This window comes from Anomaloglossus baeobatrachus, chromosome 9 (genome assembly GCF_048569485.1).
Source record: "Anomaloglossus baeobatrachus isolate aAnoBae1 chromosome 9, aAnoBae1.hap1, whole genome shotgun sequence".
Lineage (NCBI taxonomy): Eukaryota > Metazoa > Chordata > Amphibia > Anura > Aromobatidae > Anomaloglossus > Anomaloglossus baeobatrachus.
The window spans coordinates 81118202-81262380 of record NC_134361.1 but is presented as its reverse complement, the minus strand read 5'-3'; the positions used below and the strand labels follow the sequence as shown (position 1 = coordinate 81262380).

At 47.3% G+C, this 144179-nt stretch overlaps 1 long non-coding RNA gene across 1 annotated transcript; it reads left to right on the top strand.

Annotated features, from left to right (window-relative positions):
• The first annotated feature begins 41984 nt into the window (after positions 1–41984).
• LOC142250491 (uncharacterized) lies at positions 41985–113888 on the top strand. Its single transcript, XR_012725198.1, has 2 exons — positions 41985–42071; positions 113094–113888. It is a non-coding gene; the product is annotated as an uncharacterized LOC142250491 (long non-coding RNA).
• Positions 113889–144179: the final 30291 nt, after the last annotated feature.

Genomic DNA, 144179 nt, shown 5'->3' with positions numbered 1-144179 from the left:
TTTGGGAAATATAGAAACTTGGATCCAGATGGCAAAAAATACGTAGAATTTCACATGCAAATGAGCGCCAATCCAAATTATATAGCATGTCAGTAACATTAAGCTTTGTCAAACTGCCAATTGCTTGGCCAATAATTACAGGTTCAGATCAAAATGAACTTATTTTTAACTCTGCAATTTGCCATGTTAAAACTCAGCAACAGAACATTATATTTTCAAAGTAATATCAATGTATTAAAAAATCTATATTTTCTAACACTCATTAGTATAAAATGTAACGAACACTAACCATTATATGCTGCGCAAACCAGACGATTAGGTTCACTGTACTGTGGCTATATTTTCACTGCTTTACAATGAAATTGCAACAAAAGAAGGAAAAGTCATGGAATTATGGAAATCACAGGATCAAAAGACAAGTTAATGATATAGAATTGATGTAAAAAATAATTTCTATTTACTCAGTATCGCGTATGAGCACTAGGGACAAGGATTGGTGTGGCATACACTCTCAAGGGCCTCCTTATAGCGCTGCTCACGTGGTCTCCAGACCAAGCTCTGGATAATATTCCATCCAAGACAAAAGTGAGACCCATTGCTGAAGATGAGTCTCCAATTCTCCATCCCAGCCTCTGGGCTCCTTTTTGGAGATCCTATGGGCAACTCCATGAAGAGGCCTTTAAAGGGAACCTGTCACCAGATTTGGCAACTATAAGCTATGGCCACCACCAGTGAGCTCTTATATACAGCATTCCAGAATTTTGTATATAAGAGCCCAGGAAACTCTGTATAATGTAAAAAACACTTTTATAATACTCATCAAGGGGGCGGTCCAGACTGACGGGTATCGCTGCTCTGCAGTCCAGCGCCACCTCTTTGTTGTGATCTCTGTCCTCCTTCTACCCAGCCCAGTGTGGATGACACATCTACGTCATCCACACAGGCCGACATTGTGGTCCAGCGCAGACGCACTTTAATCTGCACTGCTGAGGGCAGATCAAAGTACTGTAATGCGCAGGCACGAGGAAAGCTTAAAGACTGCCCACACCTGCATCTACAATATTTTTATCTGCCCTGAGCAGGGCAGATCAAAGTGCGCCTGTGCAGGACCTCATTGCCAGCCCGTGTGGATGACGTAAGACGCGTCATGCACACGGGCCTCAGAAGAAGGAGGACGGAGATCACTGCAGAGAGGAGGCACTGGACCCGAGACCAGCGACACCTATTGGACAGGACCGCCCCTTAGGTGAGTACTATAAAGGTGTTTTTTACATTCTACATAGCGGCCTGGGCCCTTACACACAGCATTCTGGAATGCTGTGTATAAGGGCCTCACTGGTGGTGGCCACAGCTTATAGTCGCAAAATCTGGACACAGGTTCCCTTTAAGGAGGTACATCACATTGGTCTTACATCACATTGGTCTTACACATTGGTCTTATATTGGTCTTGGGATTAATGTTTGGGGTGGCATAATGTACAGTAACCGTACCCCACTAGTCTTCATTCCAGCTACACTAAAAGTTTGGCATTACATTGATTTGGTAATGAAACTAGTGGTACTGTCATTTCTACAAAGTGTTCCAGAAACGTTTTAAAACAAGAAAATGACAGGCCGCATGGTGTTTGTGCTACTCTGAACAGCCTTCATGGCCTAAGCATACTACCATTGCCTGCAGCATCTCTGGACTTTACCATCAAGCACATCTAGGACATCATTGATCGACAAATGCAAAGGGAACTGTCATGAGCGGATCTTGATGATCATTCATCATGATGATGATAATGATGATCATATATGATGATGTGCAATCAGTTTGTCATTCCTCAGGCAACCATTTATAACCACATTAATAGCAGATAAGGAGTGTAAATGTTTTCTCAATATTGAAAAACTCAAGATGTTTTGAACATTTTTTTCCATTATTTCATAATTTGCCTATCATTAACATGTCTATCCTACTTGTGATTTCCATAATTCCACAATTATTCCTTTTGGTGTTGCAATTTCAATGTTGAGGAGTGAATTATGGAAAAATTAAGAAGATACTAGAGGGGATATGGACCTGAAGAGAGATTGTTTGGTCAGGGCCTTTCTATTCAAGGTTTCCTGGGAAACCTGAGGGTCCGGTGGCCCCAGAAGAAGATTCGGTACTGTAACGAATCAGCCACTGTGTGTCATAAGGGTGGACGCTGTGACTGACAAGCTCAGCTGCCCAATAAATGGCAGGAGTGTGTTGGTCTGTCAAGATTCTGAATGATAGCAAATCTGCCCAATCGGGAACTTGAGTGGGCTAGTCCATTTCCATGCAAATTGATCATTGCTTTGAAGCCTTACAATGGGCTGTGGCTGCGAATGTTCCTCCAGGTGTTGCCTTTAAGGTGATTACCTGTCTGGCAGTGGTCAGATCACTGCAAGTTGTCGATTTAGGGTACCTTCACACTTTAGCGATGCAGCAGCGATCCGACCAGCGATCTGACCTGGTCAGGATCGCTGCTGCATCGCTACATGGTCGCTGGTGAGCTGTCAAACAGGCAGATCTCACCAGCGACCAGTGACCAGCCCCCAGCAAGCAGCGACGTGCAAGCGACGCTGCGCTTGCACGGAGCCGGCGTCTGGAAGCTGCGGACACTGGTAACTAAGGTAAACATCGGGTATGGTTACCCGATGTTTACCTTAGTTACCAGCTCACACCGCTTAACCTAGCGTGTGCAGGGAGCAGGAGCCGGCACTGGCAGCATGAGAGCTGCGGAGGCTGGTAACGAAGGTAAATATCGGGTAACCACCTTGGTTACCCGATGTTTACCTTACTTACAGCTTACCGCAGGCTGTCACACGCCGGCTCCTGCTCCCTTCACATTCAGGATTGTTGCTCTCTCGCTGTCACACACAGCGATGTGTGCTTATCAGCGGGAGAGCAACAATAAAAAAACGAGCCAGGGCTGTGTGTAACGAGCAGCGATCTCACAGCAGGGGCCAGATCGCTGCTCAGTGTCACACACAGCGAGATCGTTAATGAGGTCACAAAAACTGTGACTCAGCAGCGATCTAAGTAGCGATCTCGCTGTGTGTGAAACACCCCTTAAGCTTTGTGGTGTCTGGATGCCTTGTTCCTGTCTTCAGCTGCTAATCTATTGTTGTTGACCTCTGACCTTGCATCTGATTACCCGTTTGCCTAGACCCTTTGTCTAGAACCTCTACCTTGCTGGAATTTTGACCTCAGACTACACCTTTGTTTTACTCCTTTTTCCTTTTTGTTATTATGAGCCCTCTTAGTATCTGATGCCGGACCTCTTGGCTTCCCAGCATCATGGCTAGCCTGTAAGTAGTGACTTTAGCTTTAGCTGCTACTTCAATGATATAGGTTGTGGGTTCAATTCCTGGGGACACCAGGGTAGCTCGCGAGAAAAGAAGAGAATTGTTTAATTAAATATAAGTGTATGCAGAGCAGAGATGCCACCCCCTTGAGAAGAAGCATATATAGAAAGATGAAGACGTCACACGAAGAAGAGCATGAATGGAAGTCAGGACAAAACCTTGACCTGCCGGACAGTGGGAATGCCGTCTCAAATTGGACTGTCCTACTGAATCCGTAACGGTTGGGAGCTATCCATGGATCTCAAAGTACGTTCAGCTTTGATTGTTATAACTTGCTTGTATTTTTTGTTTGCTTAGAGTCTGACTCAAAACATATTGCAACTATTGATCCTCTAATAAAATGATGATATCATTATATATAGGAGTGTATAAACTAAAACTGTAGTTAAAGTAGGGGGGATGTGATTCAAATGCTAACATTTCTCTTTGTGATGCCCTGGCAAAATGAGGTAGTCACAGAGGTTGTACAAATCTCACAGGTACAAAACTCCACCCTCCTTGGCATTCCAACACAAAACCCAAACCCAGGTGCACAACACCAACCAGCAAAGCCTAGTCACCCCCCATGACAATAGGGACACACCAGTGGGCGGGACCAGGCGGATGGGAGCGCCCACCTAGGGGTCCTGAGGTGTCAGGGTCGGGAGAACAGAACAGACAGTAGAACAGATCAGTCTGAGCCGGAGTGGAGTGCAGAGTGAAATGGAAAGAGGAGTGTGAAGTACAGCGGAGTCAGGGGTAGGGGCCCCTGGACTACCGGACTAGGTGGCAGACGGCAAGCAGGACCACAGGCGACGGAGATCCGGTCGCGGGAGACCTTAAATGGAACAGGACAGGGTTGTAGCCCGCCGGTGCCGACATTGGGAATCCGGTCCGGAGGCCGTGCACAGTCGAGGTGCCTAGACCCTAGGACGAGGAAGGTTTCAAGCCCCTTGTCAATTGACCAGCCGGGGGCAAGGTTTCAGGCCTTGTTCCACAGTAAGCCCAGAGAGCAAAATGGAAGCCCAACACGGGGGGATAGGGTGTCTGCCAGAACCCACAGAGATCCCAAGGGTCAGATTTTGCGGGCCACAGCTCCCAAAAATACAAAGTACCGGGAGTGGACTACCCCGTTCCAAGCGCAGTTGTCCCATTGAAGACACAAACACTGAGTGCAGGAGGAAGGGACCCCTGTTTGCTACACCCGGGTGTGGGACCCAAATACACCCGGTCACTGGCAATTTGGTTTACCACTGGACTTTGTGTGCAATTCTTTGGAACTGGAGTACACCATTCATCCCCGGTCCAACCCTGCATGTCAGTCTCCGCAGCCATCACTCCCGTTCACCTGGGCCCCGGGACTACACCTTCCCTACCCGCGGACGGGATTCCATCCTGCTGCCCTGCTCCATCAGCCCTGGGCGTCCCATCACCAGGCAGCGGCGGTGCTACCAACTCTCACCACAACCCACGGGTGCCGTCACTGACAAACCAAATCCCCTGTAAATATCCCCTTTCCTACGGTTGTGAGGACGGACGGCTGTACGAGCCCGGGTCCAGCTACCACTCGCGCCGCAGTAACGAACCCGGATCCGAGCAGACCCTGCAGCGGCCCGGCCCCCGTCTACCACTTAGCATCAGGTTAATTATTTGACAATCAAATATCTGAGGTCTGGTTGAATTACGTTCTTGTCTGTGCAGTCAGGGCAACCAGTACTGTTTGTGACATAAATAATTTTCCCTTTGTAAAAATGAAGCGATCGTACTTCAAAGTTTCAAAAAAAAATCTTTCTCCAGTATATTATTAAATAATGCCGGCGTCCTACCCATCTGCAGCATACACATTTCCATAATATGCCCAAACTATTGCAGCTTCTTTTCTTGCAGTCACACAGCTTGAGATAATTAAATATTACAAGAATAAATATATCAGATTAGTGATTCTTATGAGACAGGTTCATCTCCAGGCCATGTGAATGTTTGGGCTTTACCATCAGTTATGGCAGATTTAGGCCACTTTAATAATTGTAAGTCATAGCCAGGATTTGTGTCAATATTGAGAAATAAGAATGAAATGGTCTTTACCTCTTGCATGTTTTTGAACTTGGTTCTGGCTTAAAATTTGAATGTAAAGCTTTGGCTTTATTACTAGTTCTATTTAGTCAATTTTAGCATTTATTTCCAACACTATACAGTGTGTCCACCCATATCCTGTCCACCGCCATTAACTTGAGAATGGCGGCAGCTGTAGGCATAGAAGTGGTGTCTAGGTATAGTAAAGTAGCCATGCGCTACGCAATGAAACCACCTATTGCGCCACCTGGTGGAAAACAACGGAGTTAGCATTTTTATCTCAAAAACGGAACGAGATAGAGAAAAAAAGTGAATTATAAAGTTGTAGGGCATCATCAATTCAATACGAATCAACACCTTGCATACAGAAATGCTATGATATGAAACCCATGACCCCCCCCAAAACATTGAATGCTGGTCACGCATATGACGCTCATTTAACTTTGATGCTCAAAGTGGCCACCGTCAGCTGTAATCCACATCTGGACTCTGGACAGCATACTGTGTCTTGCTGCACGTTGTGCAATATGGTAGGTGACACGTTTGCACAAGCCTCTGTGATACATTGTCGTAGGTCCTGCGATGTTGGTGGAGGGATTGAATACACCTGCTGTTTGATGTGACCTCACAGAAAGAAGTCCAATGGGGTCAGGTCAGGTGAGCGTGGAGGCCACTCCACGCAGCTACCATACCCAATGACTTGTAGGAAGGTCTCCATGAGGTATCGCTTCATGTCCGCAGCCTTGTGAGTTTTACACGTTCTAATCATATCATTTCTGTATGCAAGGTATCGATTTGTATTGAATTGATGATACCCTACAACTTTGTAATTCACTTTTTTTCTCTATCTCGTTCCGTTTTCGAGATAAAAATGCTAACTCTGTTGTTTTCCACCAGGTGGCGCTATAGGTGGTTTCATTGCGTAGCACATGGCTACTTTACTATACCTAGACACCACTTCTATGTCTATAGCTGCCGCCGTTCTCAAGTTAATTGTTGTGGACAGGATATGGGTAGACACACTGTATAGTACAGTTCCCATGGTATTTGTTCCTGGGTGGCATGGTGGCTCAGTGGTTAGCACTGCAGTCTTGTAGCGCTGGGGTCCTGGGTTCAAATCCCACCAAGGAAACATCTGCATCTAAGTTTGCATGTTATCCACGTGTTTGCGTGGGTTTCCTCTGGTTTCTATAGTCTAGGGACCCTAGATTGTGAGCCCCAATGGGGGACAGTGTTGCCAATATATGTAAAGTGCTGTGGAATTAATAGCGCTATAGAAGTGCATAAATATTGATATCTTTATAAAAAAAAACAAAACAAAAAGAAACTAGATGAAGACATCATTATAGGGAACCTCTAACATTCATGGTGCTGCATTGCTGTCCAAATCATAAACAACAGGACTCAGATGATGGCTGCACAATTGAAGCCAAGTATGAAATACTCTGGTGTTTCCTAGAAAACAGTTTTAAGAGCCGGCTGAGGAGCATAGGTCCCATAGACAGGAGTAGTGCAATATGGATTCTCCCCGGACAGGTAGAAGTGATTGACAACTCTTTCCCATGTGTGCAGTAACAGTCAGCCACAATGGAACTGTCACAATAGAGCTTGCAGAGCGTGTGGAGCTGGGGTAGATTGGAAACAGAGTGGAGGGACCCTACCTGGAGCTTTAGCAGGGACGGACATATCATTGGTGATGCCACATAGGGGCCCGAGAGATAAGGGGTCCCATGACAAAATCCATAGCAGGTGAAATTTTGCATTTTGATGAGTTATTGGACTTGAAAGGGTCCATATACTGTTCTTGCATAGGGGCCGCCTTCTGTCTGTGTCCGCCAGTGGGCTCTGGTATCAATGGCTGACAATCATGTCACAAAGCCACTATATCAACTTTTTTATATATAAGAAGCACTGCACAATGCTGCTGATTGGTGGTGGTCTAGGTCCTCCCTGATCAGTCAAAACACCATTCTGAAATGCACAAGTCGTGCTTGTGTCGCGGGCGGAGGAGGGGACGCTGCGCTCACCCACTGCTCGGGTCCGGCTGCTCTGCTGCTGCTGCTCGGTGGTGGCTCGAGCGGTGGGCCGGATCCCGGGGACTTGAGCGGCGTTCCTCGCCCGTGAGTGAAAGGGGGTGGTTTGGGTTTAGGGATATTGTCCGTGACGCCACCCACGGTTGTGGTGAGATTAGTGACACCACCGCTGCTCTGGACGGGGATCCCGGGAGCGATGACAGGGAGCAGCTTGGATGTTGGTTCTCCCATCCGTGGGTAGGGGGTTTGATTGTCCCGGGGCCCGGTGAGGGGTAGGGATGCATGGCAGGCGGGTTACGGGGCCTGGTGAGGTGCAGGGTCGCGGGGGCAGCGCTGTGCCGCACGGCACGGTGGTACTCACTCAGCCAATGACGAATGCAAAGTCTCCGGTAAAACAAACGGCTGGATGGACGGGTCCCACAGACGGCTGCGGTGTTTCTCCTCCCGGCAGGTTGATGGTGACTTCCTTTCCCTGCACCTGTGTTGTGTTATGGTTCCAATGGCTTCCCACCGGTAACCTGCTCCCCAACTTGGATGGATGCTGAGGGAGCCCCTTTTGCCCGCAGGCTCTGGCCCTGGGAACTGTAGCCTTGGCGGTAACTGTGTTTCCCTCTTCGGTTTGAGCGGTTGCCTTCAATCCGGTCTTGACTGCTGGGAAACCCCAGAGGTTCCCTTCGCTAACGGATTTGACAAATTTAACGGCGACTCCTAGCCTTGTCGGGGTCCGTAAGCCCTGCCGGATGGTGCTGGCTTCTCTTTACTCGCCGATCCGGTACCGCCGGGCCACCGCCCGTCCACGGTCCATACGATTTGCTCCAATAAGCCTCTCCTGCAGACGGTCACCACCGTCTGCGAACCTTGCTGTACCGTCTGGGCCACACACCCGGACTGACTTCAGACTTCTCCTCTACCACTTTTCTTCATCTCACTTCAACTCCTCTCCAAAACTCCACTGAACAGCTTTTCCCGCCTCCAGGACTGTGAACTCCTCGGTGGGCGGGACCAACCGCCTGGCCCACCCCCTGGTGTGTACATCAGCCCCTGGAGGAAGGCAACAAGGATTTTGTGTTTGGCCTTGGTGTGCCTAACCGGGGTGTGGGGTGTGTTGGTGTAGTTCTGTGATGACCTGGCTTGTCCAGGGCACCACATTCCCCCTTAGTAAAATGCAGACCGTCCGCGGGCTGCCCGTCCATCACCGGTTTTATTTTAACTGTAAAAGATAAAAAACGGTAAAACATGTTAACAAGCATTTTTTTTTTTATCTTCCCACATCGGGAGGCACATTTCTTAAACGTTACCAACATTTTTAATAACGGTTACGGCTTCCACTCTCTCCCACCCAAGCAACCTGGCCCTGATGCTGCCCCTAAGCAAATGGGCAGCACCCCTTGACCCCAGTCCAGCACCAAGTTGCCCGAGCGGGTTCTGTCTCTTTCAGGGGACCCGCGTCCATGGGGAACCCCTGAACCCCCGGAGGATCGCCACCGGTTATGGTAGTGGCGGGCCTGGGCCATCCCTTTCCTCCAGGCCCATCCTCCAAATCAGCCTCTCCGGAGGCGGTAACGGTATAAGCCAAAACACATCTTTATTTACATACCACAAGTTCGTGGTTGCCCTGCCAGTTCTCGGGCTTGTCCGTAGCAGTTTCTACGCATGGTTGCAAACAGTCCCCACAGGGACAACAGTTGCCGGCAACGACCGGTTCAATCACGGTTGTTAATCAGGTAAACTTTCGGTTAATCATTTTCACTTTTCATTTTCAAACTTTTAAACGGTACTCTCAACACACAAAGCCCCCCCCCTCTAAATAGTAGTTTCCCTGTACCTAAGCGGGGGTCTACCTAGAATGGAACGAGTGGACCTTCTGGGCCCGGTATCAGTTGTGACAGGCAGTGGGGCAGAGGGAACAATCAGTTCCTCTTCCCTGCTATCGTATGGGGCAGGCGGAGGCGTAGGGGAGCTGGGTACAGGTTCATCCCTGGGCACTGGCTCATGGTTGATCACTTCCATTACTTCCTCATCCACGGGTTGTGGGAACAGTATCACTGGAAGAATCACCGCGCCGTTTTGCATAGGCCAGTCTGCCGGAAAATCACCCATCATGGTATGGATTACCTCCTTTTCTTTCTCCGCCGGTCTGGGAACTGGCGTTTCAGCCGCTACCCTCAACGCTGGTAGGCACCTCTTTAGATGGTCTCGGGAAACCGTGGCCAGAGTTCCTCCTTGGTCACGGCTGATCTGGTAAGCCTTCCCATTCTCCCACCCTGTGGGCTGTATTACATACGGAGTTTGTTCCCATTGATCATCCAGCTTGTGGGTCCTCCTTTTTCGCTTCAGCACTACATCTCCAGGCTGGAAGAGACCAGCAGACGACTTCTTGTTGAAGCACTGCTCCTGTTGTCCCCGACTCCGAGACAAGTTCTTTTCAACATATTCCTGGACCTGTCGGTACTGTACCCTCCACCGAGTGTCCCATTCAGCTGTCGAAGGGAGCGCTTCCGGGGATTCCAACCCCATTTCTAAATCCACTGGTAGCCGGCCGGGGCGAGCCCTCATCAGGTATGCTGGAGTGCATTTCGTCGAACTGGAAGGGATGTTGTTATACATATCGACCAAGTCAGGTAGCTTCTCCGGCCACAGGTTCTAGCGGCAACGTCTTAAGGAGGCCCAGGACCAGGTGGTTCATCTTTTCACACATGCCGTTGCTTTGGGCATGGTAAGGCGTGGTCCGGATTTTCTTGCAGCCGTACAACTGGCAGAATTCTTGGAATACCTCCGCTTCAAAGGCCGGGCCTTGATCGGTAAGCACCTTCTCAGGGTACCCATGTGGTCGACAGAAATAAGCCTGGAACGCTCTAGCGGCGGTACGGCCGGTTAGGTCTTTGACTGGGACAACCACCATGAACCTTGAGTAGTTGTCCACAATGGTTAGAGCGTAGGTGTACCCACTCCGGCTGGGGGTGAGCTTTACATGGTCAAGGGCAACCAGCTCCAGCGGTTGATGCGTAATGATCGGGTGTAGGGGTGCCTTCTGGCTGGCCTCGTCTTTCCTTCTCAGCGTGCAAGGGCCACATTCTCGGCACCAGGCCTCCACAGATTCCCGCATTCCACTCCAATAGAACCGCTCTCTTAACAACATCTCCAGTTTCTTTCACCTGAAGTGCCCAGCACCATCATGGTATGCTTGCAGGACGGTGGGCACATTAGCCCGGGGCCCGGTGAGGGGTAGGGATGTATGGCAGGCGGGTTACGGGGCCTGGTGAGGTGAAGGGTCGCGGGGGCAGCGCTGCGCCGCACGGCACGGTGGTACTCACTCAACCAATGACGAATGCAAAGTCTCCGGTAAAACAAACGGCTGGATGGACGGGTCCCACAGATGGCTGCGGTGTTTCTCCTCCCGGCAGGTTGATGGTGACTGCCTTTCCCTGCACCTGTGTTGTGTTATGGTTCCAATGGCTTCCCACCGGTAACCCGCTCCCCAGCTTGGATGGATGCTGAGGGAGCCCCTTTTGCCCGCAGGCAGGTTTTTTTTTAAACATTCATATTAGTGAATAGCATTATACAGGGCTGGTAGGAAGGGAATTTGGCCATACAAGTAAGAATGCAGCTAAGTTGAAGGGCGTAGGGGACCTGACAGGTTCCCTGTTAGGAGTGTAATCTCCAGCCTGTCTGTGTTATATTGTCAGGCAGTCTATAAGTCCTTGCTTTTGGATGGATATAATGGGAATTGGTACATAACAGTTGTGGCGCCCCTGACCTGGTCAGGCACCACTGAGTACTGCACCCATGCTGGGGGCAGTACAGTACAGGTAATCCAGAAGGCTGACCGAGGTGTGACTACACAGGCGCATAGTAATCAGGTCTCACACATGTACCTTTGGGAGGAATCCTGAGAGCTTCCAGGAGGGGGCGTGGCCTCCATGTCCACTCAAGGGGTGTGGTAGAGAGCCTGGTTGCTAGGTTGCGTAGGCAAGAACAGGAGAGGAGGAGCAGTGAGCCAGTTTAGTAAGTGCAGCTCAGGGAGAGCAGATGTGAGGAGCAGACCCTGGAGTCTGTCACAAGCTGACAGCGTACGCGCAGTGACTACCGACAGGGGAGATCGGTCACCTGGTAGTGCCACCCGAAATCCACCCAGAGCTAGAGAGAGCAAAGGGGTGGCAGAGTAAGGGGACTGCCAGGGAGGTACCAGGCCCGCAGGGGTAACAGGTCCCACTGCAGAGATAGATTCACCTTTCTTCTGCCAAACCTGCTTGAGGGGGCACTTCAGACCCTCAAGACAACACCACAGAGTCCGCAGCCACGTAGCAAAGTGAGGGCCCATAGTTCATAGGAGGCGAGCAGCTGGAGTGACCTGGTCCAGGCAATAAGCAAAGGGGCCAACAAAGAATGGGAGAAAGGCACCAGCTACTTCCCTGAGCGACCCCAGCAGGGCTTCAAGCAGGGGTTACCCCAAAACACAGAAGGGCTAAGGAAGGCGAGTTGGTAGTCACCCTCACAAGTCAGCCTGAAGGACGCCTGGTTCCAGCCTGGTTCATCCCAGCTACGCCCGAGTTACTCACCCTGCCACCATCAGTGAGTAAAATCCCTGAAAGACTGTTTGGACTGTGCCTGAGTCATTCTGCACCTTGTGGTTCCACACACCTACACGGGGTCCTGGGGCTTGCCTCACTCTCGGGAGGCCACTACAACTGACTGCACCCACCATCAGCTCCAGGCACCCCTTAATCTGCAGTGGCGGTCACTCTGACCGCAATACCGAGAGTGGCGTCACGACAATCCTAGAAGAAGGTTCCCTACCTGTGACCAGACTGTACCATCCACGTGGAGTCCCTGAAGGTAATGCACCGACACAACACCTGCGGGGCTTCACACAGACAGAAGCCCTTGCTAATAGGGATGAACGAACCCGAACTGTAAAGTTCGGGGTCCATACCGAACACATGGTGTTCGTGCACACGACCCCGAACACGAGCTTTAGGGATGTTCGTGTTACAGTTCGTGTTACAGTTTGGGTCCAGGGACTGTAAAAAAAAAGCATGTTATTAAAAAAAATTATGATCATACTTACAGGTCCCGCAACGCGTCCTGCAGACAATGCAATGATGCAATGCGACACGTAAGTGCAATCATCCCCTCACTGTTAGCCTACTACATCGCTCTGTCCAGAGCGATCTAGCAGACCTGACATGGCTCTCTGTGCTTCTCACTATGTATAGACACTGTCTGTGCACAGTGATGTAGCAGAGTTGACCTTTTTGCTGTGCTTCTCACTGTGTATAGACTGTGTCTGTGCACAGTGATGAAGCATAGTTGACATTGCTGTCCCAGTGCATTATGTCGGACTAAGGATTTTTTTTTATAATAAAGGTGAAGTCTCTAAATGTTTTTTTTGTTTTATTTCTAATAAAAAAAAATTTCTCTGTGTTGTGTTTTGTTTTATTGTTTCCTAGAAATTCAAGGTGGCCATGTCTAATTTGGCGTGGCATCATGAATTTCAAGCTTAGTACCATCTGAGAATACAAAGCTGGTATTAACCCCCTTATTACCCAGCGAGCCACTGCCATCACAGCCGCTGGACGAGCCGGGTAAAGCACCTGGAAATAGCACTAAGAAACAATGCGCCATTTCCAGGGGCGGCTGCGGGCTGCTGAGAATCCCAGCCCCCTGCTGCCTGGCTTTACCTGACTGGCAATCAAAATATGGCGGGAGCCCATGCATTTTTTTAAAAATATTTTTTAAATAAAAAAAAATTAATGAGCTTCCCTGTATTTTGATTGCCAGCCAAGGTAAATCAGGCAGATGGGGGTGGCAGCCCCTAGCCGTCTGCTTTACCTGCGCTGAGAATCAAAAATACCGTGGAGCTCTACGTCATATTTTTAAATGATTTACTTAGTTTTACAGTACTGTGATGTCAGGCAATCAAAATACAAAAAAAAAATATGTGTGGGCTTCCGCTGCATTTTCTATTGCTAGCTAGGGGTAATCCAAGCAGCTACTGGCTGCTAACCCCCACTGCTTGGTGTTACCTTCACTGGCAATGGAAAATCTGGTGAAGCCTCTTTTTTTTTTAAGTTTTTTAAAACTAAAAAAAAAAAAATGATGTGGGCTTCGCCATATTTCTGTATGCTAGCCAGGTACAGCAGGCAGGTACGGGCTGCCCCCAACCCCCAGCTGCCTATTTGTACTTGGCTGGGAACCAATAATATAGGGAAACCCTTTTTTTAATGAATTTCATGAAATAATTAAAATAAAACTGACGTGGGCTTTGCTCAATTTGTGTGTCCAGCCAGGTACAGGAACGCTGCTGTGTAATCGAGCAGAGGCTGCGGCGAGTTGGTAAGTGGTGACGTGACCTCTGCTACCATTGCCATAGTAGCCTAACAAGCTGGTTACTATAGCAACGGTGTTCTCCGATCAGTTGATTCCCGGTGACGCTATTCACGGCTGTAGCATTAGTGTGTGGTAGCCAATCCCTGCATGTGGGCTGACTCTGTAAAGAGCGCCGACATGCAGGGACGGGGAGCCAAGCATGTAGCCCGAGCATGCTCACCGGTACACGGTGCTCGCCGAGTATACAGAGTACTGAGATGCTCAGGCGAGCACTGAGTACCAGCGAGCATGCTGACACTCCAGGACCTTGCATGACGTCATAGTCATGTGACCAATCTGTAGCCAAAGAGATAATACAACATTCACACGTGACTGGTCACATGGATATGACGTCACGTAAGGTCCTTTTTACCGGGTGGCACAGCGATGATCAGATATGGAAGGAGAAGCGTCGGGAGACAGTCTGCAGGACGCGTCGCGGGACCTGTAAGTATAATGACAATGTTTATTATTAATGATATTCTTTATTTTACAGCCCCCCTGCCCCATCCCATAACTATAAAGTCCAAGATCGGTGATCGGACGCAAGTTCGCGTTATCTCCGACCCCGAACACGGACTTTACAAAACGTTCGGGCGAGTCACCTGAACATGAACATCGGGGGATTCGCCCATGACTAAACATGGGTAGAACGCTCTTAGCCAGAACAATGGCGGCACAAAACTCGATACCTTTTATAATCATCCTGTGAGCACTGTCACTTTAATATAAATATTAGAATTGCAACTTTTTTTTTAATATTACTTAATATTTTTTCTAAAAAATATTTCTATAAAAAGAGCATACAGCAAGCATAGGAAGGTAGGGTGGGTCTCCTTTATCCACTGCACACAGGGAGAAAAGGGGGCAGCCCATAGTAGGTATTGGTTTATAAAGGCAAACCTCCCCTATTATTATATCACTCATGCAGCCAATCACTGAAACCCTACAGATACAGGCTCCGATGGAGCCGCTCCATTAACCTCGTAACTACCAAACACCCCGCAGTCTGTATGGCATTTCTTATGCTGCCCTGTCATGTCCTCCTCACTCTCACAGAGCTGCCGACGTACCCAAAGACTTTCTATGGAGCCTGTAGACATCTGTGTGTTCACAGCTTATGCCGGAGCTGTGGACTTCAGGGAGCTATTCTGAAGTCTCTGGTAAACTATATAGTGCCTCATGGGCTCAGCTAGACTCTGCAGTCACCCACAGAAGGAACGTCTCCTGCTATCTGCTGTATACATTTTCTATAACTATATAAATTAGCCCTTTCTTCCCAGACCTCCCGTCCTCCAGAGAAATCTCATACATCACTGTTGAAACAGAGTACACAGGAACTAGGTCCTTTTTGATTCATATTGTGACGCGGGCGGCGGGGCGCTGCGCTCGCTAACGCTCGGGTCCGGCGCTGCTGCTGCTGCTCGGTGGCTCGAGCGGTGGGCCGGATCCGGGGACTCGAGCGGCGCTCCTCGCCCGTGAGTGAAAAGGGGGTGGTTTGTTTTGGGGATTTAGTCTGTGACGCCACCCACGGGTTGTGGTGAAGATGGGCACCACGCTGCTGGTGACAGGGATCCCGGGAGCGATGGTAGGGAGCAGCTGGGATGTTGTTTTCCCCCTCCGTGGGTAGGAGTTGGTGGTCCCAGGGCCCAGTGGTGTGACGGGGAGGCAGGGTCGGTGAGGTGCAGGGTTGCAGGGACAGCGCGGTGCGATGCCGGATGGCACGGGTGTACTCACTCAGCAATAGAGGCACAAAGTCTCCGGTGAACCAAACGGCTGGATGGACGGGTCCCGCAGCCGGCTGCAGTGTCTCTCCCCGGACAGGTGATGGTGGCTGTCTCTCCCTGCACCTTTGTGTACTGTGTTGACTCCAATGGCTTCCCAACGGTAGTCCGCTCCCCGGTGTATAGATACCGGAGGAGCCCGTTTTGCCCGCAGGCGCTGGCCCTCGGATTTCTAGCCGGTGGCGGTGGCTGTATATCCTCACGGTGTGAGCGGTTGCCTTCAAACGGGACTTGGTTGTTAGGGAACCCCGGGGGTTCCTGTCACATTCGAATTTGACTATTGACGGTGGCTCCAACCCTGGTCGGGGTCCGATGGCCCTGCCTGTGTGTGCTTAGCTTCACTCTGTTCCCCGGTCCGGTACCGGTGGACCACCGCGCAGCCTCAATCCTTACGGCTCTGCGAAGTTCCACCAACTCCTGCAGATGGCCACCACCGTCTGCCAACCTTGCTCTCAGTGCCTGGGCTCCGACTCAGACACTTGCAGTACGTGACCTCTCACTTTCACCTCCTGAACTAAACTGACTGCTTTCCCGCCTCCAGGCCTGTGAACTCCTCGGTGGGTGGGGCCAACCGCCTGGCTCCGCCCCACCTGGTGTGGACATCAGACCCTGGAGGGAGGCAACAAGGGTTTTGTGTTTGACTAATGTAACTGTCCGGGGGTGAGGGTGTGTGTGTGTTCTGTCTGTGGCTACCTGGCTAGTCCAGGGCACCACATTCCCCCTTGGTAAAATGCAGACCGTCCGCGGGCTGCCCGTCCATCACCGTTTTTTTTTTTCAAACTGTAAAAATATAAATAACATGGTAAACGGTAAAACATAAGCATACTTTAGGTCTTCTTGAACGTTACAACACATATACATTTTTAATAATGGACGGACGGATGTCTTCCGCTCTCCCACCCATGCAACCTAGCCCTGATGCTGCCCCTAAGAAGTGGGCAGCACCCCTTTACCCCAGTCCAGGTTCAGGCTGCCCGAGAGGGAACGGGTACGGTAACTCGCACCCGACTGTCACTTCAGGGGACCCCACGTTCAAGGGGGACCCCTGACCCCCGGAGGATGGCCACCGGTCCAGGTGGTGACCGGGCCCCAGCCTGCTCTGCTGCGGGCCCTTCCTCCAACCTGCCTCTCCGGAGGCGGCAACGGTATCCATCCCACAACATTATTTACAGGCCCACAAGTTCGTGGGTGGCCTGCTAGTTCTCGGCCATGTTAATGTGAAGTTTCTCATGTGGGTATGGGAATGAACTTAACAACAGGGCAACTCCAGTCCCAACGGGGACGGTTCTCTTCTCGGACGGTAATCTGGTGATTTTTCGGATTGATTAGTTTTCATTCAACGGAAAGAACAAAGTGCTGAGGGTCCGAACGGGGGACAACAGGGTGCAACGGTGGACCGCTGCCTTCACTTTAGGTCGACCTCCTCATAGACCTTATCCACCTCGACATCCTGGCAGCAAGGTGGGGGAGGGGGCTGGGACTGTGCCTGGAAACTGCGGCCTTCCCTCACCTTCACATCGAGGGCATACCAGCCCTTCTCCCCGCAGTGTCAAGTGTAGGCCACCAGTTCTCTTGGCAGCAGGTCACGGCCCGGGTGGCCCGTTGGCGATGGGCATGTACGTCCCGGCGGGCTACAAACACTTCGGGCTCCAGGCCCAGTTCGTATAGGAAGCCGTACCCCCGGTGAGGGTCAAATCTCCGGACCTGCCCCTCGTACACCGGGCCTCGTACCCGGAAGGTGGCATTTCGGAGGTGGTCCTTTTCACGGATAGTACGTGCCACCATCTCGGCCCTCTGGTGCTCTCTCTCAGCGATTTCCCGGCCCAGCGGGGTCGGTTCCCTGTCCCAGTAAGGGGCGTCTGCATGCCCCCGCGCACGGGTCGGGCCCCGCGGAACTTCCTTCATGCTGCCCACAACTGGTGCCCTTTTTGGAAGGTCCCGTGGTGACGTGGCCTGGGGTGCTGCCTCGCAGCGGCGACCCGGCGCAGCCTCAGCCGAGGTTTGGGGTTTGGGAACAGGGGCCCTCACCGGCTGGACCTCCGCCTCCTTCTGGACCGGACGGACTATTGGAGCCGGGACGGTCTTGGGTGCGGCCACTTCCAGTGCCATGGCTCCTCTTCACGGATGGGCACCTCCCGCTGGATCTGCCATGGCAGCGGTGCGGGTCGTCTGCGGACATCGCTTGCAGGCTGGTCCTCCAGGGCGGACGGGCGGAGCTCTGCTACCGGTGGTGGGGGTAGCGGGCCTAGTGGCGGGGCAGCAGCAGCCGAGACGGATAGCGGGGGAGGCAGCAGGGTGAGCGGGTGCAGACCGGTCCCCTCAGCCGCAGTGACCGGTCCCTCGAGGACACAGGGGCGTGGGTTGCTTACCCACTCCTCCAACTCTGGCTCCACCTCGCGTCTCCGCACGGCTGCCGCCACTTCCGCAATGTTGGCCATCCATCCTTCCAAGAGGGACTGTACTTGGGCCTGCAGGCGGCTGCACATTTGTGTGGTCCGGACCTCCACCCATGCCGCTGTTCCTGGCGTGGGCTCTGGGGTTTCAGCGGTGTCGGACGGACGGGACATCTTGTGCAGCAGTGTTCCAGGAACCAAATGGCTTGCAGAGTCCTGGCGTCCCCGCTTTTATGGCCTCGGTTACATTAGGCAGGTTTTCACCCGCCCCCCCCTTGGTTCTCTTTAGCACTTCCGCTTTGGGGGCGGGGCTTCACTTTTTGCGGCTTCCCTGCTCGGGGAAGACGCTCGAGCAGGAAATCATCGCGCCAAAGATGGCGGCGCTTCAAATTTTTCGGCCGGACACCGCCGGCGGAGACCACAAGGCGCACTTCTACTGGTAAGTAGATCGGTTCTATCCTGTTCGTGACGCCAAGTTGTCGCAGGCGGCGGGGTGCTGCGCTCGCTAACGCTTGGGTCCGGCGCTGCTGCTGCTCGGTGGCTCGAGCGGTGGGCCGGATCCGGGGACTCGAGCGGCGCTCCTCGCCCGTGAGTGAAAAGGGGGTGGTTTGTTTTGGGGATTTAGTCCGTGACGCCACCCACGGGTTGTGGTGAAGATGGGCACCACCGCTGCTGGTGACGGGGATCCCGGGAGCGATGGTAGGGAGCAGATGGGATGTTGTTTTCCCCCTCCGTGGGTAGGGGTTGGTGGTCCCGGGGCACGGTGGTGACACGAGGAGGCAGGGGTCGGTGAGGTGCAGGGTTGCAGGAACAGCACGGCGCGGTGCCGGATGGCACGGGTGTACTCACTCAGCAATAGAGGCACAAAGTCTCCGGTGAACCAAATGGCTGGATGGACGGGTCCCGCAGCCGACTGAAGTGTCTCTCCCCGGACAGGTGATGGTGGCTGTCTCTCCCTGCACCTTTGTGTACTGTGTTGACTCCAATGGCTTCCCAACGGTAGTCCGCTCCCTGGTGTATAGATACCGGATGAGCCCGTTTTGCCCGCAGGCGCTGGCCCTCGGATTTCTAGCCGGTGGCGGTGGCTGTATATCCTCACGGTGTGAGCGGTTGCCTTCAAACGGGACTTGGTTGTTAGGGAACCCCGGGGGTTCCTGTCACATTCGGATTTGACTATTGACGGCGGCTCCAAGCCTGGTCGGGGTCCGATGGCCCTGCCTGTGTGTGCTTAGCTTCACTCCGTTTCCCGGTCCGGTACCGGTGGGCCACCGCCCAGCCCCGGTCCTTACGGCTCTGCGGAGTTCCACCAACTTCTGCAGACGGCCACCACCGTCTGCCAACCTTGCTCTCAGTGCCTGGGCTCCGACCCAGACACTTGCAGTACGTGACCTCTCACTTTCACCTCCTGAACTAAACTGACTGCTTTCCCGCCTCAAGGCCTGTGAACTCTTCAGTGGGTGGGGCCAACCACCTGGCTCCGACCCACCTGGTGTGGATATCAGACCATGGAGGGAGGCAACAAGGGTTTTGTGTTTGACTAATGTCACTGTCCGGGGGTGGGGGTGTGTGTGTGTTCTGTCTGTGGCTACCTGGCTAGTCCAGGGCGCCACAATTGCACAAAAATATTATGTATCAGAACATCCCTTAATAAGAGAAGCCCATGTTCTCATCCAAGGTGTGACATACCCCATGTGGATATATACTCCAATGGTGTGGAACGTCTCCTACTTCTACTACCAGGAGCTGGCACCATTCCCTGCGTTTGACTGACATCACATTGATGTCCAACTTCCTTTGAATCGTCCTTTAGTCCACATAGAGTATCACAATTAAAACCGATTCACCACACATCTATGCGACCTCCCACCACTCTTATCACGCTTAAGAGATAGACTTTGCCAAAGGCCAATTAGGCCGAAACATTGGTTTGGAATCTTTGTCACAATTTTATTAAAATGAACTTTTTTCTTGGAATTCATAGATCACAGTTATGTCTTAGGCCTAGCTAACACTGGACTCCCCTGCATGGAGCAAAGGATTGCTGAAGAGGATGTGCATGTCTAGGAAAGGTAAAGTGAAGAAGTTAAAGGAACTGGACTTCAATTGCTGTGGGACAGTTGAGCATAGAGATGAATATATTTATTTTTTTAACTGTTGGCTGGCCGTCTTCGGTTTAGTAAAATGGTGTCTGTCATTTGGCTCTCTGTTCACCATTTTGCTGAATTCATGTGGATCGAATTGGAAATAATCTGAATTCTCAAGAATGCAAATTTTGTAAAATTTGAGGAGAATTCAATTCCACTTGAATAAATTTGCTCATCTCTGTTAATAATTACAGGATGGTATTGCATCGCATTGAACTGGGAATTGTACATTTGACCAATTCCCCTTGACAAAAGGGTGTATCCCTATATAGTCTAAGGCGGGCTTTGCACACTACGACATCGCAAGCCAATGCTGCGATGCTGAGTGTGATAGTCCCCGCCCCTGTCGCAGCTACACCAGCTTCACATGCACTCACCTTGCCCTGCGACGTCGCTCTGGCCGGCGACCCGCCTCCTTATTAAGGGGGCGGGCCGTGCGGCGTCATAGCGACATCACATGGCAAGCGGCCAATAGAAGCGGAGGGGCGGAGATGAGCAGGACGTAAACATCCCGCCCACCTCCTTCCTTCCGCATAGCCGACAGGAGCCGTGGTGAAGGAGGTAGGAGATGTTCCTCGCTCCTGCGACTTCACACACAGCGATGTGTGCTGCCGTAGGAACGAGGAACGACATCGGACCGTCGCAGCAAGGTAATTATGGTTTTCGCCGACTGATGATACGATTACGACGCTTTTGCGCTCGTTAATCGTATCATCTAGGCTTTACACAGTACGATGTCGAGAGCGACGCTGGAAGTGCGTCACTTTCAACATGACCCCACCGACATCGCACCTGCGATGTTGTAATGTGCAAAGTACCCTTTAGCGTACTCTCTCGACATCGTAGTGTGTGAAGCTTAGATGATACGATTAACGAGCGCAAAAGCGTCGTAATCGTATTATCGGTGTAGCGTCGGCGAAAACCATAATTACCTTGCTGCGACGGTCCGATGTTGTTCCTCGTTCCTGCGGCAGTACACATCGCTGTGTGTGAAGTCGCAGGAGCGAGGAACATCTCCTTACCTCCTTCACCGCGGCTACTGTCGGCTATGCGGAAGGAAGGAGGTGGGCGGGATGTTTACGTCCCGCTCATCTCCGCCCCTCCACTTCTATTGGCCGCCTGCCGTGTGACGTCGCTATGACGCCGCACGGCCCGCCCCCTTAATAAGGAGGCGGGTCGCCGGCCAGAGCGACATCGCAGGGCAAGATGAGTGCATGTGAAGCTGGCGTAGCGATAATTTTCGGTCGCTACGCCAGCTATCACCACATATCGCAGCTGCGACAGGGGCGGGGACTATCGCGCTCGGCATCGCAGCATCGGCTTGCGATGTCGTAGTGTGCAAAGTACCCCTAAGTGTTCACCCAAACATCCATACAAATCGGTCCCATTGAGGACAGCAATCGGGTCTCACAACTGGAGCATGATAGCTTCATATATTTGTATGAGGATGTGATATTAAGTATCTGCCTGATTTTCTCAGCATTGTAGCCACCATTAATCCTGACCCAACCTCTAACTCCATTGCTGAAATATAGCCCCACACTTGCAATGAAGCTCCACCATGCTTCACTGCTGCCTGCAGACACTGATTTTTGAACCACTTTTCGGTCCATTGGCAACAAACTGCCTTCTGTTTTGTTGCAGCCAAATATTTTACATTTTAACTCATCATCAGTCCAGAGAACCTGCTGCCATTTTTCTGCACCCCAGTTCCCATGTTTTTCTGCATTGCTGAGTTGTTTGGCCTTATTTAAATGTTAAAGGTATGTTTTTTGGTTGCAATTTTTCCATGAAAACCACTTCTGACTATAGTTCTCTGAAAAGTGGATGGATGTAACTGGATCTCAGTGGTTAATGCCATTTGTGAGCTGATGGCACTGCTGGACAACTCTCAATTTCAAAGGGAAGTAAGCATGAAGTGTCTTTCTTCTACTGTACCGCTTCCTTGGTTGACCACTTCATCAACAGTCCTCAATGTTTCCGCTTTCTTGGTATATTCAATGCTGAGAAATACAGTAAAACACTTCTCCATCATGCAGTGCCATCAGGGAAGCATCTGATTGGCTCCAAATTTATTTTGCAGCAGGACAATGACCACAAACATACAACAGAAGTCGTTAAGAACTATTTTCAGATTTAAGAAGAGTATGGAGTCCTGGAAGTTCTAGAGCTCTATCTCAACATGACGTACGTCTACCATCACATGACAAGACAGAAGAATTTACACGAAGCTACATCAACAGAAGATCTGTGGTTAGTTCTCCAAGTTGGTTGGAACAATCATTTTTTTGCCGAGTTTTTTTAAAAACTGTGTGAAACTGTATCTAGAAGAGTTAATGCTTTGATGCTCTTTTGAAGGTAAAGGGTGGTCAGCAAAAATATTGCTTCAATCTAAATTTGTCTTCATTCACTTTGTAGTTTAATTGAAAAAAATACACTATTAACACATTTTTTTAAATCATTTTTACTTTGTTACACTTTTCACCTGCCTAAAACATTTGCACAGTACTGTATATATAAGCAATTACCTTAATTGGTCCATTTCATGTTCAGGTTTTGATAGATTATTATGAAGGTGCATGTACAGTACTTTATAAATATGAGGTTTTACCAAACCAGCTGTCTTATGGACTTTTGGGCCTAACATTCATCCACAAGAGGTACTGTCATGAGTCTGACCTCTGTGATCAAGGACATAAACATTGCAAACTGTTTACTTGGATATGTGATCATTCTGATGTTGTCACTGCTGTTAGGTACTGTGTGGTGGATTTTTGGAGGAACTGGGTATACATCCAACCTCATCATTCCAGGTGTATAGGGAAAAATTATGATCAGTAACAGTAATAGGCTCCCTTGATACTGATGACATACCGTATATACAGTATTCGAGTATAAGCTGACCCGAATATAAGCTGAGGCCCCTAATTTTACTACAAAACATTGGGAAAACTTATTGACTTGAGTATAAGCCTAGGGTTGGAAATGCAGCAGCTACTGGTAAATTTCAAAAATAAAAATAGATGCCAATAAAATGGAATGTGCCCCATCCTTGTGCTCTGTAGTAATTGCCACATCCGTGTCTTCTGTAGTAATGTGCTTATCCTTGTGCCCCATCCTTGTTCCCTGCAGTAATGTGCCCATCCTTGTTTCCTGTAGTAATGTGCCCATATTGTCTCTTGCAGTAATGTGCCCATATTGTCTCCTGTAGTAATGTGCCCATATTGTTTCCTGTAGTAATGTGCCTCATCTCTGTGCCCTGTAGTAATATGCCCATATTGTCCCCTGTAGTAATGTCCTCACACTGGTCCCCTTCTTGTCCGCTATAATGCTGGTGTACACACACACAAAATTATTCTTACCTGCTTCTTGCGGACCGCAGGCACGTAGACTCCTTGATGATCTCCAGTGCAGGGGGCCATTGCGGCTGTCAGAGCGTTATTTACTTCACTTGAATAATTTGCAGCGCCGCAAATCATTCAACTGAAGTAAAGCGCTGATGGCAGTGGTGGCCCCATATACCGGCCGAGATCATCGAGGGGTCTACGTGCCTGCGGTTTGCAAGACGTAGGTAGGAGGATACTGAGGGAACTTGAGTATAAGCCGAGTGGGGCTTTTTCAGTATGAAAAATGTGCTGAAATAGTCGGCTTATACAGGAGTATGTACGGTAAGTATATTCTCATTTCAGTACCTTTGTATTTCATGAGCATTATTTGACATTTATTTTTTTAATAAATCCTTTTTCATCCAATAAGGTCCGAAACATTAGTTGGTCGCCCAATATTCCCCCAGTTGTGATCATCAAGGTTGAAGATCCACCACTGACCTATACAAGGAATATCAAGATCCAGCATTGTGTAATTACATTAAATGTTCTTTTTTACAAATAAAGATCTTTTCACTTCTATTGGCTCCAAAGTTAACTAATTTCATATAACAAAACCGAGACCGCTATAATATAAACTAGGGCTGGGTTATTCGTCAAATTAATTAAATTAAGTCGCCATTTGCAGATTTCACAAATTTGCTTTTCTCCCTATCTTTATTAGCCTATGCAACGCAACCTCGTCTGAGCTGTTGCAGGGAGTAGAATCGAACTGTTTCTCTTTAAACGTAGCTAGCCATTTAGCAGTGCAGAGTAAAGGGTACTTTACACGCTGCGACATCGCTAACGATATATCGTCGGGGTCACATCGTTAGTGACGCACATCCGGCGTCGTTAGCGACATCGCAGCGTGTGACACCTCTGAGCGACCTAAAACGATCGCAAAAGAGGTAAAAATCGTTGGTATATGAGAGGTCGCTCTAACACCAAAAATCGTTGACAGGTGACTAGCGAGGTTGTTTGTCGTTCCTGCGGCAGCACACATCGCTATGTGAGGCACCGCAGGAACGAGGAAACTCACCGTACCTGCGGCCGCCGGCAATGAGGAAGGAAGGAGGTGTGCGGAATGTTTGGCCCGCTCATCTCTGCCCCTCCTCTGCTATTGGGCGGCCACTTAGTGACGTCGCTATGACGCCAAACGAACCTCCCCCCTTAGAAAGGAGGCGGTTCGCCGGTCACAGCGACGTCGCTAGGCAGGTAAGTATGTGTGACGGGTGTAAGTGATGTTGTGCGCCACGGGCAGCGATTTGCTCGTGACGCACAACCGACGGGGGCAGGTACGCTCGCTAGCGATATCGGTACCGATATCGCAGCATGTAAAGTACCCTTAAGACAGTAAGGCCAGAGACACGCGTGTGAGTGACTCGCACGAGTCTCACATCGCATCACCTGGAACGGCCACATGCTCTCCTATCAGAAGCGGGTCAGCTGCATGTATTTCTATGCAGCTGACCCGCTCCTGTCGGGAGAGTGGCCGGCCGTGCTGGGTGATGCGATGCGAGACTCGTGCGAAGTCACTCGCAAGTGTGCCTCCGATCTAAGGCCGAGTCACATGAGAGTATTAATTGGACAAGTGCAATCTGATAAAAAAATCAGATTGCCCTTGGACCAAGAACCTTGCTCTTGGGAGGGGGGGGGGAACGCGTCAGGTTGTTTACTCGTTAGTGGGACATTTTCTGTATTATATATAAGAGAAATGATTGGTGTTTTCATTCTGTGAGACAAGGTACATTGTATTGCACAGAAACTCATGGGTATCCATTTTATGGATCCAGGATGATGAGTTATATGATTGATAGAAGGGTTATTGTACTGACACTAAGGACCTGGTCATAAACAGTGACATTTATTATTAGACCAATATTGGGGTTGACGGACATCCGGACTGAATATAAATTGTGTCACTACTTTCATTGACTATTGGACTTTAACCTGGATTGCCATATGTCTATTTGGACTTATTGACTACTGGACTCTTATGTGTCTATTTGGACTCATTGACTATTGGACCAACCAGAATCAATAACACTTCAGATATGGTGTAATATAGGCAATACGAATAAAAAAGGGATTATCTTTAAGTTACTGTATATTGTTTCATAGACAGAGGTTTATCTTACCTCTGTATTGTGTATACAATATTACTAGGAGGTTTAGGTAATCCTGGGATATAAGCTGCACAGGATTATTTGTATATAACTTTTAGTTAGTGATGTCTTGGGTGTTTTTTATCTTTTGATATAAAGGAGGTTATTCCTCCAATTTTTAGACTTTCTTCAATAAAAAAATATGTGTTTTAGAGTTTCCTTTCTGTGATAATTATATTTGAGTAAAGCACAAATCACTATTTTCTACTGTGATTGTGACATCCTGGCAAAACCAGGTAGTCACAGATAGGCCCCTGCATTACACCGTTCCCTCATTAGGAAACACACAGCCAACCATTAAACCCTAGTCACCCCCTTGGGCCTCCAACACACATCCGTTTAAAACCCTCACGTGTGTTACGTTACGTTTTTCGGGTCCGTTTTCAAGTCCGTTTTTATGGTACGTGTGGTATCCGTGTGAATTGCGTATGCTAGCCGTGTGTGCGTGTTGAATGTCCGTGTGTGCGTGAGATACGTAAGTGACATGTCCGTGTGTTGCCCGTGTGAAATGTTCCATGTGTGATGCACAATGATGTTGATACATGTCGGCTAACAGCAGACAGCGACGCGGGATGAGAATGAACTCGGGTGAACTTCACCCAACTTCATTGTCATACCGCGGCTCTGTCTGTGTCGCGTACTGATTAGCGGTCACCCGTGAAGGACTCACCGGTGACCGCTAATCCCCTGAGTGATTGAAGTGAGCAGCGCGATTAGCGCTGCCGTCACTCAGGTTACCCGCGGCTAGCTGGATCCTACACCCATGACCGCAACTCACCTGTGACTTCATCGCTGTCACTCGGGCGACTTGTAGTCATAGTTGGAGGATCCAGCGGTGGCCGCGAGTAACCTGAGTGACGTTATCGCTGATCACGCTTCTCACCTTAGTTGCTGCGTGGAGCTGACAGGAGTGGCGGTGTTCTTCTGCAGCTCTTGTCACCTTCATGTTGCAGCACTGGAAGCGACGCGGGACTTCCTAGGATTACGCCGGACATGGAGGGCTTTTTCGGGCTTAATAAAGTGGTGAATGAGGGTATTTGTTAGTGTTTATTATTCCAAATAAAGGATTTCTTCGAGTGTATGTGTTTATTTACTGTAACTTACAGATTAATCATGGAAGGTATCTCGGGGAGACACCTGCAATGACTAATTGTGGACTTAGTGGCAGCTATGGGCTGCTGCCATTAACTCCTTATTACCTCGATTGCCAACGCACCAGGGCAAATTGGGAAGAGCCGGGTAGAGTCCCAGAACTGTCGCATCTAATGGATGCGGCTATTCTGGGCGGCTGCTGGCTGTTATTGTTAGGCTGGGGGGCTCCCCATAATGTGAGGCTCCCCATCCTGATAATACCAGCCTTCAGCCGTTTGACTTTCCCTGGCTGGTATCAAAATGAGGGGGACCGCACGTCGTTTTTTTAAAATTAATTATTTATTTATTTTACTGCTCGATATTGACACACCCAACGGTGGCTATGATTGCTTGCAGTGAGACAGCTGTCACTCAGCATGGGGGCGTGTCTCACTGCAACCAATCATAGGCGCCGGTGGGCGGGAAAAGCAGGGATTACGAGATTGATTAATGAGCGGCCGTTTTTTTCAAAATAGTAAAAGCCGCCGGAGTTTTTTTAACAGCTGTGCAGCGCCGCGCCGGTGATCGGGGAATGATGAGTAGGAGAGAGGGGGGATACTGACCAACAGACTGAGAGAGGGACAGACAAGACAGAGAGACTGACCGACGGATTGAGGGAGATTGACCGATATACACAGAAAAAGAAAGAATGACCGACATCGCTAGAAAAAAGCACAAAATGTACACGGAGCATACGGAGATGCATCCGTGTCACGTACATGTGCTCACGGACCCATAGACTTCCATTGGGTCCGTGTTCCGTGCAGAAATCTGACATGCTTCCATACAAAACGGATACACATACGTATCACGGACACATGGACCATATGGAATAACGCACGTGTGACCTCAAACATAGCATAACATTGGTGCACGGGACGGCTCAGTGGAACCGAGATGGACCGCGCCAAGGTTGTAGCCTGCCAGTACCGACACGGGGAACCGACCCGGAAACTGTAGCACAAAGGGAGGTACTCGGACCCTGAAGTCAGGAACCAGAACCTACTGAAACTGGTTAATTAACCGATTGAGGCCAAAGACTAGAGGTCCTGTCCCACCCAAAGTCCCTCATAGCAGACAACAGCCCACCGATTAGGGATAAGAGGTCACCGCCAAGGCCCATAGATCCCACGGGCCAGCATCTGCGGGCACGGCTCCTTAGGCCACATCCAGCCGGGAGCGGACGTTTCATACAAGGAAGTCCATTGAACACAACAAGGTGCAGGAAAAGGATAGAGCCCACCAGCCGAGTGGGGGATCCCGAATGCAACCGGCCGCTGCACCGGCCACCACCATCTTGGTTTACCAGAGACTCGTGTGTTTTACTGAAAGTGAATACACCAACACTCCCTGCGGTCGTCGTCATTCCCCCTGCACCAGAGCCATCGGGTCCCGGGCCACCATCGCTGCCCACAGAGAGGTTAACATATTGCTGCACAACATCTCCCCCGGGTGCCCCGAAACAACAGTGGTGGTGTCCCACCTCACCACACACCGTGGGTGGCGTCACGAACCTATTACGGCCTAGCCCGTACATCTACGTCCCCCATTTTATTCGGCGTGTCTGCTAGACTCCCGGGTCCGGAGACCCTCCAGCCACCACTCCTGAAGGTCCGGATCTGAGCAGCGGTGGCTGCTGGCATGGGGGAGGCACATGATTGATACAATCTTTTCCATAAAGGCCAGATTTGTGGATATACGACTAATAATTCTCCTGTGGACAGATTCTCCCACCTGAGCTGTGGATCTCTACACCTGCCGCACCCCCAGAATGACCATAGGCCTCTTGGCTGCTTATTATTAGTGCTCTCCTTGGCTAGGATGGACATCCATGTCTTCACAGGTTTGCAGATGTACTATACTCCTTCCTCTTTTGGATGATGGACTGAACAGCGCTCTGTGAGATATTCAGAGCTGGAACTATTTTTTTTTTATAACTTAACCCAATCTTTACTCTTCCCCTCAGTCTGGTGTGTTCCTTGGTTTTCATGATGCTCTTTGATCCCTAATGTTCTGAAACAAACCTCTGAGGCCTTCACAGAACAGCTGTAGTTAGGCTGTGAATAAATTACACAGAGGTGGAGGTGGACTCAATTTACTGGTTAAGTGACTTCTGGACACAATTGGTAACTTAGGAATTAATTTAAGCTAAAGGGTACAGAATACAAATGCATGTCACAATTTTCAGTTTTATATTTATAAAATATTTATAAAACCATATATCATTTTATTTACACTTTACAAATGCCTTCTACTTAGTGTTGATATATTGCATACATTCTCAATAAAATGCATTTAAGTTTGTGGGTGTAAGGCTATGTGTGCACTAGAAATGTGAAGTTTCTCAAGAAAATTTCTTGAGAAACTTCTGGGAGTGAAAGATTTCCGGACCTCCGGAAAAAATCCGCACCAAATCCGCATGCGGATTTGACGCGGATTAGCCGCGGAATTGCCGCGATTTTCCCGCGGGTGGTTCCCTGCGGATTTTTGCAGGCTGTACTGCCGAAATCCGCAGGGTACCTGCGGAAATAATGGACATGTTCATTTTCTCAAGAAAGTTTCTCGAGAAATTCTTCTCAAGGAAATTTCTTGAGAAAAATCCGCACCAGTGCGCACAGCTATTTTTTTTTACCATAGAATTTGCTGGGAAATGTCTGCACAAAGATTGCAGACATTTCTCAAGAAATTTCCGCGGCAAATCCGCTGGTAAATCCGCGGGTAAAAAGCTCTAGTGCGCACAGAGCCTAAAGGGAAAAACATTGAAAGAGATCACGGGGTATGAATAATTTTTCAAGGCACTGTATGTGAAGCACCAACATAGCAGATGACCACTGAAGATTCCATGCGTCGTCCTGAGGTCATGTGACTGGCATGCGCTCAACTGCCGCTCACTTTCCAACTGTTGACTGCAGCGAGTGGAAGACTGTTGGATTGCTCTTGCGAGATCTTCAAAATGAAGAGAGAAAAAGATGAAAAGATGAAAAATGAAGAGATGGAGAAGAAAGAAGAGATGAAGAGAGGAAAGGAGAAGAGGAAGAGAGGAGAAGACAGCCTGGAGGAAGACATCAAGAAGAAGAAGATGACTGATCCCATTGCCAGAGCTGGAGAGATGGAGAAGAAAGAAGAGATGAAGAGAGGAAAGGAGAAGAGGAAGAGAGGAGAAGACAGCCTGGAGGAAGACATCAAGAAGAAGAAGATGACTGATCCCATTGCCAGAGCTGGAGAGATGGAGAAGAAAGAAGAGATGAAGAGAGGAAAGGAGAAGAGGAAGAGAGAAGAACACAGCCCGGAGGAAGACATGAAGAAGAGGCAGAGGATTATTGGACCCACCGCCAGAGAGTTGGAGGATGAAGAGCCAAGAGCAGGTAGGAGACACATTCACGTCTCATCTACAATGTGGTGGTAGTTCTAGATTTATTGTAAATGTTCCCATATAAAGAAAATGATGAGGTTTATTCAAGTCCCAAGTATTAGATATTACCACATGTATATGTAAATATAGATATTAATGGTATTGTGTTACTATTACTAAGCCTGGGTGATATATTGTAATGAGGGAGAGGAATTTCTGGTGGCCGGATTGTTTTTATATAGGTTTTTTATTAATATGATACTACAAAGGGACAGTTTGCTTGTCAGAAAACTGGTAGAAAGTTAATGTCTGAAATGTGGAAAGTATTGGAGAAAAAAAAGTTTGCTCTATTTTTTTTTAAATAAATATCAAGCTCTATTCCATTAATTACTGTCATGTGGTTTTGCCATAATGTTGTGAATATACATTATAGGGTACTCTGTAGTCTGTCTTATCTATTAGGAACAACCCATAGTTTGCTATTCAGTATGGTGCACTACGTGTATCAGTGCCTGCTCCTTATGAAAACCTTATCTATGTGCAATTACAGTACTGTACATTATTGAACCTGCCCTAGTATTAGTAGGGGCCTCTTTTGTCAATGATATTTGTACATAAACCCCATTGTAATATAGACAGAGCCAGATACGTAATATGTATAATGGATATTTTATAAATTTATATACGGTACTTTGGATAAAATAACATGAGCACTTTTCTAGAAAATAAGCTCATGTTTCTTCAAAATAAACTAATATTATAATCTTAATTCCTTTAGGACCCAGCACCGCTATAACACCTCCATCCAACACTCGACTTTCCATCAGCGGGTTAAAGTTCCATCAGGTGCTGGGTGAAGGCAGATACGGCAAAGTAAGTATATACTTCTCTATATTTCAGATGAGTTTGCTATAAAGTCCAAGGGTCTGATTCATCAAGACCAATGTTGCTCATGCCAGTCTTGATGAGGGGCCTGCTGGAGTCAGATGCTCTTGATTTGTGAAGAGGTGCATGCCTCCAGGTACTGGAGTGAGATTTGTGGAGTATGGCATGCCACTGCTTGTCAAGAGTTAGGCAAGCTGTGGTTTCCTGCCCTACTGCGCCTACCCATCCTACCCTAGAAACTGGCATAAAAATGGCAAAAGTCGCAAAATTTAGGCGCAACTCAGAGTCGCACCTCAATTCTACATTTTGTGACTTTTCAAAGCTGTCAATAATTCTAGTGTGAAAGATTTGATGAATTGGTCACTGAGACTTGTTATTCATTGTAAGGCTGGGGCCACACAGGGACTAATGTGATCCTCGCATGACACTTGGCTCACGCTGGCAGTACAACGGGAGCCGAGTGTCATGCGAGTATCACTGCGACTGAGGTCCGACCATGCAATCGGACCTCAGCTGCAGGGGGCAGGCTGGCACTTAGGAAGGGAAGGGCAGGTGCTGAGGAGGGGCGGGCCCGCGCTGCAGAGGGAAGGGAGGGATTTATCTCCCTCTCTCCTCCATTGCTGGCTATTGCCATTATCGCTCTGCACTCACAGTACACCGGTGTACTGCAAGAGCAGTGCGATTTTTCTCTCGCCCCATAGACTTGAATGGGTGCGCGAGAAACGAGACTCGCATTACAATTGCAGCATGCTGCGATTGTTTTCTCGGCCCGATTAGGGCTGAGAAAATAATCGCTCATGGGTGCTGGGACATAGGTTAATATTGGTCCGAGTGGAATGCGATGTTTCACCACATTCCACTCGCTCCGACTTTCATGCCGTGTGTCTTAGGCCTAATAGAGCAGATACATGGTCACCAGTATTAGATATTTTACTGTGAGGTTGGTGGATTGTAGTGTTCATTAATTTATAAAGTAAGCTCTTAAACAATAAACTTTTTTTTCACCTTTAAATTCTTTAACACTTATTTTCCCTGTGTTTTTCTCAGGTGGTGCTGGCATCAGTCCCCGGCCGAAACATCTACAAGGCCATTAAGATCATTAACAAAGGGGACAATGCAGAAGCCCTACGGCAAGAGAGGCGCATGCTCCGGGCGGCCAGAGACTGCCCATTCCTGAGTCGTCTATGTGCCGCTGGGCAGTCTCAGGTGCGGAGGGGTCTCCCTGCTGTGCTCATGTCTTCCATGAAAATCATATATTACATAAAATCTGAGATAACTATATATTCTTCTTTCTAGAGATCACAAATTATAAAGTATGTTTCTTGTATTCTAATTTTGTGCTTTTTCTCCAGGACCATGCCTATTTCATCATGGAGCATCTGTCCGGTGGCAGCCTTGGGTCACTCATTAACATGTGCAAGAGACTGAACATCAACTCTGTACGGTGAGTAACTAATCCTGAGATAGAAGGAGAAATATAGGAACATTTCCAAATGCAGGAGGGAATAATGTGATATCCTTTTCTACATACAGTATATTACATCACACCTTTGTTACACAGAACACTTATGGGTTAGTGATACATTTCCATTATACTTCAGGGGTATATGTCATGGTTTTGGGCAAAAATGAGGTTTATATACCCTTTTCCCCGGGTTGTCAAGGATGGTTTAGTGAGTAACATTTAATCTTATATAAAATGATTCATTTTAGGTTAGTGAAGAGGTTAAAGAGCAAAATAAAAGTACAGCACTGTGGCTCAGTGGTTAGGACTTTTGCATTCCAGAACCGGGGGCTTAGGTTAAAATCCCACCAAGAACAACATCTACAAGGAGTTTATATGTTCTCCTCATTTTTGCATGGGTTTCCTCCAGATTCTCTGGTTTCTTCTCACTTTAAAGACATACTGCTAGGGAATGCAGATTTCGAGCCCCAATGGGGACAGTGATGATAATGTCTGTAAACCGCTGCAGAATACGATGGGGTCATATAAGTAAAGCATAGTAATGGTTTTGCTGTATAGTCAATAGTGCTATAATAATGATTATAACTAGAGCTGAGTGGACCAGGACTGTAACAGTCCGGATCCATGTGGTTTCAAACAAGCCCAGATGCCGGACCCGAGTGTACGATCCGGATTCGGCACTAAGAAAATTAAAGGGAAAATGATGAAAATAAGAATTAAGCGAGAGTTTTATACTTACGGAGACTTGGTGTTATGGCCGCAAACTGCTTACGGGTCACGCATTCACTTCCTGTACTGCGCAATAGGCTCATTGCATACACACAGCCTTCTGTGCTTTCCTTGTCCACCGGCCATCCTGACATCTGTGATTGGTTGCAGTCAGACGCGCCCCCAGCTTGTGACAGCGTCTGCCTTCAGTCAATGCTCATTGCAGCACAATCATAGTCTACACTCACAGCCGGCGGTCATTCTCTATGGCCGCTTGCTGTGAGATGTAGCAGAGCTGAAAGCATCGTGGGACCTCGTGTGGATTACGCCGGACCTGGAGGGGTGTGTTGGGGGTTAATAAAGTGATGAAAGAGGAAGTGTTTTTCTATTTTATTTCAAATAAAGGATTTTTCTCTGTGTTTGTACTTATTTACTTTCATTTACAGATTAATGATGCAGGTATCTCATAGACGACTGTGCCATCACTAACCTGGGCTAACTAACTCCAGTCCAGTTAGTTTAGTAACCTTTGGGTTTAGTAGCAGCTGTGCGCTGTTATTAACCTCTCATTACCCCGATTGCCACCGCACCAGGGCAATTCTTTAAGAGCTGGTAAAGCACCGGGTTTGTCACACCTAATGAATACAGCAATACCAGGTGGCTACGGACTGAGAATACCAGCCCCCAGCTGGCTTTATCTTGGCTAGGGAAGAAAATTGGGGGGGACTGCACGTGGTTTTTTTTTTTTAGTAACAAAAAAAAAATTAAATATTTGGTGCTGAAATCTGGTGCAGACAATTTCAACATCAAATGTGCACCTACTGGCAGAAAACCGCGGCAAAAAGCCGCGGCAAAAACATGAGTAAAAAAACCCTCCTCAATAAATATGTAAAAAAACGTGTTTTTTTGCCAGGTGGTGTACATTGGGTGCAGTAATATGGTGTAAACATTTCAGCACCAAATCTGCATTTCTTGGCCCAAAAAATGAGATTTTCTGCTAGGAGATGCAGGTCTGTGAACTCAGTGACCTCCACCTGAGGTCAGGTTACCTGCAATCACAAGTGAAGGACTGTGGGAACCCCCAGCTGTGACTGCAAATGACGTGAGTGATATCACCGCTCATTGCCCAGATCATTCATTATCTGGAGCTCAGAGCGAGCGGTCTTGTTCTATGGCCGCTTGCTGTGATATTCAGATGTAGCAGAGCTTAATATCCGTGGGACCTCGTGTGGATTACGCCGGACCTTGAGGGGTGTGTTAGGGTTAATGAAGTGGTGAAAGAGGATGTGTTTTTGTGTTTTATTCCAAACAAAGGATTTTTTTCTCTGTGTTTGTACTTATTTACTTTCATTTACAGGTTAGTGATGCAGGTATCTCATAGATGCCTGTGCCATCACAATCTAGAGTTTAGTAGCAACTGTGCACTGTTATTAACCACTCATTACCCTGATTGCCATCACACAAGGGCAATTCGGGAGGGGCCGGTAAAGCACCGGGATTGTCACATCTAATGGATGCAGCAATACCGGGTAGCTGTGGGATGAGAATACCAGCCCCGAGCTGGCTTTATTTTGGCTGGGTATCAAAGTTGGGGGGGGCCGCAAATCGATTTTTTTAAAATTATTTATTTAAATAAAAAAAAAGCCGCATGCGGTTTCTCTTAGGCCGGAATCACATTTGCGAGGGACTCGCGTGAGTCTCGCATTGCATCACCCGGGACAGCCGCACACTCTCTTAACAGGAGCGGGTCGGCAGCATGTGTTTCTATGTACCTGTACGCTCCGGTCAGGAGAGTGTGCAGCTGCTGGGTGATGTGATGCAAACTCCTTGCACGTGACTCTGGATAAACAGCACAGATAAAACCTGACAGCGGAGGGCTGCAGCCATGGGCTTTATCTGTGCTGGCAGCAGAATATGGGGGACCCTGCGCCGATTGTGTTATTTATTTATTTTTATACCACCATACTGACTCACAGACACTTGCACTGCTTTCCCCGCCCACTGGCCGTCCTGGCGCCTGTGATTGATTGCAGTCAGCTGACACGCTGCCACTCAGGGTGGGGGCACGTCTAATTGCAACCAATTACACGCGCCGGTGGGCGGGCAACGCAGTGAATATTCAATTGTCGGAAGGGGAAGCGTTACCCGGAAGGAGAGTGCCACCATGACACAGCCTCAGTGAGTACACAGGGCGCACACTTACCCCCTTATCCCTTCCATCAACATTTTTAATCTCTGGATTCTGGTCCCCATAGACTTATATGTGTACCAGATTCTGAAGCGGATCAGGTTTTTTTTTTCACATTTTTTTTGCGAGTCCGATCAGCTCCAATTATAACACATTTTCCCTGTATTCAATGTATACAGAATTATTTAATGTTATTGATACTAAACAGTCTCATTTCTTCATCAGGTTTTACACAGCAGAATTAATCTGTGGCCTCCAGTTCCTCCACGGGCATGGCATCGCCCATCGGTAAGAGAACAGTAGTTATGTCCATGGGCTATGTCTGCTATTGCAGCTTAGGTCTATTCACTTTAATGAGGCTGAGCATCAATACCAGATATAGCGATGGATCAGTAATGTTTCATTATATACCTGTCTGTATTTCTTACAGTCTCTTCTTGTCTTAAGTGTCCCCTTTCATATGTTATTTATGATTTTGTGCAATAACCAGAAATTTTCTTGTTTCTTGCAGAGACATCAAACCAGCCAACATCATGCTGGATAAAGATGGTCACATTCGAATTATAGACCTTGGGGTGGCGAAAGACGGTCTGACCGCGTCCAAAAAGATCTATGGACGGACGGGAACATTCCGCTACATGGCCCCAGAAGTGCTCCTGGGTGAAGCATACAACGTAGCAGTAGACTGGTGGAGCCTGGGAATAGTTGTGTCCATAATGTCATCTGGACGTTTCCCATTTTATAATGGCCCTGAGAGGGATAAGATCCAAACCTCTGTTACCAGTGACCAGCCAAAATTTCCAGCATGGCTAGGTGAAGACCTGACAGATCTATTGACGAACCTGCTACAGAAAGACCCAGAGAAGCGCCTGGGAGTGTCAAGGAACATCAGAGACCACCCATTTTTCGAAACCATCTGTTGGGAGGAACTGGAGCAGAGGAGAGCACAGCCCCCCTTTACACCTTCTCTATGTAAGTGAGGACTTGTTACAAGGTTTTTTTTTCAAAATTACATGCTATTATGATAACTGTAGTTAGAAATGTGAGAATACTTGCCAAACTGTCCACTTACATTAAATGTTATGTAACACTTCTTTGACTTGCAGCATGTTCTGGAGTCAACCATCTGGATTGGCCGGAAGATAAACCACCTCTTCACCCTGTGTCCGACTTTTCATTTTTGTCACCCAGCTGGACACAGTAGGATGAACCCGAGCCACCTGCCCAGAACCCTGTGCCTCCTCCGCCCGCTGCTTGTGTGTCTGACCATGGCTTGCTCTGGACTACGACCCTCTCTGCTGATTTAGTGCCGAATAACATCATTTCTACCTGTGTCTCTTGGCTCTGAATCCTCTGACCTCTGGCCCAACCTCGACATCTCTACACTTCATGCGGTGGGAATGAGGTGAGTATCCGTCTGGGCATTTGATCCAGGAAGGATTGTTTTTCCCCTTATAATCAGGACAAATTGTCAGATGTCATAAAGGGGTTTTTTCTCTCCTTCCTCTGGATCAACACCTCTGCCCCCACCATTCATCCACCTCCCGAATCAATAATACAATTATTTAGTCATTGATTCAGGGACTAGTCTGACTGCCATGCGTGGAGTCGGGAAGGAATTTTTCCTCATTTAAAGCTGAATTGGCCGATAGCTTGATGAGGTTTTTTCGCCTTCCCCTGGATTAATAAAATCTGTTATCATCATTGATCCAGGGAACTAGTCTGATTGCCCTAAGTGGAGTTGGGAAGGAATTTTTCCCCTATATTGGTTTTTTTTCGCCTTCCCCTGAATCTATAAAAGTTAGTGTACTCTATCTAAAATATCCCTGTCCACTCATTAATAAAATTTTCTATTTTTACCCCTATGTCTTTGTGTACCTTGTTTTATTTCTATTCACTACACACATTTTGCTCAGTGTTGTATGTCTTAGATTCTCTGGTTTCTTAATATGAATGTATTTTAAGTTTTTGTTTTTTACATATTAGGTCTATCCAGAAATGATATCAGTAAAAATGTTAGCTTAGGGCGCAAAAAATAAGCCATGTCTCAACCCCATATTCCAAAAATGAAAATGTTACAGTTCTTGGAAAATGGTTCCAAAAGAATTTTTTTTTACAAAGCTCTGAATTTTGTTTTTCACCACTTACTGTACATAAAAAAACTATACATGTATCTACGAACTCGAACTGACCTAGAGAGTCATACTGGCTGGTCATTTTTGCCATATAGTGAACATGATAAATAAAAAAAAACAACAAAAAAAAAAACAATTGTGGAATTTGCACTTTTTTAGCAGTATGACATCACTTGGATTTTTTTTCCCCTTTTTTCCTGTACACTATCTGGTAACATAAATGGTTTAATTTAAAAGTACAACTTGTTAAAAAAAAAAAAATCAAGCCCTCCCACCGCTATAATGATACAAAAATAAAAAAGTTATGGCTTTTGTAAGATGGGAGGAAAAAACGAAAACGAAAAAAAACCCCAAGAAAATGGCATGGTTATGAAGGAGTTAAAACTAACAACTAGAAAAAGTAAACTCAGTCTTTTGCTTTTTATGAAGTGATGTTCAGCGACCTCTTGGACCGCCCCATTGATTCTAGGTGTATGTTCACACGGAGGTTGTTTTTTTTTTACATGGTTTTTAAAGCTGTTCAGCTGAAAATACTTTTTTACTAGTTTTTGACATAGAATTTATTGCAGAGTCGCATAAAAATTCATGTTATTAAATTTATACCAATTTTTTAAGTTTTACTACTTTTGTGCAAAAATATATTTTTTAAAATTATAATTATAGAATTATAATTTGCTAAAAATTCTTTTTTGGGGTGAACATCATTTTTTCTGAGTACAATACTTTTTTTATATATCCATAGACAGCTGTGTGATAACAAGATGTGATTTTCAAGGGCACAATTTTGGTGTACATGGAGCATTATCAGGATTTTTTTTCCTGGAAGATAGTGATACTGATAAAACATGTAAAAAACATATACTTTACTTCAACACTCTACACGTTTCAAGTGCAAAAAAAGGCAATAATTCACATAAATGTTCTACATGTATGGGCACTGTAATACCAAGAACGTAGCCAATTATTACCACCATATTTTTGACAAATAAATACATCTCTATTAAGGAGCAGTCAGATGGAGAATAAACTACAAATTTGATTTATCTCTGCAGTGTTTGCCACCCCAGCATTTTTTACTCCATGGTTTCATACAACACAACTCCAAGGCTATGTGTCCACGGGAGAATGTAGCTGCGGATTTTTTCTGCATCAAAATCCGCAGCTTTCCCGCAAAATTTGCCGCGGATTTACCGCGGAATTGATGCGGATTTTGTTTTTTTTTCCCCCAATGTTAAAGCCAAAATCCGGATGAAAATTCGCAACAATAATTGACATGTTGCAGATTTTTCCGTACCAAAATCAGCACGAAATCCGCTGCGGAAAAATCCGCAGTGTGGGCACAGCATTTCCAAAATGCCATAGAAATGGCTGGGAAGTACCTGTGCTGCAGATTTTCAGGAAATCCGCGGCTTTTCCGCGAGAAATCCGCGGCAAAATCCGCGCATTTTCCGCAGCGTGGGCACATAGCCCAAGGATGCCTACATTTCCAATTTTTTTCTTAAAAAGTACAAAGTCCTCTACGAAAGGCGCAATGACCCCATAACAACCAAAATTAACTCTATTCCAACCTCAAAGTCCTCCATTCAAGCCACGTTGGCCTATGTCCTTTCCACAATGAATAACAGTCAGAATGCTCCCAAGGCAAGCCACAATGGCTGGCAAAATGACACACAGCAACGGTCTACAGAAAAAAAAAAGTTTTTAGGTTTGGTTTTAATATTTAAGTCAAGGGGAAAACCTTATCAGAACAGAATTAATATTGCGCATGAACAACCATGAGATTTCTATCTTCATTGGGTGAAATTGCTTTCTTTAAGTGTTACCAGAGTAGCAAAGCACCCGTAACTTTAGAGACAGTAGTATTGCCCCATGGTTATGAGGGCTGGTGCGTCTAGTTCAAAAATCTATCGAGGTGATAAGTTTAGGCCTTTACATGGTCAATGTCATATGGCAAGACTGACCCCTAGAGAATCTTCACTAAACAACTCTCAAGCACCACTTTTACTAGTAGCACAATAGACTAGTAGCACAAGGGAGTGGTGACTGCCTGGCGCCCTTCACGTAATTCAAATGACAGTCCGTTCTAGTGATGTGTCAAGATGGGCTGCAATCTGTAGAAACACGGCTCTAAAGACCTACGTCTCAACTGTTAGAAGACCAGTATTGTAAGCACTCATATCTCCATGAGCAGAGGAGTAGGGCTGTGACATCAGAAGAAATAAATCTTTTCATTGGCTGACTGAACACAAATTATTTTTTTAATGTCTCAGTCTGCTTTGTGCAGTCAGCTGAGGAATATATTTATTTCCTCTCCTGTCACAGCCCTTCTCTGGCAGGTCTGGTATATGTGTTTACAATACAGCTCCTCTGTCATTGAGTCACAGGGGCTGTGTTTCTTCAGATTACAGTTCATCCTGACATGTGAATGGAATAATTTTGTTTCATTTTTGGAGAACCCTTTTAATCACAGTAGTGTTTTCTTAAAATGCAATATACAAACTAGGAGAGTATGGGTGTAACGCTCACCCCCAGGGGGCGCAGGTACACTAGAATGGTGTAGAGTTCCTAGGTTGTAGTGAGGTGCTTGCCCACTAGGGGTCACTAGTACCAAGGCAGGGACGGTCTGCAGAGTAGTCGAGCAAGCCGAGTATCAGAAGTCGGGAAGTCACATAAGTACAGAGGAGCAAGAGAAGCCGAGGTCACGTGCAAGCCGGTGGTCGGTAAGCCAGGAATTAGCATCAGGTACAAAGGGGAATCAGAGCCGTGGTCAGAGAACAAGCCAGGGTTGAATGGCCGAGAGGACATAAAGGTACAGAGGAAAGAGCGGGGATGGGGTCACAAAAAAGGTTGAGGGTCGAAGAGACAGGGAGTACAGTAATATGGGAGGGACGGAGGTCAAGGAATGGGACGAAAGGTAACGGGACAAGATCAGAACTCACAAAAACCAGAAGCGTACACTACAGAGCAGGAACTGGCGGCGTTCTGGATGAAACAGCTCCAAGATAAGGCAGCACGATTATCCGGAATGAGGTACGACTGGATAGGCCTCTCCCACTGAGCCTGAACATGGAGAATACAGACAACAAGAAAACGCCAAGGACACAATGGCTCAGCAGAGAGCAGAGCCATAAGAGAATCATGAGAATAAGATTCAAATACCAGATTAATAGAAGGGATTCATGGAGAGTTAATGCTCCATGGGTTAGGGGTTGCAAACTACTTGCTTTTGCCTGGAATCTGGCAACCCACAAAAGCACTGTTTGGATGGAAAGTAATGAATATATTAGGGTGAGGTATTGTAGTTTAATTGTGCTGTTTTCCAGAAATTATCAAATATTTCCTAGTATGACTAATTACAAGTGGGAAAAAAATGATACCCTAATCCTACATAGCATTGAATTACATGGATAATTACAACTACTGCTCTTCAAGTGCCGTATACAACAGCCTATTCATTACTGAAGGGACTAGAGAAGTATAAAAAAAAGACATCTATTTCCCAGATCAATACAACTTTTGTCCATGGGTTGTGCCTTGTATTGCATTTGATCCCCATCCCAGTGAATAGAGCAAGGCTGCACTATCAGACACAGGCCGTAGATAAAAATAGCACTTTTCAGGGGGAAAAAAAACCTTTTTTTCCCTAATTGTGAAAATCCCTTTGATATGCCAATGGACATTATAAGAGGCAAAGTTTCTGTTTTGGTACCCTCAACAATCCAGCAACCAGGGCACAAGCTTCTCATATTTCCTGTAGCTGCTCCTTGAGAGAATGAATTTATGTAAAATTATTATTTGCCAAATGTCTTTGCCTCCTCTTGTTGAAATTGATGTCAGTATTCACATGGTATTAGAAATAGTGGTGAGGTATTTGCCCTCCAGCCCGTATAACCAGGCTTTATTCTCCAGGTCAGTGGTCTCCTCAGGGGCAGGGGCGGGCTGGCCCGGGGGTGGGGGGGCAACTGCCCCCGGGGCCGCCCTCCCAACCGCTATATAGGGCCGGCCGCCTGCTGCATAATGTCATTATAACACACACATGGCCGCGCACAGTGAACTGCGCACGGCCGTGTCTCCTGTACTGTGATGCCGCGGGCCTACACATTACAGGCGTAGACAGTGTCAGCCGGCGGCATTATAGTACAGGAGACACGGCCGCGCGCAGTTCACTGTGCGCGGCCATGTACTGTAATGACGTCATGTCAGGGCCGCCATCAGGGCATTACTGCCCTCACTGCTGTATGGGGCCCAGAAGCAAGGAGGGAGAACCGGCCGCTCACCGAAAGCTGCCCTCCCCCTGCTGCCCTGCACTAAACTATGTGATCGGTGCAGGGGAGGAAGCTACCGGGAGATGCACGGAGGCTGTTTGAGCGGCAGCAGGTGAAAGGTCCTGAAATTACTTACATCAGGTCATGTGCCTGATCACATGACCGGTGACCGGCAGGTCCTGTAGCTGATGCAGCCTCCATGCAGCTCCCAGCGTCTCATCTCCTGGTCTGCACTGATCAGGAACGGCAACATGAGGTAATGTGTGTTTGTAAGTAAATGTGCTTATTGTAGGGCTGTGTTTATATGTGCAGTATTTATAGGTGCATGTATTAGAGCTGTGTATGTAGGTGCATGCAGTAGGGCAATGTGTTTGTATATGTGCATGTAAGCTGTGTGTGTGTCTATATTTGAATGAAACAGAGCCGTGTGCGTCTGTGGGCATGGAGCGGAGCCGTGTGCGCCTGTGGGCATGGAGCGGAGCGGTGTGCGCCTGTGGGCATGGAGCGGAGCCGTGTGCGCCTGTGGGCATGGAGCGGAGCGCTGTGCGCCTGTGGGCATGGAGCGGAGCGCTGTGCGCCTGTGGGCATGGAGCGGAGCGCTGTGCGCCTGTGGGCATGGAGCGGAGCGCTGTGCGCCTGTGGGCATGGAGCGGTGTGCGCCTGTGGGCATGGAGCGGAGCCGTGTGCGCCTGTGGGCATGGAGCGGAGCCGTGTGCGCCTGTGGGCCTGTCTGTCTCTCGGCTCATACACAGCACCATACTGTATATACAGGAGTACACTACAGTCTGCATCATGTCTGTATATACTATATGTGTGTGTGTACACTATAGTTCTGTGTAGACACTATATGCAGCCCCCAGCCTCTATATTATACACAGTGGGTAGGGAAAGTATTCAGACCCCTTTAAATTTTTCACTCTTTGTTTCATTGCAGCCATTTGGTAAATTCAAAAAAAATATTTTTTTCTCCTTGTTGTACACTCTGCCCCCCCATCCCCCATCTGGACAGAAGAAAACAGAAATTTAGAAAGTTTTGCAAATTTATTAAACAAGAATACTTTCCGTCCGTACCCACTGTATATGCAGCCAGCAGACTGTAGATATATATATATATATATATATATATATATATATATATATATATATATATATATATATATAGACTCTATATTATATATATACACACAGCCAGCAGCCTGCATCCTCAATTTATATATATACATACACTAGCTGTAGTACACTAGCGTTGCCCGGGATAGTAACTCTCTCTTCCCCAGTCTGTTTGTGTGTCGCTGTCTGTCTGTCTCTCTGTCTGTGTCTTTCTTTGTCTGTCTGTATTTCCAGGCCTGTCTCTTTTCCAGGCCTGTCTCTTTTCCAGGCCTGTCTCTTTTCCAGGCCTGTCTCTTGTCCAGGCCTGTCTCTTGTCCAGGCCTGTCTCTTGTCCAGGCCTGTCTCTTGTCCAGGCCTGTCTCTTGTCCAGGCCTGTCTCTTGTCCAGGCCTGTCTCTTGTCCAGGCCTGTCTCTTGTCCAGGCCTGTCTCTCTCTGTCTCTCTCTATCCGTCTCCTCATTGACATCTTATTATCTATATATATAATTGCCTTATTCTGTCTGTCTGTCTGTCTGTCTGTCTGTCTGTCTGTCATGCTCCGAAATTGTGTCCTTACGGTGACACAAAGCTGATTGGCCGCTGGGCTCGCCATGGCCCCGCCCCCCCACACGGATTGGCCTCTCGCCCCGGCTCTCTGCAGGCCCCGCCCCCCCTCACGCAATGCACGCTCGCTCTGGCGCAACTGACACGGAGCCCCGATTCCCAGGTGAGTACACACACACATCAGATCACACTCACTCTCACACTCACTCTCACACACACCTCACACATCACAACATGCTGGGATATCTCTTGCTTCTACACCGGCTCCGTCAGGATCCCAGCAGCGCCACACATAACCTTGCGATGCTGGGATCTTCACGGAGGCCGTGAAAGCTGGTAACCATTATACACATCGGGTAACTAAGGTCCCTTAGTTACCCGATGTGTATCATAGTTACCAGTGTACACCGGCTCACACTCACTCTCACACACACCTCACACACACATCACATCGCATCCACACATCAAGGTCCTGCAGCGGCGGAAAATACAGACACATAACAGCACACACATAACAGCACACACATAACAGCACACACATAACAGCACACACATACACACACACAAATCAGATCACACTCACTCACACACACACATCACATCGCATCCACATACTCACAACATCCTGGGATATCGCTTGCTTCTCGGCCTCAATACTGTGCTGTTGTGATCTTCCAGGACCTGCCGGAGGATCACATGGCCAGAAGCATGTGATATCCCCGGATGTTGTGAGTATAAGCGCGTATGTGCGATATCGTCAGTGTCTGTGTGTGTGAGTGGATGCGATAGGGTGTGTGTGAGTGGATGCGATCGGGTGTGTGTGAGTGGATGCGATCGGGTGTGTGTGAGTGGATGCGATCGGGTGTGTGTGAGTGGATGCGATCGGGTGTGTGAGTGTCGGCAGAGGAGCACGGCGTGCTGGAGGAGGCTGGGAGCAGAGAGGCTGATCATGGGGAAGGCTGGGAGGAGAGAGGCTGATGCTGGGGGAGGCTGGGAGGGGGAGGCTGGGACGAGGGAGGCTGATGCTGGTGGAGGCTGATGCTTGGGGAGGCTGATGCTGGGGGAGGCTGGAAGGAGAGAGGCTAATGCTGGTGGAGGCTGATGCTTGGGGAGGCTGATGCTGGGGGAGACTGGGAGGGGAAGGCTGATGCTGAGGGAGGCTGGGAGGAAGGAGGCTGGGAGGAGAGAGGCTGATCCTGGGGAAGGCTGGGAACGGGAGGCTGATGCTGAGGGAGGCTGGAAGGAGAGAGGCTGATCCTGGGGGAGGCTGGAAGGAGAGAGGCTGATGCTGGTGGAGGCTGATGCTTGGGGAGGCTGATGCTGGGGGAGACTGGGAGCGGAAGGCTGATGCTGAGGGAGGCTGGGAGAGGGAGGCTGGGAGGAGAGAGGCTGATCCTGGGGAAGGCTGGGAAGGGGAGGCTGATGCTGGGGGAGGCTGGAAGGAGAGAGGCTGGAAGGAGAGAGGCTGATGCTGGTGGAGGCTGATGCATGGGGAGGCTGATGCTGGGGGAGACTGGGAGCAGAAGGCTGATGCTGAGGGAGGCTGGGAGGAAGGAGGCTGGGAGGAAGGAGGCTGGGAGGAGAGAGGCTGATCCTGGGGAAGGCTGGGAAGGGGAGGCTGATGCTGAGGGAAGCTGGAAGGAGAGAGGCTGATGCTGGGGGAGGCTGGAAGGAGAGAGGCTGAGGCTGGGAGGAGAGAGGCTGATGCTGAGGGAGGCTGGGAGGGGAAAGCTGATGCTGGGGAAGGCTGGGAGGACGGAGGCTGGGAGGAGAGAGGCTGATCCTGGGGAAGGCTGGGAGAGGGAGGCTGATGCTGGTGGAGGCTGGAAGGAGAGAGGCTGATGCTGGCGGAGGCTGATGCTGGGGAGGCTGGGAGAGGGAGGCTGATGCTGAGGGAGGCTGGGAGGAGGGAGGCTGGGAGAGGTAGGCTGAGAGAAGAGAGGCTGATGCACACACACACACACACACACACGCGCGCGCACTGCACAACACACCACACACACACACACACACTGGGAACCACAAACAACTGCCCTACACAGACACCCACACACACAGACAACGCTGCACACACACAACACCCAACACACAAACACCGCGGCACACACAAATATACGCACATACCGCACAACACACACATTGCACAAAACATACCTCCCCCCAAAACACACCACACACACACAAACCGCGCAACACACACACAACGCTACAGACACACAGCGCTCCACAAACAACACAACACACGCAACACACATACAACACCGCTCTCACCCCCCGTCACACCCAGACAACACCCAGAACATGTACAGCGCCTACACAAACACTTGGTAACTACAGACAACAACATCTCTCTCTCTATATATATATATATATATATATATATAACAAAAATCATACATGAACTACACAATACGTAAATTCTAGAATACCCGATGCGTAGAATCGGGCCACCTTCTAGTCTCACACATAAGCTTCTTATACTAACAGTTTATTTTGTTCCTATAGCAACCACTGACAGTTGCTATTAATAGCCTGTCGCTCCCACCTCCATTCAGTTTAATGGAGGCAGGATTTTGGAGAGTAACTGTAAAGCGCGGGGTTACATTTTCCCATCAAAACATAGTCTATGACTTTCCCTGAGTCACATGAGGCGTCCGTGCAAAATTTTGTGATTGTAAATGTGACGGTGCAAATTCCTTTAGTGGACATACACACATACATACACTGAGTTTTATATATTAGATATACACACATATGGCTGATGATTCCATCTGGGACTTGTCATTTTGATAACCCGAAAACATGGTGCATGCAGCTTTTTTCAGGCTGTCAAAATGACAGCGGTTAATGTTTGGTTTGTGAGGACGGTTTGCAGAAGTGGAGTTTTGCCAAGAATGGCGGTGGTACTATGGAAGGTTTGAGGGGTGGAGGCGGAGCTGGTGTGGAGCCTGGGCAGAGTGTCAAGGGGCCTGAAAATGTTGCTAGTATGGGGCCCTGAAAATCCTGGTCCTGCGTCATGCTGCGTGCGCTGCCTCCACACCAAAGAGGAGCATTAAACAAGTCTGTAGGCCACACAGGAGGCAAGAGAAGTATTGTCCTCAATCATCAAAAGTAAAAGCCCCCCAGTATGTGTGTGCAGGATTGTGTCTATTTATGCATGTGTATATTTATATGTTTGTGATTGTCTTCAAATATGTATCTGCTTAATGTGAATAAATCTGTGTACATGTGTGTATGCCGTGTGGGTGTACGTGTCTGTACTGTATGTTTGCATGTCCATGTTTGTGGGGTTCTATGTATGTGTGTATGATGTGTGTATGTAAGGGTATGTGACCATGATCAGGGTTCAGTGTTTTGGATGTAGAGTGTTTTCGCCGCATCCAAAACGCTGTGTTATACAATACAAGCTCAGTGGATGTATTTCTAAAAATCCCATGCCCTATGTGCGTGTACAGCCTGCAGCGAAAGCTGACCTGTGGCGTGGGTCCCCGAGCCGCAGCATGTCACTTTATTGCTGCGGAGACGCGAGTGTTTTCTGCAGAGAGAACAGAGAAAATGACCGCAGCGGCCTTAACCCTGACTGTGGGCACAAGCAGCTGCAGTCCCTTCGGAGAGTACTCGCGGCCCTACAGGAGAGCACACGCTGCCTCCAGGACGCAGCATGTCTGGACCGTGGCCACATACCCTTATAGTGTTGTGGTGTATGTGGAAAACATTTGTATCTTATATCTTATCTTTAAAGGTGAGTGCCCACCGTTAGGCTTCCTCACGTTTTGGACACAGGTTACTTTCTCTAGCGGAGGCGCACTGTCCGTGTATACGATCAGGGTCACTGACAGGGGATTTTTGCTGTATTTTCCCGCTCAGAGCTCTAGTATCTCTTAGAATAAATTCACAAGCTGCAGAAACTCGCCCCACAGGTCAGTTTATGGAGAGTCTAAAGCACCCAAGGTGGCCGGAGATTCCTATAAATCCATTTACTGTGTGTGTGCTGTACAATGCAGCATTTTGGACTCAGTGAAAACACTTTGCGTCCAAGACGCTGCTGACACTGATCGTGGGCACGGGCCCTAAGGGCTTATTCACATACTAGAAGGTGGCCCGATTCTACGCATCGGGTATTCTAGAATTTACGTATTGTGTAGTTCATGTATGATTTTTGTTATATATATATATATATATATATATATATATATATATATATATATAGAGAGAGAGATGTTGTTGTCTGTAGTTACCAAGTGTTTGTGTAGGCGCTGTACATGTTCTGGGTGTTGTCTGGGTGTGACGGGGGGTGAGAGCGGTGTTGTATGTGTGTTGCGTGTGTTGTGTTGTTTGTGGAGCGCTGTGTGTCTGTAGCGTTGTGTGTGTGTTGCGCGGTTTGTGTGTGTGTGGTGTGTTTTGGGGGGAGGTATGTTTTGTGCAATGTGTGTGTTGTGCGGTATGTGCGTATATTTGTGTGTGCCGCGGTGTTTGTGTGTTGGGTGTTGTGTGTGTGCAGCGTTGTCTGTGTGTGTGGGTGTCTGTGTAGGGCAGTTGTTTGTGGTTCCCAGTGTGTGTGTGTGTGTGTGGTGTGTTGTGCAGTGCGCGCGCGTGTGTGTGTGTGTGTGTGTGTGCATCAGCCTCTCTTCTCTCAGCCTACCTCTCCCAGCCTCCCTCCTCCCAGCCTCCCTCAGCATCAGCCTCCCTCTCCCAGCCTCCCCAGCATCAGCCTCCGCCAGCATCAGCCTCTCTCCTTCCAGCCTCCACCAGCATCAGCCTCCCTCTCCCAGCCTTCCCCAGGATCAGCCTCTCTCCTCCCAGCCTCCGTCCTCCCAGCCTTCCCCAGCATCAGCTTTCCCCTCCCAGCCTCCCTCAGCATCAGCCTCTCTCCTCCCAGCCTCAGCCTCTCTCCTTCCAGCCTCCCCCAGCATCAGCCTCTCTCCTTCCAGCTTCCCTCAGCATCAGCCTCCCCTTCCCAGCCTTCCCCAGGATCAGCCTCTCTCCTCCCAGCCTCCTTCCTCCCAGCCTCCTTCCTCCCAGCCTCCCTCAGCATCAGCCTTCTGCTCCCAGTCTCCCCCAGCATCAGCCTCCCCATGCATCAGCCTCCACCAGCATCAGCCTCTCTCCTTCCAGCCTCTCTCCTTCCAGCCTCCCCCAGCATCAGCCTCCCCTTCCCAGCCTTCCCCAGGATCAGCCTCTCTCCTCCCAGCCTCCCTCTCCCAGCCTCCCTCAGCATCAGCCTTCCGCTCCCAGTCTCCCCCAGCATCAGCCTCCCCAAGCATCAGCCTCCACCAGCATCAGCCTCTCTCCTTCCAGCCTCCCCCAGGATCAGCCTCTCTCCTTCCAGCCTCCCTCAGCATCAGCCTCCCGTTCCCAGCCTTCCCCAGGATCAGCCTCTCTCCTCCCAGCCTCCTTCCTCCCAGCCTCCCTCAGCATCAGCCTTCCCCTCCCAGTCTCCCCCAGCATCAGCCTCCCCAAGCATCAGCCTCCACCAGCATTAGCCTCTCTCCTTCCAGCCTCCCCCAGCATCAGCCTCCCCAAGCATCAGCCTCCACCAGCATCAGCCTCCCTCGTCCCAGCCTCCCCCTCCCAGCCTCCCCCAGCATCAGCCTCTCTCCTCCCAGCCTTCCCCATGATCAGCCTCTCTGCTCCCAGCCTCCTCCAGCACGCCGTGCTCCTCTGCCGACACTCACACACCCGATCGCATCCACTCACACACACCCGATCGCATCCACTCACACACACCCGATCGCATCCACTCACACACACCCGATCGCATCCACTCACACACACCCTATCGCATCCACTCACACACACAGACACTGACGATATCGCACATACGCGCTTATACTCACAACATCCGGGGATATCACATGCTTCTGGCCATGTGATCCTCCGGCAGGTCCTGGAAGATCACAACAGCACAGTATTGAGGCCGAGAAGCAAGCGATATCCCAGGATGTTGTGAGTATGTGGATGCGATGTGATGTGTGTGTGTGAGTGAGTGTGATCTGATTTGTGTGTGTGTATGTGTGTGCTGTTATGTGTGTGCTGTTATGTGTGTGCTGTTATGTGTGTGCTGTTATGTGTGTGCTGTTATGTGTCTGTATTTTCCGCCGCTGCAGGACCTTGATGTGTGGATGCGATGTGATGTGTGTGTGAGGTGTGTGTGAGAGTGAGTGTGAGCCGGTGTACACTGGTAACTATGATACACATCGGGTAACTAAGGGACCTTAGTTACCCGATGTGTATAATGGTTACCAGCTTTCACGGCCTCCGTGAAGATCCCAGCATCGCAAGGTTATGTGTGGCGCTGCTGGGATCCTGACGGAGCCGGTGTAGAAGCAAGAGATATCCCAGCATGTTGTGATGTGTGAGGTGTGTGTGAGAGTGAGTGTGAGAGTGAGTGTGATCTGATGTGTGTGTGTACTCACCTGGGAATCGGGGCTCCGTGTCAGTTGCGCCAGAGCGAGCGTGCATTGCGTGAGGGGGGCGGGGCCTGCAGAGAGCCGGGGCGAGAGGCCAATCCGTGTGGGGGGGCGGGGCCATGGCGAGCCCAGCGGCCAATCAGCTTTGTGTCACCGTAAGGACACAATTTCGGAGCATGACAGACAGACAGACAGACAGACAGACAGACAGACAGACAGAATAAGGCAATTATATATATAGATGTGTTAGAGAATTTAATTTGTCTTTCTGTGTTTATGAAAAGACAAGTAAATTAACCCATTCCTGCACTGTGACGTAACTATCACCTTAATGCCTCCTTCACATGTCCATGTTTCTGGTACGTGTTATATCCGTTTTTTTTTACCGCATATACTCATTATATCCTATGGTGCTACTAGCATGGCTGTGTATTTTACACATAGTGATGTCTGTTTTTTTCCTGCAGCACAGATGACTATGGTCAATAGAAGTCTATGGGTCGTGAATAATACGCACAGCACACAGATGGCATCAGTGTGTAGTCCGTGTGCCATCAGTTTGCTGTGCGTGTTTAACATTCATAATATAGGAGAAGCAACAATTAGTTAGCTGGGTTATGGTACTGTAACTATGTAGTAAGCATGGTTTTGCTCCCATATCTATATAGTAAGCTCAGTTATGGTACCATATTTAAGTAGTAAGCTTTGTTCTGGTACTATGTGTATGCAGTAAGCTTGTTCTGTTCCCGTATGTATGTAGGAGGCTTGGTTCTGTTGCTTTTTCTATGTAGAAGACTGAGTAAGTACGATTGTGTTCCTGTATTGGTACACTAAGCTCGGTTCTGCTCCCATATCTCTGTAGTAATCTTGGTTCTGCTCCCATATCTCTGTAGTAATCTTGGTTCTGCTCCCATATCTCTGTAGTATGCTCGGTTCTGCTCCCATATCTCTGTAGTATGCTCAGTTCTGCTCCCATATCTCTGTAGTATGCTCGGTTCTGCTCCCATATCTCTGTAGTAAGCTTGGTTCTGCTCCCATATCTCTGTAGTAAGCTTGGTTCTTCTCCCATATCTCGGTAGTATGCTCGGTTCTGCTCCCCTATCTCAGCTCTGCTCCAATAAGCTCGCTTCAGTTCCCGTATCTACTGTATGTAGCCATCTTGGTTCTTTTGCAGTATCTATGTACGCAGTAAGCGCGGTTCTGTTCATATATATATACATATATATATATATATATATATATATATATATATATATATATATCTCTATCAGCCTGTTCATAAAGCCTGTTACCACTGCTGCTTTAAAGCAGCGTCCAGAGATGAACAGTCCTTGAGGGCCACTGCTTTGTGATTGCCCCCCAGGCTAAATTGTGCCAGCCAGCCCCTGCTCAGGGGGGACATCGTCAGTAGCTGCCACGTGTCTCCAATGTCAATGAGTCCTGGTAAAATCATATAGAATGTCACATTGGGCCTCATTTATCAAAACAGAGTAACATTAAAGTATTTTTGTTGTCTACAGCAACCAATCAGAGCTCAGCTTTCATGTCCTAAGTTGCTCTGGTAAAATGTAAGCTGTGTTGTGTTTGGTTGCTATGGGCAATAATGACAGTATTACCTTTAGTCAGTTTTGATCATTCTGCCCCATTAACTTTTCTAAAATAAATAGGATTTCAATGTTGTGAGGCCAAATTCGATGTGTCACTCTAAATCTGTAGCGTAGTAGGAAAATAATCCCCAGAATCAAACCCCCTGGTGAGCCCAATTTATCCCAGTCCAAAACTGCCATGCCGACAGTTTATATCTGTATTAGGCCCCTTCACATGTCAGTGATTCTGGTACATAAGTGGCAGTTTTTATACGTACCAGAATCACGGACATACGCAGACCCACTAAAATCAATGGGTCTGCGCACACATCATACGCCGACCCAGAAGTAGCTGCAGTGGTGAGAGTGCACAGCAGCTGGACACAGGAGAGCAGGAGATATCAGCACCACGGACAGCAGTGGTGTGGACGGGTGAATATGATCTTCGTATATTATCACAGACAATGATCACAGAGCACGGGTATATCACACGTGTGCCAAAATCATAGCAGACGGAGGGACATACATACCTTTTAACACGTCCGATAAAAGCTTCTAGACCTCTGACAGATGTTTTCGCCTCCAGTACAATGAGAAATTCACACTGGATTCTATAAAGGTCATCCTCCCAAACTCCCATACTTTATACTGCAGGTATCAGGTTCTTCTGGTGAAATATTGTCTTTCTTGTTCAAACATGTTCTTTGCTTTTGGCCATATACCCATATCTTCATTTTGCTTTACGCTACAAATACTTCTGGTGAATCACTGTCTGTAGTTTCCATATGTCTTCCAGTCTTTTGGCCTTATATTTCCGCCACCATGCTTTGCATTGTAGGTATTAGGATCTTTTGGTCCTGTGGTTATATACTTTCCTCTCTGTCTCTTCTGTCCACATTACATGTAGTCGGTGCTCAGCAGGTAATAGTCTGTCACTGATGTTCTTACTGGAACATAGAAGGTGGAAGAAGGTGCAGTTTTCTTTTCCTGCATAGTCAGGGATAGCAGAGTTAGTAGAGGGCATGGATCAGCTCACTACTGCCCCCTTGTTGTAGACAAACAGGTGATACACAGCAAAGGATGGCAGCTCCTGTATGAACAAAGGCCACACACACCAGCGACCCATATGTGGAATTGGAGTAACGTCTGTACAGCAACCGGATAAACTGGAGAAGAACAAATGAGAGGACTCCCAGCAGGACCATGAAGATGGCCAACACCTTGGACAGACACCACTCATCCTACACAAACAGTAAATAGTGCCCAGATATCTATGAAATACTAATCCCTAAACAACAATAACTGACCCATTTGTTTGTTGGTTTTTTTTTTAAGCAGTCCTGACAAAGCCTTTATGCATTGGGTAGTTTTCACAAACACTGCCCAAAATTGTTGTTACTAAGGCTACTTTCACACATCCGGTTTGAGCTCTGCGGCTCAATCCGGCTGTGAAGCCTATGCAACGGATGCGGTGAAAACACCGCATCCTTTGCATAAGTTTTTTACATGCGGCCGGTCCGGTTTTTGCCGCTTGCGGCATGCTACTGAGCATGCGCAGTGGCAAAAACCGCATGCGGCGGCCGGATGCGGTTTTTACCGCATCGTGCCGCATCCGGCATCCATAGGGATGCATTGGGAAAAGCGCCGCATCGGCCGGATGCGGCGCGATGCGGGTTTTTTTGCCGGAGCAAAAAACGTTGCAGGGAACGTTCCATCCGGCCGCCGCATCGGCTAAATCTGCCGCATGCGGCAAAAACCGGACCGAACGCAAGCCCATGCGGCACAATGCAGCACTAATTAAAGTCTATGCAGGAAAAACGCAACCGGCAGCAAAAAAAACCGGTTGCGGTTTTCATGCAAAGTGCCGGATTGTGCCGCATTGCAAAAGCCGGAGGTGTGAAAGTAGCCTTAACAGAAATAGGACAGTCTTGGTTATTACAGAGGTGGCACTAAACCATAGGGCTTCATAGCTACAGACCGGTCACGGTGCCCATGCTGAGCATGAGAATTGAGCCATGGAGAAATTCAATAAGCAGCTAGGCTTGGTTGGATGAATCACATGTTCTTTCACATAATGTGGATGGTGGGTTGTATGTGATCTGTTTACCTGGGAAAGAGAGAGCACCAGAATGTAATATGGAAAGAAAGTAAGCCGACAGAGGCAGTGTAATGATCTACTAGGAAACCTAGGGTCATGGCATTTATGTGGATGATACTTTGATATGAATTATCTACCAAAACATTATTGTAGCCCATGTGCACTCCTTCATGATAACTGTATTTACTTATTTCAGTGCCCCCTTTCAGCAGAATCATGTACCCCACTCAGGGCCGCCACTAGGAATTTCAGGGCCCCATACTGGCAACATTTTGGGGCCCCTTGAGGCTCCACCACAGTTTCGCCTCCACCCCTCCCTCGAATCTTCCACAGTCCCACCGCCACTCTTGAAAAAACTTCACTTCTGCACTACAAACTCTGCAATCACACATTAACCATTCCTAATTACTGTAATTACTGGACGCGTGAAATTAGCTTAATACTGATGGTAAAATTCCCTAACTAGTACACCAAAGTACATGTAGTTACTGTTGTTTGCTCTTTGACCTTCCCGTATTATAATTCATGATAAATCTTAGACATTATAATAGAGTCAGTACACAATCATATCACATTTAGACCACATTGTAATACTGTGATGTGAAGGCAGCACAGGGGTGAGCTGAGCTCTGCAGGAGCCGCAGAACTGTGGTTGTTGTCCACCCCTTCCCACCCCAAATAAGATTTCTAAACGTTTTCCAGTTCAAATTTAGTTCCAGACAGGACTTTGACCCTGACCAAGCAAGCGCTGATGCAGAAACAAAACAGCTGTGTTCACGTGTACTGTATGGCCCCATCACCATATATATCATCTGATAACAAAAATTAAAGCTGACCCCCCAGAAAAAAAAACCAAAAAACAAAAACATCAGAATGACTTTATATCCAGTCCTGACAAGTGAGGCATTATCCCATCCCAGAATTTGAGACTGTTGGGTGCCCCGTGTCACGCTCCCATTTTATTTACATCCGCTAATAGGCAGGCTTTGATACAGAATCTTAGAAAAATATAGGAGTCCAGCAAGGTCTTTGTATCTGAGACTGAGTATTTCAATCTAATAGCCAGGCTTTGAAACAGAATCTCCTTAGGAAAATATAGGAGTCCAGCAGGCCTTTGTATCAGGCACCCAACATTCTCTGATACAAAGACCTTGCTGAACTGCTATATTTTCCTAAGGAGATTCTGTATCAAAGTCCGGCTATTAGGGTAGCGGGCATCCAACATTCTCTGATACTATAGAAGAATGTTGGGTGCCCCGTGCACTAATAGCCAGACTTTGATACAGAATCTACTTAGGTAAATAGTACTACAGATAGTAGTAGTACTTCTATTATTTCTTAGGCGGGCTTTGCACACTACGACATCGCAGGTGCGATGTCGGTGGGGTCAAATCGAAAGTGACGCACATCCGGCGTCACTTGCGATGTCGTAGTGTGTAAATCCTAGATGATACGATGAACGAGCGCAAAATCGTCGTCATCGTATCATCGCTGCAGCCTCCGACATTTCCATAATGCCGGGGGAGCGACAGGTACGATGTAGTTCCTCGTTCCTGCGGCCGCACACATCGCTGTGTGTGAAGCCGCAGGAGCGAGGAACTTCACCTTACCTGCCTCCCGGCTGCAATGAGAAGGACGGAGGTGGGCGGGATGTTTACATCCTGCTCATCTCCGCCCCTCCACTTCAATTGGCCGCCTGCCGTGTGACGTCACTGTGACGCCGCACGACCCGCCCCCTAAGGAAGGAGGCGGGTCGCCGGCCAGAGGGACGTCGCACGGCAGGTATGTGCGTGTGAAGCTGCCGTAGCGGTAATAATCGCTACGGCAGGTTTCACTATATATCGAACGTGCGACGGGGGCGGGACTATCGCTGGAGCATCGGTAACACATTGTTACCGATGTTGCAACGTGCAAAGCCCGCCTAAGTTGGACAAGAATGCTGATTACATGTGGCCAGTGTTCACACACCTGCTCTAAACACCGAGGCGCCCCCCACCAAACACACCCACCGTGACTAAGTACAGGACGCGGCTGGCCTTTCTCTGTAGCCACTGTTGCTGCCCAGGTGATTGTTACTGCTGCTACTGCCCAGTTGATCACCTGCCTCCCAGGTGATTGCTGCCCGCCACGCCTCTTCTTGAATCCTCCGCCGCTCATCTTCTTGAATACCCCACCGTGTCTTCACACTGCCTGTCTTCTGCGCCTGCAGATGGAGGATTATATACCTGCTGTTTGGTGAGTCATGGCCAGGGAGTGGTGTAAGGACTGCGCATGCATGTCACGTGATGTCAGTACGCCTCCTAAATTTGGCTGCCTGCACGGCCCGGCCAGCCCTGTGAAATGTAGTGATGTAAATGTCCCCGTCCTCTGCATCTGGTGCCCAGTGAGTAGAGGGATGAAAGGGGAGGAGCCCAGGCGGTCAGTGACCAGGTCCTCCTTCCGGCCACTGCTCACCGGGCCCCGTACAGGAGTTACGGTGGTAATGCCCTGATGGCGGCCCTGACTCCACTGCACTACATTGTTAGATACGATTGAGGCACATTTCATTAAGCTCAATGTGATGAATTCTCCTCCAAATCTCCTAGATCTCAATTTATTTGAGCACCTGAGGGATGTACTCAAAAAACAAATTTAGACCATGGAGGCCCGACCTTGCAATATAGATAACTTAACCCCATAATGACCACCGACCGCTTAATAAGGACTGTTTAACTGTAATATGTCGCTGTCAATCATGACAGCAGCATTTAGATGGTTAAAAGAGGGAGATGACTGCCTTGTTAATGCTAATAGCACCCCACGATTCTATTGTAATCTAAGGGTATGTACACACATCAGGTTTTTGCTGTGCGGCACAATCCGGCGCTTTGCGGGAAAGACGCATCCTTTTTTTTGCCGCTGGGTGCGGTTTTCCTCATAGACTTTTATTAGTGCCGGATTGTGCCGCATGTACTCACGTTTGATCGGGTTTTTGCCGGTTTGCGGCAAAAATTATCACTTCGGCGGCCGCACAAAACGCAGAGAGGAACATTTTTTGCCAGCGGCAAAAAACTGCATAGTGCCGGATGCGGCGCTGTGCGTCATGGTGCATAATGAAAGTCTATGCGTGCCGGATCCGGTGGCATGCGTCAAACTCCGGAAGCATGTACCGGATCCGGTTTTTACTTCTGAGCATGCCCAGAAGTGATATAAATTCATTGCTTGTCAGAAAATCAATTGTGACGCCCCTGCCTATCAGATCATCACAAGGGTGCCGTGCAACCTGCCTGTCTGCATGGTACCCACTCCTCCTTGGTTACGGGTCCTGTCAATTTGGTGTTGCTACCAACAGGTATACCAAAATCCTGACTCCATCCATCACCGAGTCCCGGGACACCACTCCCCCTGCCCACAGAGGGGTTAACATCTCGAGCTGCCACTCCATCGTTCCCGGGATCCTCTCCCCCATACGGCAGCGGTGGTCCCTCACGTTACCACACACCGTGGGTGGCGTCACGAACATTATCCCATTCACCACCCAAAAACATTTGCCCTTTTTATTCCGGGTAGCCGCGTGACCCCGCCTCGGATCCGGAGACCCCTCGAGCCACTGTGGATCCAGGTCCGAGCAGCCCGTCGGCTGTCGCAGGGGCGGCACACCTTAGGAAAAACTTGGCGTCACGAACAGGATGCGAGCAGGACCCACTGGGTGACGTGCGCCTTGAAAAGTGAAAATCGCAATCCAAAATCCCGTTTTCTGTGACGTCCACCATTTTTCCGCTGTTTTCCAAAAACGCCATCTTCTTGGAAAAGGGCGCGAAGCCGAAGCCCCGCCCTTCGTCATCAACCTGAAATAGGAACCGGAAGTTCCCAGAAGGCCACAGCACGCGAAAGAGTGCTGGGAGAAAACCGAGGGGGCGTGCTCGAATGTAGCAAAAGCGGAAAAGAAGCAGGGACGCCAGGACTCTGCCATACTGTTCCTGGACAACGCAGAGGCAAGATGGCGGAGCTGTTCCCAGGACCGCAACCTGGATTGAAGAAGAAACCGAGCAGCTGTGCAGGAGAATGCGGACGCGGTTCCTGTTCATACTAAACCACTGGAGGGAAGAGATGAGGAGTCTGGCGGTGGCGGTGCGAGCCCGTGAGATTGAAATCCACACGTGAAGAAAGGGTAAGCGGTTACCCAGTCCCTATTGATTACCCTAATCCTACCATGGCGGCTGAGGGATCCGGTCCGCCCCCGCTTGCGGCAACCACTTCACTGTCACCTACCCTGTCCTCAGCGGACGTCGAGCTGCCATTGTCCATCCCGGCATCGGAACCTGCAGTCAGTTTTTATGAAGCTCCAGCAACAGCCCCAAGGTCCATCATCATCCCAGTCATGACAGCGGTCGTCCGAACACCGGCAAGACCAGACCTGGCCGCGTCTTTAGAGGCGGAGCACCCGGACCCTGCAACCCCGACTGCAGAGCAGTTGGGCCCACTACTTCCAGCAGCGGGAGTGGAACCTTCCAATTCCCCGGTTCCATTACCGCGCGGCATCCCGACGGCTGTTGGGGCCGCAGGGGTCCAATTCAAGCCAGAACCAGCTAGGGAGCTGAGGCCTTCCCCTGAATCTATAAGAGTTACTGGATCTAGTATATCCTTGACTTTAATCAAATCCCCTTTCCGCTCATTAATAAAATTCTCAATTTTTACCCCTATGTCTTTGTGTACCTTGTTTTATTTCTATTCACTACACATTCTGCTCAGTGCCATTTTTCTTGGGCTTTCGGGTCTCTTAATATAGTTATATTTTATGCCTATGCTCTGTATATTCTGTAAGTAAAAATTAAATGAAAAAAATATATCCTAAAGAAGATTAATATCCAATAATTATCTGTATTCAGGAATATTTTAAACAAAGATGTCACTATCCTATCACTAAACACATGTAGTTATTTGCACATTATGAAGTGATGCTCCATGATCAAAGATTTTAAGCGTATGTTCACACTGAGTTTTTTTATGTGGATATTGAAGCAGATCCACATGAAAAACTAATCCAAATACTCTTTGATGACTTTTTAATTATGATTTTATTTCAGATCTGATTCAATCTCTACAATAAAAACTCCAAGTGAATGTACTCTTATAGGCTATGGTCACGTTGTTTTTGCTGCTTTTCTTTTTAAGACAAAACCTGCGCGCTTGGGAGTAAAGAAGCTGCTTGCAGAAAGCAGGATTTGCTGCATTTTTTTTGCTGCTTTTTTGGTCACTGATAATATATGTAATTTGTCTGCAGAACATGTTTAATAAAGTTAGTTTCACCAAAAGTGCAGAAAAAAATGCATGATTCCATTTTTTTCAAACTTTTTGCTCTTTTTCTTTGATTTCTATCTTGAAAATGCAATAAAAAAACACCTGCAAAAACACTGAAAGAATTGACATTCTACAGTTTTATAAATGCAGCAGTTTCCCAATTCAGTCAGGAAAAAAAGCCAATGTGTGCATGAGATTTCTGATATCTCATAGCTTTTGCTGGTATTGTAAAAAGGTTTCCGCAGCTCAGGAGTGGAGGACCATGGACGGCGCAGAACCAGGGAAACTTCCATGGGTTCCAGAGAATCTTCTGAAGAAAAGAAATAAACATCAGGGGTTTAGAGGGAACCTGTCAGCAGATTTGGGGACTATAAGCTGCGGCCACCACCAGTGAGCCCTTATATACAGCATTCTAACATGCTGTATATAAGAGCCCAGACCGCTGTGTAGAATGTAAAAAACACTTTATAATACCTAACGGTCGCGATGCAGTGGATTTGAGTCAGATGGGCGCCTCCTCTTTGCCCATCTTCGTCCTCCTTCTGAAGCCTGTGTGCATGACGCATCCTATGTTATACACACTCGCCAGGCGCACTACAATACTTTGATCTGCCCTGCTCAGGGCAGATAAAAGTGCACCTGCGCAGGACCTCAATGCCGGTGAGTGTGGATGACGTCATGCACCCGGCTACAGAAGAAGGACGGCAAAGATGGTCGAAAGAGGCGGCACCGGATAATGGAGACACCCATCTGACTCAAATCCACCGCAGTGCAACCATTAGGTGAGTATTATAAAGTGTTTTTTACATTCAGCATCCTGGGCTCTTATATACAGCATGTTAGAATGCTGTATATAAGAGCCCACTGGAGGTGGCCACAGCTTACAGGTCGAAAAACTGGTGACAGGTTCCCTTTAAAGCAGCAAGGGCCCAGAGAGCTCGGGAGCAAAAGAGAAAGGTTCTGCTGGGAAAACAGATAAAGTTTAAACGTCTTGAAAGTTTTGTGAAAGATTCCAGAAGAAATCTCTTGAATTTCTTGAATAATATTCATCCCCTTTACTTTCAGTGCAGCAAACTCACTCCAGAAGGTCATTGAGGACCTCTGAATGATCCAATGTTGTCCTAAATGACTGATGATGATAAATATAAGCCACCTTTGTGTAATCAAGTCTCCGTATAAATGCACCTGCTCTGTGATAGTCTCAGTGTTCTGTTTAAAGGGCAGATAGCATCATGAAGACCAAATCTACCAAGACCCGGCCGTCCAACTAAACTTTAATCTCAAACAAGGAGAAGACTGATCAGAGATGCAGCCAAAAGACCCATGATCACTCTGGATGAACTTCAGAGATCTACAGCTGAGGTAGGAGAGTCTGTCCACAGGACAACAATCAGTCGTACACTGCACAAATCTGGCCTTTATGGAAGAGTGGCAAGGAGAAAGCCATTTCTCAAAGATATCCATAAAAAGCGTTGTTTAAAGTTTGCCACAAGCCACCTGGGAGACACACCAAACATGTGGAAGAATGTGCTCTGGTCAGATGAAACCAAAATCGAACTATTTGGGCACAATGCCAAACGATATGTTTGGTGTAAAAGCAACACAGCTCATCACTCTGAACACACCATCCCCACTGTCAAACATGGTGGTGGCAGCATCATGGTTTGGGCCTGCTTTTCTTCAGCAGGGACAGGGAAGATGGTTAAAATCGATGGGAAGATGGATGGAGCCAAATACAGGACCATTCTTGCAGAAAACCTGTTGGAGTCTGCAAAAGACCTGAGACTGGGACAGAGATTTGTCTTCCAACAAGACAATGATCCCAAACATAAAGCAAAATCTACAATGGAATGGTTCACAAATAAACATATCCAGGTGTTAATGGCCAAGTCACAGTCCAGACCTGAATGCAATCGAGAATCTGTGGAAAGAGCTGAAAACTGCTGTTCACAAACGCTCTCCATCCAACCTCACTCAGCTCCAGCTGTTTGCAAAGGAAGAATGGGCAAGAATTTCAGTCTCTCGATGTGCAAAACTGATAGACACATACCCTAAAGACACATACCCTACAGTGACTGCAGCTGTAATCGCAGCAAAAGGTGGTGCTACAAAGTATTAACTTAAAAGGGCCGAATAATATTGCACGCCCCAATTTTCAGGTTACTATTTTTTTAAAAAGTTTATAATAAGCAATAAATTTCGTTCAACTTCACAATTGTGTCCCACTTGTTGTTGATTCTTCACCATAACATTACCATTTTTACCCTTATGTTTGAAGCCTGAAATGTGGGAAAAGGTTGAAAAATTTAAGGGAGCCGAATACTTTCACAAGGCACATATACTGTAATATAATATACACTATAAAAAAAATATATATATATATGTACCTGCCGTATTCTCTTTAATTAGTTTGCACAATTGAATAACTTTTTCATTATAAGATAATTCTGCAATTGTTTTCTTATAACATATTGTACTTCATATTAGTGATACATTTAGGACAATGGTTTTTTTTTTTTGTTTTTTTTTTAGTTTATTTGAGAAAAAAATGTAGCTCTTTGTGAAATTTTACAATTTTCAAATTAACATTTTTTATGCCCTTAAATCAGAGAGTTATGTCACACTAGATAGTTAATAAATATCCTTTAGCGCATGTCTACTTTACATCAGAACCATTTTGAAAGATTTTTTTTTTGTTATTGAGTTAGAAGGGTTTAAAGTTCATCAGCAATTTCTTATTTCCACCAAAATTTACAAAATCAATATTTTCAGGGATCACATCACATTTGATGTGATTTTGAGAAGCCTAGGTGACAGAAAAACTGCACCCTTCAAAGTGCTCAAAACCACATTCAAGAAGTTAATTAAGGGGGGCGTGTCCTGGACATGGCGGCGTGAGGACGCTGGATCACTGAGCTCCCGCGCCCGCAGACAAACAACGGCTAATACAGCAGACCCCACTCACCCAGGATGGCCCCAAAGAAGAAACCGGGTGCAGGACCCGCTCCTACCTCCCCGGCGGCAAGCCTGAGGTCGCAGGGAAGCCTCACGAGGTTCCTGTCGGCGGCGGGAACTGAGACCTCAGTGTCGGCCCGGAGTAAGATGGCGCCGGCGGGCCCGCGGCGTCCTTCGTCGGGGGATCCCCCAGGGGCTGCCCGGATGTCCCACTCGGCTCCCGACGCATCATTCAAGAATGGACCGGGTGAGCAGAGGGAGACAGAGACGGCGGTGAGTCTAGAGAGAATGAGCCCAGTCATGGAGAGCAGGAGGGGAGGGGGAGCGGCTCAATCTGCATTACAGTGTGCAGCTGCAGTGGGAGCAGGGACCCAGAGCATGGAGGGAGCAGTGGACTTGGGGATGCCTGCCACACTGGGCACACAGAGCACGCAGAGCACCCCTCCACCCTCGGGGCACACAGAATCCTGGTCCCTATTACACAGCCCGCCCTCTGGCCCTCCGCAAGAGGACATGCAAGCCCTGAGGAGGCTCATCCTGGCCCTCCCCAGCAAAAAAGATCTGGAGGATGTGGTAGCCAGAATTGAATCTTCCCAGCAGATGGCGCTATCCACTCTGAGAGAGGAAATGGTTGTGTTGGAGGACAGAATTGAGGCTACGGAACAGGCTCAGGAGTCTTTGGAGAGCAGAATGGAGAGGATTGAAAGAGACTGTGAGTCTTCTAATGCCCGTGTTAGAGACCTTGCCCTGTTATTAGATGATCAAGAGAACAGAAGCAGAAGAAACAACATCAGGCTGAAGGGTATCCCTGAGGACTGGTCCCAGGATCTCCTGCGCACAAATGTCCTAGCCATCTTCAACCGGGTTACCGGCTGACCCCCGGAGGCAACCTATCTCTTTGATAGAATCCACAGAGTCGCAAGGCCGGGCCCCAGATCCGCCTCCTCCTCTAGAGACGTGTTGTGTCGCTTGCACTACTACGGAGACAGAGAGAGGATCCTGCAGGGGGCTTGGTCGCATGGCCCGGTGGAGCTGGATGGGGTCATGGTGAAGCTTTTTCCAGATGTCTCCGGCCGTACGTTATACATGCGACGTCTACTTCACCCTCTTTTGCTCAGCATCAAAGAATCACAGGCCTCATACAGATGGGGCCACCCCTTTCACTTGATTGTACGCAAGGGGGACTCCGGGTTCCTGTTAAGGAGGCACTCGGAGCTTCCGGATCTCTATGCCTTCCTGGGGCTTCCAGGCCGCCCGATTCCGGATTGGCTGGAGTGGGAACTCCAGGCACCAGCGGGGCGGCGGAGGAGGAGGAGTGTGGCCCGTCTCACCCAGGGAGAGGAGACTTGAAGAGCAAGGCATACAGCGGGACTTAAAGGGCTGGTGACGAGTGCCGGAGGAGGTGTTGGTGGGGTGTGTCGGGGCTGAGGAGATGGGAGGTGGGGGGACCGCCCACCCCTCCTCGTCCCCAACGCAAGTGTTCCAATCCTGAACACAGGTTGTTCGGTTACAGTTTGGTTTTGACTCATAAACATGAACTCAGCATATTGCCTTAACTAAATGGAAACCTTCATTTTCATGAAAATGTCTGGGGGGGGGGGGATGTTCCCGAGTATGTTGGTCATTCTGGGTGGGGGAGGGTTGGGGGAGGATAGTCGGATGACCCTCCCTGGTTGGTGGGGTATTGGGTTACTTAGTACCATTACGCGGGGCGCGGGCCAGCGCTCTGGTCGCGTGTCAGTTCTTGTCCCTATACTTTCTTGAGCAGTACCTGGGCTGGTTCCCGGTTCTGCGTGCAGCAGCCTTGCTGCTATTCCACTTTCTTGCGCTCTTTTATCTTTTCTCTTTTTTTTCTTTTTCCTCTTCTCTCTCTCATTCTCTCCTTTTAAAGGGTCCCCACTTCTTCCTCTTTCCTTAATTTTCCTCCTCCCTTCCTCCCTTACCCTCTGACCTTCCCCCCCTTTCCCCCAACCTCGCCTCTTCCCCCTCACCCCCTGATTGTTTCTCTGGGGATTCGTGACTGAGAATGGCGGGGCAGAGGCAGGCTACATTACGGGTGGGCTCCCTAAATGTTAAGGGCCTGCATAGTCCGGAGAAGCGGTCAATCCTGTTGAACTTACTGTGGAAAAATCGAATACAGGTCGCTTTTCTCCAGGAGACACACTACTGTGAAGCCAAACCCTATAAACTTATGGACAGGAGGTACTCCGTAGTACATCACTCACCCTCTCCTGATTCCAGATCTCGGGGCACGAGCATCATACTAGCTAGCATGCTTCCTTGGGAATTGTTAGATTCTCGGTCAGATGATCAGGGAAGGCTTCTGATGCTCAAGGGTCGTATCGCAACTCAGACATTCACATTTGCGGCAGTCTACCTACCTAATGCAGGTCAATGCCCCACCTTGCTGCGATACCTTGAGCAGATAGAGGAATTCGCTGAGGGCACCTTGGTTCTCGGGGGGGACTTTAATGTTGCGCTGGAGCCAGCGAGAGACAGTTCAAAGGGGGTGTCCAGCCTGCCGCACTCGGCGTTGCAGCGGATGAGACGGGGACTACATGACCACCAACTGGTGGACACCTGGCGACTGATGCATCCATCGGACAAAGACTTCTCCTTTTATTCTGCTGTCCATAACTGTTACTCCAGGTTGGACCTCTTCTTTCTCAAGCATGGGGACTTACATTCTCTGGTGGATGCTTCAGTCGAGAGCATATCATTCTCTGATCACGCCCTGATTACAATCACTCTGTCTCTCGGCGGCCCCATTGAGAGGAAGGGTCAGTGGATCTTGAACACCTCACTACTTAATGATCCCGTGACAATGCAGGAAGTGAGGGAGGCTGCGACTGAATACTTTGACCAGAATGGGGGGGGGAGATGTCCCCTAACATTGTGTGGGAAGCTCATAAATGCGTAGTAAGGGGACTGTTCATCAAACATGGGGCCCGGTTGAAAAGAGAACGGGAGGCAGCGGTAACATCTCTCCTGGCAGACTTGAGAGAGTTGGAGGCGGTACATAAGGGGTCTCTGGACGGGGAAGTGGGGGCCAATCTGGCTAGGAAGAAGGAGGAACTGCGGTCTCTATTATATCATAAGGCTAAGGGAGCACTGGCTAAGTGTAGGAGACACTTTTACGAATTTGGCAATAAAAGTGGCAGGACCCTGGCTAGAGCCTTGCAGGCACAACGAGCGAGGGGCTATGTCCCTAGAGTACAAACCTCAGGGGATAGGTGGGCCACCTTACCGAAGGACATCGCCTCCGCTTTTAAAGATTTCTACTCCTCCCTCTACTCAATAGATGAGGGACGGCCCGAGAGGGCCAGGACGGAATGGCGGCAACGGATTCAGAAGTATATCTCTGAGTCGGGCTTGAAACATCTCAAACCCGAGGACGCGGCCGCCTTGGAAAGACCTATCTCGGAGGAGGAGTACTGGGCAGCGATTAAAAACTCCCCCTCGGGTAAGGCCCCCGGCCCAGATGGGTTCTCCTTGCTATATTACAAAAAGATGAACTCATTACTGCTCTCCCCATTTCTCTCAGCCTTTAATAATATCCCACTTTCCGGAAAGGCTCCCTTGCCGAGGGACTCTCTGGCTGCTAACATAGTTGTTATCCCTAAAGAGGGCAAAGACCCTACTGCCTGTTCCAGTTACCGACCCATTTCCCTTCTTAACACAGATTTGAAGCTCTTCACCAAAATTCTCTCAGACAGACTCTCTCCTTTGTTGGGGGGGATCGTTCACCCTGACCAAGCTGGGTTCATGCTGGGAAGGGAAGCGAGAGACAACACCACTAAGGCGTTGAACTTAATACACAAGGCCAAATCAGAAGGGTTACCTTTGATGCTCCTGTCGACCGACGCAGAAAAAGCGTTCGACAGAGTCAATTGGGTATTTATGGAAGAGGTTCTGAGGGCGGTGGGACTGGGGAAGATGATGCTACAATGGATATGCTCATTGTACAGTAATCCCTCGGCCGCGGTTAGGGTGAACAGTCTTTTCTCAGATAGTTTCCCAATTCTCAATGGTACCAGGCAGGGCTGCCCTCTCTCGCCCTTGATTTTCATTCTGACTCTGGAACCTTTGCTTAGTCGAATTAGGGGTAACATTAACATCTCTGGCCCCAAAGCCGCTGACTCCACCTACAAAATTGCGGCGTACGCGGATGACTTACTTTTCTTCCTTACTAACCCTCGGGTCTCCCTCCCCAATCTTCTGAGGGAACTAGAAACATACTCCCTCCTTTCTAATTTTAAAATTAACATGTCTAAATCGGAGGCTCTGAATGTATCGCTTCCCCAGGAGCAGGTTACCTCGTTGCAAGCTGCGTTCGGGTTTAGGTGGGCTTGTCAATCCCTGAAGTACCTAGGGGTCCAGCTGGCCGCGGACAACAGTCAATTATACAAGCTGAACTATCTCCCCCTCCTGCAGTCCATTAGAACAGACTGCGCAAATTGGGGTAGGGGCCTCTTCACTTGGTTTGGGAGATGTGCAATATTGAAGATGAATATATTGCCTCGTCTTCTATACCTTTTTCAGTCCCTGCCGATCAGGATCCCGAGTTCCTTCTTCAAGGAACTGGCTTCATTACATACCAGATTCATCTGGGCGAATAAGCCGGCGAGACTTTCCCGCTCTCTTTTGTGTAGACCCAAGAGCAGGGGGGGCCTGGGGATGCCAGACATGAAAAAGTATTATTGGGCCACACACATGGTCAGGGTCTTGGATTGGTGCCGACATGCTAGGCTAAAGCCGTGGGTCGCCCTAGAACAAAGTTTCTCGGACATCCCTCTTCCAGCCGCTCCTTGGCTCTCGAGTTCGCCCCCGCCCTCTCTGAGATCTCATCCAACTATTGGCGCTACTTTGGAATGCTGCTCGAGAGGTGAGGTCCGTCGCCTTCTCCTGCCGGTGCCTTCCCCCATGTCACCCATAATAGGCGATCCGGATTTCCGTCCTGGCCTCTCGGACACTGTCTTTCGAAATTGGGTCCTGGAGGGGAGATTCAGAGCATGTCACTTGGGGGGAGAGGGAGGTTGGCCTTCTCTGTCAGCTATTAGTGGTCTCCTGTCTTCTGATCTGTTGGGGAGATGGAGGGCTATGCAGTTAAGGCATTTCATGTGTTCCCTTCCTTCCTTCACTCGGTACGCCGGGCCGCTTACAAGTTTTGAGAGGTTGTGTCTGGGGGAGGGGGCCGTCCGGCATTCACTCTCCCTGACGTACGACTGGTTATCGGATACTGGGAACTTGCCCCCACCGGCCTACCTACTGCAGTGGGAAAGGGACCTAGGGATCGCGATATCTGAAACGCAAAGAAAGAACATTTTAATGCTGGCGCATAAAACTTCGATTAGTTCCAGACAGCTGGAGGCCAATTTCAAATTACTGACTAGATGGTACAGAGTACCGACTAGACTCCATAGGATGTTCCCCTCCGCTGACCCCAGCTGTTGGAGATGTGGCTCAGGTGAGGGTGACTATGTGCATATCTTCTGGTCCTGTCCTTCTTTACAGCGGTTCTGGTCGGAGGTGGGGGAAGTAATTGGACTGGTGATCGGCACGAATGTTACATTGGGCCCGGAATTGTTTCTCCTACAGCTATCGGACCTTCCGGCCCATAAGTATAAGCGTTCCTTGTTGAGATTTCTGGTCATGGCTGCCAGGTCTTGTATACCGCTTGGCTGGAAGTCCACTACCCCCCCCACTTTGACACAGTGGGTCTCTAAAGTGACCGATCTCATGTACATGGAGGACCTGACATCCTCTATCAATGACCGACGGGACGAGTTCCATAGGACTTGGTTCCCTTGGTTGGAGTTCACCCACTCGGCGGAGTACACTAGACTGCTTTCCGTTCCGCGGCAGTTGTGAGCCCTCGGAGAGACACCACCCCCCCCTCTTCCGTCCCCCTTCCCTGCCTTCCTTCCCTCTCCGCAACCCCTTTTTCCCCACCCCTCCCCCCCTTTTTTTTTTCTCTCTTTCCCTCTTTTTTCTTCTACTTCTTCTCTTCTTCCCTCTTTTTCTTGCTTCAAGCTTACTACGGGTTCAGCTATCTTTTTTTCAGCTGTGTATTTTCTCTTCTTTTGGTTTGGTTGGTTTATAAAATGTTTAAATTGGGTCAGACTCGAGCAGGTACGGGGTTAAGGGCAGTATCGGGGCGATGACCGATACTATGCATGTCAATGTTAATGTTAATAATTGCCATTATGATTATTTGCTGTCCTGTGTGGAACAGGTGATTCCCTGTACTGTTATGAGTTTGGCTTTCAAAATAAAGAATTTAAAAAAAAAAAAAAAAAAAAAGAAGTTAATTAACTCTTCAGGTGCTTCACAGGAACCAAAGCAATGTGGAAGGAAACATTGAAAATTTTACTTTTTCCCCACAAAATTTAACTTTAGCCTCAAATTTTGAATTGCACCAAACTATGTGAATTTGCACGCAAAATTGTCTGGAATAGATAGCAGATGCCATGTCATGTTTGCAGATCCCCTGATGTGCCTAAGCAGTAGAAACCTCCCTGCCAGTAATGTGGAGGCCCCATATATTTACATTAACAGATGATGTACCTGAGCGGTGATGTTTTTTTTGTTTTTCTTTCTGGATTGAGTACAAAGCTTTTGGTGGCAATTTGGGTCCACAACATTTTGGATTAGTTTACATTTATCTAGTGCTCTATGATGAGCACTTACATTATGATGTCCATGTACTGTACATCTCCAAAATATGTGATTCAGGTTAAACTCCCGACGGATCCATGCACTATAATTTGATAGCCGAGTTACTCCATTTAGCTTCTGTTTAGCTGCATCATTCTTTTCAATGGTGCACAAAACTGTTGTTGGGAACTTTTGTGGGCATCAAAAAAGACACGTAAAAGGATGACCCATGTTGGAAGGCATTCACTAGTTAGTGTAATGGATACGTTAAATGGGTTAGCCACCTTTGGGGATAATTTGTTTTTTATTGCATAGGCTCTAGAAGCAGGGACTAGGGGAAACTATAAGAAGATGGGTAAGGAATTGGCTAAAAGAAAGCAAAGATTCGTCATAAACAATATATTTGTCATGATGCAGGCCGGCTTTTGCCTTCTGCTGGTTACTCCAAGCTCTGGCCTGGTCATGTCAGGGGTTAACGTCCCTTGCCTCGTTCTGGATCCCAGGATGCTATATATTGCCCCTCTACGTATGGCTCTGTGACGCCCTGGGCAAGCCAGGGGTCACAGGTAATGACATCACCACACCCTACACCCCGGTTAGGTACACCTAAGCTAGACCAGAAACCCTTGTTGCCTTCCTCCAGGGGCTGATGTCAAAACCAGGGGGTGGGCCAGGCGGTTGGCTCCACCCACCAAGGCATTCACAGTCCTGGAGGCGGGAAAACCAGGAGATCAGTGAGAGTTGAGTTTTGGAAAGGAAGGAGAGGAGTTGTGAGGTGAAAGTAGAAAGAGGAAAGTGACAGTTTGAAAGACTGAAGTTGGTCCGGGTGTGTGCCCCGGACCGAGACAGCAAGGTTAGCAGACAGCGGTGACCGTCTGCAGTGGAGGCTGATCGGAGTTACCGTAAGGACCGCGGACGGGTGGTGGCCCGGCGGTACCGGACCAGTACACAAGGAGAAGCCAGCACCATTGGCAGGGGCCTTTCGGATCCCGGCAAGGCTTGTAGTCGCCGTGAATTTGCCAAATCCGTCAGTGAAGGGGACCTCCTGGTCTCCAAACAACTAAGTCCCGATTAAAGGCAACCGTCCAACCGTATGAGAGAGACACCGCCACCGCCAAGGCACCAGTTTCTCAGGGCCAGCGCCTGCGGGCAAAGAGGGGCTCCTCCGGCCCATATCCAAGTCGGGGAGCGGGTTACTGGTGGGAATCCATCGCTACCAACATTGAACATAGGTGCAGGGAAAGAGACAGTCACCGTTAACTACCGGGGAAAAGCAACAGCAGCCGTCCGTGGGAACCGTCTTTCCAGCCGTGTGTTTTACCGAGAACTGTGTCATCGTCTCAGGCTGAGTGAGTACCACCATGCCGTGAGGCACAGCGCTGCCCCCACGACCCTGCACCTCACCAGGCCCTGCACCCGGCTTGCCATCCACCCCTACCCCATCACTGGGCCCCGGGACAACCAACCCCCTACCCACGGAAGGGAGAAATAACAACTTTGCTGCTCCCTGTCACCGCTCCCGGGATTCCCATACAGAGCAGCGGTGGTGTTACCAAAAATCACCACAACCGTGGGTGGCGTCACGGACAATAAATCCCCAAAACCAAACCCCTTTTCACTCACTGGCGAGGAGCGCCGCTCGAGTCCCCGGAATCCGGCCCATCGCTCGAGCCACTGAGCAGCAGAGGCCGCAGCAGCAGCGGCAGCCGGACCCGAGCAGTGGGAGAGCGCAGTGTCCCCTCCTCCGCCCGTGACAGCTCAGTGCCAGTGATTTTTCTGCCTTGCAGCTTGTATACTGGCTCTGGTGAGTGTTCCCGATCTGTTCTGCCTCCCTACTACTGTGTCCTGACTTTGACCCTTCCCTGTTCATCTGCCTGTCCCGGTCCCCGACTTCCCTCTCCTGCCTGTTGTTTGTGTTTTTCTCTGCATACCTGATCTCCCGCCTTCCAACTCGGTTCTGTTTTCTTACTTTGATATTGATCCTCCCTAATTTATTCACAACTCCCCTGTAAATATTCTCCTTCAAAAAAGGGCCCAGGGCATGGAGCCGGGTAATGGCCACCATCGTGACATTCCCGGTAGAGACACAGCCCAGAACCGAGTACCCCTTATCCCTGGGTGCTACACTTGCGCCGTCTCCGGGCGACATTATTTGAACCTGCACCGCCGAAGTCTTCAGGATGGCCCCTGCCTCGTCGCTCGCACCACAGAGCAGTGCCGCCTGCCCGCAGCACAGAGCAGTGGTGCCCTATAGCAGCAGAGAGTAGCACTGCCCACCTGCAGAACAGAGCAGCACCGCCCACCTGCAGCTTAGAGCAGTGCCGCCTGCCCGCAGCAGAGAAGTACCACCATCCTGCAGCACAGAGCAGCACCTCCCTCCTGCAGCACAGAGCAACACCGCCCACCTGCAGCTCAGAGCAGCGCCGCCCTCCCGCAGCACAGAGCAGCACCACCCACCTGCAGCACAGAGCAGTGCCGCCCAACCACAGCACAGAGTAGTACCGCACTCATGCAGCACAGAGCAGCAGCACCCATCTGCAGCACAGAGCAGCGACGCCCTCCTGCAGCACAGAGCAGTGCCGCCCGCCCACAGCGCAGAGTAGTGCCACACTCTTGCAGCACAGAGCAGCAGAACCCACCTGCAGCACAGAGCAGCGCCGCCCTTGTGACGCCCTGGCCTATCAGGCCGTCACAAGGGTGCTGTGAAATCTGCCCTTTTGCATGGTACCTGCTTCTCCTTGGTTACTGGTCCTGTCCCTTTGGTGTTGCTAAGAACAGGTATACACAAATCCTGAGGAACACTCTGCACCACACCCACCAGACACCCATTGAGCGGCCTGAGGGGAATAGGTATAATAGTATAGGGATGGTAGAAGGAGGGCCAGAAGTGTCAGTCAGTAGGCAGTAGGCAGCAGTGACAGTGAGAAGTCACGCTGCGGAGCTGGGCTCCTGTACCCGTCCCAGGTGCCGGACGTTGGCCTGGCCTGGAAGGAGCTGGAACCCCGGTCACAGGGGGTAGTGGCAAGGGGCACGGTACTGCCACGGAGGGCAGTTCAGCCGCCTTGTGCTACAACCGGGCAGGGGCCAGGGCACGACAGGGTGCGCGGACCCTAGGCTGGGATGTAGCTTCACGCAGCCCAGTAATTTACCCGACGACGATGGAGTCTTCACGAGCCATTCTCCACCCGCTCCAAATACGGGGTACTAGTGCAATGAGGGGGATAGGACTTCCCAAAACCGTCCAGAAAATCCCAAGCGTGAACCCTGAGAGCAAGCTCACTCCGTTAGCCACACGGGTGAGCGGGACCCGAGTAGTTTCAGGCAAAAGGGATCCACAAAGAGTAAACACAGTGCCAAGGGACAAGGCTTCAGACCAACCAGCAACGCCAAAAGGGCATGGACCCAGCGTGCTCCAACAACAGCTGCAGGGCATTCAGGACTTTGGTTTACCCGTTGTCTGTGTCAGAATTCCTGGACTGTGTGAGTACGTTGTGCCCCTCTCCTCCCGACGGGTCCCCATCCTTCCACTACCAAGCTCCGGGATACCTTCCCCCTGCCCACATAGAGGTTAACATCACAAGCTGCCATCCCATCGCTCCCAGGCACTCCTCCAAACGCAGCAGCTGGGGTATCCCACATTACCATGACCCGTGGGTGGCGTCACGAACTTTATCGTTCACCCCTTGTAAATATTCCCCCTTTTTCATTTAGAGTGGCCATGCGACCCCGCCTCGGGTCCGGAGACCCCTCGAGCCACTGCGGATCCGGATCCGAGCAGCCCGTCGGCTGTCGCGGGGGCGGCACACCCTCCTGCAGCACAGAAAAGCACCACCCACTTGCAGCTCAGTGCAGTGCCGCCCGCCCACAGCACAGAGCAGCACCGCTCTCCTGCAGCACAGATTAGCACTGTACACCTGCAGCACAGAGCAGTGCCACCTGCCCGCAGCACAGAGCAATGTGAGACCCTGGCAAAAGCAGGTAGTCACACATTAGACCCCCGCATAACACCTTCCCTCACCTAGGTCACATACAGCCGACCTGAAACCCTAGTCACCCCCCCCTGAGGGCAAGAGAGGCACACCAGTGGGCGGGACCAGGTGGTTAGGAAACACCCACCTAGGGGTCTAGACAGCCCGGGGCGGGAAAACAAACAGATGAAGTTGTAGTTCAAGTTAAGAGGACTGGAGGCTGGAGCTAGGTGTAGCTCCAGCGGAGGAGAAGTTCAAGTTGAACGGTGCCAGGGTTGGAGCCCTGGTACCTTGGCTAGGTGGCAGATGGTGGTCTCCGTCAGCAGGAGATGGGAAGACAGCTCGGCAGATCCGAGGAGGACCGGGACAGGTTTGGAGCCTGCCGGTACTGACACCGGAGACCAGACCGGAAACCGTGCACAGAGGGGGTACTCGGACCCTGAAGCCAGGACCAGAACCAACAGCCTAGGTAATCAACCGATCGAGGGCAGGATTATAGGTCCTGTCCCAACCAAAGTCCTAAAAGCAAACAAACACCCACAGAGAGGGATAGGGCAACCACCAGGGCCCATAGATATCACGGGTCAGCGTCAGCTGGCACGGCTCCTCAGGCACACAGAAAGCCGGGAGCGGACTCCCGTGTTCCATACCGGGAAGTCTAAACACACAACCACAACTAGTGTAGAGAAAAAGACGGCGACCACCAGCCCGGGTGGGGGACCAGAGTACAACCGGCCGCGGCGGCCGGCCACCAGCACCTTGGTTTACCAAAAGACTCGTGTGATTCATTTGATTGTGAGTAACCAAACATCCCCTGGTACGTCCGGGCGTGCAAGCCCCTGCCATCGCCATACCCTGCACAGAGACACTGGGTCCCGGGGCAACCATCCCTACACACGGAGGGGTTAACATCCGGCTGCCACTACATCTTCCCCGGGTATCCCACAACAGCAGTGGTGGTGTCCCACTTCACCACACACCGTGGGTGGCGTCACGAACCAAATACGTCCAAGGCCGTACAACTACGTCCCCCTTTTCATTCGGTGTGTCCAGGTGACCACCCAGGTTCGGAGGATCCCTCGAGTCACACAACAGGTCCGGATCCGAGCGGCCAGGCTGCTGCGGGCGTGGGGGCGGCACAGCAGCACCACCCACCTGCAGCACAGAGCAGTGCCACCTGCCCACAGCACAGAGCAGCACCGCCCACCTGCAGCACAGAGCAGCACTGCCTGCCACATAGCCCCAGCAGCACAGAGCAGCACGGCCCACTTGCAGTACAGAGCAGAACCGCCTGCCACATAGCCCCAGCAGCACACTTCCCGCAGCATCGCCCCTGCCTCCTGTCACCATTCTCCACCACCTCCTCATAAACTACATTCGGATTATAAGACGCACCCCTTATTTTCCTCCCACATTTTTGGGAGGAAAAGTGTGTCTTAAGGCTGCTTTACACGCAACGACATCGCTAACGAGATGTCGTTGGGGTCACGGAATTCGTGACGCACATCCGGCCTAGTTAGCGACGTCGTTCCGTGTGAAACACACGAACGACCGTTAATAATCAAAATTACTTACCTAATCGTTGATCGTTGATGCATCGTTCTAGTACCAATTATCGTTGCTGTTGCAGGACGCAGGTTGTTCGTCGTTCCTGCGGCAGCACACATCGCTATGTGTGACACCGCAGGAACGAGGAACATCACCTTACCTGCGGCCGCCCGCAATGAGGAAGGAAGGAGGTGGGCGGGATGTTATGTCCTGCTCATCTCTGCCCCTCCGCTTCTATTGGGCGGCTGCTTAGTGATGCCGCTGTGAAAGGAGGCGGTTCGCCGACCACAGCGACGTCGCTAGGCAGGTAAGTACGTGTGACCGTTCTTAGCGATGTTGTGCGCCACGGGCAGCGATTTGCCCGTGACTCACAACCGACGGGGGCGGGTGCTTTCACCAGGGACATTGCTAGCGATGTCGCTGTGTGTAAAGTGCCCTTAATAATCTGAAAAATATGTTACAATATGTCATTTGTAGTGCTCTTTGATTTCTTTTTTAAATATTAAACATCCCAAATCAGTAAATAACAAAATAACAGACATATTTGTCGTCCATGGAATCGTAACAACCAGCACAACACAGTCATCAGATAATTTATGGGTATCAGTCAGTGGTGCAAAAAAAGTTTTTTTTCCTCTGCCAAACTCAAAAAAATGTAATAAAATTGTAACGTTGAGGTCATGTTCACACGTAGAGTAAATACTGCATTTTTTCTATAGCTTTTTTTCTGCAGGTGTCTGCATCACACAATGCATTAACAATCTTCTCTAATTATTGCGGGTTTGCTGCAGTTTTTTATTCCTTTTCCTGCTTATTTGATACAGTTTTGGTGCAGATTTGAAGCAGTGTTTGTTTTAATTGTATAGAAAACACACTGTGCATCTAAAGATGTTGCTGCGTGTCCCTCACTGCCACCGCCCCTCCGACATCTCCTCCAGGGTAGAAAGAAGTGGTAAATGGGTGTGACTTGGGCATAATTTGTCACATCGTGCATAGCGCAGCATGCCGTACACTCTTTCTGTTCTGTAAAAGTGGAGAGATATGACCTATACAGTAGTTAACATAGAATCACACTATTCACAATAGGTGATGTCACAGCTCACCTCCTCCTCCTCTCTGCACAATAATATAACAGTGCCAGATCACTCTCAGTGAACATCCATCATATAACATGACCGGACAGCTACTTACATCACCTATTCTGTACACTTTATGCCCCTGCACATTCTTTTAAACATTCATTAACTACATAGTCTCTCAAAAACTCAAATTATTAGATTTATTAATACCTGAAGGATTAACCATTCAATATAGAGTTAATATTTGATGCCAAATCCAAGCATACATATTTTTTTGACCTGTGATGAGCCGGCAGCGTAACTGGGAAGTGGGAACAGCAAGAGAAATCAAGTGGAAGAATTTTTGAAGGTGATTTTAATGTGACCAATACACACATATATATGTAATGTAACCTTATAGGAGGAAGCATTGATGCTTACAGGATGTACTCTTCATGGCCCTTTGTGACAAAGCCTGAAGGAATTATTACCCTTTTTAAACCAATGAACAAGATATGCAATAATAGGCATGTCCACTAGATGTCACTGTCACGTTAATAAATATGACATCTCACTGCGCCAGTAAACAGCTTGGACATTATGAGACTATTTAGCGCATATACTGTCAAGTTGGATATTGCTTGGCTGTTACGCAATTAATCTATATGTAGCTGCATGTGACTCATAACTCCAGATTGATAGACGGCTCTGAAATAAATTTTAGTCTGGGAAACTATATTTGATCATGTTAAATATATAATTTTATGCAGAAAATTGAGCAAAAGCATCTGTTGGCAGAGTTTTAGCATGTCTAACTACTGACAGTTGATTACATGAAGTGGCATACTTGCAAAAGGCAACAGTCACACTGCCGACCAAGCAATAGCAGATTCCTCTTTCTTCTACTGCTGCATTAGCGAGGGGCATGTTCTCAATTTACCCCGTCATCATCTGTACCAAGCTCTACCCACTATCTCTCTTAGGCCCCCTTTACACGTCAGTGATTCTGGTACGTATGTTGCAGTTTTTATACTTACCAGAATCACGGACATATGCAGACCCATTAAAATCAATGGGTCATCTGCGCACACATCAGTGATTTTCCCTGACGTGTTTCCGTGCGGCGCACACCCGTGTCTGTGTGCCTCCGTGTGGAGACAAATCCGTTTTTTTCTGGCATAACTGATGTCCCAAGGACCACACTATGGTGTGATCTGTGAAACATGTACCGAGAAAAATCATGTACATTGCAAATAAAAAGCTTTTTAAACTCACCTGTCTCCAGTGATGCTGTCTTCAGCCGCTGCTGTCTCCTGCTTCCAGGCCGGCTAATTATGCTCATACATATGCACTGCACGGCCAACCTCGGAAGTAACTGCAGAGGGGAGACAGCAGTGGCCAGACACAGCATCACGGGAGACTTCAGCACCACAGAGAGCAGCGGCGTGGACAGGTGAGTATAAGTGCCTGATCATCGTGTATTATCACGGATAGCACACGGAGATCACACATGTGCCAAAATCACAGCACATGGAGGGACATACTCACCTTTTCACATCAGTGAAAAACATGTGTGTTTTTCACTGACGTGTGAAGGGGGCCTAATGCACAGATTTTCCGGTATAGACATCCCACAGATATAATAACAACTTATTCTTGAAAGAGAGTTGTACTTTTAGCACTCTAGCAAATTAAAGGTAAATAGTATATCAAAGGCTGTGTTTTTATAAAATAGACTTTTATCTACAGGTTCTGATTTATTCTTTGTCTTTGCTATACACATTTCATATGTCGCTGCAAATAGTAAAATGAGGTTTTACTATTACCCTACAGTATTTGTAGTTTGTGTTGAAGTAATTCTTACTCCTATTAAAAGTTTCTGGGATTCATTCTATGACACCGGTGAAATTAAGAAAATACAGAGGCGTGGGATTTCCAGAGCTCTCCAAATTATTTCAATCAGGATCAGATCTTTTATAGTTCTCAGAAATATAGGTGTACCATACATAGATTTAATGAGGAAACAAAACAAAAGATAGACAAAAGAGCACTCCTGTTACAATGATTGATGACATACAATTAGGCCCTTATTGAGCGGACTCACCAGATAGGATTGTGCGCCCCTGCACAACCCCAGTATTCAGCTTGTTTGCAACTGGCAGGTCACTCACTCCAGATACTCAGGGAAACAACTCCTCTTCAACACACTCCCGATGCACGTGAGTATAAGAAGGGGAGAGGAGAATAGAAGCGTTGCTGATTATTCAATTCAAGGTATACTAAGGGGCCACACAAGGACTGTACTCATCGGAGGGGTTTATGCACCCCTGCATAACACCGGCATTGGCTCCAAGATCAGGTCCGTGGGGCTCTCCTGCTGGCAGGTTAGGAGGACTACATGAATGTGACTGAGCACTAGGTCAGTCACAACTGATCCTCTGGGTGGATAACTATTTGTCCTTCACTGCTGACCGCTGCACCTACCGCAACCTTGTCAGAGACAAGGATTAAACAAACAAGCAAGAAAATATAAAAAATGCAGTATTAATTGGCGCTGAATGCAGAGAGACTAGAAAGAATATAATGAACTATCACTTATTTCACACAACATATTTCTGAGACTGCTATCTCCTTCATCAGGTACAACCTGATAAAGGAGGCAGCAGTCTCAGAAACATTTAGTGTGAAATAAATGATAGCTTTGCATTCAGTGTCCATGAATACCACAATTTTTATTTGTTATTGCTATTCATGCACAAATTTAAATGTTCCTTACAATATAGCAAATAGTAGAATACATAGCTGCATAATAAGTATAGACACCCCCAGCATCCACCCAGCCATGCCACACCCCTGAACAAGTCTTTGTTCCAAAAATGAAATCCCCCACCCTAAGAATTTTTTGGCAGCTTGAAGACATTAACTCCTTCCTTTCTTTAACATTTGTATAGTGAACCTGTCACCATTCCATGCAAAAGTTATCCCAGGAAAATTTAATGTGTGTAAAGTAGTGTATGTGCATTAAAATACCCGACCGGCTTTCAGAGCTCTTCAGGTCCTTTTTAACTGCTGTGTGGGGCAACATTACTTCCACTAATGTAGAACAACGCTCCATAGACTTCTATCACGAAAGCAATTGTATATCCACACTTAAGGCTTTATGTGTAGATAGGAAGTTGCTTTCACCATAGAAGTCTATGGAGTCTTTTTGTGTGTGCCAACTAGTCGGATTTAAGCTCAAGTGATCTGAAAGAAGAACGAACACCACTGGAAACTGGGGAAAGTGGAGATTAGTAAGTAGTTTTATGCACTTATACTACATTACAGATAGATTTAGAAGAGATTAAGGGATACAAATTTTGATGTATTTCTTTAATTTATAATTAATGCTATATTAAAGAATATTCTCATGGAGGATTCATATTAATTAAGTATCTTGCGTAAATGAGTTTAAAGAGAACCTCTCATCAGCATCAAGCATGATAAAAAAAAGGTATGGGCATAAAGGCGCTGTTCTGTTGATTTAATAGGTAACGTCATTGTAGAAATCTGCAGCTGGGTTATTCTTTAATCACCATTAGAAGTTTTGGTGCAATGAGATGTTCGTGCATAGGGATGGGACTGTGGGGCGGGACTGTGGGTAGGGTCTTCATCTCTAACACAGCCCCTCAGCTGACTCTGGTGTAAGTATCTTCATGCTGATTACAATTCTGTGCTGGTGCCATGCTTAGCTGTGGATGGCTCTTTAGGAGAACAATCTGGAGAAAGGCTTTAGTCAAATGGCGCCATATCAGTGCATGTGCATAGTGACCTCTAGTCTGGCTTTTTGGCGCATGCGCAGATTGGTATCTCAGCTTGTAATTGAGCTGAGATCTCAATCTGCACTGTGCTGTCACAACGCCTTTTTCCTGAAGACTGCCGGTAGACTAATGTGCTAATTCACCGACACCAGCATCATTTTGCTGAAGCTTGCTATCAGATTGACCTACACAAGCGCTTCTCATGGCTAAGGACAGGGCCGACACGGAATTTTAAACAGCATGAAGATACTTACACCAGAAGCAGTTGAGGGGCTGATGCAGAGATGAAGAACCTATCATCCTACCCCACAGTCCCACCCCGATGCACGAACAGCTCATTGCACCAAAACGTCTAATAAACAGGCTGCAGATTCCTACAGTGAAGGTTTATATTTAATCAGCAGAACAGCGCCTTTATGCCCATACGTTTAGTCTATCATTATGGATCCCTATGACAGGTTCTCTCTAAGGCTGGTCATGCAGATTAGATAGCTGTCAGTCAAATAACAGTTACATGCATATAAGCAAGCTATAACAGTTTGCACAGCACGATCTGCTGCCTGCTCAACATAGTGCTTCTCAGTATAAGCCTGCAGTTGTTGTATGCTCCAACACTTACAGTCATATGAAAAAGTTTGGGCACCCCTATTAATGTTAACCTTTTTTCTTTATAATAATTTGGGTTTTTGCAACAGCTATTTCAGTTTCATATATCTAATAACTGATGGACTGAGTAATATTTCTGGATTGAAATTAGGTTTATTGTACTAACAGAAAATGTGCAATCCACATTTAAACAAAATTTGACCGGTGCAAAAATATGGGCACCTCAACATAAAAGTGACATTAATATTTTGTAGATCCTCCTTTTGCAAAAATAACAGCCTTTAGTCGCTTGCTGTAGCTTTTAATGAGTTCCTGGATCCTGGATGAAGGTATATTTGACCATTCCTGTTTACAAAACAATTCCAGCTCAGTTAAGTTTGATGGTCGCTGAGCATGGACAGCACGCTTCAAATCATCCCACAGATGTTCAATGATATTCAGGTCTGGGGGGGGGGGGTCAGGTCATTGTAATTGTTCCTCTGCATGAATGCCTGAGTAGATTTGGAGCGGTGTTTTGGATCATTGTCTTGCTAAAATATCCATCCCCTGCGTAACTTCAACTTCGTCACTGATTCTTGCACATTATTGTCAAGAATCTGCTGATACCGTACTGAGATGAATCCATGCGACCCTCAACTTTAGCAAGATTCCCGGTGCCGGAATTGGCCACACAGCCCCAAAGCATGATGGAACCTCCACCAAATTTTACTGTGGGTAGGAAGTGCTTTTCTTGGAATACCGTGTTTTTTTACCTCCATGCATAACACCTTGTTGTATGACCAAACAACTCAATCTTTGTTTCATCAGTCCACAGGACCTTCTTCCAAAATGTAACTGGCTTGTCCAAATGTGCTTTTGCATACCTCAGGCGACTCTGTTTGTGGCATGCTTGCTCAAACGGCTTCTTTCGCATCTCTTTCTCTCATACATCTTCTCCCTGTGCAACGTGTGCTGTATTGTTGACCGACGAACATTGACACCATCTGCAGCAAGATGATGCTGCAGGTCTTTGGAGGTGGTCTGTGGATTCTCCTTGACTGTTCTCATCATTCTTCTCTGCCTTTCTGATATTTTTCGTGCCCTGCCACTTCTGGGCTTAACAAAAACTGTACCTGTGTTCTTCCATTTCCTTACTATGTTCCTCACAGTGGAAAATGACAGTTTCAATCTCTGAGACAACTTTTTGTATCCTTCCCCTGAACAACTATGTTGAATAATCTTTGTTTTCAGATCATTTGAGAGTTGTTTTGAGGAGCCCATGATGCCACTCTCCATAGGAGATTCAAATAGGAGAACTACTTGCAAGTGGCCACCTTAAATACCTTTTCTCATGATTGGATACACCTGCCTATGAAGTTCAAAGCTCAATGAGGTTACAAAACCAATTTAGTGCTTTAGTAAGTCAGTAAAAAGTAGTTAGGAGTGTTCAAATCAGAAATTGATAACTGTGCCCATAGTTTTGCATCTGTCAAATTTTGATAAAATGCGGATTGCACATTTTCTGTTAGTACAATAAACCTCATTTCAATACAGAAATATTACTGAGTCCATCAGTTATTAGATATATGAAACTGAAATAGCTGTTGCAAAAACCCAAATTGTTATAAAGAAAAAAGGTTAACATTAATAGGGGTGCCCAAACTTTTTCATATGACTGTACAATAGCCAAAAGATTACAATGTGTTACAGTCACCTAGGGGCATTGACGATCCAGGGGTGGACCGACTGGACCGTGCACTGGACTCCCCACCCAAAGGAGCAACCGGCAGCGAACCCCTATACAGGAATTTTGAGGTGCTCCAAACGGAAGGTCTAAATGCACGGCAGCCAGGGACCAAAGGTGACAGTCTCTTACGGACAGTTAGGCGGGCTTTGCATGCTGCGACATCGGTAACAATGTGTTACCGACGCTGCAGCAATAGTCCCCGCCCCCGTCGCAGGTGCGATATCTTGTGATTGCTGCCATAGCGAACATTATCGTAGCTGCACTCACTTGCCCTGCGACGTCGCTCTGGCCGGTGACCCGCCTCCTTACTAAGGGGGCGGGTCATGTGGCGTCATAGCGATGTCACACGGCAGGGAGCCAAGAGAAGCGGAGGGGCGGAGATGAGTGGGACGTAAACATCCCGCCCACCTCCGTCCTTCTGCATAGCCGGCCGGGACGCAGGTAGATGTCCCTTGCTCCAGCGGCTTCACACACAGCAATGTGTGCTGCCTGCTGGAACGAGGAACAACATCATACCGTCGCAGCAGCGGCATTATGGAAATGGCGGACCCTACACCGATCATACGATAACGACGCTTTTGCGCTCGTTAATCGTATGTAATAGGCTTTACACACTACGATGTCGGGAGCGATGCCGGATGTGCGTCATTTTCGATTTGACCCCACCGACGTCACACCTGCGATATCGTAGTGTGCAAAGTCCACCTTAGAGTCACAATGTCCAATGCTGGGGTTTTCACATGTGGTGGCACAGAGGTGTAAGCTGAGAGGAAACGGCACTGTGGTGATAGCTCTGGCTTGGTGACACTATGGTATAGACACAGACGTGTTGGCACTCTGGTGATGATTCAGATGTAACGGCACTGCTGTATAGGCTCAGATGTGGCAGCACCCTGGTGACTGTTCAGACGTGACGGCACACTGGCAATGGTGGAGAGCAGGCGCTATGAAGAGACAAAGATTAGGAACAGGAGACTGATACAGGGAAAGACACAGTAATATGGAGGGACCTGAGAACTAGCAATGCACTAGAGGCAACGGTGCTCAGGCGCCTCCTGTCAGGGGAGGCGGTCTTAAATACCTTTAGGGTAATAGATGACCTCAGGTAATGCTTCTGGGTAATGGGACACCGGCCCTTGAAGGAAGGGGGCGTGGCCAAGCACGCTCCTATGGGCACTTACTGAAGCCCTACGTGTAGCTTGGAAGCAGGAAGAGGTTGCAGCAGAGTCTGGGACAGAAGAAGGAATAGAGCTGATACATGGGTGAGAGGGAGGACTCCCCCGCTGTGGATTGGGAGTGGGGACACTTAGAGATACCACACTGGGATCGGATGCCACAGAGCTGCTGGACAGGAGAGCCGGCGTCTAGGAGCGGGAGCGCACATGGATTCCACTCTGGGACTAAGCGCTACACAATGCAGGCAGTATATAACACACATTGCGTAAGGCACATATTCAGTATATGTTGTTAACGAGTATAAACATGAAGGGTAAGGGGTCTTATAAATTACAGTCTGCTAAGCAGTAAATACTAATTAGAAACAACGATTATTTATAGATCTAATATCTAAGGCATCTTAAAAGGGCTTTTCATTTTGTAAAAAAAGAAGAAAGTGATTTTTATTAATACTTTTCTATACAACGATGGGATACCATTATGCATTGGTAGTGCAACTCAACACAGAATGCAGCTAATGGTTTACTGGTATGGAAAAATGATAGGACATCATCACAGCAGAGACATGGGTCAAGAAAATCACAGTCACTGAAGCTGTGAAGATTTCAAAAGATAGATATAGCTTTTTATTACTGTAACAGTTATACTGTATTTATTTCATTTTTCCACCATTAGAATATCCTTTTAAGATAACTTTGTGATTCCATCCGTTTTCGGGCTTCACAGAGTATAGATTGCCTTAGTACAATCCCGGCTTTAGACTCAAATAAAAGAACAAGAGCTTAAATAAATATTTTGTTCTCTACCCTATCATCATTGAAGACGTCTGGTCAATATAGAGGTCACGATGCCTCATTAAATGGAGAAAGCGGAGCTTGCCAGAGCTGTGGTTAGATGACAATGCCGAAAAATCAAACAAATTAGCAACTAGTGTCAAAAATTGCAAAAAACTCATGATGTTCTTCTTTCATGGTGTGAGGTCTAAGTTGCCCTCTTGCATGATTTTCCCATAGATCTTTGACCCAGACCAGAGGTTATGTGTCATTTAATATATGGAAAAGATAAAATCAGATGTCAAACTACAAAAACTTATACTTTAAAGTATATCTATTGTTTCTTTAGAGTATTTAAGTATCATGGAGGATGCAATTATCTGCTTAAACTGTGTGAAATTGTCATCTTAGTGACTCTTTGCACTGCTACAATTGGTATTGCGAGCGGCAGCCTTATTACTTGTGATTTGCATGCTATTGTTAATTAGACGGCTTGCCTCCCCGTAGCAGCTCAGCTTTAATACATATGTATTTTAGACACTTTGTCCTTGAAAGTCTGACGCGCTTAGCTACAAGCTAAAACCACAGCATATATCTAGGTAAATTATGTCTATCTAATATTATCTATGGGGCAATGCAATAGTAAAAAAAGAAACCGTAAATTTAGAATTCTTAAAAGTCTATCGTTCGGATAGACAATGGTCTTCACACGGGTCTCGATGAAGGAGTCGGGTAGAGTGCAATGTGCTGGGTTCATCCCTAAAGGCCCATTTACACACAGTGACATCGCTAGCGATGTCGCTGCCGATCGCACCTGCCCCCGTCATTTGTGCGTCATGGCAAATGGCTGCCTAGTGACGTCGCTGTGGCCGACGAACTGCCTCTTTTCTAAGGGGGCGGTTCGTGTGGCGTCACAGCGACGTCACACGGCAGGTGGCCAATAGAAGCGGAGGGGCGGAGAGCAGCCGAAGGAAAGACACGCCCACCTCGATGCCGGATGACGCAGGTACGGTGTTGTTCGTTGTTCCTGGGGTGTCACATGTAGTGATGTGTGCTGCCTCAGGAACGACTAACAACCTGCGTCCAGCACGAGCAACGATATTATGAAAATGAACGACTTGTCAACGATCAGCGATTAGGTGAGTAATTTTGATCATTAGCAGTCGTTCGTACGTTTCACACGCAACGACGTCGCTAACGAGGCCGGATGTGCGTCACAAATTCCATGACCCCAACGACATCTCGTTAGCGATGTTGTTGCGTGTAAATGGGCCTTTACTCTGCCTATTTTGTCAGAGCTGGACAAAAATGTTCTGAAAATGTCAAAAGTCATACGATTTGGGGGCAACTTTGCATTGCATAAAAATCTTTCAACTTTTCAAACTTTATTAAGCGAGATTTCTGCCCTTAAATGTTTTGATGACTTGGGTCCTATAATATTAATCTTGCAAAAGACTTAAGCAGTAGAGGGCATATCATTAATCATGACCCCCTCCTGGTTTATGCCACCACCTAGGCACTACCCTCTCCCAGTCCTCACCAGTTCCACATCAGCAGTGGGGGATCCTTCTAAGTTATACTGTTTCAACCAAAATGATTCAACCCTTATTGAAAATTTGGTTTACTGGCAAAACGTAGACATTTTCTGCTGTGTGAAATAAGGCAGTAAAAAATAAATAGTTTTAATAGCCCAACACATCTGATGTAACAAGTGGTTTAACTAAATTCAACACAAAATAACAATTTTTCAATGACTAATCGGTTCTGCTAATCCAACATATACAGCATATCCAGTTCTGCTGATCCACGTGCGGTTCTGTATATGTAGCGCTACTGAGTTTTGATGCTCTTTTTGCCGTAAAGGGGGCTTTACACGCTACGACATCGCTAATGCGAAGTCGTTGGGGTCAAGGAATTGGTGACGCACATCCGGCCGCATTAGCGATGCCGTTGCGTGTGACACCGATGAGCGATTTTGTATCGTTGCAAAAATGTGCAAAATCGCTCATCGGTGACATGGGGGTCCATTCTCAAAAATCGTTACTGCAGCAGTAACGAGGTTGTTCGTCGTTCCTGCGGCAGCACACATCGCTCCGTGTGACACCGCAGGAACGAGGAAGCTCTCCTTACCTGCCTCCCGGCCGCTATGCGGAAGGAAGGAGGTGGGCGGGATGTTACGTCCCGCTCAGCTCCGCCCCTCTGCTGCTATTGGGCGGCCGCTCAGTGACGTCGTTGTGACGCCGCACGGACCGCCCCTTTAGAAAGGAGGCGGTTCGCCGGTCACAGTGATGTCGCCGGGCAGGTAAGTATGTGTTAAGGAATAACGTTTGGAACTCCATTCTATGTCTGAACTGGGTGCAAAAAACCTAAAAAACATCACTATGGGGAGATAAGGTATGCACACCAGTGACTATGGAAGGGGAATACATGGAATAGCAGAAACTGCTGTGTGAATACTGACATGAAAAATTCAATAGCTATTTGTTAGAATGAAATGTGAAAAATGGAACCTGCATTACTGCCATGAATATATGAATAAAGAGAAATTTAGCTACTGAATTGATCAATGCAGAAGAGCCCCAACACTACGCCAAAGTATTTCTCTACGTTGGGGTCCCTAGCTTGTGTGTGTCCTCTCATGCAGTTAAAAAACTTACCGTGTATGGGACGCTGAGACCCAGGCTATATATGCGTATAATGTGGATTGGCAATAGGTGTGTATGGGGAGGGTTCACAAACGAAAAAACTACTAACATTAAGGAATAACGTTTGGAACTCCATTCTATGTCTGAACTGGGTGCAAAAAACCTAAAAAACATCACTATGGGGAGATAAGGTATGCACACCAGTGACTATGGAAGGGGAATACATGGAATAGCAGAAACTGCTGTGTGAATACTGACATGAAAAATTCAATAGCTATTTGTTAGAATGAAATGTGAAAAATGGAACCTGCATTACTGCCATGAATATATGAATAAAGAGAAATTTAGCTACTGAATTGATCAATGCAGAAGAGCCCCAACACTACGCCAAAGTATTTCTCTACGTTGGGGTCCCTAGCTTGTGTGTGTCCTCTCATGCAGTTAAAAAACTTACCGTGTATGGGACGCTGAGACCCAGGCTATATATGCGTATAATGTGGATTGGCAATAGGTGTGTATGGGGAGGGTTCACAAACGAAAAAACTACTAACATTAAGGAATAACGTTTGGAACTCCATTCTATGTCTGAACTGGGTGCAAAAAACCTAAAAAACATCACTATGGGGAGATAAGGTATGCACACCAGTGACTATGGAAGGGGAATACATGGAATAGCAGAAACTGCTGTGTGAATACTGACATGAAAAATTCAATAGCTATTTGTTAGAATGAAATGTGAAAAATGGAACCTGCATTACTGCCATGAATATATGAATAAAGAGAAATTTAGCTACTGAATTGATCAATGCAGAAGAGCCCCAACACTACGCCAAAGTATTTCTCTACGTTGGGGTCCCTAGCTTGTGTGTGTCCTCTCATGCAGTTAAAAAACTTACCGTGTATGGGACGCTGAGACCCAGGCTATATATGCGTATAATGTGGATTGGCAATAGGTGTGTATGGGGAGGGTTCACAAACGAAAAAACTACTAACATTAAGGAATAACGTTTGGAACTCCATTCTATGTCTGAACTGGGTGCAAAAAACCTAAAAAACATCACTATGGGGAGATAAGGTATGCACACCAGTGACTATGGAAGGGGAATACATGGAATAGCAGAAACTGCTGTGTGAATACTGACATGAAAAATTCAATAGCTATTTGTTAGAATGAAATGTGAAAAATGGAACCTGCATTACTGCCATGAATATATGAATAAAGAGAAATTTAGCTACTGAATTGATCAATGCAGAAGAGCCCCAACACTACGCCAAAGTATTTCTCTACGTTGGGGTCCCTAGCTTGTGTGTGTCCTCTCATGCAGTTAAAAAACTTACCGTGTATGGGACGCTGAGACCCAGGCTATATATGCGTATAATGTGGATTGGCAATAGGTGTGTATGGGGAGGGTTCACAAACGAAAAAACTACTAACATTAAGGAATAACGTTTGGAACTCCATTCTATGTCTGAACTGGGTGCAAAAAACCTAAAAAACATCACTATGGGGAGATAAGGTATGCACACCAGTGACTATGGAAGGGGAATACATGGAATAGCAGAAACTGCTGTGTGAATACTGACATGAAAAATTCAATAGCTATTTGTTAGAATGAAATGTGAAAAATGGAACCTGCATTACTGCCATGAATATATGAATAAAGAGAAATTTAGCTACTGAATTGATCAATGCAGAAGAGCCCCAACACTACGCCAAAGTATTTCTCTACGTTGGGGTCCCTAGCTTGTGTGTGTCCTCTCATGCAGTTAAAAAACTTACCGTGTATGGGACGCTGAGACCCAGGCTATATATGCGTATAATGTGGATTGGCAATAGGTGTGTATGGGGAGGGTTCACAAACGAAAAAACTACTAACATTAAGGAATAACGTTTGGAACTCCATTCTATGTCTGAACTGGGTGCAAAAAACCTAAAAAACATCACTATGGGGAGATAAGGTATGCACACCAGTGACTATGGAAGGGGAATACATGGAATAGCAGAAACTGCTGTGTGAATACTGACATGAAAAATTCAATAGCTATTTGTTAGAATGAAATGTGAAAAATGGAACCTGCATTACTGCCATGAATATATGAATAAAGAGAAATTTAGCTACTGAATTGATCAATGCAGAAGAGCCCCAACACTACGCCAAAGTATTTCTCTACGTTGGGGTCCCTAGCTTGTGTGTGTCCTCTCATGCAGTTAAAAAACTTACCGTGTATGGGACGCTGAGACCCAGGCTATATATGCGTATAATGTGGATTGGCAATAGGTGTGTATGGGGAGGGTTCACAAACGAAAAAACTACTAACATTAAGGAATAACGTTTGGAACTCCATTCTATGTCTGAACTGGGTGCAAAAAACCTAAAAAACATCACTATGGGGAGATAAGGTATGCACACCAGTGACTATGGAAGGGGAATACATGGAATAGCAGAAACTGCTGTGTGAATACTGACATGAAAAATTCAATAGCTATTTGTTAGAATGAAATGTGAAAAATGGAACCTGCATTACTGCCATGAATATATGAATAAAGAGAAATTTAGCTACTGAATTGATCAATGCAGAAGAGCCCCAACACTACGCCAAAGTATTTCTCTACGTTGGGGTCCCTAGCTTGTGTGTGTCCTCTCATGCAGTTAAAAAACTTACCGTGTATGGGACGCTGAGACCCAGGCTATATATGCGTATAATGTGGATTGGCAATAGGTGTGTATGGGGAGGGTTCACAAACGAAAAAACTACTAACATTAAGGAATAACGTTTGGAACTCCATTCTATGTCTGAACTGGGTGCAAAAAACCTAAAAAACATCACTATGGGGAGATAAGGTATGCACACCAGTGACTATGGAAGGGGAATACATGGAATAGCAGAAACTGCTGTGTGAATACTGACATGAAAAATTCAATAGCTATTTGTTAGAATGAAATGTGAAAAATGGAACCTGCATTACTGCCATGAATATATGAATAAAGAGAAATTTAGCTACTGAATTGATCAATGCAGAAGAGCCCCAACACTACGCCAAAGTATTTCTCTACGTTGGGGTCCCTAGCTTGTGTGTGTCCTCTCATGCAGTTAAAAAACTTACCGTGTATGGGACGCTGAGACCCAGGCTATATATGCGTATAATGTGGATTGGCAATAGGTGTGTATGGGGAGGGTTCACAAACGAAAAAACTACTAACATTAAGGAATAACGTTTGGAACTCCATTCTATGTCTGAACTGGGTGCAAAAAACCTAAAAAACATCACTATGGGGAGATAAGGTATGCACACCAGTGACTATGGAAGGGGAATACATGGAATAGCAGAAACTGCTGTGTGAATACTGACATGAAAAATTCAATAGCTATTTGTTAGAATGAAATGTGAAAAATGGAACCTGCATTACTGCCATGAATATATGAATAAAGAGAAATTTAGCTACTGAATTGATCAATGCAGAAGAGCCCCAACACTACGCCAAAGTATTTCTCTACGTTGGGGTCCCTAGCTTGTGTGTGTCCTCTCATGCAGTTAAAAAACTTACCGTGTATGGGACGCTGAGACCCAGGCTATATATGCGTATAATGTGGATTGGCAATAGGTGTGTATGGGGAGGGTTCACAAACGAAAAAACTACTAACATTAAGGAATAACGTTTGGAACTCCATTCTATGTCTGAACTGGGTGCAAAAAACCTAAAAAACATCACTATGGGGAGATAAGGTATGCACACCAGTGACTATGGAAGGGGAATACATGGAATAGCAGAAACTGCTGTGTGAATACTGACATGAAAAATTCAATAGCTATTTGTTAGAATGAAATGTGAAAAATGGAACCTGCATTACTGCCATGAATATATGAATAAAGAGAAATTTAGCTACTGAATTGATCAATGCAGAAGAGCCCCAACACTACGCCAAAGTATTTCTCTACGTTGGGGTCCCTAGCTTGTGTGTGTCCTCTCATGCAGTTAAAAAACTTACCGTGTATGGGACGCTGAGACCCAGGCTATATATGCGTATAATGTGGATTGGCAATAGGTGTGTATGGGGAGGGTTCACAAACGAAAAAACTACTAACATTAAGGAATAACGTTTGGAACTCCATTCTATGTCTGAACTGGGTGCAAAAAACCTAAATATATTCATGGCAGTAATGCAGGTTCCATTTTTCACATTTCATTCTAACAAATAGCTATTGAATTTTTCATGTCAGTATTCACACAGCAGTTTCTGCTATTCCATGTATTCCCCTTCCATAGTCACTGGTGTGCATACCTTATCTCCCCATAGTGATGTTTTTTAGGTTTTTTGCACCCAGTTCAGACATAGAATGGAGTTCCAAACGTTATTCCTTAATGTTAGTAGTTTTTTCGTTTGTGAACCCTCCCCATACACACCTATTGCCAATCCACATTATACGCATATATAGCCTGGGTCTCAGCGTCCCATACACGGTAAGTTTTTTAACTGCATGAGAGGACACACACAAGCTAGGGACCCCAACGTAGAGAAATACTTTGGCGTAGTGTTGGGGCTCTTCTGCATTGATCAATTCAGTAGCTAAATTTCTCTTTATTCATATATTCATGGCAGTAATGCAGGTTCCATTTTTCACATTTCATTCTAACAAATAGCTATTGAATTTTTCATGTCAGTATTCACACAGCAGTTTCTGCTATTCCATGTATTCCCCTTCCATAGTCACTGGTGTGCATACCTTATCTCCCCATAGTGATGTTTTTTAGGTTTTTTGCACCCAGTTCAGACATAGAATGGAGTTCCAAACGTTATTCCTTAATGTTAGTAGTTTTTTCGTTTGTGAACCCTCCCCATACACACCTATTGCCAATCCACATTATACGCATATATAGCCTGGGTCTCAGCGTCCCATACACGGTAAGTTTTTTAACTGCATGAGAGGACACACACAAGCTAGGGACCCCAACGTAGAGAAATACTTTGGCGTAGTGTTGGGGCTCTTCTGCATTGATCAATTCAGTAGCTAAATTTCTCTTTATTCATATATTCATGGCAGTAATGCAGGTTCCATTTTTCACATTTCATTCTAACAAATAGCTATTGAATTTTTCATGTCAGTATTCACACAGCAGTTTCTGCTATTCCATGTATTCCCCTTCCATAGTCACTGGTGTGCATACCTTATCTCCCCATAGGTAAGTATGTGTGACTGGTCTGGGCGATGTTGTGCGGCATGGGCAGCGATTTGCCCGTGTCATGCAACAGATGGGGGCGGGTACCCACACTAGCGATATCGGGACCGATATCGCAGTGTGTAAAGCCCGCTTAAGACCTATCCTACTTTGCTGCATCAATGCCTCTGGTCTGAGCGTATCACCCTGCACTATGGTTTAGCAAATTCACCTCCCAGGTGACCCAAAACAAACTATAAACTAAGTTAAATAAAAGGCTACTGAGAACACATAGCTATGGTATAAATGCCATAGAAGAGGGCTTTGAATGTTCTAACCTCATATAATGTCAGTGTCCCTGCAGGGACACCTATGCACCGCAACAGCTGGATTGGGACCTCCCCCACCTCTCAACAGCCGTACATGTGTTATCCTACTTCCACCCTCTCCCAGGGCCTGTGCACCGGCGCACAGGTCCCCTTGGGAGCGCGCTTAGGGCACATGCATCTTCCCTGCTCTTAAAGGCCCAGCGCACTCTGACCTGGAAGTGCTTCTCAGCCTATAACTGAGATTCACTAGATATTTAAGGCATCCTCCCCTTAGCAAAGGTGCCTGAGCAATTTGTTCAGTCAGTTACCTGCTTGCTAGCTAGTTGTCAGGTTCCAGTTGCCTGTGTCCATTTTCTGTACCTGAGCTCACCTTCCCATACCTGTCAGTACCCTCCATACTTGTCTGCACCAGCTGTCCAGTCTGCATCAGTCATCCTGGCTGTACCTGTCTGCACCAGAGACTGTACTTAACTGCGCCGGAGCCTGTCCCTGCATCCATTACCTTAAGAGTCAGCTGCCACAACTCTGGACACTGCCCTGGGAGTGGCACCTGGCGTCTACCATCAGCCAAGCCCATCCTCACCATCAGAGGCTCTGGCAAATACCCTGTAAGTAGTTAAACCCCTCCCATTTCAGGGTAAACCCAAGTTGCCTCTGCGATCCAGTGAGCTCTCCGTGACCTCGATGAGCGTAACACTTGATGGAACTCATTTTCAGAAACCTTCAATTAATTCAGCCAATCCTTAAAGAACTGAAAGTCTTAATAGCGGATTCATCAAGAGTGGTATTTCTTACCTCAGTCTTAAAGAAAACATGTTCAGAGTCACGATAAAGGTTATTGAATGTGGTGCATCTTTTTGGCGTTATGGACTAGAGTAAATTTCTGCCAAAATGAAAACTCTTTTCTGGTGTATGTTATGTTGAGTATGTCAAGCTGTGATTAGCCCTGCCTAATTCTTCTAAGCCGCAAACACATTTATAAAAAAATATAAATATTGAACTTGTGTAAAAATGCAAAGGTGTAAGTTGAAATCATAATACAATACCACGATGTGATAATAACGTATAGTCCTAACAAACATGACTGAACAACAGCAGTGATGTGTGGACCCGGACTATAAAAGTCCAGATCCACTCGGTTTCAAAGGTGCCCGGGTGCCGGACTCGGGCCCCGGATTCCGGGTGTTCAATCTGGATCCGGCACTGGGGAAATTAAAAGAATTAAAGAAAAAATAAAGAAAATAAGAATGAAGCAAATGCTTGATACTTACCAAGGCTACGGGGCAGCTGTACACTGCTCCTGCAGCCTCCCTGGGCCGCTCATCATTGCACATACATATGCACTGCTTTCCCTTCCCTACCGTCCTGGTGTCTGTGATTGGTTGCAGTTAGACAAGCCCCCAGCCTGTGTGACAGTGTCTGCCTGCAACTAATGACAGGTGCTCTCTGTGGGTCACAATCATAATTCAGAAGCAGGAGGCTCAGGATGAGCAGAGGAGGAAACAGCATCGTGGGCGCAGCTCATCCTGAGCACCTGCTGCATGCAGCAGGAGGCTCAGGATGAGCAAAGGAGAACACATCATTGCGGGTGCAGGGATCTGCTCATCCCTCTTCCCCCAAACATCTAGGGGTTTTACTTCTATTAAAAACAACTCCATGCCCACATGGATTTAGAAAAATATTTATTCTAAATCGGGCTGCATTATGAACACGCCCCCCCCAGTGGCCTAACGTGAGTACACCACTTGCACTCCTATCCTCCTATCCCTTCCAAATACATTTTTAATTGCCAGATTCTGGTCTCCATAGACTTATATGGGAACCGGATTCCAGAGCAGAACCAGATTTAAAAAAAAAAAAAAAAATTAGCAGGGACCCACCGGTCCTGGTTTTCTGCGAGTCCGCCCATCACTACTGAACAGTAGACAATATAATGACTGGAGAAAATGTGGTGAAGGTACTGTAATAGGCGACAAATCGTATATTTCATAACTAGAATCTTTGCATAGGTAGTAATTTAGTAACTTACTGTTAATGATTACAAAGGCTGCAATGGTCATTGTTGTAGCAACAAACTTCATAAAACAATGGTAACAATAAACACTGTATAAGAAATGTTATATTTTAATAGAGAAATAGGTTTCCTTCTCCACTTCTTTTCCTTTGAAACTCATGGTTCACTTGGACTTTTAGATCACTGATGATTCAGGTTACATGTTAAGCGGGCTTTACACGCTACAATATATCTTACGATGTGTCGGCGGGGTCACATCGTAAGTAGAGTTGAGCGCGGTTCTAGGTTCGAGGTTCTCCAGTTCTAGGCTCGAGTGATTTTGGGGCCTGTTCTAGATCGAACTAGAACTCGAGCTTTTTGCAAAAGCTCGATAGTTCTAGAAACGTTCGATAATGGTTCTAGCAGCAAAAAAACAGCTAATTCCTAGCTGGCTTTCCGCTGTAATAGTGTAAGTCACTCTGTGACTCACACTATTATGAAATTTCAGTGTATAGTGTGCGTGAACAGCGCCTTCAGATCACTGCTGTTTGTATAATGTTTTTTTTTTTTCCTTGTCTTCCTTCCCTAAGCGCGCGCGTGTAGTGGGGCGGGCCAGCATGTCAGCCAATCCCAGACACACACACAGCTAAGTGGACTTTTAGCCAGAGAAGCAACGGCATGTGTGATAGGATGTCCATGTCACATGTCCCTGCATTATAAAACCGGACATTTTCCTCCAGCACGCCATTATCTGCCTTCTGCGTCCTTGGTGTCAGACATCACTGGCGCAGCTCCGTCCTTTGTCCTATCGCCGATACTGCTGTATGCGCTCCATACACAGCGCTGGACAGCATAGGGAGAGCATTTTCTATCAGTCCTTTTAAGGGCTCGTACCGGCAGGGTCAGAGCCATAGGTGACAGGTCCTGAAAACAGAGACAGCGTCTGTGTAGCTAAGGTCAGGGATTTCGTCGCTGCATTTCCCCATTAGGAGGGAATAGAAAGGCAGGCTTCCTTTCCTCTACCCAGTGCCCCACAACCCTGGCACTGTACCCTCCTGTCCTCTGCACACTCCAACTCATTATAGCTAAGCCATTATACTAGCAAATACTGAGTGAACTTAGTGTCATCCTAAACGTGGCTATTGGACTTTTGTCTAGTCCCACTAGTGCAAAGACATTTGCAGCACGTCTGCCTGCATTGCACACTCCAACTCATTATAACTAAGCCATTATACTAGCAAACACTCAGTGTACCTAGTGGCATCCTAAACGTGGCTATTGGACTTTGCTATAGTCCCACTAGTGCAAAGATATTTGCAGCACCTCTGCCTGCATTGCACACTCCAACTCATTATAACTAAGCCATTATACTAGCAAACACTCAGTGTACCTAGTGGCATCCTAAACGTGACTCTTGGACTTTTGTCTAGTCCCACTAGTGCAAAGACATTTGCAGCACGTCTGCCTGCATTGCACACTCCAACTCATTATAACTAAGCCATTATACTAGCAAACACTCAGTGTACCTAGTGGCATCCTAAACGTGACTCTTGGACTTTTGTCTAGTCCCACTAGTGCAAAGACATTTGCAGCACGTCTGCCTGCATTGCACACTCCAACTCATTATAACTAAGCCATTATACTAGCAAACACTCAGTGTACCTAGTGGCATCCTAAACGTGGCTATTGGACTTTTGTCTAGTCCCACTAGTGCAAAGACATTTGCAGCACGTCTGGCTGCATTGCACACTCCAACTCATAACTAATCCATTATACTAGCAAACACTCAGTGTACCTAGTGGCATCCTAAATGTGGCTATTGGACTTTTGTCTAGTCACACTAGTGCAAAGACATTTGCAGCACGTCTGTCTGCATTGCACACTCCAACTCATTATAACTAAGCCATTATACTAGCAAACACTGAGTGAACTTAGTGTCATCCTAAACGTGGCTATTGGACTTTTGTCTAGTCACACTAGTGCAAAGACATTTGCAGCACGTCTGCCTGCATTGCACACTCCAACTCATTATAACTAAGCCATTATACTAGCAAACACTCAGTGTACCTAGTGGCATCCTAAACGTGGCTATTGGACTTTTGTCTAGTCCCACTAGTGCAAAGACATTTGCAGCACGTCTGCCTGCATTGCACACTCCAACTCATTATAACTAAGCCATTATACTAGCAAACACTGAGTGAACTTAGTGTCATCCTAAACGTGGCTATTGGACTTTTGTCTAGTCACACTAGTGCAAAGACATTTGCAGCACGTCTGCCTGCATTGCACACTCCAACTCATTATAACTAAGCCATTATACTAGCAAACACTCAGTGTACCTAGTGGCATCCTAAACGTGGCTATTGGACTTTTGTCTAGTCACACTAGTGCAAAGACATTTGCAGCACGTCTGCCTGCATTGCACACTCCAACTCATTATAACTAAGCCATTATACTAGCAAACACTCAGTGTACCTAGTGGCATCCTAAACGTGGCTATTGGACTTTTGTCTAGTCACACTAGTGCAAAGACATTTGCAGCATGTCTGCCTGCATTGCACACTCCAACTCATAACTAAGCCATTATACTAGCAAACACTCAGTGTACCTAGTGGCATCCTAAACGTGGCTATTGGACTTTTGTCTAGTCCCACTAGTGCAAAAATATTTGCAGCACGTCTGCCTGCATTGCACACTCCAACTCATTATAACTAAGCCATTATACTAGCAAACACTGAGTGAACTTAGTGTCATCCTAAACGTGGCTATTGGACTTTTGTCTAGTCCCACTAGTGCAAAGACATTTGCAGCACGTCTGCCTGCATTGCACACTCCAACTCATTATAACTAAGCCATTATACTAGCAAACACTGAGTGAACTTAGTGTCATCCTAAACGTGGCTATTGGACTTTTGTCTAGTCCCACTAGTGCAAAGACATTTGCAGCACGTCTGCCTGCATTGCACACTCCAACCCATTATAACTAAGCCATTATACTAGCAAACACTCAGTGTACCAAGTGCATCCTAAACGTGGCTATTGGACTTTTGTCTAGTCACACTAGTGCAAAGATATTTGCAGCACGTCTGCCTGCATTGCACTCTCCAACTCATCATAACTAAGCCATTATACTAGCAAACACTCAGTGTACCTAGTGGCATCCTAAACGTGGCTATTGGACTTTTGTCTAGTCACACTAGTGCAAAGATATTTGCAGCACGTCTGCCTGCATTGCACACTCCAACTCATTATAACTAAGCCATTATACTAGCAAACACTCAGTGTACCTAGTGGCATCCTAAACGTGGCTATTGGACTTTTGTCTAGTCCCACTAGTGCAAAGACATTTGCAGCACGTCTGTCTGCATTGCACACTCCAACTCATTATAACTAAGCCATTATACTAGCAAACACTGAGTGAACTTAGTGTCATCCTAAACGTGGCTATTGGACTTTTGTCTAGTCACACTAGTGCAAAGACATTTGCAGCACGTCTGCCTGCATTGCACACTCCAACTCATTATAACTAAGCCATTATACTAGCAAACACTCAGTGTACCTAGTGGCATCCTAAACGTGGCTATTGGACTTTTGTCTAGTCACACTAGTGCAAAGACATTTGCAGCACGTCTGCCTGCATTGCACACTCCAACTCATTATAACTAAGCCATTATACTAGCAAACACTCAGTGTACCTAGTGGCATCCTAAACGTGGCTATTGGACTTTTGTCTAGTCACACTAGTGCAAAGACATTTGCAGCATGTCTGCCTGCATTGCACACTCCAACTCATAACTAAGCCATTATACTAGCAAACACTCAGTGTACCTAGTGGCATCCTAAACGTGGCTATTGGACTTTTGTCTAGTCCCACTAGTGCAAAAATATTTGCAGCACGTCTGCCTGCATTGCACACTCCAACTCATTATAACTAAGCCATTATACTAGCAAACACTGAGTGAACTTAGTGTCATCCTAAACGTGGCTATTGGACTTTTGTCTAGTCCCACTAGTGCAAAGACATTTGCAGCACGTCTGCCTGCATTGCACACTCCAACTCATTATAACTAAGCCATTATACTAGCAAACACTGAGTGAACTTAGTGTCATCCTAAACGTGGCTATTGGACTTTTGTCTAGTCCCACTAGTGCAAAGACATTTGCAGCACGTCTGCCTGCATTGCACACTCCAACCCATTATAACTAAGCCATTATACTAGCAAACACTCAGTGTACCAAGTGCATCCTAAACGTGGCTATTGGACTTTTGTCTAGTCACACTAGTGCAAAGATATTTGCAGCACGTCTGCCTGCATTGCACTCTCCAACTCATCATAACTAAGCCATTATACTAGCAAACACTCAGTGTACCTAGTGGCATCCTAAACGTGGCTATTGGACTTTTGTCTAGTCACACTAGTGCAAAGATATTTGCAGCACGTCTGCCTGCATTGCACACTCCAACTCATTATAACTAAGCCATTATACTAGCAAACACTCAGTGTACCTAGTGGCATCCTAAACGTGGCTATTGGACTTTTGTCTAGTCCCACTAGTGCAAAGACATTTGCAGCACGTCTGCCTGCATTGCACACTCCAACTCATAACTAATCCTTTATACTAGCAAACACTCAGTGTACCTAGTTGCATCCTAAACGTGGCTATTGGACTTTTGTCTAGTCCCACTAGTGCAAAGACATTTGCAGCACGTCTGCCTGCATTGCACACTCCAACTCATTATAACTAAGCCATTATACTAGCAAACACTGAGTGAACTTAGTGTCATCCTAAACGTGGCTATTGGACTTTTGTCTAGTCCCACTAGTGCAAAGACATTTGCAGCACGTCTGCCTGCATTGCACACTCCAACTCATTATAACTAAGCCATTATACTAGCAAACACTCAGTGTACCTAGTGTCATCCTAAACGTGGCTATTGGACTTTTGTCTAGTCCCACTAGTGCAAAGACATTTGCAGCATGTGTGCCTGCATTGCACACTCCAACTCATTATAACTAAGCCATTATACTAGCAAACACTCAGTGTACCTAGTGGCATCCTAAACGTGGCTATTGGACTTTTGTCTAGTCACACTAGTGCAAAGACATTTGCAGCACGTCTGTCTGCATTGCACACTGCAACTCATTATAACTAAGCCATTATACTAGCAAACACTCAGTGTACCTAGTGGCATCCTAAACGTGGCTATTGGACTTTTGTCTAGTCCCACTAGTGCAAAGACATTTGCAGCACGTCTGCCTGCATTGCACACTCCAACTCATTATAACTAAGCCATTATACTAGCAAACACTGAGTGAACTTAGTGTCATCCTAAACGTGGCTATTGGACTTTTGTCTAGTCCCACTAGTGCAAAGACATTTGCAGCACGTCTGCCTGCATTGCACACTCCAACTCATTATAACTAAGCCATAATACTAGCAAACACTCAGTGTACCTAGTGGCATCCTAAACGTGGCTATTGGACTTTTGTCTAGTCACACTAGTGCAAAGATATTTGCAGCACGTCTGCCTGCATTGCACTCTCCAACTCATTATAACTAAGCCATTATACTAGCAAACACTCAGTGTACCTAGTGGCATCCTAAACGTGGCTATTGGACTTTTGTCTAGTCCCACTAGTGCAAAGACATTTGCAGCACGTCTGCCTGCATTGCACTCTCCAACTCATCATAACTAAGTCATTATACTAGCAAACACTCAGTGTACCTAGTGGCATCCTAAACGTGGCTATTGGACTTTTGTCTAGTCACACTAGTGCAAAGATATTTGCAGCACATCTGCCTGCATTGCACACTCCAACTCATTATAACTAAGCCATTATACTAGCAAACACTCAGTGTACCTAGTGGCATCCTAAACGTGGCTATTGGACTTTTGTCTAATCACACTAGTGCAAAGACATTTGCAGCACGTCTGTCTGCATTGCACACTCCAACTCATTATAACTAAGCCATTATACTAGCAAACACTCAGTGTACCCAGTGGCATCCTAAACGTGGCTATTGGACTTTTGTCTAGTCCCACTAGTGCAAAGACATTTGCAGCACGTCTGCCTGCATTGCACACTCCAACTCATAACTAATCCTTTATACTAGCAAACACTCAGTGTACCTAGTTGCATCCTAAATGTGGCTATTGGACTTTTGTCTAGTCCCACTAGTGCAAAGACATTTGCAGCACGTCTGCCTGCATTGCACACTCCAACTCATTATAACTAAGCCATTATACTAGCAAACACTCAGTGTACCTAGTGTCATCCTAAACGTGGCTATTGGACTTTTGTCTAGTCCCACTAGTGCAAAGACATTTGCAGCACGTCTGCCTGCATTGCACACTCCAACTCATTATAACTAAGCCATTATACTAGCAAACACTCAGTGTACCTAGTGGCATCCTAAACGTGGCTATTGGACTTTTGTCTAGTCCCACTAGTGCAAAGACATTTGCAGCACGTCTGCCTGCATTGCACACTCCAACTCATTATAACTAAGCCATTATACTAGCAAACACTCAGTGTACCTAGTGGCATCCTAAACGTGGCTATTGGACTTTTGTCTAGTCACACTAGTGCAAAGACATTTGCAGCACGTCTGTCTGCATTGCACACTGCAACTCATTATAACTAAGCCATTATACTAGCAAACACTCAGTGTACCTAGTGGCATCCTAAACGTGGCTATTGGACTTTTGTCTAGTCCCACTAGTGCAAAGACATTTGCAGCACGTCTGCCTGCATTGCACACTCCAACTCATTATAACTAAGCCATTATACTAGCAAACACTGAGTGAACTTAGTGTCATCCTAAACGTGGCTATTGGACTTTTGTCTAGTCCCACTAGTGCAAAGACATTTGCAGCACGTCTGCCTGCATTGCACACTCCAACTCATTATAACTAAGCCATTATACTAGCAAACACTCAGTGTACCTAGTGGCATCCTAAACGTGGCTATTGGACTTTTGTCTAGTCACACTAGTGCAAAGATATTTGCAGCACGTCTGCCTGCATTGCACTCTCCAACTCATTATAACTAAGCCATTATACTAGCAAACACTCAGTGTACCTAGTGGCATCCTAAACGTGGCTATTGGACTTTTGTCTAGTCCCACTAGTGCAAAGACATTTGCAGCACGTCTGCCTGCATTGCACACTCCAACTCATAACTAAGTCATTATACTAGCAAACATTCAGTGTACCTAGTGGCATCCTAAACGTGGCTATTGGACTTTTGTCTAGTCACACTAGTGCAAAGACATTTGCAGCATGTCTGTCTGCATTGCACACTCCAACTCATTATAACTAAGCCATTATACTAGCAAACACTCAGTGTACCTAGTGGCATCCTAAACGTGGCTATTGGACTTTTGTCTAGTCACACTAGTGCAAAGACATTTGCAGCACGTCCGCCTGCATTGCACACTCCAACTCATTATAACTAAGCCATTATACTAGCAAACACTGAGTGAACTTAGTGTCATCCTAAACGTGGCTATTGGACTTTTGTCTAGTCCCACTAGTGCAAAGATATTTGCAGCACGTCTGCCTGCATTGCACTCTCCAACTCATTATAACTAAGCCATTATACTAGCAAACACTCAGTGTACCTAGTGGCATCCTAAACGTGGCTATTGGACTTTTGTCTAGTCCCACTAGTGCAAAGACATTTGCAGCACGTCTGCCTGCATTGCACACTCCAACTCATAACTAAGTCATTATACTAGCAAACATTCAGTGTACCTAGTGGCATCCTAAACGTGGCTATTGGACTTTTGTCTAGTCACACTAGTGCAAAGACATTTGCAGCATGTCTGTCTGCATTGCACACTCCAACTCATTATAACTAAGCCATTATACTAGCAAACACTCAGTGTACCTAGTTGCATCCTAAACGTGGCTATTGGACTTTTGTCTAGTCACACTAGTGCAAAGACATTTGCAGCACGTCCGCCTGCATTGCACACTCCAACTCATTATAACTAAGCCATTATACTAGCAAACACTGAGTGAACTTAGTGTCATCCTAAACGTGGCTATTGGACTTTTGTCTAGTCCCACTAGTGCAAAGACATTTGCAGCACGTCTGCCTGCATTGCACACTCCAACCCATTATAACTAAGCCATTATACTAGCAAACACTCAGTGTACCAAGTGCATCCTAAACGTGGCTATTGGACTTTTGTCTAGTCACACTAGTGCAAAGATATTTGCAGCACGTCTGCCTGCATTGCACTCTCCAACTCATCATAACTAAGCCATTATACTAGCAAACACTCAGTGTACCTAGTGGCATCCTAAACGTGGCTATTGGACTTTTGTCTAGTCACACTAGTGCAAAGATATTTGCAGCACGTCTGCCTGCATTGCACACTCCAACTCATTATAACTAAGCCATTATACTAGCAAACACTCAGTGTACCTAGTGGCATCCTAAACGTGGCTATTGGACTTTTGTCTAGTCCCACTAGTGCAAAGACATTTGCAGCACGTCTGCCTGCATTGCACACTCCAACTCATAACTAATCCTTTATACTAGCAAACACTCAGTGTACCTAGTTGCATCCTAAACGTGGCTATTGGACTTTTGTCTAGTCCCACTAGTGCAAAGACATTTGCAGCACGTCTGCCTGCATTGCACACTCCAACTCATTATAACTAAGCCATTATACTAGCAAACACTGAGTGAACTTAGTGTCATCCTAAACGTGGCTATTGGACTTTTGTCTAGTCCCACTAGTGCAAAGACATTTGCAGCACGTCTGCCTGCATTGCACACTCCAACTCATTATAACTAAGCCATTATACTAGCAAACACTCAGTGTACCTAGTGTCATCCTAAACGTGGCTATTGGACTTTTGTCTAGTCCCACTAGTGCAAAGACATTTGCAGCATGTGTGCCTGCATTGCACACTCCAACTCATTATAACTAAGCCATTATACTAGCAAACACTCAGTGTACCTAGTGGCATCCTAAACGTGGCTATTGGACTTTTGTCTAGTCACACTAGTGCAAAGACATTTGCAGCACGTCTGTCTGCATTGCACACTGCAACTCATTATAACTAAGCCATTATACTAGCAAACACTCAGTGTACCTAGTGGCATCCTAAACGTGGCTATTGGACTTTTGTCTAGTCCCACTAGTGCAAAGACATTTGCAGCACGTCTGCCTGCATTGCACACTCCAACTCATTATAACTAAGCCATTATACTAGCAAACACTGAGTGAACTTAGTGTCATCCTAAACGTGGCTATTGGACTTTTGTCTAGTCCCACTAGTGCAAAGACATTTGCAGCACGTCTGCCTGCATTGCACACTCCAACTCATTATAACTAAGCCATAATACTAGCAAACACTCAGTGTACCTAGTGGCATCCTAAACGTGGCTATTGGACTTTTGTCTAGTCACACTAGTGCAAAGATATTTGCAGCACGTCTGCCTGCATTGCACTCTCCAACTCATTATAACTAAGCCATTATACTAGCAAACACTCAGTGTACCTAGTGGCATCCTAAACGTGGCTATTGGACTTTTGTCTAGTCCCACTAGTGCAAAGACATTTGCAGCACGTCTGCCTGCATTGCACTCTCCAACTCATCATAACTAAGTCATTATACTAGCAAACACTCAGTGTACCTAGTGGCATCCTAAACGTGGCTATTGGACTTTTGTCTAGTCACACTAGTGCAAAGATATTTGCAGCACATCTGCCTGCATTGCACACTCCAACTCATTATAACTAAGCCATTATACTAGCAAACACTCAGTGTACCTAGTGGCATCCTAAACGTGGCTATTGGACTTTTGTCTAATCACACTAGTGCAAAGACATTTGCAGCACGTCTGTCTGCATTGCACACTCCAACTCATTATAACTAAGCCATTATACTAGCAAACACTCAGTGTACCCAGTGGCATCCTAAACGTGGCTATTGGACTTTTGTCTAGTCCCACTAGTGCAAAGACATTTGCAGCACGTCTGCCTGCATTGCACACTCCAACTCATAACTAATCCTTTATACTAGCAAACACTCAGTGTACCTAGTTGCATCCTAAATGTGGCTATTGGACTTTTGTCTAGTCCCACTAGTGCAAAGACATTTGCAGCACGTCTGCCTGCATTGCACACTCCAACTCATTATAACTAAGCCATTATACTAGCAAACACTCAGTGTACCTAGTGTCATCCTAAACGTGGCTATTGGACTTTTGTCTAGTCCCACTAGTGCAAAGACATTTGCAGCACGTCTGCCTGCATTGCACACTCCAACTCATTATAACTAAGCCATTATACTAGCAAACACTCAGTGTACCTAGTGGCATCCTAAACGTGGCTATTGGACTTTTGTCTAGTCCCACTAGTGCAAAGACATTTGCAGCACGTCTGCCTGCATTGCACACTCCAACTCATTATAACTAAGCCATTATACTAGCAAACACTCAGTGTACCTAGTGGCATCCTAAACGTGGCTATTGGACTTTTGTCTAGTCACACTAGTGCAAAGACATTTGCAGCACGTCTGTCTGCATTGCACACTGCAACTCATTATAACTAAGCCATTATACTAGCAAACACTCAGTGTACCTAGTGGCATCCTAAACGTGGCTATTGGACTTTTGTCTAGTCCCACTAGTGCAAAGACATTTGCAGCACGTCTGCCTGCATTGCACACTCCAACTCATTATAACTAAGCCATTATACTAGCAAACACTGAGTGAACTTAGTGTCATCCTAAACGTGGCTATTGGACTTTTGTCTAGTCCCACTAGTGCAAAGACATTTGCAGCACGTCTGCCTGCATTGCACACTCCAACTCATTATAACTAAGCCATTATACTAGCAAACACTCAGTGTACCTAGTGGCATCCTAAACGTGGCTATTGGACTTTTGTCTAGTCACACTAGTGCAAAGATATTTGCAGCACGTCTGCCTGCATTGCACTCTCCAACTCATTATAACTAAGCCATTATACTAGCAAACACTCAGTGTACCTAGTGGCATCCTAAACGTGGCTATTGGACTTTTGTCTAGTCCCACTAGTGCAAAGACATTTGCAGCACGTCTGCCTGCATTGCACACTCCAACTCATAACTAAGTCATTATACTAGCAAACATTCAGTGTACCTAGTGGCATCCTAAACGTGGCTATTGGACTTTTGTCTAGTCACACTAGTGCAAAGACATTTGCAGCATGTCTGTCTGCATTGCACACTCCAACTCATTATAACTAAGCCATTATACTAGCAAACACTCAGTGTACCTAGTGGCATCCTAAACGTGGCTATTGGACTTTTGTCTAGTCACACTAGTGCAAAGACATTTGCAGCACGTCCGCCTGCATTGCACACTCCAACTCATTATAACTAAGCCATTATACTAGCAAACACTGAGTGAACTTAGTGTCATCCTAAACGTGGCTATTGGACTTTTGTCTAGTCCCACTAGTGCAAAGATATTTGCAGCACGTCTGCCTGCATTGCACTCTCCAACTCATTATAACTAAGCCATTATACTAGCAAACACTCAGTGTACCTAGTGGCATCCTAAACGTGGCTATTGGACTTTTGTCTAGTCCCACTAGTGCAAAGACATTTGCAGCACGTCTGCCTGCATTGCACACTCCAACTCATAACTAAGTCATTATACTAGCAAACATTCAGTGTACCTAGTGGCATCCTAAACGTGGCTATTGGACTTTTGTCTAGTCACACTAGTGCAAAGACATTTGCAGCATGTCTGTCTGCATTGCACACTCCAACTCATTATAACTAAGCCATTATACTAGCAAACACTCAGTGTACCTAGTTGCATCCTAAACGTGGCTATTGGACTTTTGTCTAGTCACACTAGTGCAAAGACATTTGCAGCACGTCCGCCTGCATTGCACACTCCAACTCATTATAACTAAGCCATTATACTAGCAAACACTGAGTGAACTTAGTGTCATCCTAAACGTGGCTATTGGACTTTTGTCTAGTCCCACTAGTGCAAAGACATTTGCAGCACGTCTGCCTGCATTGCACACTCCAACTCATTATAACTAAGCCAATTATACTAGCAAACACTCAGTGTACCTAGTGGCATCCTAAACGTGGCTATTGGACTTTTGTCTAGTCACACTAGTGCAAAGACATTTGCAGCACGTCTGCCTGCATTGCACACTCCAACTCATAGTTACTAATCCATTATGCTAGCAATTTATGCTGCCACTTTAAGGGCCGTAGTTGCATTGTCAGGGATATTTATTCTTTATTATTCTGCTGTTAATAAAGCTAGACCACCGCTGCAATCTACACCACCTCTCAATTTTTACTACCACATTTTCAGTGCACAATCTTGTCGCAATCAACATGAGTGGCAAAATGACAGATGCTGGTGGAAAGGGGAAGAGGCGTGGTGGAAAAGGAAAAAAAGGTTTTGTCCGTGGGGAAGGTGGCAAAGCTCCATTATCATCTGCTGAAGATAAACCATCTACCAGCAAAAGTAAGATGTCTACTACTTACCGTGGACAATCCGATGTGCTCCCTTTTTTACGGACACGAACAACAGGAACAAAGGTAGATGATGGCCAAAAAAGGAAAATGCTTGAATGGATCTCAAGTGGTCCAACAAGTGCCCTCTCAGCCACTTCAAGTACTGCATCCAAAAAACACCAGTCCTCTGAGTTGTCATCCCAATCAAACTTGCTTTCTCCCAGCTCTGAAGTCTCCATCAGCCCTGCACAGTATGGTGGAACTGAGATGGCTGAGTCTGCAGAGCTGTTCAGTCACACTATAGCCTGGGAATTAGAGGTCTGCTCCAAAGCTACAGTGAGTACAGAACATGAAATGGTCTGCAGTGATGCCCAGAACCTTTGTGACTCTGATTTAGGCCGTGAGGACCAAGTTTCTGAGCATAATGTTGACCCTTTGTCACAAACTGTAACACCTGTGGTTATAGACAATGAGGAACATACTGATGAAGATGAGACGCAGATACCCGATTGGGATGACAACTTAAATATTCGGTCAGGGCAAGAAGAGGCTCGATCTGAGGGGGAGGGGAGTGCAAACACAACAATTGATGATGAAGTTCTAGATCCCACCTACTGTCAACCCACAGTCAGGCACTCGAGGAGGTCAACAGAGGTGGTGGAGGAGGATGCAACTGATGACGAAGTTACCTTGCGCCTTCCTGGACAGAGTCGGAGTACTGGTTGCACGTCTACAACTGCATCCTCAGCCACCACTCTGCCTCTGAGCACTAGTCGGGGTGGATCAACAGGTCGCATGCCCTCTAAGCCTTGCCTAGCCTGGTCCTTTTTTGACATAGCAAAAGATCGCCCAAATTATGTGATCTGTAAAATTTGTCATGGTTCTATTAGTAGAGGTCAAAACCTCAGCAGTTTGACAACTTCTTCCATGAATCGTCACATGAATAAATATCATATGTCCCGGTGGGAAGCTCACCTTGCTGCAATGCGGCCTAGCGGAGCGAACCATCCACCGCCTGCCCCTTCCAGTGCATCCGCGCGCTCTTCATCTTCTAGGACTGTGGGGACAGTTGTCACACCTGTTTTTCCACGCACAACTTCCACCACTGTAACCGCAACAGGCACTTTGCTTGGTAGGTCGTCAGTTGGTTTGGAAGGGGAAACAAGTGAGTGTGTACAGCTCTCTCAGACATCGATAGCACCAACGTTGGATGAAGGCAACATCATGTCTCCGCCTGCACTTTCCTCACAAACCTGCATTTTTCCAGGGACACCCTACTCAACACCGTCTACACACAGCAGCCAGATCTCTGTCCCTCAGATGTGGTCAAATAAAAGGCCATTTCCTGCGACCCATGACAAAGCTAAGAGGTTGACTCTATCCCTCTGTAAGCTCTTGGCTACCGAAATGCTGCCTTTCCGCCTGGTGGACACACAGGATTTTAGAGACCTTATGTCTGTCGCTGTGCCCCAGTACCAGATGCCTAGTCGCCACTACTTCTCTAAGAAAGGTGTGCCCGCGCTACACCAGCATGTCGCACACAACATCACCGCTTCCTTGAGAAACTCTGTGTGTGTGAACGGGTGCATTTCACCACCGATACTTGGACCAGTAAGCATGGACAGGGACGTTACATGTCGCTGACTGGGCACTGGGTAACTATGGTGATAGATGTTGAAGGGTCTGCTGCACAAGTCTTGCCGTCCCCACGACTTGTGTGTCAATCCTCTGTCTGTCCAAGTTCCGCCACTGCTTCTGCCTCCTCCACCTCATCTGGGTCCTCCACCTCCACCCCAAGCCTGCCTGGTCAGGCCACCAGCGTTCTCACTGCGCAGAAGGAATCACGTACGCCTCATTACTATGCTGGCAGCAGAGCGCAACGGCATCAGGCGGTCTTTAGCTTGACATGTCTTGGGAATAAGAGTCACACAGCTGAGGAGTTGTGGTCAGCTCTGCGGTCTGAGTTTATTAAATGGTTGTCTCCGCTCAACCTGCAGCCTGGTAAGGCCGTGTGCGACAGTGCTGCAAACCTGGGTGCGGCCCTTCGCCTGGGGAAGGTGACACACGTGCCTTGTATGGCTCACGTGTTGAACCTTGTTGTCCAGCAATTTTTAACACACTATCCCGGCCTAGATGGCCTTCTGAACAGGGCACGAAAACTGTCTGCTCACTTCCGCCGTTCAAGCGCCGCAGCTGAGCGACTTGCATCGCTCCAGAAGTCTTTCGGCCTGCCGGTTCATCGCCTGAAATGCGATGTGGCGACACGCTGGAATTCAACTCTCCACATGTTACAGCGAGTGTGGCAGCACCGCCGAGCCCTGGTGCAATACGTCATGACGTATAGCCTGGGCCAACGAGATGCAGAGGTGGGGCAGATCACCCTGATGGAGTGGTCTCAGATCAAGGACCTATGCACCCTTCTGCACAGTTTCGACATGGCGACGAATATGTTTAGCGCTGACAATGCCATTATCAGCATGACAATTCCAGTCATTTACATGCTGGAGCACACGCTAAACACTATTCGGAGTCAGGGGGTGGGACAACAGGAAGGGGAGGAACTACAGGAGGATTCATATGCGCAAGGGACAACAACATTACCAAGGTCCAGACGTTCATCATCATCAACGCGGCAGGCATGGGACCATGGGGGACAGGGATCAACAAGGGCGCATGGTAGCAGGCTAAATGTTGAGGAAGGTGCAGGACAACATGAAGAAATGGAGGACGAACTGTCCATGGACATGGAAGACTCAGCGGATGAGGGAGACCTTGGTCAAATTTCTGTTGAAAGAGGTTGGGGGGAGATGTCAGAGGAAGAAAGAACGTTTAGCACCTCTATGCCACAAACACAGCGTGGACTTGGTCCGCATGGCTGCGCAAGACACATGAGTGCCTTCTTGTTGCACTACCTCCAACATGACCCTCGTATTGTCAAAATTAGAAGTGATGATGACTACTGGATTGCCACACTATTAGATCCCCGGTACAAGTCCAAATTTTGTGACATAATTCCAGCCATAGAAAGGGACGCACGTATGCAGGAGTATCAGCAGAAGCTGTTACTCGATCTTAGCTCGGCTTTTCCACCAAACAACCGTGCAGGTGCAGGGAGTGATTCTCCCAGTTTTAACTTGCCAAACATGGGACGGTCTCGTCATCTTCAACAGTCTACCCGTAGCAGTAGGACCGTATCTGGTGCTGGTAACAGCAATTTTATGGAATCTTTTCATAATTTTTTTAGACCCTCCTTTGCAAGGCCACCAGAGACAACAAGTCTGACACATAGTCAACGGCTGGAGAGGATGATACAGGAGTATCTCCAAATGAACATCGATGCCATGACTTTGCAAAAGGAGCCTTGCTCATTTTGGGCTTCAAATCTAGAAAAATGGCCAGAGCTATCCAGTTACGCCTTGGAGATTTTGTCGTGTCCAGCTGCCAGCGTTGTCTCTGAACGTGTCTTCAGTGCTGCTGGGTGTGTGCTGACAGATTAGCGCACGCGTCTGTCCAGTGACAATGTGGACAGACTGACGTTCATCAAAATGAACAAGTCATGGATCCAGAAGGAATTTACTACCCCTGTGTCATCCTGGGGAGAGTAAATGCTTGTGGATTTGGAATGTGCTTGATGCAAATCAAAACATCCTTTTTGCAACTAGGGCACAAGTGCTGCCACTGAAAGGGGTGGGTGTGTGTGGGGCCCAATTTTTGGAAAAAAGGGAGACTCCGCTTGGAGTAACCCTTGCTTGATGTGTTTTTTAAAAGGAGCCAAGATGAACAGAGCTGGGATCAGGAAAGACTTTGCTACCTACCCCGGTGTCATCCTGGGGACGGCTAATTATGGCGTATTTTTGAATGTGCTTGATGCAAATCTAGCTGTGAAGTGTACAACTGGGGCACAACTGCTGCCACTGAAGGGGTGGGTGTGTGTGGGGCCCAATTTTTGGAAAAAAGGGAGACTCCGCTTGGAGTAACCCTTGCTTGATGTGTTTTTTAAAAGGAGCCAAGATGAACAAGTCATGGTTCAGCAAAGACTTTTACCTACCCTGGTGTCATCCTGGGGATGGTTAATTATGGCGTATTTTTGAATGTGCTCGATGCAAATCTAGCTGTGAAGTGTACAGCTGGGGCACAACTGCTGCCACTGAAGGGGTGGGTGTGTGTGGGGCCCAATTTTTGGAAAAAAGGGAGACTCCGCTTGGAGTAACCCTTGCTTGCTGTGTTTTTTAAAAGGAGCCAAGATGAACAGAGCTGGGATCAGGAAAGACTTTGCTACCTACCCCGGTGTCATCCTGGGGACGGTTAATTATGGCGTATTTTTGAATGTGCTCGATGCAAATCTAGCTGTGAAGTGTACAACTGGGGCACAACTGCTGCCACTGAAGGGGTGGGTGTGTGTGGGGCCCAATTTTTGGAAAAAAGGGAGACTCCGCTTGGAGTAACCCTTGCTTGATGTGTTTTTTAAAAGGAGCCAAGATGAACAGAGCTGGGATCAGGAAAGACTTTGCTACCTACCCCGGTGTCATCCTGGGGATGGTTAATTATGGCGTATTTTTGAATGTGCTTGATGCAAATCTAGCTGTGAAGTGTACAACTGGGGCACAACTGCTGCCACTGAAGGGGTGGGTGTGTGTGGGGCCCAATTTTTGGAAAAAATCCGCTTGGAGTAACCCTTGCTTGATGTGTTTTTTAAAAGGAGCCAAGATGAACAGAGCTGGGATCAGGAAAGACTTTGCTACCTACCCCGGTGTCATCCTGGGGACGGTTAATTATGGCGTATTTTTGAATGTGCTTGATGCAAATCTAGCTGTGAAGTGTACAACTGGGGCACAACTGCTGCCACTGAAGGGGTGGGTGTGTGTGGGGCCCAATTTTTGGAAAAAAGGGAGACTCCGCTTGGAGTAACCCTTGCTTGATGTGTTTTTTAAAAGGAGCCAAGATGAACAGAGCTGGGATCAGGAAAGACTTTGCTACCTACCCCGGTGTCATCCTGGGGATGGTTAATTATGGCGTATTTTTGAATGTGCTTGATGCAAATCTAGCTGTGAAGTGTACAACTGGGGCACAACTGCTGCCACTGAAGGGGTGGGTGTGTGTGGGGCCCAATTTTTGGAAAAAAGGGAGACTCCGCTTGGAGTAACCCTTGCTTGCTGTGTTTTTAAAAATGATCCTAGATGAACAGATCTGGGATCAGGAAAGACTTTGCTACCTAACCCGGGGTCATCCTGGAAACGGTTAAGTATGGCGTATTTTTGAATGTGCTTGATGCAAATCTACCTGTGAAGTGTACAACTGGGGCACAAGTGCTGCCACTGAAGGGGTGAGTGTCTGTGTGGCCCAATTTTTGGAAAAAAGGGAGACTCCGCTTGGAGTCACCTTGCGGTGTTTTACATGATTTTAGAAGGGCGTGCCATGCCTATATCTGTGTCTCCTCCTCTTTTTCCTTGTCCAGCTCTTTTGTTTTCGCATGAGTACATGTCCTTGTCACTTTCCCATGTGTTTGTGTTGTGTTGTGAGTTGTTTGTCACCTTTTGGACACCTTTGAGGGTGTTTTCTAGGTGTTTTTATGTGTTTGTGATTGCCTGCCATTGTTTCCTATGCGGTTCGAGTTCGGTTCGTCGAACATTCGACGAACCGAACTCGAACGGGGCCTCCGTTCGGCGAACCGACCTCGAGCCGAACCAGGACCGGTTCGCTCATCTCTAATCGTAAGTGACACACATCCGGCATCATAACTTATTTTGTAACGTCTGACAGCTTCGTGCGATTGAACGTTAAAACGTTCATCGCACGCACGTCGTTCAATTCCTAAAAATTGAACGTGAAGTTGTTCAATGTTCCCGAGGTAGCACACATCGCAGTGTGTGACACCCCGGGAACGATGAACAGATCTTACCTGCGTCCCGCGGCTCCCGCCGGCAATTTCGAAGGAAGGAGGTGGGCGGGATGTTTACGTCCCGCTCATCTCCGCCCCTCCGCTTCTATTGGCCGGCTGCCGCGTGACGTCGCTGTGACGCTGAACGTCCCTCCCACTCCAGGAAGTGGATGTTCGCCACCCACATCGAGGTCGTATGGAAGGGTAAGTACGTGTGACAGCAAATAATTGTTTGTGCAACACGTTCAACAAATTGAACGTGCCACACATACGATGGGGGCGGTTATGATCGCATACTGTATCGTGTGCTTAATCGTAACCTGTAAAGCAGGCTTAACTCTCAGATATCTATGAAGATCTTAAGAAGGGTAAAGGAGGGAGACAGAGGGAGTAACTGCAGAGTTAGCTTAGATTCACCCGAGTGTATAAAAAAATCTCCAAGTTTCATCCAGAAAACTAGGACTACTTTATTTCTCAGTTGTTATCCATATGCAGTTTGTGTACAATCCATTTTTATCCAGCAGCAGTATTAATAATGTACAAGGCTATACACAGCTTCCAATGTTACAGAATTGCAATATATCTGTAAAAATCAGTTACTATATGGGGGCTCCGTATGGAACCGGAATTTTTTAGCACACCCATAGACTTGAATGGGTAAATCTCATCCAACACATGGAAGAAACTTGTGCATGCTGAAATTTTTTTTTAACACACATTCAGTCTGTAAAAAAAAAATCAGCATTGAATAACTGGTCTGAGTGCTGTCCATGTGCTGTCCGTTTTTTCACAGATAGCACTTGGATTAAAAATATGCTGTAGCTTTCTAGTAAGTGTTTTATCTTACCCAGATCTCAATTCACAGCTGTAGGCCTTCTGCGCACGCTGCGTTTTTTGCCCCATTTTTGGATGCAGTTTTGGTCCTAAAGCTGCATGCATTTCCTTCCCCAGCAAAGTCTATGAGATTTAATTTTTGCTGTCCACACATTGCAGCTTTTTGTTTAGCTGCGTCTTTGTGGTGACCACAAAAATGCATCATGTCAATTCTTTGTGTGTTTTTGCCAGCATTTTTGAGCCCTTCCAGTCAACAGATTTGACTTAAAAAAACGGACTGGGCAAAAACTCGGTAAAAATCGCAGTAAAGGCACCCTTTTTGGGACCAAAAACGTGCATCTTTGTGGTCACCACAAAAATGGAGCATGCGCACATAGCCATGTTGCTCAGCAATATAATGTCCTTCATGCCGCTCATGCTTTTAAGAATGTTACAAACAGATAAGCAGAGAGGAATACTTTTTCTGACTCTGTGACTGCATAGATAGGAAAAAGCTGGAAAAAGAGGTGAAAAATGCAATTTATATGGCATATGGTGGCCAAATACAGTGCTTATCTTAATGTATACAGACAAAATTGTTAGAAGAAAAAAGTCAATAGAGATCACAGATAGATGATGAGAATAAAGTGCATTTCTTTTAATTGATCAGACAGTAATGTGTTTCGGGAACCTGAAGACCGAATTTCATTGCCGGAAGAACCCGAAGACCGAATACCATTGCCTGCGGAACCCAAAGACCGAATACCATCGCCTGCGGAACCCAAAGACCGAATACCATCGCCTGCGGAACCCAAAGACCGAATACCATCACCTGAGGAACCCAAAGACTGAATTCCATCACCTGAGGAACTCAAGGACCAAATACCATTGCTTGAAGAACCCATAGACTGAATACCATCGCTTGAGGAACCCAAAGATCAAATACTATTGTCTGAGGAACCCAAAAACTGAATACCGAACATCGTTACCAGAAGAAGATGAGACTATGTGGTCAAACACTGAAGATCCGACATTGAAACTCAAAGACTAAGAAATGAACATTTGTTCCTGAGCGGCGTTCAAGTAAGCTTGGCCATTACTTTCTTCCATGACTTACGGTACTAACGGAGAGAATAGCTTATTATTAAAGGTAACTGTTGGTCTAGTGTGTTTCCACCTAACTGCTTCACATAAGTGACCTGCTAGCATAAATAGATTGTGAATGTATGCACTTCTTGTTTAATTAGATAACCTGACTACAAGTGAGGGAGACATTGACACTCCCATGACAGAAGAACCGGGGACAGGTTATTGTTGAGAGGTTTTGTTTATGATAGCATTCAGTGATTGCATGTACTTGATCAGTTGAGTGTAATTGTAAAAAATGCTAAGTGCCATTTGATTTGTTTCCACGGAACATTTCATTCTCTGTTTCCCACCTAATTAAAATCTGTTTTGGTTACCACTGGGTTGCCTTTACTGTGTGTTGCATTTCAGACCTAAAGTTTACACTTGGCATAGTTGGCAGGATGCAACATTCTAATGCAGAAATCGTGGACCAGTCAGTGACCGAGAACACCAGAGGTAGCATTTCTCTAGGGGCCATGCTCAGCAACTTGCCAACATTTACGGGTGACACTTGCTGTTGTGAAACTGGGTAGAATGACTGAAGAGCATGCTATGCATGCACCCCATGACCCTTGTCTTACAGGCAAAAATAACTCTATTGACCCTAGATGCACAGGCTCGACAGATGGTTGTGTTTTGGCAACCAAGAGACCATAATACAATAGAGAAAGTCATTAGAATTTTAGAAGACATACACTGGGTGCAGACTTACTAGGCAGGTTGTATTGTAGCAGATTTTTTTATTACTGATCAACAACTATGTTCTCAATCAACCCAAAAGACTGATAAATATCAAACCTTAATATTTTTGGAAGTTGGAGTGTTTTTTTTTTAAATATGGCTATCTTAGGAGGATATCTGTTTGTGCAGGTAACTATAATGCGGGTGTCACACGATACGATCTATCGTGCGATGGTACGAGCGATCGTACCCACCGCCGTCGTTTGTGAGTCACGTGCAAAGTTGCCCGTGGTGCACAAAGTCGTTAAACCCCCGTCACACGTACTTACCTGCTGAGCGACCTCGCTGTGGGCAGCGAACATCCACTTCCTGAAGGGGGAGGGATGTTCGGCGTCACAGCGACGTCACACAGCAGCCGGCCAATAGAAGCGGAGGGGCGGAGATGAGTGGGACGTAAACATCCCGCCCACCTCCTTCCTTCCGCATTGCCGGTGGACGCAGGTAAGCTGTGTTCATCATTCCCGGGGTGTCACACGGAGCGACGTGTGCTGCCCGGGAACGATGAACAACAGGACGTGTGATTTTTAGAAAATGAGCGACGTGTCAGCAATGAACGAGAAGGTGAGTATTTCTGCTCGTTCATAGCTGTCACATGCTACGATATATCAAGCGATGCCGGATGTGCGTCACTTACGACGTGACCCCGCCGACATATCGCACGATATATCGTCTCGTGTGATGCCCGCATTACTGTGCAGAATTATTAGGCAACTTAATAAAAACCAAATATATTCCCATCTCACTTGTTTATTTTCACCAGGTAAACCAATATAACTGCTCAAAATTTAGAAATAAATATTTCTGACATGCAAAAACAAAACCGCAAAAAATTAGTGACCAATATAGCCACCTTGCTTTATGATGACACTCGACAGCCTACCATCCATAGATTCTGTCAGTTGCTTAATCTTTTTACGATCAATATTGCATGCAGCAGCCACCACAGCCTCCCAGACACTGTTCCGAGAGGTGTACTGTTTTCCCTCCCTGTAGATCTTACATTTTATGAGGGACCACAGGTTCTCTATGAGGTTCAGATCAGGTGAACAAGGGAGCCATGTCATTATTTTTTCATCTTTTAGACCTTTACTGGCCAGCCATGCTGTGGAGTAGTTGGATGCATGTGATGGAGCATTGTCCTGCATGAAAATCATATTTTTTTTTAACGATACCGACTTCTTCCTGTACCGACTTCTTACAGAAACTGGCATTAGGTCTGAGAGTTGAGCTTCACTCCATCCTCAACCCGAAAAGGTCCCACAAGTTCATCTTTGATGATACCAGCCCATACCAGTACCCCACCTTCACCTTGCTGGCGTCTGAGTCGGAGTGGAGCTCTCTGCCCTTTACTGATTAGCCCCTGGCCCATCCATCTGGTCCATTAAGAGTCACTCTCATTTCCTCAGTCCATAAAACCTTTGAAAAATCAATTTTAAGATATTTCTTGGCCGAGTCTTGACATTTTTTCTTATGTTTCTTGTTCAAAGATGGTCGTTTTTCAGGCATCCTTACCTTGGCCATGTCCCTGAGTATGGCATACCTTGTGCTTTTTGATACTCCAGTAACGTTGCAGCTCTAAAATATGGCCAAACTGGTGGCAAATGGCATCTTGGCAGCTTCACGCTTGATTTTCCTCAATTCATGGGCAGTTATTTTGCGCCTTTTTTGCCCAAAATGCTTCTTGCAATCCTCTTGGCTATTTGCCATGAAACGCTTGTTTGGTGATCACACTTCAAAGATTTGGCAATTTCAAGACTGCTTCATCCCTCTGCAAGACAGCTCACAATTTTGGACTTTTTAGAGCCCATCAAATCTCTCTTCTGACCCATTTTTCCAAAGGAAAGGAAGTTGCCTAATAAGTATGCACCCCTTATATAGGGTGTTGATGTCATTACAGAGATGCACATCACCTTATTTACTTAATTGGTAGTTGGCTCTCAAGCCTATACAGCTTGGAGTAGGACAACATGTATAAAAATTATCATTTGATCAAAATACTCATTTGCCTTATAAGTCTGCACACAATGTATATTTAGATACTAAAGGAAGGTTCTGGCCCCAGCTTGCATGAGCACTGCACTTCTTCACTAAGGAGACTGTGGGTGCTCATGGGACTTCTGGTGGGGTGCACAACACTTACTGGTTTCTTGAGGCTGGTGTCCATCACCCCGCTCACGGTCCTCATCGTAGACAATCAGTAACACACGTGACACCAGATCTCATTTAGCCAACCAGAAAGTTCACTTTACTTTTCATACCTTTTATGACAGATATGGCCCTTCTCTCCTTCCTTCCTCTCAGTTCTTCTCGACCTGTCCTCATCCGCTATTTTGGATCTTGAAACCACTGATATCCTAAAGAAGAATTCATATGATGCTAATATTCCTTAAAAGATATCTTTTAAGGAGTATTAGCATCATATGTATTCTTCTTTAGGATATAAGTGGTTTCATTGTTAGATAAGTGCAATCCTGACCATAGCAAACAAAATATGTGGTATGTGTGGTTACATGATATTTTGGATCTTGTCCTCAAAGTCTAGGGTCTGTGTCTCCTTACCCCTGTTTCCGTACTACTTTCTCTGAATCTGGGCCCCGGTGACTCTCTAGCCGGATGACTCTCTAAGTGAGCCATAAGCTTCGCACCTCTCGAGGATACCTTAAGGTTCCCTGGCTGGCCCTAGTACTGAGGCCATGTCTTCTCACGCTTGATCCCTATTCTAGACTGAGTCCTCTCAAGATCTCCGAACCAACCTTTTTCCCCACATCTGTCACTAGCTTTTTAACTGTATCTCTTTCATCCTGCGGCTATCTCAGCCTAACGACTAGGTGACGCTTTTGGTAACAGTCCTGCTCTACTGTATCTGGAACCTGCACACAGCTAGCAGTATAAGATATAAAAATACACATTTAGAAATAAACATAACACAAGGCAGGCTTTGACACTTTTGGGGAGGGGGATGGAGACTCCGAATGTGTAGTTTCTGAGACAGCCATGACATAGGCTGAGTTTAATGGATAGATAATCTGGTGTTTGATACATACAGGTCCCCAGGTGACCTCCTGAAGAGTACTTACAACATTTCCTAGATGCTACTCATTCCAGAAAAGAGTCGACCATACGACTGATGGCTGTTTATTAGTTGCATATCCCCATTGTTGAGATCGTATGGATGAAGGTACGTGTCAGTGGGGGGAACCTTGAAAGGAAAGGGATCATGCTGGTGAAAGGCTCTGGCGGAGGGAGACTACTGTCACTCTGGGAATTAACATTTTGAAAGTAATTGGGCAGTTCTTGACAGACAACGAGGACGTGGTCAACCTCAAGGAATAGAGTCTCTGTCTCCCACTGAGTTAAAAGGTGAACCTGAATTCAAGCCTCCACATGAAGTGCCCGAATCCTCGACTGTCCCTGTGGAACTACCTCATGAGGAACTTTGTAGAACTGAGAATGGCAATGTTGGTATCCTGCCCACGAAATACACACAGTATGAGTTTATCTGGCAAAGTATCTTGTAAAAGGTCCAGGAGGAGTGCAAACCATTGTTGTCCACATTAGAACCCCCCACATCCTGAAAAACATTGGATTACAGAGACTCTTCGCCTGAGGACTGGCAAATTAGAAGGGAGGAATGTAAGAGGGTGGCCAGAGAAACATACTTCTGTTCATTGCTCCACGGCATCTGCATACATGATTGCCATCTGCCAGGAATGTGTGTTTCATTAAGGGAAGAGTTAGATGGGGATGCGGAGTCAGGTGATGGCTATGACGAAGCTACAAAATATAAAAGGCTAGGCCAGCAGTGAGAAGAGGGAGTTGGCGCTGAGGATAGTGCAAAGAAACAGATTGATGAAATGTTGCTTTATAAAAAGTTACTTGCAATTCTCACTCTAGTAGGTGTATTCCAAGAGGTAGAGCAGAAAGCAGGTTTAAAATTCCGCGCCAAGCCACAGAGAATCCAGATGCTTGTTAGTGAATTCCTTTCTTTATTTATTTTTTACACAGGTCTATGCGTTTTGAGGACACATCCGTCCTCATCATCAGGACAATGTACAAAGAAAGAGTTAGTCTAGAATTCACTAACAAGCATCTGGATTCTCTGTGGCTTGGCGCGGAATTTTAAACCTGCTCTACCTCTTGGAATATATCTACAGTGCGGGACCGCTGCCTTCCACATTTACTACGTGCCTTCATAGGGGTTGTGACTTGCACAACCCCATCATGAGTGTTCTAACCCACACTTGCCCCCACGTGTCATACCAGGTAAGACCCTATTTTTGCGCCTTCTCTTTCCACAGTTACCCTCACCACTCTAGTAGGTGGGCAGTGGTATAGAATCTACTGTAGAGAAACATCTCAAAGCAGAAGTATTAAGCGGGCTTTACATGCTACGACATCGCTAGCAATTGCTAGTGATATCGAGCGTGTAAGCACCCGCCCCCGTCGTGGATGCGATATCGTGTGATCGCTGCCGCAGCGAACATTATCGCTACGGCAGCGTCACACGCACTTACCTGGTCGGCGTCGTCGCTGTGACTGCCGAACAATCCCTCAAGGGGGAGGGACGTTCGGCATCACAGCGACATCACTGCGACGTCACTAAGCGGCCGGCCAATCAAAGCAGAGGGGCGGAGATGAGCGGGACGTAACATCCCGCCCACCTTCTTTCTTCCGCATTGTGGCCGGCGGCAGGTAAGGAGACGTTCCTCGCTCTTGCGGTGTCACACATAGCGATGTGTGCTGCCGCAGGAACGACGAACCACATCGATAATCAACCCTTACCGATTTTTGGTTTTGGGACGACCTCTCCATGGTCAACAATTTTCACCATTTTTGAGGTCGCTTAAGGTAGCTGGTAAGTATCACACGCTGCGATATCGTTAATGACGCCGGATGTGCGTCACTAACAACGTGACCCCGACGATAAAACATTAACGATATCGTAGCGTGTAAAGCCCTCTTTAGGCTGTGTGCACATGTTGAGTTTTTATTGCATTCTTTTATGCATTTTTGAGTGCAGATTTGTCACAAAACCTGAAGGAAATCATGATACCAGAAAAGTCAATGAGAATCATGAAGTTTTGTGCACACGTTGAGTATTTTCTCCTTGCAGATTTGATGCAGATTTAAATCTACAGCATGTCAATTCTTGCCGTGGTTTTACTGTAGATTCTAATGAATGGAAAAATATGCACAGAAAATGCGTGGCAAAAATGTATTAAAAATGTTGCAGAAAACATGCGTTTTTTCCACTGCGTTTTTGCTGCCATGAAATACATAAATTGTGCAGAAATATTCCTGCACCAAATACTAAACGTATGCACATACATTTATATTCAAACATGCACCTATTATATCAAATGTGCAACGTTTTAATACATTTGGAACAAAAAATGATAGTGGAACCTCAAACAAACTGACTTAAAGGCCCCTTCACACGCTGCAATCTCGCTAGCGAGATTGCTAGCAAGCGTACCCGCCCCTATCGGTTGTGCGTCACGGGCAAATTGCTGCCCGTTGTGCACAACATCGCTCGGACCCGTCACACTACTTACCTGCCTAGCGACGTGACCTGCAAACCGCCTCCTTTCTAAGGGTGCGGTTCGTTCGGCGTCACAGCGATGTCACTAAGCGGCCGCCCAATAGAAGCGGAGGGGCAGAGATGAGCGGAGATGAGCAGGTAAGGTGTTGTTCCTCGTCCCTGCGGTGTCACACGTAGCGATGTGTGCTGCCGCAGGAACGACGAACAACCTGCGTCCTGCAACAGCAACGAAATGGACAGCGTGTAAACTATCAACGCTCGTAAGTGTCACACGCAACGACGTCGCTAACGAGGCCGGATGTGCGTCACGAATTCCGTGACCCCAACGACATCTCTTTAGCGAGTCCACACATGATAAATTCTGACCAATATGTTTGTGGAAGAGACTGCACAAATGAAGAATATCAAACTATAAACTATTTTTTATTTACTTACAGAATATTTTTGTATGGAGGCAGCAAACACATTTCCAGATTTTCTCTCATTCTGCGTAAGTCTGCAACAGTCAAAATTAATTCATTGATGTTCAGTTACAATTTTAAAAATAGAAACTGGCAGCAAAAATTAGAAAATCAGAGTAATTTGTGCCTAGTAGTCATGCAAATCACTGATAGAAGATTTTAAATAGGCTAATTGTGCCTTTCATGCTAGCTGCAAATTCTCCAAAATGTGTAGATTTGTCCAAAAATGTCCTTTGCATATCTTGGAGCATGGTAATGAACAGTTTTAGGTTTATAGTCACAGGCAACTAGATTTCTCATTAGGAGATTGAGGGTCATGTCTAGGAGTAGCCTGGCAGGAAAGTGCACCTTGTCCTCAGGGTCAGAGCTTAAAGAGGACCTCTCATCCATTATTACTCATCTCAGATGAGTCATCTGAATTAGTAAGTACTTGTATAGCTCATAAAAAACAATTCTGGATAATGTTTTTTTTCCCTTTTTTTTTATCTGCACTATTCCTCTGTTATGACCTGTATGATTCCATTGACCATTTAAAGGGTTAAGGGTGCTTTACACGTTGCGACATCGCTACCGATATATCATCGGGGTCACGTCGTTAGTGACGCACATCCGGCGCCGGTAGCGACATCGCAACGTGTAAATTCTAGGTGCGACGATGAACGAGCACAGAAGCGTACAATATCGCTGATCTGTGTAACATCGTTCATTTCCAAAATGTCGGTTCGACCGCAGGTACGATGTTGTTCCTCGTTCCTGCAGCTCCACACATCGCTGTGTGTAAACCTGCAGGAGCGACAAACATCTCCTTATCTGCATCCCGCCGGCAATGAGGAAGGGAGAAGGTGGGCGGGATGTTATGTCCCGCTCATCTCCGCCCCTCCGCTTCTATTGGCCGGTCGATTAGTGACGTCGCGGTGACGTTGCTGTGACGTCGAATGCACCTCCCCCTTGAAGGAGGGATTGTTTGACAGTCACAGCGACGTCGCCGAGCAGGTATGTGCGTGTGACGCTGCCGTAGCGATAATGTTCGCTACAGCAGCAATCACCACATATCGCATGTGCGGGCGGAGGAGGGGGACGCTGCGCTCTCCCACAAATAACCATTTGGTTATTGTCCGTGACGCCACCCACGGTTGTGGTGAAGTTGGTGACACCACCGCTGCTCTGGACGGGGATCCCGGGAGCGGTGACAGGGAGCAGCTTTGATGTTAGTTCTCCCCTCCGTGGGTAGGGGGTTGGTTGTCCCAGTGATGGAGTAGGGATGGATGGCAGGCGGGTTACGGGGCCTGGCGAGGTGCAGGGTCGCGGGGGCAGCGCTGTGCCGCACGGCACGGTGGTACTCACTCAGCCAATGATGAGGACACAGTTCTCGGTAAAACACTCGGCTGGATGGACGGGTCCCACAGACGGCTGCGGTGTTGTTTCTCCCGGCAGGTTGATGGTGACTGCCTTTCCCTGCACCTATGTAGTGTAACGGTTCCAATGGGTTCCCACCGGTAACCCGCTCCCCCAGCTTGGATGGGTGCTGAAGGAGCCCCTTTTGCCCGCAGGCTCTGGACCGGGGAACTTTAGCCTTGGCCGTGACTGTGTTTCCCTCTCTCGGTTGGATTATTGCCTTCTGTCGGGACTTGTCTGCTGGGAAACCCAGGAGGTTCCCTTCGCTAACGGATTTGGCAAATTCACGGCGACTCCTAGCCTTGCCGGGGTCCGTAAGCCCCTGCCGGATGGTGCTGACTTCTCTTTGCGTACCGGTCCGGTACCGCCGGGCCACCGCCCGTCCACGGTCCTTACGGTTAGCTCCAATAGGCCACTCCTGCAGACGGTCACCACCGTCTGCCAACCTTGCTGATCCGTCCGGGCCACACACCCAGACCAACTTCAGTCTGCTCCTCTACCACTTTCCTTCCTTCCACTTTCCACTCTCTCCACTCCTCAACTCATCTCTGCCTGCTTTTCCCGCCTCCAGGACTGTGTACTCCTCGGTGGGCGGGGCCAACCGCCTGGCCCACCCCCCTGGTGTGAACATCAGCCCCTGGAGGAAGGCAACAAGGGTTTGTGTCTGACTTCGGTGTGCCTGACCGGGAGTGTGGGGTGTGTAGGTGTTGTTCTCTGTGGCCCCTGGCTTGTCCAGGGCGCCACACATGTGCGACGGGGGCGGGTGCTATCACGCTGGACATCTACAACAAATGCTAGCGATGTCGCAACGTGTAATGCACCCCTTATTCCCATCTCCAAGATCCTATCCCAATTTCCAGCAGGTGTAATAATAATATCACCAAATACCTCCAATTAGAAATGTGGTATAGTTCTCCTTATATAACCATGTCACTTACCTCATGTGCAGGGCATTACAGGTTAGGTATTTGTGGTTACATCGACTCATATAGTGACCGTTAGTTAGTTGCTTGTGGTCGTAACATAGATATCTAAGCTGCAATACAATGCACATGAGGTAAGTGACATAGCTAATTAGGAGAACTATACTACATTTCTAATTGAAGGTATTTACTAATGTTATTATAATTACACCAAGTACATATTGGGATAGGATCTTTGAGGTTGGAAAAAACAGTTAACATGACCAATTCCCTTGTCAATAGGTTGTGTTCGTACACAGCACTTATTAGACTGTGGAGAAAAACATATAGAGAACACAGCTTACCGGAGAATGTAAGATGAAATACGGTGCTCTAGTAACCTTGTCCAGCTCCCAGGTGACCAACAGAAAGGATTAGAGCAAATAGTCTAGCATCCAAAATAGATAAAAAAACTACTTTAATGGAAAAACTTAATATAAAACATCATGCAATGTCAAGGCATGACTAACATCGACGCGTTTCAAGCTACTGTGTGGTCTTAATCATGACAAAGGTATCTATCACCTATTGGCTTTTTTAACAGGATGCATCTGTATACAGAAGTACAGTTGGCTGTGCTATTCCATGCAACTAGAAAAACGGGCAAAGATGAGGCTAGGTAATGGGGACCTATGGCGCTTTCTAGGTAGAATATGGAGTGTATATGGCAAACGAATAATTATAGAATCTAAGAATAGCCTTAACGAAGACAAGAAAGTCAGGATACGCATTTGACACGCTCGCGCCGGGACCGTGGGGATTACTCATCACCGGGCCGCAGTGGCTCTGCTTCGGGGGACGCTGCGGTGGCAATCGGTGTCAATCAAAAGAGGATGGGGATGAATGGATGATGGGGATGGTAATTTGTGATGTCACCTGTGATATGTGGCAAGTGGGGTACCACCGCTGCGGGATGGGGGCCTCTGGGGCAGATGATAATGCAGCTTAGATGGTATAGCTCTCCACAGGCAGAGTTGGGCCCCAGGGCGGATGAGGGATAGTCGTAGTAGTCTATGATGGTGGGCGCAGGCGAATAACGGAGCGACACAGGGGTGCAGTATCAAGGTTTTTACTCACTGTAGTTGGTTACATACACACCAGGGACCACCTTTGGAGTGCCGGGATTCACCGTGATGGGCTCCAACCAATCTCAGGTAGTTCGGAGATAGACTCCGGTGAATCCTTTCTTAAGTGTCTCTGCACTTGCTTCGCCCTCCTGCCTTGTGCCCTCACTCACTAAACCCTGTGCAAGTGCCTTTGGACCTTGTTGGGTGGCGTGAAGCTGTATCCCTTAGTCCTCTTGGGTCACCTTCCAGCGAATTCATGTGCGGTGTGTGGCTGCGTTGCTTGAAGTCACCTCAGCCGCTGGTTTTGCTAGTGGAGCCCGTAGGTTCTTCTCCTCTAGACTAGGGACAAGTCCCCGTCTTGCGACCAATTCCTTCCACTCGTAGATTACATGTGGAACAAGGCCATGAGAGGTTATGACGCTCCCTTGGTCTCTAGAACCCCTTCTGTCTGTGCCCGGGCTGAGCGGTTCCTGCTCCAGGCCGCGGGTCTTAGCTCCTTTACTGTTCCTATTTCTCTCCTCCACACTTTTCACTGTGTTCCCACTTGTACTATTGTGTCCCCACTCCTTAGATTCCACCCCCCCAGCCTGGCTTCGGGTATAATCACGCCCTTTTCCATGTCTGATGAGGTGTTTCTGAGCTTGGGTGTCGTGCTTTGTGTGAACCGGTGTTGACTTCCTCCTTACCTGAGATGGAATACCACAGCTCTGGCTGAGGTGCAGTACCTCTGTGGCGACTAAAGCCTCATGGGCGCCACACATTCACACTTGGTCTATATTATTAATAATGTTAATTATTTATTGCTTAATTAAGTAGTTATTGAATTAAGGATAAATGTTTTCTTTCATCCACTTCATGGTATGTCTTTTAAATAAAATGTCCATGTTTATCTTTTTTTTACTTTAAGAGCTTGGTCTGCATAAAAATAAGTGAATTAATATTACTAACCCCGTGCCACCTGCAGTATTTCCGCTCCATTATTGCTCCCACATCTTTGATGTCATGGCTGCACCAGGAGCATTAGCTACATACAGCACATGATATCTGCAATCTCTGCTGCCAATCATTGAACTCAGCGGTCATGCTCATGAAAAATGCAAACAATCGTCTTTCTATGATGGAACATCTCCCAAAAAAAGTAGACTGATTTATATTAATTTGGCCATCTATAAGGGGTACTTTTCAGACTACGACATCGCAGGTGCGATGTCGGTGGGGTCAAATCGAAAGTGACGCACATCCGGCATCGCTGTCAACATCGGAGTATGTGAATCGTTTTTACTACAATTAACAAGCGCAAAAGCGTCGAAATTGTATGATCGGTGTAGCGTCGGTTATTTCCATAATTTCGGAAGGACCGATGTTACGATGTTGTTCCTCGTTACTGTGGCAGCACACATCGCTGTGTGTGAAGCCGCAGGAGCGAGGAACATCTCCTACCTGCGTCCCGGCTGCAATGAGGAAGGAATGAGGTGGGCGGGATGTTTACGTCCAGCTCATCTCCGCCCCCCTGCTTCTATTGGCCGCCTGCTGTGTGACGTCGCTGTGATGCTGCACGACCTGCCCTCTTAGGAAGGAGACAGTTCGCCGGCCAGAGTGACGTCGCAGGGCAGGTAAGTGCATGTGAAGCTGCCGTAGCGATAATGTTTGCTACAGCAGCTATCACAAGATATCGCAGCTGCGACGGGGGTGGGGACTATCACGCTCGATATCGCTACCATCGGCTTGCGATGTCGTAGTGTGCAAAGTACCCCTAAGAAAGACTAAAGGCCCAGTCACACACAGCAACGTATCTAACAATATATTGCCGGGGTCACGGATTCCTTGATGCACATCCGGCATCGTTAGCGATGTCGTTGCGTGTGACAGCAAGGAACGACCTTTAACGATGGAAGATTCTCACCTTATTGTCCATCGTTGACACGTAGTTCCTTTTTAAAAAATTGTTAATTGTTGAGGACGCAGGTTGTTCGTTGTTCCCGAGGCAGTGACTCGCCCACCCCAGGGCTATGGGACACCCGGTGCCGGGCCGGACTAGTCCGGGGGTCGTCAGTGGTGGCGGGGCCCGGCTCCGTGGCCCTGGTGGGTGTCAGTTAAATATGGCTGGTGACTTGATGATGAATAAAGTTTGTGTTCGTGACGCCACCTGTGGTATGCGGCTATTAAGCTGCCGCTGCTGTGTAAGGCCTCAGGGGTGATGAAGTGGCAGCAATGGTGGTACTGCTCCCCACAGGTGGAGCGGTGCCCCGGGGCACAGTTGATGCTCGTGAGAGTCTATGGTGTAGTGGAAGTCTAAGCAGACGGAATAACAGAGGCAACACCAAGGGTGCAGTGTCGAGTTGTTTACTCACACATCCTGGTATGCGCACACTGGTGCCCTCAGACGACTGGAACCCACTGTCAGGGACCTCTGCCGTTTCTGGGTGATTCCTGGAGTGAAAACCGGTACCCCTCTCTCTAAGGTGTCTCTGTCTTCAGCTGTCTTCCTAAGCCTAGCTCTTTTAGGATGAACCTGCTCGGCCTCCACTACAGCCTCCAGGCTGGGGGGTCACCTGTCGGATGATTGTCCCCTTTCCAGAGGTTTTGCGGTGGGCTGTGGCCCGGGGAGTTTACAACTTTCCCTGGGCCTCGGTTTTTACTGTTTGGAGATAATTTTGCACTCCTCCGGTTTCTAGGGACCGTCCCCTGTTGCAGCTTGATCCCTCCACCGATGTTCCTGTGGAACAGGCCACCACAGCTCAACAGCTATCCGTGGCCCTGGAATCCCTTCTCTTCCTCTGCTTGGTGTCACCTGGACCCTCTGAGTCCCAGGATCTTCACCAGGAAGCGTCTCTTTCTTTCCTTAGCTCCTGTCTGACTAGAGCTTTTCTTTCTTTCTTCTCTTTCACATCTGCCTCCTGCAGACCTCCTCCTCCTTCCCCACTCTCTCTCTATCTGACTAAACTTGACCTTCCTTTCTCTGACTGCACTCTGGTGGCTCCTCCCACCTCCCCAGTTGCTAAGCTGTACCCTATAGGAGCAGGGATGGGTCTTACGGCCCCTCCCAGCATGCAGCATGGGAGGGTTGCTGCCACTATCCCTGGTCCCAGTGTGTACCTAACAATGGGTGTGGTGTAGATTTACCAGGGGACCGGCGTTCACTCCTTTCCTCACCCAGAATGGGGCATCACACCGCTGGATGGGGTGCAATGTCCTGTGGCGACGGAAGCCTCAGAGGCGCCACACTCCCCCACAGCGAATCCCAGCACGTCCTCGGGCTGAAAAATAACAGAAAATGTGGAAAGAAACTGCAAAAACATTTTTGTTATGCATAACACAAAACAATAAAACTTTTCTTCCCTTTATGGGAGGCACAGATACTTAAACGTTGCAAACTTTCTTATAAAGAAACTCTAAATGTGCACTTCCAGTCCATTGCACGGTTTGGGCACTTCCCCCATAATTCTGGTAGGGGGCACAACTGGTGCAACTATTTACATTCTTGGCTACAACAAGTCCAGTAGCCTGACAGTTCGTTCAACTTTTCAAACTACAAAGGGCAAAGACAAAACCAGCCACTAAGTCCAGTGGCCTGGTTACACAGGACACATTACATTCACTTTCACATTCACCGGGGACCACAATCCAGTTCCGTGGCCAAGTAACATATAAACAAGGGGGTGACTTCTTCAAAAAGCACTAGGGGCAGTAAGGCAGGGTAGGGTGTCGTCTTCAAAAAGAACATGAGGGCAAAACAAAAGGGACATCTTCACAAAGGGATGAGGGGCAGACAGGGACTATATACAGTTCAGCATCTTCATTTCTTTACTCGCGAGGGTAGATCCTAGGATCCCACTCCGGCATTGCCCCAGGCAACAGGTATGCCGAGGAAATCATAGTCTGAGTCTCCTGGGTGCTGGTCACTGACCAAAGGGACTCTGCAGCCTGGGTAGGAGTGGGGCTGTTTGCAGGCACACCACGGCTTTCTTGCAAAGGACTGCTTGCTCTCAGGGGACTGCCGGCTTGCATGGGGCTGCTGGGGTCTTTGGGGTTGCGCTTTGGCAGGGCCCTGGGCAGCATATAAGCCATGGAGATCCCGGTCTGCGTCTCCCGAGTGGCTTTAGCAGGCCTGCTGCACAGTTCTGCGGCCTGAGCCTGCTTTGAGGTAGTGCTGCTGGCGGGGGCGGTACTGCACGCTGGCATAGTGCGGCGCCACTCTGGTTCTTCTAGGGCTGCCTCCTCCCGCAGGATGTGGACATTCAGGGCGTACCAGCCACGGCTCCCCATCAGCCTGGTATACTCCACTGTGTCGCCAGGCTTAGCATCGCGCTCTGGGTGGCCTCTGGGCAGGTGCTCCTCTATGTCACGGCGGGCAACAAACACATCCTTGCCCAGTCCGGACTCTCTGATAAAGCCCCAGCCGCCTTTCTGCCTGAAGTCTATTACCTGGCCCCTTCTCACTGGGCCCTGAGATCCCTTGAGGGCCTTTCGGATCTGCTCTTTGGAGGCCAGGTTGGACGCCTCCTCGGCCCTCCGCTTCTCCTCCCGGGTCTCCCGCTCCTGCTGGTACTCCTCCACCATTTTCTGGCAGGCCAGTACATTAGCCATGGGGGTCTCTTTGGGGCGCAGTGGCTGCTGCAGTCTCCCGCTGTCAATGGGCGCTGCGTCCCAGTTCACTCTCGGTGATGTTGCTCCCAGGAGGTTAACAGGGGGACTTGGGAGGGGTCCCACTAACTGTTCGGGGTCCACCCCACCCCAGGCACCGTCTTCGGGGGTCTCCGGCAGGCCTCCGGTGCCCCACAGGGCGTCAGCGGGGCTGGCGGGGGAAGCTAGCGGAACGGTGGAGGGACTGGGCGGTGGCGCTTGGTAGGGCCGTGGGTCCGGATGGGTCAGGGTTGTAAATAGCTCACCCGGGCGCTGCTCGGCGGCCTCCATCCTGTGGCCCACGTTCTCCGGCGCCATCGGGTTTTCTCTCCGCCGGTCCACCTCCATCTGCATGGTTCTCAGCCTCCGGGCCAGGATCTTCATCTCCTCTCGAAGCAGTTTCAGCTCGGGATCCATGTTCCCGGTCCCTGGTGTGCACTTCTGCAGCCTCTCTGCCATGCTGCCGACCTGGGGAACGCTTGCTGGTACACTGCTCGGGTGCTCGACCACGCCACTCGGCTGCACCCTTTCCCTTCTCGGAGGCGGGGCCGGAGGCTGCACCAGCATCTGGCGCCAGACTGGCGCCCAGCCCATCACGGCCGGCACCGCTCCACTTGCTATTAGGTACATTTTCTTTATCTGCTGGTCTGGCATTTAGACTCGGGTTGCCAGCCAGCCAGTTTTTCTAGTCGCCATGTCTTTTTCTTCCGCTCTCCATAGCGGGCACTGCTTCGCGCTCTTTTCTTAGACAAGGGGGCGGGGCTTCTTTTCGCGCTCTTTCTGCAGGCACGCCCCCCTTCTTCCCGCGCTCAGTGGCTTCAATGGCGGCAGTTTCTCACTAAAACAGTCTTTCAACACAGTTCTTCAGGCGCACAGTACCCGGTGGGACCGGGCACGAAATCCTGTTTGTGACGCCAAAGTTGACTCGCCCACCCCAGGGCTATGGGACACCCGGTGCCGGGCCGGACTAGTCCGGGGGTCGTCAGTGGTGGCGGGGCCCGGCTCCGTGGCCCTGGTGGGTGTCAGTTAAATATGGCTGGTGACTTGATGATGAATAAAGTTTGTGTTCGTGACGCCACCTGTGGTATGCGGCTATTAAGCCGCCGCTGCTGTGTAAGGCCTCCGGGGTGATGAAGTGGCAGAAATGGTGGTACTGCTCCCCACAAGTGGAGCAGTGCCCCGGGGCACAGTTGGTGCTCGTGAGAGTCTATGGTGTAGTGGAAGTCTAAGCAGACGGAATAACAGAGGCAACACCAAGGGTGCAGTTTTGAGTTGTTTACTCACACATCCTGGTATGCGCACACTGGTGCCCTCAGACGACTGGAACCCACTGCCAGGGACCTCCGCCGTTTCTGGGTGATTCCTGGAGTGAAAACCGGTACCCCTCTCTCTAAGGTGTCTCTGTCTTCAGCTGTCTTCCTAAGCCTAGCTCTTTTAGGATGAACCTGCTCGGCCTCCACTACAGCCTCCAGGCTGGGGGGTCACCTGTCGGATGATTGTCCCCTTTCCAGAGGTTCTGCGGTGGGCTGTGGACCGGGGAGTTTACAACTTTCCCTGGGCCTCGGTTTTTACTGTTTGGAGATAATTTTGCACTCCTCCGGTTTCTAGGGACCGTCCCCTGTTGCAGCTTGATCCCTCCACCGATGTTCCTGTGGAACAGGCCACCACAGCTCAACAGCTATCTGTGGCCCTGGAATCCCTTCTCTTCCTCTGCTTGGTGTCACCTGGACCCTCTGAGTCCCAGGATCTTCACCAGGAAGCGTCTCTTTCTTTCCTTAGCTCCTGTCTGACTAGAGCTTTTCTTTCCTTCTTCTCTTTCACGACTGCCTCCTGCAGACCTCCTCCTCCTTCCCCACTTTCTCTCTATCTGACTAAACTTGACCTTCCTTTCTCTGATTGCACTCTGGTGGCTCCTCCCACCTCCCCAGTTGCTAAGCTGTACCCTATAGGAGCAGGGATGGGTCTTACGGCCCCTCCCAGCATGCAGCATGGGAGGGTTACTGCCACTATCCCTGGTCCCAGTGTGTACCTAACAATGGGTGTGGTGTAGATTTACCAGGGGACCGGCGTTCACTCCTTTCCTCACCCAGAATGGGGCATCACACCGCTGGATGGGGTGCAATGTCCTGTGGCGACGGAAGCCTCAGGGGCGCCACAGCAGCACACATTGCTACATGTGACACCTCGGGAACGATGAACTGCAGCTTACCTGCAGCCGCCGGCAATGCGGAAGGAAGGAGGCGGGCAGGATGTTATGTCCCGCTCATCTCCGCCCCTCCGCTTCTATTGGGTGGCCGCTTAGTGACGCCGCTGTTAGGCCACACGAACCGCCCCCTTAGAAAGGAGGCGGTTCACCGGCAGCAGCGACGTCGCTAGTCAGGTAAGTACGTGTGACAGCTCCCAACGATATTGTGCGCCACGGGCAGCGATTTGCCCGTGACGCACAAACGATGGGGGTGGGTGCTTTCACCAGCGATATCGCTGTGTGTAAAGGGCACTTTGCACACTACGACATCGCAGGTGCGATGTCGGTGGGGTCAAATCGAAAGTGACGCACATCCGACGTTGCAGTCGATATCATAGTGTGTAAATCCTTTTTGATACAATAACGATGCTTTTGCGCTCGTTAATCGTATCATCGGTGTAGGGTCCGGCATTTCCATGAATTGGGAAATACCGATGTTACGATGTTGTTCCTCGTTCCTGTGGCAACCCACATCGCTGTGTGTGAAGCCGCAGGAGCGAGGAACATCTCCTACCTGCGTCCTGCGGCTCGCAGAAGGAAGGAGAGGTGGGCGGGATGTTTACGTCCTGCTCATCTCCGCCCATCCGCTTCTATTGGTTGCCTGCCGTGTGACGTCACTATGACGCCGCATTACCCGCCCCCTTAATAAGGAGGCGGTTCGCCGGCCAGAGCGACGTCGCAGGGCAGGTGAGTGCATGTAAAGCTGCCGTAGCGATATTGTTCGCTACGGCAGCTATCACCATGATATCGCAGCTGCGACGGGGGCGGGGACTATCACGCACAGCATCACAGCATCGGCTTGCGATGTCATAGTGTGCAAAGTGCCCCTAACACCCCCTTAAGGATGCAGTATACAATGGTATAACTATATAGTGGAGTAGGTCAGAGCCCTCCATGAGGTATACATTGGAAACGCCTCCACTTCAAAGCTCAAAATCAATGGGGGAGATTTATCAAGTTAAATGCCCCAGAATTCTGGCATGATGTGTGCCAAAAAAAAAATCTGTCGCTCATGACCTGTGCTATATTTATTATATGGGAAAATGGTTCAGACACTTTGCCACTTGCTGACTAGGGAGCATAGTCTCACTGACATATTCGGAAAAGGCGAGGCCTAACACGTATAAGATTTATCAAACAGCATGATAAAATGCATTTAAGATTGTCTAGTCTTAAGGATTGAGGCTGGAGAAAAACATCATTTGCGCTAAGTCAACAAAGGAGAATATTTATTTCTTCTCCGGTCGCAGACCTTCTCAGGGAGATATGTGTACTTATAATACTGGTCTTGTTGAGATACCAGTAATGCTGTAGGTTGAGTCACAGGTCATGAGAGCTGTGTTTCTTTAGACTGCTACTCATGCTGATTATGTGATGGTGGCCCTTTTATTACATTTTATTAGATTCTTTAGGAACTGCTTTAATGAAGGTGCTTTCAAGAGGAAAGGTATGCTTAATTCATTAAGCTGCATATGCCACTTAATGATTTGGGTGCATCTTATCACTGGCATGAACCACTGTTGTGCTGTTCCTACTTGTTTTAGTTAAAACTGTTATTTAATGTTTTTCATGCTTGTCTCTGCTGCCATCTACTGGTCAGATCTTTCGGCTCCTCTCTTGCTTTTCGTCCAGCCCATGGGAGTGTGTGCTGCTCCTCTTACATCACATCCTGGCATCTATGTTTAGGTCCAAACCAGAGATCGTGAGAATAACACCCCTTATTGGAGCTGCTAGAAGCAAAGTCTTCTGACCTTAATGGCTCCAGAAATAAGCATCACAAGATAACCACAATGCCAGGTACATGGACCACTGTACTCCTGCATCTCCTTAACCTTTGGAGAAAATAAATCACCATTGATTCATCTCAGCATGTGCATGTTTAACTCTGGAGCGCTCTGGGCATGTCTGCCTCACCTATAGGAAAACCGAAGGTAAGATTCTCACGCCATCCCACAACTACGCACCTTCAATCACCTTTAAGTGGGGACAGAACAACGCACCTTCAATCACCTTTAAGTGTGGACAGAACAACCGTATGCCTTGCCAGAAATATTACTACAGTCATGAACTGGAGTACATTTATGGCATACGTTATGCCACTAAGGTGACATAACTTGGAAGGATTTGATGTGCGGCATTGCCCCTTCCGGTCCTGCCCATACTCCGTCCACTTTGGTGGATCTTGATAGGACTGGCATGAAAATGCCAAAAGTTAAATTTGTGACTTTTCAAAGTATTTTATGCCAAAAATATTTCAAAAACACTGTGATAAAATAGAACCAAAATGATAACATTCTACTTGGAATTCCACTTAAAACACATCAGTCACATAATAATGTATATAATGTGCCCCTCAAGCACCTATTTTAAACTAAGAAGTCATGTAGGGTTTTGCTATTTTTTCACGGGTCATTCCTTTCTACTTTTTGCAGACCACAATCTGCTTGCTTTAGCCTTTTTTTGTTTTTAATCTTTTTATATCTGACACGGCTTTCTCCTTTTAGATTTCTTTTGGTCCCACAGGAATGGTGTTTAAAAAAACATACTTGCTTTAAAATAACCTTTGTTTAATGAGTTTTAATTCAGCTATCCACTAAAATGTGTCAGCACAAAACCGATAGGAATTCCACCTCATAAGATTTGTAGAAATGCCTTTTGTTTGTAAAGCCACGGTTTTATGTATTCTGGAGTATGAGCTAGTTTTATATAACCTTGTTAATATCATTCAATATTGTTGAATCAAAATTAGGCACATACTTTGTCCTAAGTTCAGGACAGATCAAGAGTTTTTTTCTTTTCGTACTGTGTAGATTGCTAAATCTCTTATTGTTGCTCTGATTACTTTTGCTCTTAATTACTGTGCTAATAGTGTTTGACTTCTCCAATTTAACTGAATGCAGCCGCCAGGTTCATCTTTCTGTTTAACCACCACACAAATGTCTTTGCCCTGTGCCTCTCCTCACGCTGATTGCCTTTTAGAATAAAATAAAAATTTTCACTTTCAACCCCAAAGCTCAACACAGTGCTAAACTGCATCTCACAGACTTTTCTAATGCTGCATCAGTTCTCTGGAATGCTCTACCTCAAACTGTTAAATTAAAGAGGTATTCTAAGGTTTGAAAATTATCCTTTATCCATGGGGTAGAGTATAATTTTCTGATTAATGGAAATCCAAATGCTTGGGCCACCACCCGTCTTGAAAACCTGGGCTCTGAATGGAGTGGATGTTGATCATGCATACTGCCACTCTATTCATTCTTTATGGGACTGCTGGAAATTGCTGAGCGCTCGTATTGTCTTTGTCAGACATTAGAATGAATGGAATGGCAGTGTGCATGATTGACCTTCACTCCATTTAGATGTCCAGTTATGAAGATCAGTGGGGGTCACAGCTCTTGATCAAACTTCACTTCATTCAGCCGGGGCTCTTCAGAGCCCCAGTTCTCACAATTTGTGGGGGCCCCCAGTAGTCAAACCTCCATTTTTTGGGAAGTTATCCACATGTTATCCCCTATCAAACATGAGAAGACCCATTTAATTTCCACCATCCACAGTTTTAGGCATGCCTTAAAAACAGTACACTTTAGGCAAAACGTTCAAATGTCTTTGTGACGCCCTGGACTAGCCAGGTAGTCACAGATAGCGCCCCGCACAACACCAGTCCCACATTAGGTAACATCATCCAAACACATAAATCCTAGCCACCTCCCTCAGAGCTTAATGGACACACCAGGGGGTGGAGCCAGGTGGTTGGCCACGCCCACCGAGGAGTTCCGAGGGCCTGAGGCAGGAAGTGCAAGTCAGTTAAGCAGTCAAGTTAGAGTTGAGAGGAGTGAAGGGGAGTGGAAGCAGGCCTGTGTAGCAGGTCTGCAGGAGACTGACAGATGTGAGGGTCGTAGCCCGCACACCTTGGCTAAGAGGCAGACGGTGGCCTAGCCTGCAGGAGCCGGGAAGACGGCTCGGTGGAACCGTGGTGGACCTAGACAGGGTAGTGGCCTGCCGGTACTGACCCGGGGAACCGACTGGAAACCGGAGCACACAGTGGGGTACTCAGACCCTGAAACGAGGTCCAGAAGCCACTGGACTGAGTTAATTCACTGATTGAGGTCTGGACTATAGGTCCTTTCCCACCCAAGTCCCGACTGAAGACAACAGCCCACTGAGGGGGAGAGAAAGCCACCACACAGGCAGAGAGATCCCACGGGCCAGCGTCTGCAGGCAAACAGGCTTTCCCGACATACCTACAGCCGGGGAGTGGACTCCCATCGCTGAAGTGCAGGCAGTCTACACATACACTACATGGTGCAGGAGAAAGGCAAAGACCACCGAACCGGGTGGGGGACCAGACGCAGCCGGCTGCGGGCACCGACCACCATCAACTTTGTTTACCAGAGACTTGTGTGTGTCAATAACAGTGAGTACCACAATGCCATCCGGCCGCGCACCGCCCAGCTACTTCTCCCCAACGGGTCCCGGGGCCATCATCCCTGCCCACGGAGGGGTTAACATCTTTCTGCATAACCATCTCCCCCGGGTGCCCTGTAACTGCAGTGGTGGTGTCTACACCTTCACCACATCCCGTGGGTGGCGTCAAGAACTCAAACACGGCTCCAGCCGTACACCTACCTACCAACCCCCTACGTAGCGCCAGCATCCTTTCAGAGCGAAGTGACCCCGGGTCCGGAGGCGCCACCCACCCACCAACGAGCCCGGATCCGAGCGGCTCAGCTGCAGCCGAGCGCGCGGCGGTACATCTTTATCCTTTATCATTTATCCTCCTCCCAAATGCTCTTAGGCCCCCTTCTCACGTACATGAAAAAAACTAGCCGTTTTTTCACAAACGTATTAAAAGGGTGGTTCGTTCCCCCTGTGCCGTGTTTGTGGCACATGCGTGTTCTCCGTGTGTTATACATAATAACACACGGAGAATGGAAAGTCACGCCTTACCTGTTTCTTCCGGAGCTGTCTGTGGTGCTGAATGACAGTGTCCGGCAAAGGCCACGCCCCGCTGACGCTGCTTCCGGCCCCCAGTGAAGAATATGCATTGTTCAAATTCACTGGGTGTCGGATGCAGGTGACAGCCGCGGCAGAGACTGCAGGGCTGGTGGAGGTGAGTATGTGTTTTTTTTATTTTTACAATGACACGTGTGTTTCTCCGGCGTGTGTCACGTGGGACCGCATCCACACTACATCCGTGTGGTACAGGTGCGGGCCGCGTGACACCTGTGCTGCCGGAGAAAAACGGACATGCCTCCGTATGGAGCACACGAGCTCACGACTGCTCCACACGGAGCACGGATCAATGGCTGAACACGTGCGTGCACATAAACCCATTGATTTAAATGGGTATACGTGTGCTCGTGTCTCCGGTACATGCGGGAACGGACCTAGCACGTTTTCGAGGCACGTGCGTGTGAAGGGCGCCTTAGATTGTTTTTGAAAACCTGATCTGATTATGTAGTCACACACGTTTTGCAATAACATGTACTTCATGTTTTTGTGCAAACAGACTCTTGCTGGATACCTGGCTTATCTAGCTTATTTAGCTTTATGTGTACTACCTGGAAATGATAGCTGGACCCAGTGGCGTAACTAGAGTTCGATTGGCCCCGGTGCAAAATTTGGACCTGGGCCCCCTTCTCCCCACATGTTGGTCAGATGTATGTATGTATAATTTTAGCGTTCAGAATCCTATAAAGATACATGAGTTGCCCTCCCCCCATTATGTAGTAATGTCTTCCCTCCGGTTCTAATGCAACCCATCCTGGGCCCCTTTCTGGTAAATATGTACCCCGTTCCCTACTAATGTCCCCAATCCTGGGCTACTTCTGGATAATTATGTCTCCCACCCTGGTATATATGTTCCTCATCCTAATATGTATGCCCCCCATGCTGGTATGTCCCTCATCCTAATAAATATGTCCTCTGTCCTGGTATATATGCCTCCCATCCTGGTATATACTGTCCCAATACCTGGTATATACTGTCCCCCTGCTGATATATAATGTACTCACCCTCCTCGACTCCCATGTCACGCGGTGTCCTCCTTTATAGCTGCTCTAGCTTTTATTGGCGTTCATGCTGTGGCAACACATGACATCAATGTCATGTCCCGTCTCAGTCACGAGGACACTGCTAAAAGGTGCCGGCTTTTGTTTGGCCTGCAATGTGTATCACAGTGCAGGGAACCAACGGGTCTCTGGACCGTAATGCATTTCAGCTTGATCTGTGGCTTCAGACGCCCATCCAGCTGAAGCAGAGGCTGGGGCCGACAGGCCTCCTGCGCCCCTGGGCCTGGTCACTGTCGCGATCCCTGCAAACGCAATTGTTCCACCCCTGGCTGGACCATTGTATGAAACAATATAAGGATAAGGCTGCACATCAAAGTTAGATAATGGTATAATGCCTCAAGCATATGGAAAAATATTGGAAAATACAATGAAAAATGCTACTTGCTAACTTGAACATGTGAATAATGAATTGCATACCTGCCATGAATATTAGGAAAAAGGAGATATTTAGCAATCGCATTGATCAATGTAACTGAGCCCCAAAACCTCGTCAAGGTATATCTCTATATTGGGGTCCCTAGATCTGTGACCCTAACTGTGTGTCATCTGATTGCAATTAAAAACTGCTGTGGGTGGAGAGGGGTAACCAAGGACTTTCTTATATAGGAGATGTTTTTTCCATCTCCTATATAAGAAAGTCCTTGCTTACCCCTCTCCACCCACAGCAGTTTTTAATTGCAATGAGATGACACACAGTTAGGGTCACAGAGCTAGGGACCCCAATATAGAGATATACCTTGACGAGGTTTTGGGGCTCAGTTACATTGATCAATGCGATTGCTAAATATCTCCTTTTTCCTAATATTCATGGCAGGTATGCAATTCATTATTCACATGTTCAAGTTAGCAAGTAGCATTTTTCATTGTATTTTCCAATATTTTTCCATATGCTTGAGGAATTATACCATTATCTAACTTTGATGTGCAGCCTTATCCTTATATAGTATGTATTTTTTGGCTTGCACTCATAATATATATATTAGTGCTCACTTCAGTCATCCTATTCAGTTACATTGTATGAAACAGACACTTTTATGTTCTTTCACCCCTTTTTCTTTTCTCATAGATTTTAAGTTCTGGTGAGCAATGCCCTTGGTATGTTCACACACATGGCGTTCTTGCAGCATTTTCTTGACATGATAAACCCAGTTGTTGGCAGAATTTTTTTTTATCTTTATTATGCAATTTTTTATGTTTTTTTGTGAGCTTTTAGTTACATTTTCAGCCATTCATTTAAATAGATGAATATATGCTGAAATAATTGACATAATCTGTTTTGCCCCAAAATGCAAATGGAATTCAAATACATAAAAAAGTGTGTGTCTATAGCCTGCTTTACACGTTGCAATTTCGCATACGATATCGTATGCAATTTGCAATGCCCCCATCGTATGTGCAGCACGTTCAATTTGTTGAACGTGCCGCACATACAATTAATCCCCGTCAAACGTACTTACCTACCATATGACCTCGATGTGGGCGGCGAGCGTCCACTTCCTGGAGTGGGAGGGACGTTTAGCGTCATATCGACGTCACGCGGCCGCCGGCCAATAGAAGCGGAGGGGCGGAGCAGAGCGGGACGTAAACATCCCGCCGACCTCCTTCCTTCCGCATTGTGGGCCGGGAGCCGCAGGAGGCAGGTGAGATCTGTTCATCGTTCCCGGGGTGTCACACACTGCGATGTGTGCTACCCCGAGTACGATGAACAATCTGACGTTCAATTCGTCAGGAATGAACGACGTGCATGCGATGAACGGTTTTTCGTTCAATCGCAATTGCACGTCGCTGTCAAACGCTACAACATACCTTCCGATGCCGGATGTGCGTCACTTACGACGTGACCCCGCCAACACATTGTAAGATATCTTGTAGCGTGTAAAGCAGGCTTAAGATTTTAGAAATCTCAATGATTTTGCAGGTCCTGTTAAAAGCTGCACATTGTATGCGCCAAATACACTGTATAAAAGATGCAGCAAAAACAGTGCAATTATAAACATATCCTTACTTTTACTGTTTGAATTATTCATTAGTTTATTACCTTAATGTCTAAAATTGTTTGTAGATGTACCCTCTGATTGTAAAGTGCTGCTCAATAATGTATGTTGTTGATGTATAACAATAAAATATTTTAACTTTTTTTAGTATTTAATAAAAGCAAGATATGAAAAGTCTAATCTTCCACTTCTTAGTCACCCCAAAGGCAAGAGTAGCCTAGGCAAATGATTTCCCTCCATGATCATGGTTCTGAGAATAGATGTACATATTCATGAGTTTGTGATCCTTCTTTTTGTTTACAATATATAGTACAGACGAAAAGTTTGGACACACTTTCTCATTCAAAGAGTTTTCTTCATTTTCATGACTGAAAATTGTAGATTCACATTAAAGGCATCAAAACTATGAATTAACACATGTAGAATGAAATACCTAACAAAAACGTGTGAAACATCTGATAATATGTCTTATATTCTAGGTTCTTCAAAGTAGCCACCTTTTGCTTTGATTACTGCTTTGCACACTCTTGGCATTCTCTTGATGAGCTTCAAGAGGTAGTCACTGGAAATGGTTTTCACTTCACAGGTGTGCCATGTCAGGTTTAATAAGTGGGATTTCTTGCTTTATAAATGGGGTTGGGACCATCAGTTGTGTTGTGCAGAAGTCTGGTGGACACACAGCTGATAGTCCTACTGAATAGACTGTTAGCTGCTTTTTTCTTGCCATAATACAAATTCTAAGTAAAGATAAACGAGTGGCCATCATTACTTTAAGAAATTAAGGTCATTCAGTCCGAAAAATTGGGAAAACTTTGAAAGTGTCCCCAAGTTCAGTGGCAAAAACCATCAAACGCTACAAAGAAACTGTCTCACATGAGGACCGCCCCAGGAAAGGAAGAGCAAGAGTCCCCTTTGCTGCAGAGGATAAGTTTATCTGAGTCACCAGCCTCAGAAATCGCAGGTTAACAGCAGCTCAGATTAGAGACCAGGTAAATGCCACACAAAGTTCTAGCAGCAGACACATCTCTAGAACAACTGTTAAGAGGAGAGTTTGTGCAGCATGCCTTCATGCTAAAATAGCTGCTAGAAAACCACTGCTAAGGACAGGCAACAAGCAGAAGAGGCTTGTTTGGGCAAAAGAATACAAGGAATGGACATAAGACCAGTGGAAATCTGTGCTTTGGTCCGATGAGTCCAAATTTGAGATCTTTGGATCCAACCACCATGTCTTTGTGCGATGCAGAAAAGGTGAACGGATGGACTCTACATGCCTGGCTCCCACCATGAAGCATGGAGGACGAGGTGTGATGGTGCTTTGATGGTGACACTGTTGGGAATGTTTTCAAAATTGAAGGCATACTAAACCAGCATGGCTACCACAGCATCTTGCAGCGGCATGCTAGTCCATCCGGTTTGCGTTTAGTTGGACCATCATTTATTTTTCAACAGGACAATGACCCAAAACACACCTCCAGGCTATGTAAGGGATATTTGACTAACAAGGAGAGTGATTGGGGTGCTATGCCAGAAGACCTGGCCTCCACAGTCACCAGACCTGAACCCAATCGAGATGGTTTGGGGTGAGCTGAACCACAGAGTGAAGGCAAAAGGGCAAACAAGTGCCAAGCATCTCTGGGAACTCCTTCAAGACTGTTGGAAGACCATTTCCAGTGACTACCTCTTGAAGCTCATCAAGAGAATGCCAAGAGTGTGCAAAGCAGTAATCAAAGCAAAAGGTGGCTACTTTGAAGAACCTAGAATATAAGACATATTTTCAGTTGTTTCACACTTTTTTGTTAAGTATTTCATTCCACATTTGTTAATTCATAGCTTTGATGCCTTTGAGAGTCATGAAAATAAAGAAAACTCTTTGAATGAGAAAGTGTACCCTTTGTGCTTTGGCGCTCACTCGGAGTAAAGATGAACGAACCTTTGGAGGTTCAGTTCTCTGGCAGCAAACCAGCCTAGCTCCACAGGCTTGAGCTTAACCTGAACCCTGGATCAGTTTGAGTCTCCACCCACATACAGCCTGCCATAAGCAGAAAACTTCTGGGAGAGGGTGGGCAGCCTTTTTCAAACCTTTTTTTTGTTGCGTATTACATCAGAGAACTCTGTTGTTACCCCCAGTGTGTGCCATTCAAACACTGCAAGCGGCTTGTATATGGCTGAACACCAAGCATACCTGAGCACAGCATTGCTCGCACGACTTTTGTTCGCACGTACAGCATCCTATCCTCGAACCTGAACCTTGATTTTTAAATTTGTTCGGTTCGAAAACCAAACCTCAGGTCTGCTCATCTCTAACCGGGAGGTCCAGAGAACCCCAGTAGTCCCTGTGTGACAGTAATGCTTTATATGACCTGCGGAGATGCTGCAGGAAAACCAACTACTTGCATGTGAGTTCAGCTGGGGGCTGTCTGCAGTGGGGCTCCTTGTGATCAATTGTCCAAAATGGACAATCCCTTTAAAGCTTAAATTACTGTTATTTATACTAAATATGGGGTTTTTTTTGCATTAGATTTATGCGCCTTGCCAGCTAAACTTTTGTAGATTTCTTCTGCTGTTTTGACAATTGTTCTTTTATTTGCGCAGCTGTTTTTCCTCCACATGGTGAAGTGATTTTAATTTATTTTAACGCCGGCGCACGCTGACTAAAGAATGAAATGGGTCCAGTGGGTGATATTTTCATTGCTACCATAACAACAAGCTCCACAAGTCAACAACGAGAGCGGGCACGGCACCTCTGCGACTCCGGCATAAAGAGGATCCACCATTGGAAAATACAGCTGCGGAGCCATGATTTGATTTACGCCGCTAAGCAGATTCCTTCCCATTAGGCTTTCGAGTCAAATCAAATTGTCTCAGATGAAGTCACAAATTACCCGTAAATTGTGTTAATATAAATTGGACTTTGATTTTTACAGCACATTTAGACATTGTTTGCATTTCTATACAGAGGAAACAATTCGGTGTAAACAGCGTGATTCATTCTGTATTCTCAATTTACACCACAAAATTATGGACTAAATTTAAATTAAAAGCTCAGCAGGAATTGGATGGCTTATGTGTATGTGTGATGGCTTTTATATTAAATGCTTTACACAAATGCTGTTGTTTATCTTTGGAACAGGTTGTCATGAATATTAATGAGACCCAGGTGTTAATGTCACGCTGTTTTACTTCCAACTAAAAATCTTTAAATTGAGTTAAGTATTTGAACAAGTATTTTTAATAACTCTCGTGGTAATTACTGTTTTGGAGGGTGATGCGCGGTAGTCATGTCTATCGGGGGAGACAGACACGGGAAGCTAGAGGGCAGTGCAATCATTCCTCGGCTGCCATTACAATAATATTCTATTGATCCCTTGAACAACTCATTAACCCCATTTGTAATAGGCTGTTGTATAGCAGGTTAATATTCGTCATGCTGCTGTCAACTTTGCTGGGCACAGTATTGAGCGCACAGAAGTCAGTTATAGATATATTAAAGCCTCATCCAGACATCTGTTTTTTGTTTTTTTTTCAAGCATGTGGGAAAAAAAAAATCGGACTGATTTCTATCAGTGCGCGTAATTAGATTTTCATTAATTTTTGCTCAGTGTCAGTTTTTAGCAGTTTTATTGTTTTGAAAAAAAAAATGACACGAAAAATAATTGCAAAGCTTTTTCTACTGATTACAGTGTTAAAAACAGACAGTAAACGACTAGTACATGGATGCCATCTGTGTGCTGTCTGTGACTTTCATGTCCCCCTGTTACGATGCTGGCTGGAATCCAATGGCCGGGGAAGCACGAGCAAGGAACAGGAACCGGCAGGAGAAGTCCTTGGACGAAGCAATGAGAGCTGTTGAGGCAATCTGGAGAGAAGTGAGAACAGTCTGAGTAAGGCCTGTTTCACAGACGTTTTTCACTGATGTGTTAAAAACGCATATGTCCCTCCGTGTGCTGTCCATGTGCTATCCGTAATACGTGATCCGTAATCCGTAATAGCACATGGCAATAAACTCACCTACTCCGCTCCTGCTGTCCGTGGTGCTGAACTTTTCAGTGCTGCAGCTACTTCCGGGTCGCAATGTCGTACATAACTGAATATGCATGACAGTAATTAGCAGCAGCCAGCAGAGGCCGGAGACAGCGTCACTGGAGAAAGGGAGAATAAAATGCTTTTTATTTTCAATGTCCGTGTTTTTCTGGTATGTGTTTCATGGATCACACTATTGTGTGGTCCGTGGGACATCAGTGATGCCAGAAAAAAACGGACTTGTCTCCGTGCAAAGCACACGGACATGCATGTATGCCGCACAGAGACACAGTCAATGAAAAATCACTGATGTGTGGGCAGACCCATTTATTTTAATGGGTCAGGGTATGTCCGTGATTCTGGTATGTAAAAAAAGTCTCACATACGTACCAGAATCACTGAAGTGTTAAAGAGGCCTAAGACAGTGCTGGAGCCTGGAGACTGGAACTACCCAAACATCTAGACACAATACTTAAGCAATGAGTGAGTGTTCTATGTGGCTTTAAAGTACCACCACAGTGTTTATTTTTATTTTACTTCTGGAGTGGTGCTTTAAATCTAAGGGGTACTTTGTACATTGCGATATCGCTACTGCGATATCGTCGGGGTCAAATTGAAAGTGACGCACATTCGGCGCCGGTTACGACGTCGCAACATGTAAAGCCTAGATGCGCCGATAAACGATCGCAAAAGCGTCGTAAATTGGTGATCTGTGTAGTGTCGGACATTTCCATAATGTCGCACCAATAGGAGATATGATGTTGTTCCTCGATCCTGCGGCAGCACATATCACTGTGTGTGAAGCCACAAGAGCGAGGAACATGGCCTTACCTGCCTCCATCGTCAATGCGGAAGGAAGTAGGTGGACGGGATGTTTACATCCCTCTCATCTCCGCCCCTCCGCTACTATTGGCCGCCTGCTGTGAGATGTCGCTGTGACGCTGCACGACCCGCCCCCTTAGGAAGGAGGCGGTTCGCCAGCCAGAGCGACGTCACAGGGCAGGTAAGTGCGTATGAAGCTACCGTAGCGATAATGTTCTCTACGGCAGCTATCGCAAGATATCGCATGTGCGACGGGGACTCATCATCGCTATCATCAGCTAGCGATGTTGCAGCGTGCAAAGTACCCCTAAGTCCCCTGCCTCATCTAATATTCACCCTCTGGTGTCTTAATCTCTTATCAGTGCTGCTTCCGGAGGTCTTTTACTGTTTGTGACTTGCCAGCTGCTCCAGTGTTTAATGGAGCAAGCTGGAGGTCACAACCTAATGCAAGTCTCCGAGAGCCTTGTTCTGGCCTAGTCCTTGCTCTCATAGACTTGTATTGAGAGTTTGAGATTTAAATTCTGAGTTCTGTCCAGTCAGAACTTACAGTCACAAGATGAGGCTGAGGAACCACAGCGGCATCGGTAAAAGGTGAAGATGACGGAGGGTAAGTATAAGTGCAATGTCTGGAGACTTAGCTTAACAGCACCACTCCAGCGCTGCAAAAAATACAACACTTGAGTGG